The 144179-nt window shown below is 40.2% G+C and overlaps 1 protein-coding gene and 1 long non-coding RNA gene across 2 annotated transcripts; one reads left to right on the forward strand and one right to left on the reverse strand.

Annotated features, from left to right (window-relative positions):
• Nucleotides 1-3874: 3874 nt before the first annotated feature.
• LOC114643360 (C-type lectin domain family 4 member A-like) lies at nt 3875-104345 on the reverse strand. The gene is made up of 6 exons (XM_051931745.1): nt 104182-104345; nt 87114-87212; nt 85147-85362; nt 78743-78894; nt 72223-72338; nt 3875-4659 (listed from the first exon to the last, which is right to left on the reverse strand). The coding sequence occupies exons 1-6, from the start codon at nt 104276-104278 to the stop codon at nt 4533-4535; spliced, it is 807 nt and encodes a 268-aa protein (XP_051787705.1). The 5' UTR covers nt 104279-104345; the 3' UTR covers nt 3875-4532.
• On the forward strand, nt 59546-60712 carry LOC127529136 (uncharacterized). The gene is made up of 2 exons (XR_007935814.1): nt 59546-59591; nt 60505-60712. It is a non-coding gene; the product is annotated as an uncharacterized LOC127529136 (long non-coding RNA).
• Nucleotides 104346-144179: the final 39834 nt, after the last annotated feature.

Genomic DNA, 144179 nt, shown 5'->3' on the forward strand with positions numbered 1-144179 from the left:
TAACAGAATGAGCACAGCTCACTCCTGAACAAGACATACTCCAACAAGGCCAGGAGATTCTCCTGCCAGGTTACCTTGGGTCTAGTTTCCTGGTCATTACCTTTAAAAGAGCTAAATCAGTAATGAACAATTCAAACACGAACACTGGGGCAGATGATACCAAAAAACACAAAAAACAAAGAAAATTAAATTAAGATAATATTCAAACTTTGATTTAACCAATACTTATGTATATTTGCAGAGAAAGCAGGCATTAAATACTAGAAGTCCAAAGAGAAGGAAACATACATCCCGAATGATTTAAATCAATGTTCGTAAAAGCAAGCTTCGCTTCAGTATAACCAGGAGAGAATGATGTCAATGTAATTTAAAGAGTGCGTTCTTCTAAGTTCAACTAAGGCATTCCTTAAAAGTATGCACCTTCATGGTGCAGCCTTTCTGGTCAACTTCTTCGCTGGGGTGCATTTTAGGTGGCATTGCACTTTTGTCCTCAGATATCATGATGCTTCAATGGGGCTTCATAGCTGCCTTTGTCCCCCCTCTCTCATACCAATGCTGCAGTCTCATTTCTTATATCAGAAGCTGCATTTCATCTCTCAGTTTTACAAAGCCATAAAGCATCTGCCTCTCAAAGTCATTTTTTTCTTTTATATAGTGACTTGATGGCTACTTTTAGTAAGTAATCAAGACACAGGATTCTGCAGTATAGTTTTGTGACCAAATGTTTTGCAGTATATCCTAGCCTTTTGCACTTCTGGATATTTGCTATGAAGAAAAAAGAACTGGAGAAAAATGCTTATGTTCATGGTCACCTTCTCAGTGCTTTGTTAGTGCTCAACATGAGGAGATGGAACAAATAATGACTGTGTGTTTATATAAAGATTGGAGGATGCAATTATCCATCTGCTCCACAGGGCTTATTCTCACCCGGACAAAGCTGGCAGCACAGTAAGGATTATGTTTTTTGATATCTCCAGTGCCTTCAGTACCATCCAGCCATACCTGTTAAAGGGTAAGCTCAGTGATATGAAGGTGGATGACTATGGTGTCCTGGATAATGGACTATTTGTCAGGAGTTTGCGAGACTCAAGGACTGTGTTCTGAACAGTCCTGCTTTCTTTTCTCATAATTCTGTACACCCTAGAGGCTGTAGCGAAGGAGAGAATTAAAACAAAACTATCATGAACATCATGAGTGCTATCATGAAAAATGTTGCACATCCTCTTAAATGACATCTTAACACTGGGGACTTTCAGCCAACGAATCATTCAGCAGTAGGCCTGCATAATGCCTCACCATAACTGTGACTGCCAAGTCAGAAGTTGTTTCTTTTTAATTTTCTTCCCTTTTAGTAATTCTTTTGTGGGTTCAGACTATAGTGTCTGTCTGTGTTTTTCTATCTATTTTAGTATTTATTTATTTAAGGAGCTTTTGTGAAAATCCAAATTTTCCCCTGGTGTCTAATAAAGTTCTATCTATCTATCTATCTATCTATCTATCTATCTATCTATCTATCTATCTATCTATCTATCTATCTATCTATCTATCTATCTATCTATCTATCTATCTATCTATCTATCTATCTATCTATGTCCTTTACACATACCATAATCCATAAGCTGTTTATTAAATAAACAAAAATGGAGGGAGAATAGGAGGAGAAAACCAAGAAACATTTAAAACAAACAGATGTCTTTCTTTTTTGGGCATCACTACACAGGCTATCCATCATTATCTATTCTGAGGGTTGCTTAGCCCACTTGCCCACTACTCACTATACTGTAAAAAAATTGTGGGAACACAAGTGTATAGTAAGGGTTTATCTGCTGTTTACAGAAGACTCATCTGTGATCTCATGGCACATAATGAAAATAAGGGCTCTGCTCTCCTGATGTACAAATTGTAGAGTTCACCAAGACCCATAGTCCATGCTCTTCCAAATGATTATGTCAAATAATTTGAGAACAATTCTAGACTATGTTTTGACAGGTATTGACTATTTACATTAAGATGTAAATAGTCAGTGTCCCTTTATTTATTTTTGACCATTTCCCGTGTACATGTATATCAGTAGAAAATATTGTGCAGTATTGCCTGGTTAGCTGAGGGTTGCCAGCATAAAAGGGGCAAAAGTATGGTGCCAGAAAATGAAAGCCCACAGAAGGAGTCATTCCAAAAGAGAAGACAGCATGTCTGAATACCAGTATGAATGGATTAGGTCACTAAAGGAGGTGTTTACAATGGAAGTAAATTATACCTCATAAGGAAAATATTTGGGAGCGTTAGAATTAAAGATTATTATTTGTAGAAAAGCAAGAAGCTGGATGAGTTCAGAAGGACATTACTTGGAACAGATGTGGTGCTACTACCCACTGGACAGAACAGGAGGCTTTAAAGCTCTCAAGTGCCTCAGTTCTCACTAAAAGAGCAGTGTCATGCTGCAGTGATTCAGAGAGCCACCAGATGGTGTTCTTACCTAATTTTGTTGAGTGTTGGGTTTTAAACTGTGTATGTTTTTGTAAGCTGCATGCCCACCTTGGAAAGAGGTTTAAAATATAGGATCAATTTGTTTGTATGGAAATATGTGATTTATTTATTAGCCCTTTTGTTAAGCCTAATATGATTCTTTAATGGTAGTCCTCTTGCACATTTTAATCCAGAAGTTTAACACTATTCCATCTGTTCTTTACAACACATTTCCATGTGTGCAACCAGTGAGCTATACTGAATGCATTATTGTTGCAATAAAGCACCACACATGTAACTGCATGTATGTTATATATGTAACTTTATATGTAAATACATTTAAAGTTATTGTTATATCTTTACATTTTTGTAATATTAATTGGGTTCCTTAGCATCCAAAAAACAAAGTTACATTTCCATAATTCAACTGTCCTTGGTCAGCTGTCCACCTAATGGCACTCTGACTGTACCACAATCCCGACAAACTTTTACAATATTTTCAAGGTAGTTTCAACTGTGTTTCTAAGAAAGGCTTTTACAGGAATTTAAAATCCAACAAAGCAATTTAGCTGACTTTTTATTCTTTATCTTTGGATACAATATACATAAAGGTAAGTATTTATTCTGTATGTAATGAACAAAATCGTATTGGAATTGCAATGTCTTTCTTCCCCTGTATTTTTATTTTTAATATCTAAGCATATTAGTTTTAACTCGATGCAAGCCTTTTAAACTTTTCCTTTCAGATATCAGTGAAATTGTGAAAAGGAAGTAAAGCAATTTGTTTGAATCAAACAGCAGAAATTGCTGTTAAAGGTTTTGACATGTAGGCATTATTTTAAATTTCTAGTGTTGGTAGAATAGTGAATGTAAAATACCAGGCTTTAGCACATTTGTGCAATTGGTTTGGTTATGTTTTGGGCATTTTAGTATTTATTGTTTCCCTTTTTCTTTCCTTTGCTTATATTCAACATGTCAAAGTGTTCCATACTGATACAATTTTTGGATATTCAGATTCTAATATATAGCTAAACTGTGGGGGCTAGTGTCCAGCATGTGAATCTATGCATACCATTATATGCAGCATATAAGCACACAGAGAACACAGAATGCTTTCTGGTTTGATGTTAAACATTGAACTTCCAAAATCTCAAAACAGGTACAATCCTTCTGCTTGACGTGTGAAGATAACTTACCATTTTTAAACCTTGGCCTACAAGTATCTACTGTTGGTCTGGCTGTACTATTAACAAATGGAAAAATCAAAACGTTAATGTACATTTAAATAAATTATGTTTGCTTTTGCTTTTAATTTGCAAAGTGTGCAGTACAAACTTAATATTTCACTGTAGAGAAATGGAGAATACAATAAGGTCACTAGTCAAAAGAAATATGCCTTAACAATTTTTTATTAATCATTTTTGGAAATGAATTGTCTTAAAATAGCAGCACCAAATAAGAAACATTTTAAAGGTTAATGATATTCATTTTGTAAGTTTGAAAACCAAAATAAAATGTTCATAAGTTATGCACTGGCAACTTCAAGCTGTGTTCAATAGTTTTTTTTTTAAAGAAAAGTAAGATATTTTTGCAACCAACATACATGGATATATATGTATGAATTATTTTATATTTTATGTTTAATTCCTGCCCACATTATGTTTTGCCATTTTCCTAATACTGCAACTTCAGTAATTTTAATTAAAAAAATCTACTTTATTAAAAATGTAACTAAGTGCATAGCTCCAGACAAAATCAAAATAATGTACATGCTCCATGGATGAATATGAAATTTAAAGAATATATGTTAAAAAGCAAAAGGATGTTTATTATCTCTGAAAACTAGTCTTCATAAAAGAATATTTGGAGTTAACTTTTTCACACAAGATTTAGTCAACTGCTAAAATAGCCTTATACAATGAAGAATTACACAAGAAGTACAAATCAAATCAGTTAAATTGTTAAAATGAAATGATCTGTGGCTATTATATTAGAAACACACAACCTGCTTATTAATAATCCAGCCTTAATCCTTAATTACTTTTGCATTTTCTGTTGAGAAGTAGCTACAAATGCACAACATCTCTCTCGCAGATCCACATTCGTGGATTTTTTGGCATTCCTGTAGTAATGTGTTTCTTTGATATGCAGGCATGTTTGTTGCTGAAGCCGAGAACAGCTTTAAATGGAGATCTGAAAGTGAGAGAAGAAAGAAGAAAGGTGTTTTTGACAGTGCTGAATATTGAAATACAAAAGTAAATAATCATATTAGATGTAAATTAAATGTATTTTATTTCATGATAAAGATAAGACACTGACATTTCTTGTATCACTCACATACTGTGCATGTTTCACACATAGTGGGACAACACAGCTCAAGTACCACCAATTGTATCCATGTTTGGCTTGTTTAAGCACATGAGTAGAACAGAGTATTGAAGAAAAGACTGCATGCTTTCATTAGTTTCTCTTTGAACTGTTTTAATGATTAATTTAATATGAAACCCTCTATTATTTCAAAAGGTTTTAATAATGTCATTTGGGGGTGAGGGGAAGTGGGAGGGTTGAATGCATCAGTCTTAACAACTGAGTCAAAGTTCATGAAATTTTGCATATTACCGTTAATACTGTACATCTTAAAATCTGATCATTCTGAAGTTATGAAGCAGCAACTCCCACATCGCCAACTGACTATTATGGGGAAGAGGGAGAGTAACAAATGCCATTTTATATTTCTTCTCTTATAGTTTTCTTCTATCTAAGATGGGTTGAAATATAAGTAATCAACGTAGACTTCAGTATACTCAGCTTCATTGATTGCAGTCCACTATCTATTGAAAATATTTTATAATGCATATGTTATTAAAATTCATTATTTTTTCTTTCCAACAGATGGTGTATCACACATATTAGTAAAGCTTTTATGATTCCCATGCCAAATGTTTGTAATGAATGTAGTAATACTTGTAAAATGCATTGCATTTTTCATTCCAACAGATGGAGCATTGAAAACATTAGCATTGCTTTTACAAATCTTATATTAAATGGCATATAACAGAGATATAGCAACTGGATGAACACACTGATACACAGACACTTGTCCTTTTAGGACATTCCTTGATTCTCCAATCAAAAAGACCAATTCAAGACATGAACAATACAGGAAAGTGAAAATAGGCAGAACTCGATACATATAACATGGATTCAATGATGAATGTTACTGCCTTTGAATTGTGCTAAGATTAAGTCCCAGCCCCTGCAATCTGTTTTCAGGATCACTTCACTGCTGCCTGAGCACAAATTGTTCTACTGGATGGAAGAAAATAGCAGCTGTGAAGCAGGCATAGTAATTTCAAGATATTGGTGATTTGATTTTCAAGTAATCACTGATATTTTATGTTAATTTCACTTACATTTTTGGAAGTTGTTTTATGTAGATAATTTGACAGCAGGGGTGTTGTCAAGAACAGGGCCTGTTAAAGCCAATTTAGGCATTCCTTGTGTGATTTTTGAGCTATGCAAGAAATAAATTGTTGTTGTTATTCATGAATTGAATTAAAGTGAACAAGATCCTGAGCCCAACCATCCAAATAAGAAAACGTCAGGCTCTTTAATCTCATCCTCAGCTGAAAATATAATAACTAGAATTTAGTCAGCACAAAGCTGTTACCCCTGACCAGAAAAAACACCTACTGGTAAACTGTATGTATTCTTGGATTTTAGGGTTTCTAGGCTTGACTAATATTATCAAACATCCATGTTTGCACATTCAGGGGTGGCTCAATCATTGCATATTTTCCCACCTAATTTTTTTCTGGAAAAATGTGGATGAAGACTTTAGAGATTATACAGTATGGCTGCATGTGAAGTGCTGCAGAACCAAGACATGTTCTGGGATTCCCTTTGGGTTACTCCTGTCTCTTCCCATACCATTTTGACCTTGGAAGTGGATTTTAATGGATTTTATCACTGACCTGTTTTCATTTAAAGAATTTACCAGAATCTTGGTCAATGTCATTGGGTTTTTGTTCTCATTTTATCCCTAGGAAAGGGCTTCCATTAGCTAAACTGTTGGTTGATATCTTTCTGGTGTGAATTGTCATCCTTAACAGTTTCCGTCATCTATTGCACACTATTGCACACTATGGATTGCAACCCAAAATGGGTTGTGGGTTGCTGCTTTTTGGGTCACACATGGTCGTGACTCACCATTTTATTTAAAATGAAAAGGGCCTGTGATTGTTTGCCATTGAATGTTTAAGCAATCGACATTGCTCTGCTTAGACTATTGGAGGCGATTAGGTTGCAAGAAAAAAAAGAAACACTGATATATTAAGTCAGACTGTAGTCCACAATTTACCTCTCTATCTTTTTGAAGTTGTTTTGTGAGAGATTTGGTTGTTTGGTTAATTTTATGTTGGGGTATCATCCAGAGTCCAAAGGCCTAACGATATGGTTTAACCATGATTTGAAAAAATATCCGAGATGTAATGTCAATCACAATTAGGACTATTGTAGGACTGTGTTGCTATAATAAGGGAAACACTACAAATATTTGAGGAAAGTGTGATTAAATGACAAAAATGCAATAGTTTCTTCATGTAATGATCCAATTAAAGCAGAAATTTGCTGAATTATGTTTGCCACAGGGCGGCATAGTGGCGCAGTGGGTAGCGCTGCTGCATCGCAGTTAGGAGACCCAGGTTTGCTTCCCGGGTCGTCCCTGTGTGGAGTTTGCTTGTTCTCTCCGTTTCTGCGTGTGTTTCCTCCGGGTACTCCGGTTTCCTCCCATAGTCCAAGGAGATGCAGGTTAAGTGCATTGGCGATTCTAAATTGTCCCTAGTGCTGTGTCCTTGGTGTGTGTGTGTGTGTGCGCCCTGCAGTGGGTTGGCACCCTGCCCAGGGTTTGTTTCCTGCCTTGCGCCCTGTGTTGGCTGGGATTGGCTCCAGCAGACCCCCGTGACCCTGTAGTTAGGATATAGCGGGTTGGATAATGGAAGGATGGATGTTTGCCACAATACCAACACCAATTACATTAGTGATACACAGTTTTGTTTGACCTTTCATAGCTACTGCTTGGCAACCATTCCAAACTTCTTTCTGATTGATCTCCCAGTTACTAGTCCTCACTTTGTTTGTCTACATTGTGCTCTGTCATTCTATTACCGATCCTTTCCTCCTTTTTCTTTCTGTCTGTGCTACAAGCAATACATATAGTCAGAGTCGAAATGTAGGATCCTGAACGGGATGATATTTTGATTAAGTTGGTAAAAGTGCAGTCTGGGCACATACTGCTTAAGGAACAAGTATGTTAGAACAATGCGATTATTACTTGAATGCTTGCAAATATTACTGGACTAGCTAGGGAGTAAAAACCTGTCAATCTCCAACTACTGTACTCTAAACATATGTTTGTAAGTGCAGCTGAACATCACAGACATCTTACTGAGAGGTGTTGCTTTTACTGTAGTGAATTTGGGCTCAATAATTGTGGTGAATAGGATCAAAACCATTCCCTTCCTCCTTAAAGATAGATATTGCTAAAATGAATAAGCCCACTTATTGAGACAATTTTATATTTGTACCAGTCAAGGTAGAAGACTGTCTGACACATGATTGAAAAACAGCAGAAAATTTATTAGCATTAATTAATTAAATTATTAAATTAATTAGCAATTAATTACAGAATTAAAACTGACTCCTTTTACTTTAAAAGTAACAGTATGTGTGTGGATAGTAATCCATTGGGGAGTGGTATTATTGAATATATTTCTCCTCCACTTACACTACAAATGGGCTCTTTGTATAGTGAAACAAACACAGCTGTAACTATTCCCAGGACTATTCCAATACTCATTTTGAGTTACCCATGGCTAGAATGGCACAACCCTGTTATTGACTGAAAATGTAAGGAAATTAAAGAGTGGGGTTCCTTTTGCCATAAAAATTGTTTGAGAGAAGCCCTGACATCAGCGTTTCACTGTAACTCTGTTCAGATGCTTCCTTCACAATTTGAGGATTTTACAGGACCTTTTCAATAAAAAAAAGTGAAATGAGTTTCCTCCATATAGAGATATTGATTTCTGTATTGATCTTTTTTCTGGGGCTCCTTTACCTAAAGGGTTTAATTAATATCTTGTTTCATCCTGGAAGTTTAGTAATGGATAAGTATATTAAAGATAATTTGAAAACAGGGTCCTTTAGCCTTCTAATAGTCCAATTGATGTCAGATTTTTTTAATAAAATATAAAGGATGGGGGTCTATGACCTTGCATTAATTAAATGAACACTTGAAAACAATTATCCTCTTCCTCTTATTTCCTCACTAATCAATCAAGTGCCAGGTTCTACTGTATTTAAGAAAGTGGATCTACAGAGTGCATATAATCAATAAGAATATGTGAGGGGGACGAGTGGAAAGTGGAATTTAACATCTCTACAGGGCATTATGTGTTGCTGGTGATGCCATATGGATTTGCTAATGCGGCGGTTATATGTCAAGCCTTTGTTAAGATACCTTTAAAGAACCTTTGGGTTTTGTGTCCTAGTTTATTCTGACGACATTTAGATTTTTCTTAAAGATATCAAGATACATGAGCAGCATGTCCGTCAGTGACTCAGAGCTAATAATTTGTATGCAAAACATAACAAGTGTGATTTTTTAGAGTATGAAATTTCCATATTTGTTGTGAAAATGGATCGATCTGAGGTTGCTGCTGGAAGTCATCTGAGAGTATTAAGCAAATTCAGAGATTTAAGAGGATTTCAAATTTCTATAGAACATTTATAGAGAATTTTAGTACAGTTAAATACCTTACCACTTTAATTTTGAAAAAGAGTTAATTGTGCACTTGAATGGACCGCAGAGGCTCTGGCTTCATTTGATGCTCTGAAAAAATAATTTACGTCTGCACCAATCCTTTAACATACTGACCCCTAACTCCAGTTAATTGTAGATGTTGATGCCTCTGGTATCGGTGTGGGGGCTACTTTGTCTCAGCAGTTGTTGGACTTTAAGGAGACCCATCTTTGTGCTTTCTATTCAAAAAAGAATGAGCACAATTATGACATGGGTAACAGAGAACTGTTAGCTATTAAGTTAAGATTGGAGGACCGAACATTGGTTGGAGGGGGGCTCAACTTCCTTTTGTTCATTATCACCTATCAGGCTAGAAGTAGAAACAGCAAAGATGAAACTCTTGCTAGACAATTTGAAACCTATTAAACTGCAGAAACTCCCAGCAATATCATTCCCCCTGCAAAGTTTTTAGGTGCTGCCTTTGTGCAGCTATCGGATGATTCACTCTCCAAACTAAGAGAGTCATTAATTGATCAAGAAGTTCCACCTTTCCCCTCTCGATAAAGTGTATAATTTATCAAATTTGAGGAGATAAGTACTAGATAGGGCCCATGGTTCTCATTTGTTTGGGTATCCTATTATAACCCCGAGAGAGGAAATGTTTAAAAGGTTTTTTTGTTGGGAGGGTATGACCGGTGATCTGAAAGGTTACATTAAGGTTTGTGACATTTGTTGCGGAAATAAACTTATGGTTGGTTATCCTATTATTTGCAGCTGGTTTCATTCAGACCATACTTTGTGAGGGTTATATAAAATTGACATTCATGGCAGGTTTCTAATTCTTAGTGATTTCAATTTTCATGTTGATAATTAGTGTTGCATTAAAGCAAGAGAATTTATTAACTTACTGAACTGCTTGGATCTTAGCCAGCACATCAGCCAATCTACACATAAAGGAGGTTTCATGCAGGGCATAGTAATTTCAAAAGGAATACAACTTGTCAAGGAAGGTTGTAGATAATGATATATCTGATAATTTCTTCATTTTATTATATGTAGAAATAGTGGTAGAACATATTGTTAAAAACATTTTTCAATGCACCAGAGGCCTCTAGGTTTGCTAACATTTTGAAAAATTAGTCGGAATGTATTAGGATACAGCAGTGTAACGAGTAAGGTGGGAAAAATAGCTTGGAAGACTCATTGAGTGTTTGAGCTTAAAATTATAATTGATAATGCAGGAAATCCACGAGCTTTATTGTCAACCATTGATTGTTTTCAAATCCATCTTAATCAAAAAAGTGACACCAGAAAACTTTTAGAGATGCTTGTGAGGCTTTGGCAGCATTTTTAAACACAAAATAAAATATTTTAGGTACTATATAATTCATCTCTCCAAAATTAAAAGAATGTAGGTGCTGCAGGCTATCCTTGAGACCAGTTGCATTGAATCCTCTTGGAAGAAACCTGGAAACAATAAGGAGCAACTTAAGAACATTTATGGTAGTTAGTATGTCCATTTGGGGGCTTGGGTGGTCTTTGGCCTTGGAACTCCTTCAGATTTAGTTTTATTTTCTCCAGCTTAATTGGAGTTTTTTTTCATCTGTTCTTCCAGCCATCAGACCGTATCATTGTCCTTATCTTAAGAGACATAGGTAGAAAGAGAGGAGGTGTATGCAGTTCAGAAGCCACACCGAAACAGCATGCTGTCAAAGGACAAAAGTGCAATGGCATCTAAAATATGCACCATTTAAAAGGAGGAGAAGAAAGGTTGCACCATGAAGGGACATACTTTTAAGGATTGCCTTACTTGGATTAAGAAGAATTGTCTCCTTAATTTATATGGACATCTAAAGCTTGCCATATGAACATTGATTTTAATCATTTGGGTTGTATGTTTTGTTCTACCACTGACTTCAAGTATTTAATTCCTAGTTTCTCTGCAAATAAACATGAGTAATGATTAAAATTTAAGTTTAAATATTTCTTGACTGAAACTTAGTTTATTGGTATCCACCACAGTGTGCTTGTTTGAATGATTTGTTATTTGCTTAACTCTTTCAAAGCTAGAGATTTGGCATTGTTGGAGTATGTATTGCATATTTGTTCAAGTGTGAACTATGCTTGTTCTGTTAAAATTGTAAAGCCCTTTAAAGGGTAAAGAGAAGGTAGCCATCCTCTGACCCCTGTTGAAGTTTTGAAGCTGAGGTCACCAGTATAACACATATTGCTGTTTGATTTGCTAAGGCACTCTGATGGGTAGCCCTTTTAGGGAAAGAAACCCAAGGGCACTAACTGGCCCTTGGCCCTTGCTAAGGTATTCTGAAGTTACTTTGTATTTGATCTGTAACTGTGTTTGAGACATGATTGATAAAAGAATATTAAATAGGTAATTAATGCAGGGTGTACATATAAATCAAGGCTAATAATTTAGGCATTTACAAGATTAACTTGTCCACCAATATAAAGGGGACCTCACAGGTTAAAGTACCTTTTGGAAACACTTTCAAATAACAAAATAGGTATGATTCAAATGGCCCTGATTCACTACTATCTTTGCTTGAGTAACGTTCTTCATCTTTAGTAAACAAAAATATACAGAAAATCTGTTTGATCTTGTCCGTCTGAGGCAGAACTCAGTTAGCAGCGGTGTTATTTTACCTTTTTTTTTTTTTTACTATCATCCCGAGGTATCCTATATTTACTGAACCCGAGGGACTTTAATTAAAGTAAATGCAAGTATATACACCCATGAGTTTCAGAAAAAGGGTTCAGAAAGAAACAGAAAAGACAGTTAAAGCTTCCATCTAAGTCTAAACAGGCCTCAAATTCAAGTTCAAAGTACAGCCTGCCATAGACTGACCTGGAACATATAGGTGAACTTTTTTGAGGCAACTTTTAAAGGCATACTAGAAAAAACTGAGGTAAAAATACAGGTAAAACTGAATAAGTTTGAGAATAAATTTAGAGAACTTGGTGCTCAGCTTGAAAATGTTAAGCAAATGTTCAAGACTCGTATTGAAATAATTGAACAACTGGCATCTACCGCTGATGAAAAAGCAATGGCTGCAAATTCTGAATACAAAGTGCTTGGAGACAGACTACTTGCACTGGAAGATGGATACAGAAGGAATAATATCAGAATTGGAGTTCTCCCTGAAAACCATTAAAGTCCAAAACAAGTGAAATTCATAGCTGAACTATTCTCTAAAATAATTGGGGAGGACTTTAAATCGGACACCGTGATATCAGCAGCTTACCACATATGTGGCTCTAATGCCTCAAAACCTAGAAGCCTCATTGTATGTTTTGACAAATTACAATCTAAATTAAATTTGATGTCACTTTTCAGACTTAAAGAGAGATTATATTTGAAAATAACCACATTCGTATTTTCCTGATTTCTCACCTTCAACAGCTGCTAAACTTGCTGCATTTTACAGTATTAAACAAAGCCAAAATCAAAAAGAAAAAAAATCACACAGAAGACAAAAGTTCGTAGAAGAAGGAAGTTTTGAGTTGAGATTTAAAGGAGGAGAAAGAGGAGCAATCTCGGAGTGACAGAGGAAGAGAGTTCCAGAGTTGAGAGGCCACAACACTTAAGGACCTGCCTCCCAGGCTGGAGAGTCTGGTGCATAGAGCAGTAAGGAGATTACTGCTCGAGGACCTGAGAGAGCAACAAGGAGTGTAAGGTCCTAGGAGCTGATTGAGGTAGAGAGGGGCAAGGTTATGTAGGGCTTTGAAGGTGAGAAGCAGAATCATGAATTTATTCCTTGATGGAGCTGGTAACCAGTGCACAATTGGGAGACAAAAGGGGAGATGTGAGCAAAACGCTTTGTGTGGGTGAGGACTCTGGCTGCAGAGTTCTGAATGTACTGGAGCTTCGGTATAGATTTTGCAGGGAGGCCGATGAAGAGGGAATTACAGTAATCAATATGAGACATTATAAAACAATGAACCAGAGTTTGAGCATCATATAAGGACAGAAATGGACAGAGGCGGGCAATGTTACGGAGAATGAAATTTTGGAAAGAGACCCAATGTGTAGCTCAAAGTTAAGTGATGAATCAAACAAAACACTAAGATTTCTGACAACAGGAGCAGGTTTGACAAGTGTACCATCAATAGAAAGAAAGAAGTTGGATGCCTTAGAAAGTAGGGAGTTTGGGCCTACCAGTAACACTTCGGTTTTATTATCATTAAGTTTGAGAAATTTATTTTCCATGCATAGTTTAAGATCAGTGATGCAGTCAGTGAGTGTTCTGGGAGGCGAGTCTGTAAAGGAGTGTGTACTAAGATATAACTGTATATCATCTGCATAGCAGTGGAAGTTAAGACCATGTCTGAGAATAATCTGACCCAAAAGGAAGGATATAAAGTAGAAAGAGTAATTGCCCAAGGACTGAACCCCGAGGGACACCACACAACACAGATGAGATGAAGGATTTATATTGGCTGAGTGTGACAAACTGTTGCCTATTAGAAAGAGAAGGGTCTAGCTGCAGCCCGCAATACCTATGACATCAAACACAGAACGCCCTTCATATCACAGAATGCCCCTAATATCATTCACGGAACACCCTCAGATGTCGGTTTCGATATGTCCATCATTGTTTTTGTCGGCGCTCGAAGGAATGGTGGACTTTGAATAAATCTTTATGAAAGCTTTTTGTGGAAAAAAGAACAAGACAGAGTTTGAGTTGTAAATCAAGATGGCAGTGAGTTTGTTGCAAGTTTCATTAATATTAGATAACATCATACTTTTTTGGTAGGGTACGTTGTACCAGAGTGTATTAAAGATGTTAGCTGAATTGACTTTCAGGTGCCGTGCAATACTAAGCACTTTTAGAAAGTATTAAACAACAAGCAGGTCCATTTGTGTAGCGTATTGTTACAGGGCTGTTTGGAAAACTCAATTCGGAATAGTAAATCAACAGATTCAGCTGTAGAATATTTTTTATACTAACTAATATTATATATAATTGTCCGTTATTGAGTATAACTGACCATAGCTAAGTGTAGTGGATCGTAATCAAATTATCATTGAACGTGATTAAGAACTTATAATTGCTCTGCCCTATAATTGTCCTGTATATCACGTATATGCCAGTTAATCAGAAGCAAAACCTATCAGTAACCTGGTATTTTAGATACCAAAATATATTTCAGAAAAACAGTGAAGAGAGATTGAGCCAATATAAAGTGATCTTCCACTGAAAAATGGAAAAAGAGCACAAGTTTCTAAGACAAACACAGTTAATACTGGATATACTATTTTTTTCTCGTATAGTAATGTTACTAGTCAATAGCTTGAATACACTTTGGTCACTTTAGATGACCTTTTTTCATAGTTCTGCATATATATTTACAGTACATAATGGAAAATATTAACAAGTAGTTACAAACAAAGGTCAAGTGTTAAAGCAATATTCAATTACCTCCTGTTCAAGAAAGTTCAAATTAGACTCTAGACAATGGGGAAAAGAACAGCCAGTTATTATTATCATTTTATTACTTTGTAAAGTTCTTTCAATGATAGTATAGTTTGTTTAAACTCTTAAAACAATATTCAGCTTTTCATGCTTACCTCTCCTGCATGCTTCAAAAATACTGCTTTTGAAGTTTTTGTTTCCAATTGAAATAAAGTCAAACGTTTGTTCTTGTGCGTATTTGTCAGTTTTAAGAACTTTATATCTATTTTATATTCACCTGAGATGCATAAGTATATTCAAGTCCACAGAGGAACCTACAGTTGTGTTTGGTGCTCTAGACAGGAATTTGCTTGTCTATTTTCCTCTAAAAGATCAGCTTATACAGGCCTCATCAACCACTTACTCTTCTTCTTTCGGCTGCTCCCATTACAGGTTGCCACAGCGGATCATCCTCTTCCATATCTTTCTGTCCTCTGCCTCTTGTTCTGTTGCACCTATCACCTGCATGTCCTCTCTCACCACTTCCATAAACCTTCTCTTAGGCCTTCCTCTTTTTCTCTTCCCTGGCAGCTCTATCCTTAGCATCCTTCTCCCAATATACCCAGCATCTCTCCTCTGCACATGTCCAAAACAACGCAATCTCACCTCTCTGACTTTGTCTCCCAACCATCCAACTTGAGCCGACCCTCTAATGTACTCATTTCTAATCCTATCCATCCTTGTCACACCCCATGCAAATCTTAGCATCTTTAACTCTGCTACCTCCAGCTCTGTCTCCTGCTTTCTGGTCAGTGCCACCGTCTCCAACCCATATAACATAGCTGGTCTCACTACCGTCTTGTAGACCTTCCCTTTCACTCTTGCTGATACCTGTCTGTCACAGATCACTCCTGACATTCTTCTCCACTCATTCCACCCAGCCTGCACTCTCTTTTTCACCTCTCTTCCACAATCCCCATTACTCTGTACTGTTGATCCCAAGTATTTAAACTCATCCACCTTTGCCAACTCTACTCCTTGAATCTTCACCATTCCAGTGACTTCCCTCTCATTTACACACATTAATTCTGTTTTGTTCCTACTGACCTTCATTCCTCTCCTCTCTAGAGCATATCTACACCTCTCCATGGTCTCCTCAACCTGCTCCTTACTATCGCTACAGATCACAATGTCATCAGCAAACATCCTAGTCTATGTGGACTCCTGTCTAAACTCGTCTGTCAACCTGTCCATCACCATTGCAAATAAGAAAGGGCTCAGAGCTGATACCTGATGTAATCACACCTCCACCTTGAATGCATCTGTTACTCCTACCACAGACCTCACCACAGTCACACTTCCCTTGTACATATCCTGTACAACTCTTACATACTTCTCTGCCACTTCCAACTTCCTCATACAATACCACAGCTCCTCTCGAGGCACCCTGTCATATGCTTTCTCCAGGTCCACAAAGACGTAATGCAACTCCTTCTGGCCTTCTCTATACTTCTCCATCAACATCATCAGAGCAAACATTGCATCTGTAGTGGTCTTTCTTGGCATGAAACCATACTGCTGCTCACTAATCATCACCTCACTTCTTAACCTAGCTTCCACTACTCTTTCCCATAACTTCATGCTCTGGCTTATCAATTTTATTCCCCTGTAGTTACTGCAGTCCTGCACATCCCCCTTATTCTTAAATATCGGCACCAGTACACTTCTCCACTCCTCAGGCATCCCCTCACATTCCAAGATTCCATTAAACAATTTGGTTAAAAACTCCACTGCCATCTCTCCTAAACACCTCCATGCTTCCATAGGTATGTCATCTGGACCAAAGGCCTTTCCATTTTTTCATCATCTTCATGGCTGTCCTTACTTCCTCCTTGCTAAACTGTTGCACTTCCTGATTCACTATCTCTACATCATCTAACCTCTTCTGTCTCTCGTTCTCACATTCATCAGCCTCTCAAAGTACTCTTTCCATCTGCTCAACACACTCTCCTTGCTTGTGAGAACGTTTCCATCTTTATCCTTTATCACCCTATCCTGCTGCACATCTTTCCCAGCTTGCTCCCTCCCTCTAGCCAATTGGTACAGGTCCTTTTCTCCCTCTTTAGTGTCCAACCTCTCATACAACTCATCATACGCCTTTTCTTTAGCCTTTGCCACCTCTCTCTTCACCTTACGCCTTATCTCCTTGTACTTTTGTCTACTTTCTGCATCTCTCTGACTATCCCACTTCTTCTTTGCCATCCTCTTTCTCTGTATACTCTCCTGTATTTCCTCATTCCACCACCAGGTTACCTTTTCCTCCTTCCTCTTTCCAGATGTCACGCCAAGCACCCTTCTTGCTGTCACCCTTACTACATCTGCTGTAGTTTCCCAGCTGTCTGGTAACTCTTCACTGCCACTCAGTGCCTGTCTCACCTCCTCCCTAAACTCAACCTTGCAGTCTTCCTTTTTCAACTTCCACCATTTGATCCTTGGCTCTGCTCTCACTCTCTTCCTCTTCTTGATCTCCAATGTCATCCTACAGACCACCATCCTATGCTGCTTAACTACACTTTCCCCTGCCACCACTTTGCAGTCTTCAATCTCCTTCAGATCAACTCTTCTGCATAGGATGTAATCTACCTGTGTGCATCTTCCTCCACTCTTGTACGTAACCCTATGTTTCTCCCTCTTCTTAAAATATGTATTCACCACAGCCATGTCCATCCTTTTGGCAAAATCCACTATCCTCTGACCTTTTTCATTCCTCTCCTTGACACCATACCTACCCATCACCCCCTCGTCTCCACTGTTCCCTTCACCAACATGCCCCTTGAAATCCGCTACAATCACCACTTTCTGTCCCTTGGGTATATTGCTCATCACCATCCAACTCACTCCAAAAATCTTCTTTCTCACCCATTGCACAACCAACTTGCGGTGCATATGCACTAACAACATTCATCATCACACCTCCAATTTCCAGCTTCGTAATCATTACTCTGTCTGACACTCATTTCACCTCCAAAACACTCGACATACTGTTCCTTTAGAATAACCCCTATTCCATTTCTCCTTCCATCCACACCATGATACATCAATTTGAATCTACCTGGCCTTACTCCCTTTCTATTTAGTCTCTTGTACCGACAATATATCAACCTTCCTTCTCTCCATCACATCAGCTAACTCTCTCCCCTTACCAGTCATACTGCAAACATTCAAAGGTCCTACCCTCAGTTCCACTCTCGTTACTTTCCTCCTCTCCTCCAGACATATCTCCCCCCTCTTCTTCTCCTTCTCTTTCTTCTTCGGTCAGCAGTAGCCCAAGTTCCACCAGCACCCTCTTGGCTAACAGTACTGGTGGAGGTCGTTGTTAAGCCGGGGCTCGACCGATCCGGTATGGAAATTTGTATTATTGTCCGCATATTGATTTGGCAAAATTTTACACCGGATGCCCTTCCTGATGTAACCCTCCCCATTTATCCAGGCTTGGGACCGGCACGAATAAACGCACTGGTTTGTGCATCCCCTGTGGCTGGGTTACCTCATCAGCCACTTACAAAGCCACAAAAGGACAGTGGTGGTCCATGTAGGTATGTGAAGCTCTCATAACTTGTAAACTTTGATCAATTGACACTTTTAACACAATTGATTGCAGCTAGAGCTCCACATTAACAACAAGATTTAATTTGACAAAATAGTATACTGTATACTTTTCCACCTTTTGAAAAGCTTGCTTGGATTAACTTTAGATTAATTAAATCATGACTGTTTATTAACACAATTTTCTATTTTAAAATATTTAGTAGAATATGACAAAGATCAAAGTACGAATACTTTAATTTTTAAGAATGTAAGCGTGGAGTTACATTACCTACAATTGTCAGGCAACATATATTTTCATAAATGTTTAAAAGCGTCATTGGCTGTATCTTTTATTATAATGTTTGTTCTGATTAAAAAAAAATAGCATACTATTTTTTATTCATAGAATTTATTGCAGTTTCCTGATTTACATTTCTTAGGAAGACATACCATAAATTAGAGGATGGCGGTGTCTTTTCTTACTTCGTAAAGCCAGCATTAAAGGTGTGTAACTTTTCAAGCTTTTTCTAAGGGAAGAACAGTTATCAGAATATGTCAGCTTACAGTATTTCTGAATTATTTTTATCTTCCAGCCAAGACAGTTGTCTTCAGTTTCCACATGAGAAGAAGGACATTCTGTGTACCACAGGTAGTGCTTCCTAATTCTCAGTTTAAAAGTTCTCCGACACTAATTTTATATATTAGAACTTCACAAAAAGTCTTTGACCAACAGGTCACAAACCAGGCCTACAGTGAGGCCTTCACTGACATGTGCCTTTCTACAGCCCTGTGTTGTGTCTTAAAAATGGGGGCTTTGTGTGCTCTAACTGATTTATTAAATGACAATTATTTCTGCTTCCAGTAATTCCAGACAAGATAAGGAACAGCAAGGACCTTTCTCCGTCCCTCCTTTTGCATTACTGAAGCATATGCTGCCTATCTCTCCTTTTCTCACTCACTCACTCACACATTTCTCAAGGGCTTGATATTGTGTATGCTTACTCCATATGTGATAATGTAAAATATATTTTGTAAAAGTATAATGTGGTATGAGACTATTGAATATGTTGACTGAATTATTTATGCCAGTACAATGAATAGTATCAAATTTAGTTTACTGTTCTTAAAATTTAGGCAATGAATGGCTTCATAGGCTTGCTTTTTGACTGTTTTCCTTGTTCTTCAAAGATCAGTTTCATCTGTGGCATTAGGTAGCATTAACTGAAGTTGCAGGTCAGCATATTTATGGTTATGTGTAGTTGTTAGCAAATTGTAATGTATTTTAATTATTGAAATGCTACATAATTGATTTGCAGAAATGCATAATATTTAATAATCTGTATTGCTGTGCCTTGTAGCATGGAAAATGTGGTTCGCACAAAGCCACAGCCCTATCAGGTATGTAGTGAAATGATTCTTACCGGCACAAACACAGCAAATGCCTTAAAGGTAAGGATTCTCTTTTTCCTTTTTCCTTTTCGAAATCATTCAGTCATCAATCAGTCTAGAATGCAGTGATCGTTTGCTTCAGGTAAACACTTTAAATTACATATAACCTTTTACATGTAGCATTTCTATTGCAATATGTTTAGGTGAGTGTTATAGTAGTTTTTAAAGAATACTTACTACATTGGTAACAATTAAATGACCTATTATTTCAAATGATGAATTTGGCCTTCACAAGTGACTATATTGTGGTAATTGGACTATCTTTGTCTTTCAGGTACTCATTTAAGTATAATTCCTGTAGGCGTACAGATGGAATTGAAATGGGTCTTACAGCAATGTATTAGTAAATAAAAATGTATGCTTTTTTCACCTCAGAGCACTTAGTCATTTTTAATTATTTGTGCACTTACTGAATGGTTTCTAACTAAACACAACACTCCCTTGAAGATGAACTGCTATGGTTGTGTGCTGGAGTTTATTTTTTCTTTTTAACTCTCCTCATGAATACAGGGAGTACAGTAGAGGCAAAAAGCAATAGAAATCAATCGTGTTAAGCATTCCTATGACATGCTGTGGTCATATTGGTGGGTTTATTTCATAAGCCAATTTTACTGTACTTTGAGTAAAAGTGGAGTTAATGTGTTGATATTCCTAATAAAATACTTCACATTCTGTATTGTTTTCTTTTTCACAAAAAAGTCTTCATTGAGCAAAAACATCCTGACTGCTTGTGACCGACTTGTTGGGACAGAACTCAGGCCAAGAATTCTGGAAATGGACGAGGATGAAGGAACACACACAATTGGAAAATTAGATGAAAGTGGAAACGATGAAGATATTGAAGAAGTCATGTCCTCCTTGTTATTTACTTTTGACTGCATGAAGGATATGCAGTCATATCTCGATGAGATACGGGGTAAAAAAAAATTCCCATCAGTTGCTGCTGTTTTACCAATTAGATTGTTATGTTTTGTTTTAATTTTGTCAACCTTTAAAATTTCCACTGTAAAGAAAGGTGGGGATGGACTGGCTCTCTGACCTGGTTCAGTAGTTCCTTGTCTACTCAAAAGACCCATATAGTGGATGAAGGACACTGATGGGTGTCCTGACTGGTATTGTGTGCTTTATTTCTTTAAAATATATTCATATTTAACCTGAAACTTGTATGTGTGTGGTTGTGTCCAGGGTTTGGGTGCTAAATGCCCCCCACAGGTTACACTCACCTATTTGGTAGTTTAAACAATGAGCTTTGTGTTTTGATACATCACTTTAACTTTCAAGACATAGACTGATGGCTTGTAAGTTCAAGATGGGAGTCTAATTAAAAGCAAAAATTAGTTGGGACAAAAATCTACAGCCCCTGGGACTGAATATGAGAACCACTGTATCAAACAATGCCATGTTACAAATCAGGATTATTAATATATACTATATGTGTTTGGGGGTGTGTGTGTGTGTATGTATGTGTATGTATGTAGGTATATATGAGAGAGAGGGAATATATGTGTGTTTCATGATTTACATCTTTTGTAATGTTTAAAATGTGCTTATCTGTTTATTCATCCTTTTCATGTCCATAACAGTCTGTGTGTTGTATGTGATAACTCATTTTAGAACTACACTCACTCAGACTTCTTTAACTTATTACATAACTTTGCTCCCCTTCATCATCTCCATGATGCATACTGGTACAGCAGTTAAGTTTTATACTCCATATCATCTTGTCACATCTGAATAATGTAAAAACTGCTCTTATAGAGGTATGTTTATAGACAATAGCTTAGCATTCAACACTGTTTTATGGCATTTAGGACTTCATAGTGAATAGACCTCGGCTTTGCTGATTGCCAGCATCATATCTTCTATGCTCACCCGCAACCCAGGCACACTATGGGGTAGTGTGCTAATCCCCCAGTGTGACTGTGTGTCTGGACACCACACCAGCTCCATCATTAAAAATGCTACTGACATCACCATCATAGGCCTGGCCACCAACAATGATGAAATGGCTTGCAGACAAGAGGTCTATCTGCTTGACTCAGTGGTCCCAGGACAATCTAACCTTTCATGCCCAAAAATTAAGGAGCAGGTCATAGACTTCAGAGAACGGATTAAGCTGTGGTTTGTTTTTGTGAGGTGCTGCGGAAATGGTGAGACTTGTTTAAATTTTGTACAGTAACAATCATTGATGAATTGAGGAGAGAACAGCATGTTTTGTTTATTGCCAAGTTCACCAATGCCTTCCTGAGATGTCTCACAGATGCTGTGTGGACTCCATCTTCAGTGGCGGCATCACATCCTGGTAGGGCACACATGCTTGGGTCACTGCAGAGGGTTGTGAAAGCCACAAAAATATTACTGGCTCCTAGTTGCCTTTTGTCCAGGATATCTAGAAGACAATCTGTTAAGATTATTATATACTCAGCCATCCTGCACAACTGTTTTTCTTGCTCCTGCCTTCAGGCAAATAGTAAAGAATCAGTGGCCCTCAGTATGGCTTCAGAGAAAGTGTTTTAGTTGTGGAGTTACTGAACAGCCAATCGTAATAACAAACATTGTAAGAAAAAGACTATGTATAAATATTTCAAATATAACTGAATATATGTCTATACTGTATATTGTGTTCTATGTATATTTTTTGTGTTTTATTATATTTTCACTGTTCTGGAGAGACATGTAAGTAACAATATAATTCTGCTGTATGCACAAGACAATAAATAATGTATGTTTAATGATGAGATCACCTCTGGATGATTCCCTGCTCAATGCACACTGCAACCGACCCACTGTTTATTATTATTATTAGTAGTAGTAATAGTATTTGATATTTATCAAAGATAAAAAAGACGACGACTCAAAGACAGTTTGTTTCTATGCTGACCTAAGTTGGGTCTTTGCGGTCTACTTAAATGTTGCACGAAAAAGGTTGTGGGGAACAGCCCGGACACAGACAGGCAGACATCGTTTCAAGCACCACAACACGTTTATTTAAAACGACTATATACAAAGATGACACACACAACCCACTTCACCCCAAAGTCCAGGCCTTCTTCCGCAATGCCTTTTCCTCAGGTCCGCCTCCACTTCTCTCCTCCGAGCTCTGTCCTTCTCCTACTCCTGACTCCAGCCATTGAATGGAGAGAGGTGGCCCCTTTTAAGCTCACCCGGACGTGCTCCAGGTGCCTCCCGATTAGCTTCCGCCGGCCCTTCCTGGTGTGGCGGAAGTACCGGCTGTGCACCCAGAAGCACTCCGGGTGTCCATGGTCTTCTTCCCCCCAGCACTTCTGGATGTGGTGGAAGTGCTGAGGGCCAGGGCTCCATAGGCATCGGGGTGACCCCTGGCGGTGACCACGGGCCCCTATAGGGTTGAGCTTCCAAACTCTGTTCCCGTGGTCCCCAAAGCCACCAGGGCGGTCGCCCCCTCGTGGTCTGGAGGAGGCATAAGCCCTCCTCCGGTCCTTCTGGGTGTCCCAGCTTCACCCCCAGCCGCCTGCCAAAAGTTTAATAACAATCATGATTGTCTCAAACTCAAAAGTTATTCAAAAATGTAAAATTTCTTGGCTGTCATATACCGTTCAATTTATATGGACATGACATACAGTATTTCACACATACAGCTTTTAGTAATGAAAACGTTGATGGATCAAATCAATAAATAAATGACTGACTGTTTCCTAAAATGTTTCCCTGACAATTTTAAAACCAATTTTATATGTAGCACTATTTTTGCAAACCTTTTAAAAATTAATTAAACTTAATATTGTTTCACGCGTTTATAATTTGCTAGTGGAAATATGAAATACATTTATAGATTGAAAATCTCTAGGTATGAGTTTCATGAGCTACATTCTGTTTGAAACACTAAATGATAATAAGATTTGTTACTTTTACTAGAATGTAACGGTTCCGGAGAAAACATAATGAGGAACCATTCAAAATAGTTAAAAAAAAAAAAAACTTTATATCGGCAAAGTGCTTAGAATGGTTGGATAGCTTAAGTGTGAGACTGGAAGTCATTTATGTTTGTCCAAATAGAAACTGTTGTAACTTGTACAACTGCAGCATACTGTGCAATGAGCGTGTCAATACTGTCTCGCAGAGGGCATGATGCGAGTGACGTTGGGAAAGGGCGTTATGATAATCGCGTCATTACATAGAGTCATTACATTCATTACGTCATTACATTCCGTGGCTGACGCTATGGGCGTTCCGTGATATGGAGGGTGTTCCGTGTCTAACGTCAGAGGTATTGCAGTCTGCAGCTTCACTCTGTTGATTAGAAAGATATGACATGAACCATTCAAGGGCTAAACCACAGATTTCTACAGCAGAGAGACATGACAGGAGGAATTCATGCTTAACAGTGTCAAATGCTGCACTTAAGCCAAGAAGAAGGAGAATAAGTGAACCGCAATAAGCGGACTGGAGAAGATCATTAAATACACGATGAATTGCTGTCTCCTTGCTGTGCTGTGTGCGAACGCCAGACTGAAAAGGCTCATAGAGTGTATTGTCTAGAAGAAAAGCATGGAGTTGTTCTATTACCTTAGCCAAAAAAAGGAGATTAGAGATAGGTCTGTAACTGGAGAGAGAAGAAGGATCCAGGTTAGGTTTTTAAGGATTGGGGTAATTGCAGCAGTTTTGAGGGCAGTAAGGACAGAACCTGAAATGAAACATGCATTTATCAATGAGGCAACAGGAATACTAATAATGGATGAGCATGTCTTAAGCAGAGAAGTGGGAGCAGGATTAAGCATACAGGAGGAGGAATTAGACTTATTAATAAGTTCAGAGATGGCGAGAAAGTCAACAGGTGAGGCTGATGTCTTGATGATGGAGATGGCACATTGGAATGATTGAGTGATTGAGGTGTGGAGGGGAAACTGTGATAGATTTGATCAATTTTGGTATCAAAGAAATGTAAGAAAGCCTGACACTGTTCAGTTGTAATGGGGCATACTAGTGCCCCACATGCTAGTGGAGGGCATTGGAGGAGTTTATTAACAGTCCTAAAAAGAGTTCTAGGCCTAGACTTAGCACCATTTGTGAGAGAGGAGTAATAGTTGGAGCGAGCAGTGTTAAAGACATCCCTATATTTAAGTATGTGTTCATTGCAAAGCTGTGAGTGAACTATGAGGCCTGTTTTCTTATAAAGCTGCTCAAGGGGCCAGCTAGTGGCTTTCATAGCTCTGAGCTCATGGGTGTGCCAGGGACAGGAGGTGGCTGGAACCTGCCTAATCCTTAAGTGAGCAAAGTTATCTAGCAGTTGGGAAACACAGTTGTTATAAAGGGAAGCCATGAATTCAGGAGAAGAAAGACTATGCAGGACAAATAGAGACGAAGACAGAAGGGAAGCACCAACAAATTGGAATTAACAGACCTAATGTTGCAATAAGAGACAGTCTTTTTCTCAACAGAAGTAGTGGTAATAATGCTAAAGTTACATTCGGTAAGATTATGATCAGAAATACCAGAGAATGAACCTGAGACAGAGACATTATTCAGGCCATTTGAACAAAGCAAATCAAGAATATAACCATGAGTATGAGTGGGGAAATCAACATGCTGTATCAAGTCAAAACAGGCCAAAGTTGAGATGAACTCAGCTGTAAGAGAGCAGTTGATACAACATGAATATTAAAGTTACCAAGTACAATTATAGTAGTGCAAAGAGATGAGATTCAGACAGAAAGTTCACCACAGATTTGGGAGGGCGGTAAACTAACAACAGCAGCACAGGAGGGGAGGAAACCAGTTTCACAGCAATATATTCAAAACATGTGACTTCAAAAAAGGAGAGTTCCTTCATTGTTAATGTAGATCTATAAACCACAGCCAGGCCACCCCCTTTTCCTGTTAACGTGGGCTTAGATATGTGGCTGTAGTCAGGAGGAGATGGCAAGTTTAAATGTAAATAGTCACCAAGTTGTTGCCAAGTTTCTGTAAGAAGAAACATGAACACTACCTTCTGGGAGATGAGGTCGTTAATCAGCAATTTCTATTTAGTGATAGAGTGAGCATTCAGTAGGGTGAGACTAAAGTTGGAACAGCCGGGAGATTAGGGCACAGACACTTTCTGAACAGGACAAAGATGATCCATGTTCATTCATTGGACGGCCCTAGTGTTACGCCAGTGAACACGGTGAGATGTCCACATAGTTGCAATTGATGCGTCCGAGCCATAGATCTGCGGGAGGCCTCTTTTAGACCAGTGAATATAGCGAGAATGCCGTGTAATTCCAAGCGACTGGAAAAAACTACAAGTCAGGGAGTCCAATCGTGGATGACAGTCAAGATGTTTAAGTTCAGATGGAGAATATATGAGCTGCATTGCCAAAAAAGTAGAAATGACAACACACAGCACAACTCCAAGCCAGAGACAGAACAGACTATGATAATCCAGACACCGGTGGACACCCGCAAGAGCAAACAGAATGTAACACAATGGCGTTTGGATAAGTTGCCCCCCACATTTCGCCCCCCATAATTTTATCCACCCAACACACATTTCACCACCACTATATTTTTCCCCGGTATTTATGTACATATCTATAATTGCAATTAAAAATGTAATAAACCTTACCTAACATTGAGAATAAAAAAAGTTCACTCAGGTAGTGTTCTTATACGACTCACAGATCAATGATTGCCTCCATTAAAGGTGAGAATTGTACTTAAAACTTAATCCGTGTTATGCGATATAGTATTGTACGATTATACTGGATTTTGCACTTTTTTTTGCCAGTACTACGGCCATTTCAAGATATGTGTTTATGGTTTTCACCGCCTGATTATCAGTGGTGCGTGGCCATGTTGAAGAACCATCAACACCTCGCAGACAGAGCAATATCAAAACTGTTGTGTCATCACTCACCGCATCATGTATTACTTTCTCACTGAAAGCGTTATTTTTGCATCGTGACTAAACCTAATATCAACTTTATAAAATTTCACTATGGCAGAAAGAATTTCGTCAATTAGAGGTAAAAGAAAATTGATGATTTAAACCACAATTATGCATACAACTTTGAGTTCTAATCAATAATTTTATAAACAGAAATTATTTTTTGTGAACATTAAAATTACAAAGATATTAATTTAGTACATAATTGTATTTTAAGTATGTTTTTTCGCATGTGATATTTATTTTTGTAAAATTGTTTAGATTTTTTAATCGAAATAAAAATGTATATGTTTACAGAGTGTTTCATTTAAGTGATGCAGTATTGCTAACTTTTTTATCATTTTGCTACAAAAATGTTTAAATTAGGGAAGTCAGTTTTGAACGTTGAGAACGATTATTCACTTTATTTTTTCTAGAAACGTCCAACACTCAAAATGTCTGGGTGTGGGTATTAGAAGTTACTGGGGTAGGGGAGAAATATCATGGAGGCGAAATATAGTGGGGGCAAAACATGCTGGGAGCAAAATGCGAGAGGCAAAATTTCCGCAAACCCCCAACACAACACCATGCTAGCTCCAGCTACACACGTTAGCCAAACCAAATCTCACTGCATAACCAGTTAGAAAAGGAAAAGAACAGTGGGCAGGCTGCACATTCGCAGTTCAGACTGGCAATTGCAAATGAAGCAAGAGTAGATTCATACTAACCACGATTGGGTTTGGACTTGCTCAGGACTGAAGCAGGTGTGATCTAGGCAATCGCAATGGCATTCATATAGTAAGTTAAATTCGAAAAGAGCAGTCAAATCAGAAGGTCAAAGTGAAAAAGTCCAATGGGACAAAATAAAAGAAAGCAAAAACAACAACACTGGTGAGAAGCGGCAGCCAAACACGCACAGCGTACTCTAAACCAGAAGAGCTCTTGTGAACATTGATGTAATATCATGAAAGGTAAGACTACAAAATGTCAACAAAAGTGCAGAAGCAATGTCTCTATGAGCAAGCAGTGAACTTTGTGAGCTGGAATGTCAAAAAGAAAGAACGTATTCTCTCACCTAATAGGTCTAAACGGCAAAAGAATATTTTAACAGGAGACCCACTTATTAATCAGGGATCAGTTTTGGTTGCAAAGAGTTTTGACTGGCCAAATATTCCACTCCAGCTCCAATTTCATTGGTAGTATCAGATGTAGTATCTGATTCTGAAGGGTGAAATGTGATGATTATGGATATTTTTTTTTTTATCCACCCAATGTGGATGAGAGAGACTTTATCCAAAACGAATTTGATTACATTCCTAATGTGAACACACATAAAGTTATAATGGCCAGAGGAGCAATAACATCTAACACTGCAGAAACAAATACACAGTTTGTATGGAATCATAACTTATCAGACCCTTGGAGACTTCTAAATCCAAACTCAAGAATATATTCCTTCTTCTCACCAGCACATCATTGTTACTCAAGAACTGAGTATTTTTTATCAATAAAAAAATGTATGCTCTTGGTCAAATCTTGCAAGTATGCTGCTATTGTTATCTCTGATCACACCACTCTGATCATGGAGCTCAAATCACTAGGCCCCACATACTCGTCTTAACCCTCTGTTATTAGCTGACGAGAACTGTACAGAATTTATATCCAAGCATATTGATTTTGTTTAGAGACCAATACATCCTCAGAGGTCTCTGCAAGAATACTCTGGGAAACTCTGAAGACATTTTTAAGAGGACAGATTATTTCTTATCTGTCCCACAAAAATAAATTGGAAACCAAGAATGCATCAGAGTTAATCAATGAAATTACCAGAACAAATCGAGAACACGCCAGGTTCCCAAATGAGACATTTTACAGTTAAAGACAGGCTTTGCAATCAGAACTCAGCCTCTTGACAACAAAAGAAATGGAACAACTAATTTTTAAATCACAACATCACTACTATGAACACGGAGAGAAGGCTAATAAGATCTTAGTTCAACAAATCCACAAGCAGGAAGTTCACAATGTAATACCAGCAATTACCAACACAGGTGGAGACAAAATCATTGATCATAAAAATATAATGCACACATTTAGACACTACTATAAGTCCTTATATTCTACTCAGTTTAAACAAGACAAGACACAATCTAATGTGTTTTTCAATGCATTACAGATACCACACCTAGAAACTCTCAATGCAGAGGAATTGGGTACCTCTGATACTCCAGAATTACTAGATGCTATAAATGCACTTCAGAGTGGGAAGGCAGCAGGCTTTGATGGCTACCCTGCCAAATTTAATAAAAACATTTCAATTAAGTTAGCTCCCCTTTCATTAGCAACATTTATAGAATAATAAAAGTGGGTTAAGACGCCATCTGCAAGATGAGTATGTGGGGCATAATGATTTTAGCTGCAAGATCAAAGGGGCATGGTTGGAAATAACAATAGCATCATACTTACAAGATTTAATCATAGGCAAGAAATTGTTATCTACAAAGAAATAATCAATTCTTGAGTAGCAATGATGCACTGGTGAGTAGAAGGAATATGCTCTTTAGTTTGGGTTTAGAAATCTCCAAGGGTCTGATAAGTTGTGGTCAGTTACAAACTGTGTAATTGTCTTTACAGTGTTGGTTGTTGTTATACTATGTATTTTTATTAAGTTTAATGTCACTGTTCTCTGTGCCCACTGTTATGGACTCATTCATACAGGCAGACCAAATATGGTACACAGGAGCACAGCAGCAGCATTTAGAATTGCCGAGCCAAGCACAGGACTACAGAGCCAAAGACAACTGGACAATTGAATAGTCAGCCTAAAGACAGACTAGTATATTCTGTCTTCTGTCAGCACACCATCTTCTTTCCTTGTTGGGAGAATGAGAACTGCATGTAGGCATTGTGCTATTCCTGTATGTTTGAAGGTGGGGTTTGAGTCCTTTCCTGTCCTTGTTTGGATCCGGAGCCAAGAACCTGCACATGGAGCAACCCGAATATAAGGATGGATCTACGGCCAACACTTTGGAGCTGCCGGGCGGAAGATTATGTCTTCCGTCTGAGGCCGGGCAGAAGATTATGTCTTCTGTCCAGGTAAAATCCTTTCAGCATGGTGACGAAAGATGGCAGATGGCGTAGGTCGAGTCTCCCACATGCTTGATATGTCTGTCATAAGTTTGTAATACCACGTGAACCCGTCAATAAAGAGCTAGATTATCCTTTTTACTTCTCGTGTAAATCTTGTAACCGTCTTATTGCATGCTGGAGGGGGATAATACTTTTTTATTATTTAAATTCAGGTTAATTAAAACGCCGAAATTGAAAAGAACACATTTCCAGAGAGCTAATGCCTCTTAAGAAAACAGTTGTCATCACCCCTGTAACAGGAGGCCTATCTAGGTCTGGATTTAAAACACAATTAAAGTCGCCAGCCATTATAATTTTATGAGTGTTCACATTTGGAATGGATGCAAATTCATTTTGGATGAAGTCCCTATCATCGACACTGGGTGCATAAATATTTTTCAAAATCACTTTACAGTTAAATAATTACCTATGACAATCACATATCTCCCTTCAGGATCAGATACTACATCTGATACCACAAATTAGACTGTTCTATGTATACAAATTCCCACACCTCTAGTTTTCTTTGTAAAGCTGGAATGGAACATTTGCCAGTCCAGTCTTTGTGCAGCTGAAACTGATTCTTGCTTAATAAGTGGGTCTCCTGAAAAAATAGTATTTTAGCGTTTAGACTGTTAGGTGAAAGAATACTTTCTTTCTCTTTAATTCGTGATTCAGGGCTTTAACATTCTAGCTCACAAAGTTAACTGTTTGGTCATGGAGACATTGCTTCTGAACTTTTGTTGTCATTTTGTAGTTTTAACTGAAAATAAGACAACTTTGACATTAATTTCCAATTTTCCCAGGAGTTATTGTCACGAAGCCTATTGTTACGTTGGCACTTAAAATTATAAGGATTCAAAGGACAGATTAGAGATAACTTGCTTTCTTTCTCTCCCCCCAGTCCCCCCACACCCCCATTTTGCCTCCCCACCTGAGGCTGGACCACACTTCACAAAGTCCCAGTCCTCTGAAACAAAATCAGCCCAATTTTCCCCACCTCCCACCTATTTCTATTCCAGAAGAAATATTGATCGGTCTTGAGGACAGCATCTCTCTAATATATAAAAACATTTTGAAGTCCCTCCTTCCTTTCAATGATCTCAGAGTACAGTGGGAAAAGGATCTCTTACTCAACATTTCAGAAAAGAAATGGAAGGCAGCCATACACAGAATTCACTTTAGCTCCATATGAACAGAGCATACAATTATTCAACTTAAAATCTTCAAAGGTGCATTTTCAGCAATGGATATTACAAAGTGAGGGCGGCACGGTGGTGCAGTGGTAGCGCTGCTGCCTCGCAGTTAGGAGACCCGGGTTCACTTCCCGGGTCCTCCCTGCGTGGAGTTTGCATGTTCTCCCAGTGTCTGCGTGGGTTTCCTCCGGGCGCTCCGGTTTCCTCCCACAGTCCAAAGGTGGATTGGCGATTCTAAATTGGCCCTAGTGTGTGCTTGGTGTGTGGGTGTGTTTGTGTGTGTCCTGTGGTGGGTTGGCACCCTGCCCAGGATTGGTTCCCTGCCTTGTGCCGTGTGTTGGCTGGGATTGGCTCCAGCAGACCCCCGTGACCCTGTGTTTGGATTCAGCGGGATGGAAAATAGATGGATGGATGGATATTACAAAGTGCCAACAGAAATAGTTCCCTTCACTGATAAGCACCTCACTGACTGTCTGCATGCTGCAAGAACTCTGACATAAAGAAACTGGCCAGCAAAATGCAAGTCCTGTCTTCACATTAGACAAGTTTACAGTATATATTTTGTACTTTGTATATAGTATTATATTAAATGCACTGTATAATAAAATGTTAATATATCTAAATTACACTGACGTTTAAAATAACTGGAGGTGCTGTGCCACTATTATGACATAATTCACATGCACTGCAGTTTAGTCATGTTCAATAAAGTTAAAGTCTTTTGCATTCATCAAGAAAACGTTGCCTGACATGTTTTCTTTCCTTACTGGACACTACAATAGTGACCCTGACACTATTGGACTATTCCAGATTTATGCTTGACATGTCTGCAACCACGGTGGCACTACAATTGCCAGAGTTTTGGGAACAACAAGATGCGGCATGGTTTGCCCAAGTGGAGGCACAGTTCATATTGCGAGATATTATGGCAGATGACAGAAGGTACTATTACGTTGTAGTAGCTCCACATCATCCTGGGTGGTGAGTCTGCTGACTACCTGCACTCTGCTTTGCAGAGCTATCTGTCTCCTGCAACCCTCATCAGTCCTGTTAGCAAGCCTATGGCTTGCACTGCTTTTCGTCCTCCTGCCTGGATCCCAACAACTGACCTATGTTTTTACCATGTCTGATTTGATAAGAAAGTGAAGAAATGCTGTCCACCTTGTAAGTTTAGACCACCCGGGTCAGTAATCACTATTTCATCGTACCCTGCAGGCCAGCTGCTCTCCATAACAGATGCCCAGTCTGAACACAGTTTTCTGTGTCATACTGGTGTACAAGTGAGCATGCTACCTGCCTCACCTATTGATGTGACTTCAGGGAGAGACAGGCACATTCTGGAGGCTGCTAATGGCACTAGAATCCCCACCTAGGGAAAGCAGCACACCACCTTATCTTTCAGTGAAAGACCACTGCCAGACATGGACTTCCTTTGTGCAAAAGGATTGGTGGTTGATGTTAAGAACTGTCGCCTTGTGGATGCAAAGGACTTTGCTACTCTTCCCTGCACACTCAGCAGTGTTACTACCTCTACTCTGTACAATACGATGGCTGTGACTTGCGACTTCACCCGCCTTCTCAAAGAATTCCCCCAGCATGGTGTGGAACACTACATTTCTACTACTGGTCCACTGGTACACAGTCACACTTGTTGACTGGCCCCTGACAATGTGGCTATTGCAAAGGCTGAGACTGTCGATATGGAATGGCTGGGAATTCTAGGCTGATCAAACAGCCTGTGGATGTTGACCCACCATATAGTGGCCAAAGCAGATGGTGTTTTTTTCAGTAGTGTGGGGATTACTGTCAATTGAATGATCACACAATCCCGGACTGCTACCCAGTTCCACACATACAGGATTTCTGTTCATGGCTCTGTGGGAAAATATTTTTTTCAAAGGTAGACCTCATTCGCACCACCAAGTACCTGTACACCTGGTGAACATCACAAAACAGCATTCATCACCCTCTTTGGATTGTTTAAATCCCTGCGTACACTATTCGGCCTTACAAACACTGCACAAACATTCCAGAAGTTGATGGACTCTGTCCTCATTGATTTTGAATTTCTTTTTGTCTACCTACTTTTTGTCTACTACTTGAAGAGCCTTCAAAAGCTACAAAAAATTCAAAATAGTGCTGCAAGAATCCTGATGAGGGTGCGGAAATATGAACACATTTCACAAATCCTTCAATCACTTCATTGGCTCCCTATCCATCTGTGTATCGAATACAAACTCTGTTTGTTTACTCACCAGTGTATCCATGGAAATACTCCACTATATCTTAAAGAACTCCTTTTATTACAATCCACTACAAGAAACCTCGTTTTACAAATACCCACCGCCTTTGCCCCCCTGTGACCAAACTTCATACAATGGGAGACTGAGCCTTTGCAGTTGCTGCTCCATGGCTCTGAAATGCCCTACCAGAGAGCCTAAGAACACAGCAGATTGTGGGCTGTTTTAAAAAACAGCTAAAGACTTTTCTATTTAGGAAAGCTTATTAACAAGAATGCTATAATTTTTGTTGTTTTATCTCTGTTTTTATCTTGCCTTGCCTTTGTTTAAACTTTTTACGTTGCACTTTGAGATTTACTGCTAATGTAAAGTGCCCCTATAAATAAAATGCATTATTATTATTATTATTACCTAGACACCATCTTGGTAGCCAGCTCCTCTAAGGAAGAACACCTCACTCATCTCCAAGCCTTGTTTGAGTGCCTTAGCCTGCATGGGTTGATTATCAATCCTGCTAAGTGCCTGTTTGGATTTAAAAGGATGGTGTGATTCCTTTGCTTTCCAAAGTCTCTGCTGTCACCGATTTTCCACAACTCTGCATCATACTTGACCTCCAGGCATTCTTGGGCATGGTCACTTTCTACCATCGCTCCATTCCTCAGGCAGCCCTCACTATGCAAACTTTATATGAGGCATTACAGGGCCAGTCCGCAAAGTTCCCTGTCATGTGGGCCAAAGAACTGGATGAGGCATTCACGAACACCAGAGGCTCTTCACTTGGCATGCAGTTGTCAGAGGTGCAGTTGGAAGGCAGTGTTGCCAAGTTCCTGCATGACACCAGCACAGGTTACCCCTGCCCAATTGTCCCTAGCAACTGGAGATGGGGCATTTTTGACACTGTACTCTCACACCTAGGGGGGCTGGCATCCCAACATTTGGTGGCAAGTATAGTTGTTCGGCAGAGTTTTAAAAAAGACATTCAAGGCTGGGCAGTAACTCTTGTAGCATGCCAGAAGCTTAAATACATTGCTATGTTAAAGCCCCACTGACCCATTTCCCGGCGCCTACTCGCCATTTTGACCATGTTCATGTGGACCTGGTTGGCCCCCTTCCTCCTTCTTATGGTTTTAAACCCCTGCTCACTGTTGTTGACAGGACTACCAGGTTGCCTTAAGCTGTTCCTTTGATGTCCAATACTATGGCAGAAGTTGCGAGGGCTCTTATCACCACTTGAATTGCACAATATGGCATGTCCTCCCACATCACTTTCAAGCAAAGAACACAGTTCACTTCACAGCTATGGGCTGTCACTGTCTACCATACCCAAGCTAATGGCCTATGTGAGCAATTTCACTGGTCACAAGAGTCAGACCTCGAGGCCTCTCTTACCAGCGACAGCTGGGTTAACTGTCTGCTGTGGGTGCTGTCGGGTCTACATACAGCTCCGAAAGAGGACCTGCAAGTCTTGTACACTGAACTGGTGCTTGGTCAGCCTCTCTGATTGCCCGGGAATTTTATCCCTCAAGAGTTCTTTCCTCAGGACCACACCCTGACATTGCTCTCCACTTCTGGACACAGCAGTTGACTTCAAGCCTGTACCTCCCACCCAGAACAGCTTGCCTCACTTCTGGTATCTGTGCCACATCCAATCCGCAAAGTTTGTGTTAACAGCTCTTTCCGAGGCGGAGATAAAAATAGTTTGTGTTTGACATCAATGGCAAACAGCAGACAGTCTCAGTTGATTGCCTCAAGCCCGCACACATGGATTTGTCTCAGGTTTTTAACTCTTCTCTGGCCCCTGTTGGTGACCCGGCTCCTATTTCCCCAAACACACCTGTGCCTACTGAGTGTGCGGATGTTAGTTCTCCAGGTCCGGTCACAATCCCGTCTACCCCCATGTGATGTCTGTGCAGAAGCGGATGTGGGGGGTTGTAGGAGGAAAACGGAAGTATTGGTTGTTGGTGTGGATGTTAAATAAAGAAAAGATAGTTAAGCATTACACGTGTGTGAACTGCTATTTCTGATACAACAGTTTGGCAACGAGGATGGCAGAGTTTGGTTTACCTCCTCCAGCTTCTTTCTTGCCAGTTCCTGGTGAACTGCTGGTTCCCTGGAGACACTGGTATCGTTCGTTTGAGACGTACTTGTTGGCGGCCGGGTTGGATAATGTTGAGACAGCAAGGAAAAGGGTGCTTCTATTACACTGTTTGGGAGCTGAAGGACAGCGCATTTGTTCTACCTTGCAACTGACTGACGAGTCTTTTGCAGCCGTGGTGGTAGCACTGGATGGCCATTTCGGCCCAAGCCAAAGCATCCTCCTGAGCCGTTTTCAGTTTCGTCAGCGTGCTCAGCAGCTGGGTGAGTCAATCACACAGTTTGTTTCAGCATTGCATGAGCTTGTGCAACACTGTAAGTTCGGGACACTACAAGACGAGTTAATAAGGGACCAACTGATTAAGAAAACATCTTGTGAACAGCTGAGAGAGCATTTATTATTGGAACCTGATACCTTAACATTAAGTAAAGCTGTAGAGATCGGAAAACAAGTCGAAGCAGTGATAGTGGCCGCGTCTAAATTGTCAGGCACAGCAACAGCACCACCTAATGACACATCATTGCCAATGCCAGTGCAGGCTGTAAAGAATGTCCCGCAGGCTCACCAACAGCGTTGTGGAAACTGTGGGTCCCACAGACATTTTACCAAAGCACGAGACTGTCCTGCTCTCGGCCAGCACTGTAGAAATTGTCAAAAAATGAACCATCTTGCTCGGTGGTGTCGCTCTGCTCCAAATCCACCCCCTTCTGAGACACCTTCATCTTCAGTAATAATTAACTCGGTGTCCACACCAGGCAACCCTTTCAAAACGTGTGCCTGTTATGTAAATGACATTCTTCTCTCTTTACTCATTGATACAGGAGCCAAGGTTTCTTTGTTGAATAAAGTGACATATGAGAGACACTCCTTTCATGTCCCACTCCAACACACCTCAGTACCACTTGCAGGATATGGTAATTCAAACATACCAGTTCTGGGCACTGTTTGTCTTGCAGTTCAGTATAAAGACCAAGGGCCTATTGATTTTACATTTTTTGTAACCACAATGGGTGCAAATCTAATGGGTCTGGATCTGCTCCACAGGTTACAATTTCATTTGTGTGATTCAAGTGGCACTGACATTATGCAGGTGACATCACAATGGCAACAGGCCTTCCCAATGTTATTTACTGGGTTGGGCTGCATTACTGGGTTCATCCATCAACCCATAGTGGATAAAACAGTATTTCCAGTTATCCAACCGCTGCGCAGAGTGCCATTATCATTAAGAGACCAAGTTTCGACAGAGCTCCGCCACCTCCTGGAAGAGGACATTATTGAACCAGCGGATGCTTCCCCATGGATTTCAAATTTAGTTGTGGCGAAGAAAAAATCAGGAGGTTTGCGTATTTGTATTGGTCTGCGTTCTGTAAATAAAGCAATTATTCCCGATAAATACCCTTTGCCAACTGCCAAGAAGCTGACCACACATTTTCATGGGTCTACAGTGTTCAGTAAACTGGACCTAAATCATGGCTATTTGCAGGTTCCCCTTGATCCCATAAGCAGAGATCTAACAGCTTTTGTGACACACCTCGGTGTCTTCCGTTGTAAGAGGATGCCCTTTGGCCTCAGCTCAGCGCCTAGCTATTTTCAGAAGGTCATGTCTCTCATGCTTGCAGGAATTCCAGGTGTAGCCATTTATTTGGATGACATCATAGTGCATGGTACCACCCTGGGCCAACATGATGAACGCCTTTCTCAGGTGCTCCACAAACTCTCACGTTACTATGTCATTCTTAACTCGGAAAAGTGTATTTTTGGGGTGCAAGAAATTGAACTTGTGGGGTATAGGCTCTCAGGGCAAGGCATCACACCTATAATGTCGCATGTGGATGCCATCCACTCTCTTCCTGAACCTCAAACATCCTCACAACTAGTATCCTTTTTGGGAATGGCTACATATTATCTTCACTTCCTCCCACAGTTTGCCTCAACATCCTAAGATATTAAGAAGGATGTTCCCTGGCATTGGACAGCAGAGTGTCAGAAGGCAATGGAGACACTTAAGCAGCAGCTCACCAGTTCTCCTACTTTAGCTCACTTTAGTCTTACAGCTCCCACTATTGTGACATGTGATGCTTCTGTTGCAGCTTTGGGAGCAGTCCTTTCCCAAGTACACAATGGCGTAGAAAGGCCTGTCGCTTATGCTTCACAGGCACTGTCTCCTGCTGAACAGAAGTATTCTGTTGGAGAAAGAGAAGCTTTGGCCTGTATATGGGCTTGTGAACGCTGGCACCTCTACTTTTATGGCCGGTCTTTTACTCTCCGTACTGACTACCAGGCCCTTACAACACTGTTACACACAAATGGATCTGGTCATAAGCCCCTCAGGTTGCTGCGTTGGGCAGACGTTTGCACAAGTACAATTTTAAGCTTGAATTCACACTGGGTAGGCACAATGCAGTAGCAGACCTCTTATCCTGAGTAGTTGTGCCAACTGTAGTACAGCAGATTTGTGACCTGGAGCCAGATCTGGTGTTTATTTTGCATGCTCCCCTCTCTTCTGTTATCTCTTTGGACCAGCTGCGCCAAGCATCTAGGGATGACCCTATTTTTTCCAAACTTTGCTGCTTTATTAGGGATGGATGGCCCACCACAATAAAACAGGAACTGATTCCATACTATAGGGTTAAGGACGATTTATTCTGTTGGGAAGATGTCTGTATTGCTTGAGGCCATTGTACTCTCATACTAGCAGTGCTACGAGCACAAGTTTTGCAAATGGCACATGAGGGCCATTTGGGCATTGTTAAGCTGAAGCAGCATTGTAGGGATATAGTGTTGTGGCCTAATATAGACCATCTGCCATAGTAGTGGACATCAAAGGAACAGCTTAAGGCAACCCAGTAGTCCTGTCAACAACAGTGAGCAGGGGTTTAAAACCATAAGAAGGAGGAAGGGGGCCAACCAGGTCCACATGAACATGGTGAAAATGGCGAGTAGGCACCGGGAAATGGGTCAGTGGGGCTTTAACATAGCAATGTATTTAAGCTTCTGGCATGCTACAAGAGTTTGCCTGTACCAACAAAGCATTGCCTGGCATGTGTTCTTCCATCGCAGAGTGCTACACTTTCATAATTAAAAAATTTAAGTTGTATTTTTACTTTACTGTCCTTTTCAGATAAAAGTTTTTTAATTAAAATTGTTCTAATTTAGTGATATGTTATGATCTAATGTTAGCTCAAATTTAAATAAAGTGCTAATTGTTACATTTATTATTTTTTTGAATTTTGTATTGTTTATTAAACAATATCAAATGTAAAGAAAATGTGTTATGTAGATTTTCTAATTTTAAAATATTCTAATTTAAATCTTTAGGAAACAACTAATGCCAAAAATCTCACAGAATGCTAACTTGTTTTGTATTGTGGCCATTTATTCAGGCTAATTCCCAGCTTTTGGCCCCCAACTTACATGAAGTGGCACTGGATTAAACAAATATGTATCTTATAAATATGTAACCTATCTCTCTCTCATTCTTCCTAGGGCACGAAGCGGAAGCGGAAGCAGAAACAGAAGCGGACAATGGCCGATAGTGAGGTGAATCGCGTTGAAATTGTAGTCGAGGAACTCCAGGCACTCGATGAACAGATTCAGAAACTTCTGTCCAGACGAAGATACCTAAGAGATCTGAAGGCTCGGCTGTTGGATAAACCGTCCTCGCCATCTATTATCAGCGTAACATCAACCCCGCGTTGTGCCACTCAAGTCACCTTCACCCCTGCGCCTCGTAGGAGCAACACCGATGATGACCTCGGTGTATTTCAGCAATGCAGGCGGGGGTTCAAGGCCAGAACACCTCCATCGGCACAGGCAAGCATCGTAACGCAGAACCGGTTTGACCCTCTAAGCGTCCCCAGTTCGCCTTCAGCTCCTAGTGATGTAATTGTGGTAGGTGATTCTATTGTTAGGAACCTCAATATCACTTGCCCTAATAGAAAATCTTTTGTTTCTTGTTTTCCCGGTGCTCGTGTCCGAGATGTGACGAGACGTGCGCCGGCGATCTACAAGAACAGGGCAGTTGGAGCAATTGTTTTACATGCTGCGTAAACGACATAAGGCACCGACAGTCCGAGATCCTCAAGGCAGACTTCACTGCATTAATTAAAGACACAAAGGAGAGGACCCCATCGGCAAAGATCTTCATCTCGGGTTCACTCCCTCTCGTCAGACGATCAAACGAGTACTACAGTCGTCTGCTTGGTTTAAACAACTGGCTGCAGGGCTTCTGCAAGAATCAAGACATCGGTTTCATAAACAACTGGGACCTCTTTTGGGAAAGACCGCGTTTTTTCAAGCGAGATGGCCTGCATCCGAATAGCTTCGGCGCCCGGGTCCTCTCCGAAAACATATGTCCTCTCCGAAAACATATCCAAGGTAATTTGTTTATCTTGACTATCTATCTCTGCTTTTAACCCCTTCCAAAATGCCACTCCTGTGCTTGGTCATGATAATTGTTTAACAAAATCTTCCATAAAACTGCACAACATAAATACTGTAATAACCAATCTTAATGCACATAGAAAATCTAGGCAATACGGCATAAACACCAATAATTTAATTAAAGTTACTACTTTAGATGAACAATGTATTAAAACTATAAAAACATATCATAGATTAAACAAAAAATACACGCAGAGCGGCGCTAATAAAAATAACTTAATTCCTGTTCCATATATCAATAACGCACATAGTATTCATCTCTGCTCCTCCGAAACATTGAATATGGCTCTATTAAATGTTAGAGCTTTAACTAACAAGACGTTTTTTATCAAAGATCTTATTAGTGATAAAAAAATAGATTTTATTGCACTAAGTGAAACGTGGCTTAGCTTAGATGGCGCAGCTGTTTTAATCGAATCTGCGCCTCCGGATTACAGTTTTACTCATGCTGATTGCCAAGGAAAGAGAGGTGGAGGGCTAGCAAACATTTACTCAAGCAGGTTAAAATGTAAAAATTACAGTTTTGGTAAATTCAAGTCTTTCGAGTATCTCGCCATTATTATTCAGGGAGATTCTCACGTTCTAGTATTATCCGTGTATAGACCTCCAAAATTCAACGCGTCTTTCTTTGAGGAATTCTCTGACTTGATGTCAATCTTAATTACGAACTATGATACACTCTTAATAGTCGGCGACTTTAATTTTCATATAGATAATCAATGTGACCAGAAAGTAAAAGAATTTATGAACCTCCTGGACTCTTTTGATTTGAGACAGCTCATTAATCAGCCTACACATAAAGCAGGTCATACGTTAGACTTAGTAATTACTAAAGGACTAAAAGTTGATATAAAGCAGGTCATTGATACGGGTCTATCAGACCATTTTCTTCTACTCTTTAATATAGAAATAATGATAGAAAACACTCATGAGAAGCATATTGTTAAAAAACGGTTCTTTGACTCATCAGCAGCTTTAAAACTTTCAAACATTCTAACCAATCAGTCCGTTTATAGTGCCAACTATAATAGCGAGGAGAATGTAAATAGTAAGGTGGAAAGATCTAATACTAAAGTGAGGGCTGCTGTTGACTTAGTTGCACCTGAAAAGACAGTTAAAAAATCTTCTAGCATTGTTATACCATGGAAGACCCAAAGAGTGTCTGATTTAAAGAGAACATGCCGTAGAGCTGAGCGTAAATGGAGGAAAAACTAAACTAACTATTGACTATGAAATATTAAAAGTTAAAATAACAGAATACAATAACACAGTCCGTCTTGAGAGGCGCTGCTATTTCTCTAAGCTTATAAATAACAATGCTAGTAATCCCAGAGTCTTATTTTCGACAATTGATCGTCTGTTAAACCCAGGTAACTCAAAGGAATGCCTCCTAAGTACTTCCAGTAAAACCTGTGAGGCTATCGCTGTATTTTTCAATCAAAAAATTAATGATATTAGAAATAACATGGTATATCTCCCCAACACTAAGGATCCTCCTAAACCCCAGTACCCCATAATAAACAAATTAAAGTCTTTCACTAGGATGGATTTACCTGATTTACATAAAATAATTTCTCAAATAAAACCCTCCACCTGTGCCCTTGACCCAATACCAACAAATTTTTTCAAAGAAGTATCGGGCGTGCTTATTGATAATGTTCTTGACATAGTAAATTCGTCATTAGATACGGGGGTCTTCCCAGACTGTCTTAAGACTGTGGTAGTTAAACCCCTACTTAAGAAAAATAATCTCGATCCCTCTGCTCTTGAAAATTATAGACCCATCTCTAACCTGCCTTCTGCTGTTATGCACCTAAAATCTGGAATAGCCTGCCAGTAGGAATTCGCCAGGCTAATACAGTGGAGCACTTTAAAAAACTACTGAAAACACATTATTTTAACATGGCCTTCTCATAACTTCACTGTAATTTAATCCTGATACTCTGTATATCTAATTCATTATAATAACTATTCATTCAAAATCCGTACTAACCCCTACTCTCTCTTCTGTTTCCTTTTCCGGTGTCCTGTTGGTGGTGGTGTGCGCCACCACCATCTACCCAAAGCACCATGATGTTCCAACAATGATGGATGGATTAAAAGCCAGAAGTCTGTATGACCATCAGCATCAAGTGACTCCGTGAAAAACCCGAACTACCAAGAGGACTATTTCATTTATGTTAGGTAGAATGCCCAAAGGGGACTGGGCGGTCTCGTGGCCTGGAACCCCTACAGATTTTATTTTTTTCTCCAGCCTTCTGGAGTTTTTTTTTGTTTTTTTCTGTCCACCCTGGCCATCGGACCTTACTCCTTTCTATGTTAATTAATGTTGTCTTATTTTAATTTCTTATTTTGTCTTTTATTTTTCTTCTCTTCATTATGTAAAGCACTTTGAGCTACTTTTTGTATGAAAATGTGCTATATAAATAAATGTTGTTGTTGTTGTTGTTGTTTACGTTTATGCATTATCTAATTAGTAATTAGTAAAGTTGTAATTGCTTTTTACCTAAAAACTGATTTCAACACTCTGAGCCTGCACTCTGTAGAGAGTGCTATACAAAAACAAATTGATTTGAGTTGAATTTTGAAATGTTTTCTGGCTGTTACCATAGTAAATACCAAATCACATTTCCAGTTTCATAAATCATTAAATATTTATGTGTTTACCTCCCTGGTTGTGGAAAATCATTATTTTTCTTTTTTCTGTATTACCATGGCCAAATTGTGCCAAAATTTATAGTATAAATGTGGTTTTAGAGAAGCAAAGTAAATATTAGAAATCGTCAAATTCAAAATTTAGATTCTTCTGTTTAAAATATTTTTTTTCTTCAGCATCTATATGGCTGATTAATAACTGAGGTGCAAAAGACATCTAGTGGAGTTGAGCTGAGAATTTATTGTCATATGCACAATGAACAGCTAGTCACACTGTACAATGAAAATCTTAATAGCATATAACATCTTTGGGATGTGAAAGGAGAACCAGAATATGTGCAAACTCTGTAATAAGAGTGAACTGGTCAGCATGCACACCCAGTCTTCTGGAGTGGAGAGACATCCTTGCCACACAAGGTACCACAATATCTCCTAATAGACATCATATTCAAATGTTTATAACAAGGTCAAAAGGAAAAAAATTTAATTGCTAGACTGTGCTATCAAAAAGAGAATGTGGGTTCTTTTTTATTGGCTGAACACAGCCAATACCACAAAGACATGTAAAAGTTAGCTTTTTTCTCAGTTTTATTCAATCAGTCATGTTCCCCTGATCTGACCCTAACTAAGCATATGAACGTTTTACAAGCACCATAAATTTACACCTGATCTGACACTGTTCATTTTCAAATAATATTGCATTAGTGTGACAATATTTTCTGATTGGTATTATTCAGGTCATAAAATGATTTCTTCAAAATGTCACATATATTTGTCTCTTTCTTTTTTCCTCAGTGCTACACTGACATCATGAACCAGAAGGGGTGAGCTTATTCAGTGAGAGCAGGAACACACAGGTAGCTGGTTGCTGTGTGCTATAACATCAACGCACATGTACTGTACGAGGCATGCACGGGTCCACTAAGAAAAGAAGAGTGTTCTTTGTTCACCTTGCAGAGGAACTTTGTTTTCGCTTCTTACAAGAAAAGGCGATGGAAAAAGAAAAGGAAGATGCAACATCGACAAGCTTCTGTTCCAAGACCGTTGCTTCCCCCAAGAAAGCCAACTCAGTGTCAGGAGCCCCTTCAATGTAATAGGACCGGCAGCATAGAAAGAAGTGTGAACATTGCTAAAGGTACACATGCCGTAAATGTAGGAAGGACGGTCCTTGGGTGTGTGGGAACTGTTAACATTTGAATTTAATGTTTGTATATAGCGTGGAACTGACCTCTCTGTACTATTCTTTCCTCTGCATGTCCTGGAGTACAAAAAAACACCACCATGTACCAAAATGTGGAGATTGGGCAAGATCAGGAAAAAAAAACGCAGTCACTGATTACAACCGCAAGAAAAAACTGCACAAGAGAAATTTGTGGAAAGATATTTCAATAGTAGAGTGACAGTACAGGTAATTGTGGACTTCAGAAAATCACATCCTGCCCACATTCCACTCAGCATCAACGGTTTAGATGTGGAGACTGTTAGGAGTAAAAATTTTCTCGGTGTGCACATAACTGAGGAACTTACGTGGACACATAACACCTCATCACTAATCAAGAAAGCCCAGCAGGGACTACACTTCCTGAGGCGGCTGAAGCGAGCAAGTCTCCCCACTTCCATCCTCACCATGTTCTACAGAGGGACCATTGAGAGTGTTCTGACCAGCTGCATCACTATCTGGTATGGCAACTGCAACATATCCAACAGCAAGTGCCTGCAAAGGATAGTGAAGACAGCAGAGAACATTATTGGGGTGCCTCTCCCTTCACTACAGGACATATTTTACAAACGCAGTGTCCGCAAGACCTACAGCATTGTGCAGGACCCCTTACACCCCTCACACGGACTTCTCACGCTTCTGCCGTCCAAAAGAAGATACTGCAGCATCAAAGCCAGATCTGCCAGGCTGCATGATAGTTTTTACCCCCACGCTGTCAGACTCCTTAACACCATGCTGCCACCTGGGATCTTCCACACGGCCTCAACCACCTCTAAAAACAGAACTTTTATACATGCAAGCCACTTTCCTGCAAAGACGAGTGTGCATGTAGAGAAGAACTGAAAAATATCATACTGACCTTTAAGTATTTTGACACTCTTGATATCCTTCTGCTGTGAAACATTCTGACCTGTCATTGTTTACACATGTCTTAAATAACTATTATCATACACTGATAATTTCTGTATTATCTATATCTATTATTTATTATTTATTTATTATATTGCATATCTATTGCACTATATTTATGTATCTAGATTGCAAATACCATACATTGCATCAATGTTCATATTGCTAACTACAAGTCAATATTGCTGCTACTTCTTTGTCTTGTCTTTGCACAATGTCTGATCTTGTTTGTGTTTTAATTTTAAATATAAATCTTAATTTTAATTCTATTTTTAATTTATTATTTGCACTTCATGTTGTTACACTGTGGTCCCTGAGCTTCACAATTTCATCTATCTGTATACTTGTAGGCGGCACGGTGGCACAGTGGGTAGTGCTGCTGCCTCGCAGTTGGGAGACCTGGGGACCTGGGTTCGCTTCCCGGGTCCTCCCTGCGTGGAGTTTGCATGTTCTCCCCGTGTCTGCGTGGGTTTCCTCTGGGCGCTCCGGTTTCCTCCCACAGTCCAAAGACATGCTGGTTAGGTGGATTGGCGATTCTAAATTGGCCCTAGTGTGTGCTTGGTGTGTGTGTGTGTTTGTGTGTGTCCTGCGGTGGGTTGGCACCCTGCCCAGGATTGGTTCCCTGCCTTGTGCCCTGTGTTGGCTGGGATTGGCTCCAGCAGACCCCCGTGACACTGTGTTCGGATTCAGCGGGTTGGATAATGGATGGATGGATGTATACTTGTAATATGATTGAGATGACAATAAAGTTCACTTTGACTTGACTTGACTTGAAGCAGTGTATCCACTCTTGGTAATCACTTCACATCACTTGATTCAAAGATAACTGCAAGCTGAATGTGAATGAAGTCAAGACCCTAGAGAGACAGATTTATCAGCTCGTAGCTAGATAATCACATCTCAGGAAACAGAAAACTTGCCTGCTAGAAGATACTTCCTTGGTAGCTGAAATCGAATCTACAACATTAATTTTATGTTGGATATTTGATTGTGCACCACCTGAACTTTCCATCACCTAAATACAAAACATTTCTGTCTTTCTTACCTAGTGCAAAAGCTCAAGATGTTAAAAAAAGTCTTTGAGAAGCAGAAGAACAGGTCTATTAGAATGATAGTATTACATGCCAGCATTAATGACATTCAATATCGACAATCAGAAGTTCTGAAGACAGATTTTACATCCCTTATTCAGGCCATGAAAGAGAGGGCCCTGGCTGCAAAAGTAGTCATTTCTGGATTAAAGTCCATGTTCAAAGGATCTGACAAAACTCAGAGCTGACTTCTGGCCTTAAACACCTGGATGAGATCCTTCTGCGAGGGTGAGAATGTTGACTTCATATACAACTGGGCAAGGTAACGTTTCTTCAGTGATTTGTATCTGAATAGATTTGGCACAAGGGTCCTCTCTGAAAGCATCTCTAAGGTAAAACATCATTCATAATTATGTTGATTTGGGCTTAATGTCAGCCATAAATCCATGTTAGGATTTGACAACTTTGCATCGAGTTTACCTATATAGACGTGCACTATAATACCACTGTAATCTTAGTTTAGCTAAAAGGTCCAGACAAACCAGGATACAGTGGAACCTCAGTTCACAACTATAATTCGTTCCAAAACTCTGGTCGTAACCCGATTTGGTCGTGAACCGAAGTAATTTCTCCCATAGGATTGTATGTAAATACAATTAATCCATTCCAGACCATACGAACTGTGTGTAAATAAATATTTTTTTTAAGTTTTTAAGCACAAATATAGTTAATTAAACCATAGAATGCACAGCGTAATAGTAAACTAAATGTAAAAACATTAAATAACACTGAGAAAACCTTGAACAACAGAGAAAACGAACACTGCAATAGTTCACGCTATAGCGCTACCAACCGCTGGCTAAAAACAGTTTTTTAAATTAGTTTTAAGCACAGGGAAAAAAATGAACATGTGAAAAAATCCATAATTTAATAAACCACCAAGAAAAGTAACATTGCAACAATGCACGCTACGAACCGATTGCTGTAAACAGAAGTGAAAACAAAAACAAGCCCAGTGCATTCTTTAACTGCCTTCTCTACCTTATTCGTCTAGCCCTCTCTCTCGCTCGCTCACGCTGCCTGTGTGTGTGTGTCTCTCTCTCTCTCTCATGCTCCTGTGTGTGTCTCTCTCTCACGTGCCTGTGTGTGTGTGTCTCTCTCTCACGCGCCTGTGTGTGTGTCTCTCTCTCGCACACCTGTGTGTGTGTGTCTCTCTCTCGCACGCCTGTGTGTGTGTGTCTCTCTCTCTCATGTGTGTTGCTCTCTCTCGCTCTGTCTCTCTTGCTCGCTGCACAGGAAATGCACAGGGAGAGACTGAACATGTACAGACCAAAAGGGTAACTGGCTTGTTCGTATACCGAGTGTGTGGTCGTGAACAGATGCAAAAGTCTGGCGAACTTTTTGGTCGTAAACCGATTTGTACGTGTTCCGAGATGTTCGTGAACTGAGGTTCCACTGTAATGTGAATCAATGCAATGTGTTCTTTTGAGACCCTCAATATGACTGTACTTACAGCTTTGACTAGTAAGACATTCTACATTAGAAAAATAGACTTCCTAAAACTGAGTAAACTATGGCTTAGCAGTAATGGTGCTGCAATGTTAATTGAAGCTGTAACTATAATGATAATAATAATAATAATACATTTTATCCATACAGCACCTTTCCCATGCTCAATGCGGTTGGTCTATAATTTTCTTCACAATGTTCATCAGTAAATGGTGCGACTCAAACCACCTACACCTGAACACCAGCAAAACCAAAGAGCTGGTGGTGGATTTTAGGAGGCCCAGACCCCTCATAGACCCAGTGATCATCAAAGGTGACTGTGTGCAGATGGTGCAGACCTATAAATATCTGGGAGTGCAGCTGGATGATAAATTAGACTGGACTGCCAATACTGATGCGCTGTGTAAGAAAGGACAGAGCCGGTTATACTACCTTAGAAGGCTGGCGTCCTTCAACATCTGCAATAAGATGCTGCAGATGTTCTATCAGACAGTTGTGGCGAGCGCCCTCTTCTACGCAGTGGTGTGCTGGGGAGGCAGCATTAAGAGGAAAGACGCCTCACGTCTGGACAAACTGGTGAGGAAGGCAAGCTCTATTGTTGGCATGGAGCTGGACAGTTTAACATCTGTGGCAGAGCGAAGGGCGCTCAGCAGGCTCCTATCAATTATGGAGAATCCACTGCATCCACTTAATAGTATCATCTCCAGACAGAAGAGCAGCTTCAGCGACAGATTGCTGTCACTGTCCTGCTCCACTGACAGATTGAGGAGATCGTTTCTCCCCCAAACTATGCGACTCTTTAATTCCACCCGTGGGGGTAAATGTTAACATTCAACATTATACATAGTTATTGTCTGTTTTTCACCTGCATTATTATCATTCTTTAATTTAATATTATTTATTGTATCAGTATGCTGCTGCTGAAGAATGTGAATTTCCCATTGGGATTAATAAAGTATCTATCTATCTATCTATCTATCTATCTATCTATCTATCTATCTATCTATCTATCTATCTATCTATCTATCTATCTATCTATCTATCTAGAGGTGGAGGTTTAAGTATTTTCATGAGCTGTTTAAACTGTAAAGATACCAGTTTTGGTACTTTCAAATATCTTGCTGTAGTTATTCAGGGAGTATCACAGTTTCTTGTATCAAACATTTATCAACCTCCAAAATATAATGCATCTTTCATCGAGAAGTACTCATATCTACTATCAATAATAAATTATAACAGGTTTCTAATGGTATGAGTTTCAGTTTTTATGTAGATAACAACTGTGACCACAAAGCAAAGTGAATCTACAAATTTAATATTTTTTTTTAACTTAGCATATTAACCAGCCTACTCTTAAGGAAAGACAAATGCTTGATTTAGTAATTTGAAGAAGATTAAAATATGTCATGAGTCAGGTCTTAGATATTGGTGTATTCAACTATTTCTGCATTTAATTTGATGTAGAAACACTGGTGACTAAAACTAAAGAGCAGTATATTGTTAGAAAGCATTATATTGATGTCAAAGCAGCTGTTAAGTTTTCTAATATCCTGAATAATCAGTAAATATAAAATAATCTGATTATTTGTAGTGCTTTTTAGTTCTCGTCCTAATACAGCCAACAATGTACCCAGTAAGGTGGAATATTGGAATTCTATGGTTAGAGTGGACTTTATAACCCCTGAACAAATTGTTAAGAGAATCTTCCACTACTCTGATAGACTGAACTTAAAAACGTGTCACAGGAGGCTGGGGGGCAGACCCAGCCGGGACGCCTGGAAGGACTGGGAATCAAAAAATATTATTTTCAACTATTAAACATATTCTAAACCCAGCTCAATCAATTCACATGAATCATGCAAAACATTTTGCTGCATTTGTTAAACATAAAATAAATAATTTTAAATCTAGTATAATTCATTCCTTAAAACTCAACCCTGTAAAAACTTCAGCATGCTCATTTCAGAGAATTAAATTACTTCACTAAAATAAGTTTATATGGTCTTTGAAGAATAATTGCTCAGCTAAAATATTTTACTTGTGTCCTTGAGCTAGTCCCAACTGAATTTTTCATAGAAGCTTTTGATGTGCTAATTGATAGTGTACTTGACATGGTTGACTCTTTATTAGATACAGGGGTCTTCTGACAGTTTGAAGACTGCAGTAGTTAAACCTCTACTCAAGAAAAACAATCTTGACTCTTCTGTCTTTGACCATTTTAAATCTCTCTCTAAACAGCCCTTTCAAAATCAAATCCTAGTAGAAATACTTTTCAGAAGTTATATGAGAATGCTCTGAGACAATGTTTTGGAACTACAGACTGGGATATCCTGCAGGGATCACATAGTGAGAACATTGATGAGGTTGTTGACTGCACTACTGACTACATCAACTTCTGTATGGACATTGTAGTTCCAGTAAGAACTGTACGCTGCTATGCTAACAACAAGCCATGGATTACAAGTGACATCAAGGGCCTTTTGAACCAGAAGAAAAGAGCCTTTAAAGACGGTGATCAGCATGAGCTCAAGCGCGTGCAGAAGGAACTCCGAGTCCAGCTCAGGGCGGCGAAGGAGCAGTACAGGAGAAAGCTGGAGCAGAAGTTGCAGAACAACAGCATGAAGGAAGTGTGGGATGGGATGAAGATCATCACTGGCTGCAGCTCGAAGCGGGGTACCACCATCGAGAGAGACGTGAAGAGAGCAAACCAAATGAACATCTTCTTTAACAGGTTTGACCACCCTAACCCACTCTCACCTCGGAGTACTGCACTCTCTACACATCCTTCTGCTGATACCAACATAGAAGAGACATCCCCACCCACAATTACAGCAGCGCAAGTGAGCAGAGAGCTGAGGAAACTTCGTGCCAGCAAAGCAGCAGGTCCAGATGGAGTATCGCCACGACTGCTGAAGGTCTGTGCATCAGAGCTAGGGGGTCCTCTACAGCGCATATTCAACCTGAGCCTGGAACAGGGGAAAGTCCCGAGGCTTTGGAAAACATCTTGCATCACCCCAGTCCCAAAGGTATCACGTCCTGGTGAGCTGAATGACTTCCGGCTTGTCGCTCTAACATCACATGTGATGAAGACCATGGAGCGGCTGCTGCTTCACCACCTGAGGCCACAGGTCCAACACGCCCTCGACCCTCTGCAGTTCGCATACCAGGAGAAGGTGGGAGCAGAAGATGCCATCATCTATATGCTACATCGATCCCTCTCCCACTTGGACAGAGGCAGTGGCGCTGTAAGAATTATGTTTCTAGACTTCTCTAGCGCCTTCAACACCATCCAACCTCTGCTCCTTAGGGACAAGCTGACAAAGATGGGAGTAGATTCATACCTGGTGGCATGGATCGTGGACTACCTTACAAACAGACCTCAGTATGTGCGTCTCGGGAATTGCAGATCTGACATTGTGGTCAGCAACACAGGAGCACCGCAGGGGACTGTACTTTCTCCGGTCCTATTCAGCCTATATTCATCGGACTTCCAATATAACTCGGAGTCCTGACACGTGCAAAAGTTTGCGGACGACACTGCTATCGTGGGCTGCATCAGGAGTGGGCAGGAGGAGGAGTATAGAAACCTCATCAAGGACTTTGTTAAATGGTGCGACTTAAACCACCTACAACTGAACACCAGCAAAACCAAGGAACTGGTGGTGGATTTTAGGAGACCCAGGCCCCTCATGGACCCCGTGATCATCAGAGGTGACTGTGTGCAGAGGGTGCAGACCTATAAATACCTGGGAGTGCAGCTGGACGATAAATTGGACTGGACTGCCAGTACTGATTATCTGTGTAAGAAAGGACAGAGCCGCCTGTACTTCCTTAGAAGACTGGCATCCTTCAACATCTGCAGTAAGATGCTGCAGATGTTCTATCAGATGGTTGTGGCGAGTACCCTCTTCTACGCAGTGGTGTGCTGGGGAGGCAGCATTAAGAAGAAGGATGCCTCACGCCTGGACAAACTGGTGAGGAAGGCAGGCTCTATTGTTGACATAGAGCTGGATGGTTTGACATCCGTAGCAGAGCAACGGGCACTCAGCAGGCTCCTATCAATTATGGAGAATCTACTACATCCATTAAACAGTGTCATCTCCAGACAGAGGAGCAGTTTCAGCGACAGACTGCTGTCACTGTCCTGCTCCACTGACAGACTGAGAAGATCATTCCTCCCCCAAACTATGCGACTCTTCAATTTCACCAGAGGGGGTAAACGTTGAACATTATTCAAGTTGTTGTCTGTTTTTTACCTGCATTTTTTATTACTCTTTAATTTAATATTTTTTGCTGCTGGAGTATGTGAATTTCCCCCTGGGATTAATAAAGTATCTATCTATCTATCTATCTATCTATCTATCTATCTATCTATCTATCTATCTATCTATCTATCTATCTATCTATCTATCTATCTATCTATCTATCTATCTATCTATCTATCTATCTATCTATCTATCTATCTATCTATATGATTACTCGAACAAACATTCTGTTGTTTTTAAGTTTCAACCAGGTTTTAGACCAAAATCATTCTACAGAAATGGCAATGGTTAAAGAAGAGTATGAATGCTGACACAGGCATATATATTGTCCTACTAGACTTGAGCGCAGCACTTGACACCATAGACCACAGAATTCTCATTAATCACCTAACCAATGGGTGAGTCTCTCTGCTAGTGTCTTAAATTTTTTTTATATTATTTACCAGGTAGAAAATTATTTGTTAGTGGTAATAATAGTTATTGTACAGTATATGGGATATAGGGGCTATTCCGCACCCAATGTTATTTTCAATATTTTTGCTCCCATTAAAACAGATTATCATGAAAAATTAGGTGAAATACTACAGTTATGTACATGACACACAGCTTTACTTGTCTATAGCACCTGATGACCTTAGATCCTCAAAAACTAGCTTGCTTATTATTCTAAGAGCTTACCACAAAAGAATTGGTGAGTCAGCCTGTTATAGTTATGTTCAAAAATTTAGGAATACAAAGTTGCTGAATAGTACAATTATAAATGGGATGTGCAAATGATAATGTGCAAGTGAAAGTGTGTGTGTAGAGTGTGTATGCACATGCACACACATACAAGTACATACACTGTAAACACACACACCTTCATACGGTATATGACAGAACATATGAAAATACAAAGAAGACAGGCTAAATTAATGGTGTAAGAGGGCTATGGCTCTGGGAAAGAAACTATTGAAGTGTCATTTAGTTTTAAATGACCTGAAGCATTTACCAAAGGGGAGTTTTTGGAATAAGTGATGAGCTGGGTGAGATGAGTCCATGGTAATCCTTTTGACATGGTATAGACATGAGATGTATGAAGATTTGCCACAGAAGGAAGAGCACAGCCAATTATTTTCTTAGCAGACCTCACGACATGCTGTAATTTAGATTTGGAGTGTGCCATTTCTGAACCAAACCAGACAACAATGGAAAATGTGATTCAACTTTCAATTATGGCTTTTTAAAGTTGAATTAGAATTTACTGGGAAATATTTAATTTCTTTAGTTGGTGTAAGAAGTACAATCACTGCTGTGCCTTTTTTAGCGATGGAAGTGAAGTTAATGTCCCAGCTGAGAGTGTTTGTGATAGTTGTGCTCAAAAATGTGAAGGATTCCACCATAATGAGTACAGAATTATTAATTTCTAATAGGAGAGGTTATAACTGCTGTTTGTGGAAGTCAATGACCATTTCCACTCTCTTGGTGGTATTGAGCACTACATTGTTGGAAGCACACCAAGACAAAAGATGAGACACTTCTATTCTATAAGGTGTTTTGTTGCCATTATTAATTAGACCAATAATGATGGTGTTATCAGTGAACTTAATGATTTTAACTGAAGGATCAGTGGACATGCAGTCATTGGTATACAGGGAATAAAGTTAGAGCGGAAAGTAAACAGCCTTGAGTGGCACCTGTACTAATATAGAGACAGTCTGAAAGGTGGGAGCCCATACAAATGTATTGTTTCCAGTTTATCAGAAAACTGTTAGTCCATTTACAGATGGAAGGATTCAGATCAGTCTGCAGAAGTTTAGTTAACAACAGCTCAGGGACAATGGCGTTTAAAGCTGAACTAAGGTCAACAAGCAGTATTCTGGCATAAGTTCCTTTATAGTCCAGATGCTCCAGCACAAAGTGAAGGTCCATGTTGGTGGCATCACCCAAAGATCTATTTGCTCAAAATGGAAATGGAAGAGGGTCAAGATCAGTAGCAGTAACAGACTTCAGATGGGTTAAAATAAGCCAGTCAAATATTTTCATTAAAACTGATGTAGGAGAAATAGGTCTGTAATTATTGAGGCAGCTTATTTTATCACTTTTGGGAACAGGAACAACAATAGAAGATTTAAAGCAATCTGGTACGGTGCACTGTGCAAAAGGCTGATTAAAGATGTCTGTGAAGAGAGGAACAAACTGCCTGGCACAGTGTTTGATTGCTGCAGGTGAGACAGAGTCAGGACCAGCTGACTTTTTGAGAATCAGTGTTGCAAACAGCTTCCAGACAGCATATTCCTTGAGGAAAATGGAAGAAGAGGGGAGGTGCTTTTGTGAAAAAGTAGTTGGTAGATGTACAGACTCAGCATCTTGTTGTTCAAATCTGCCATAAAACTTGTTTGTCTGGGAGGAATGAATCTGAGTGAGCATTGGAAGATATCGTTCTGTTATTACAGGCCCGGCCTTAGGTATTATGGGGCCCTAGGTGAAAGGGGGGTCCAGAGCCCCCCTGGAAGCTCTGCGAAATGCGTGAAAATTAGACCAAGGAGTCGATCCTAAGGCCGGGCCTGGTTATTAGTAACAGACTGAAGGTATCTCCGTACAGAGGAGCTATTGTTTGCAGAAAACTGAAGCTCCAATTTATTTTGTGTTTCCATTTAGCATATCTGATTGTATTGTTTAGTCTATATACTTGTACTAGTGAATTACATTACTCAGTATCCAGAGGCCATTCCACTGTGTCTGGCTAATTCCAAAACCATCAGCCAGAAGTTATTAGGGGTGTTTGTCTGAGTTGGTGTCCCTAAAGAAATCCTCATGAATCAGGGAACACCTTTAGTGTCCAATTTTTTTATGGAGCTTGGTGCTCTACTTCGCATGAAACACATAAAAATATCAGTGTATTATCCACAGATGGACAGTTTGATTGAAAAGTTCAATCAAATACTAAAACAGATGGTAAGAAAATAGTACACAGAAACAGGCAGAATAGGGATTGGCTTATTATCCATCCATCCATCCATTTTCCAACCCGCTGAATCCGAACACATGCTGGTTCTTTTTGCATATCAAGAGCTGCCACAATCTTCCACAGGCTTTCCCCATTGAAGTCATTGTACAGGCGGCAGCCAGGGAATATTCCGGACTTGGGAAGTACAACAATATCAGAATGTTAGGATAGCGGAATATATTGCACAAGCGTTTTAAGCGCATCCAGCCCCTTGTCCAATATCACTTAGGGATGTTTAAATGTAAAGGATTTGTGGATTATGTGGTAAAACAACCTCATTACAGACTTCCTGAGCAAGTTTATTGTGAATAATTTAATTTAACCCTGGAATGAAAGAGTGGAGATCAGTAATAGCAGGGAAATACACTTGCACACTTTTCAGAAACTCTCGCTTTTTGGGAAAAACTGACATCTAACTAAAAAATTCAACTGTATGAAACTGGAGCATGTAAATTGTGCTGCCAACACCAAACCATTATAGACCAGCCTAATTATGTACCACATCATCACAGAACCAGGAGTCATTGTGAGAAAGCATCCGTTTTATATATATATATATATATATATATATATATATATATATAAACTGTGGACGAAAAAGGCACACTGAAAAGCAGACAGATAATATTTTCTCAATTCTCTTGTTTATTCATTCGGAGTCACAGTAAGTAGAGATTCAAAAGAGCATAACTTATTGCCGCAAAGCTCAATTGAACCCTGATCAAAAGCCAAGAGGGGTTTTTTATACTTCAGCATCTCATGATTAATAAAACAGAAAGAACATCCTTATCAAAACAGTAAAGTTAAACAATATGTCTGTTGAGCTAAGCATTATCTGTGTTTTGGAAGCTAAGCACAAGAGAGACGCCTTTGCATAAACTACATGTACTTTCTGCAGCCTTGTGACCTTGTCCCTGAAACATTCACTCTGAGAAAGGGAAAACAAGAAACAGCTTACATTTTATTCATGTGGACACTATTTCTCCTGAACCCTGGAATAACATATTTTTGTTAGTTCATAAGCCAAAGCGTCTCTTACTGGCAAGTTAGAAAAATAGTTATTATAAAAATTCTAATTTACTAAACACACAAAATACATGGTGCTGAGGAGAACATTCTTCTTCTACAATACATATATACATATATATATATATATATATATATATATATATATATATATATATATATATATATATATATATATATACAGTGTACATATACAGTGCATCCGGAAAGTATTCACAGCGCATCACTTTTTCCACATTTTGTTATGTTACAGCCTTATTCCAAAATGGATTAAATTCATTTTTTTCATCAGAATTCTACACACAACATCCCATAATGACAATTGAAAAACGTTTACTTGAGGTTTTTGCAAATTTATTAAAAATAAAAAAATTGAGAAAGCACATGTACATAAGTATTCACAGCCTTTGCCGTGAAGCTCGAAATTGAGCTCAGGTGCATCCTGTTTCCCCTGATCATCCTTGAGATGTTTCCACAGCTTAATTGGAGTCCACCTGTGGTAAATTCAGTTGATTGGACATGATTTGGAAAGGCACACACCTGTCTATATAAGGTCCCACAGTTGACAGTTCATGTCAGAGCACAAACCAAGTCAAAGGAATTGTCTGCAGACCTCCGAGACAGGATTGTCTCGAGGCACATATCTGGGGAAGGTTACAGAAAAATTTCTGCTGCTTTGAAGGTCCCAATGAGCACAGTGGCCTCCATCGTCTGTAAGTGGAAGAAGTTCGAAACCACCAGGACTCTTCCTAGAGCTGGCCGGCCATCTAAACTGAGCAATCGGGGGAGAAGGGCCTTAGTCAGGGAGGTGACCAAGAACCCGATGGTCACTCTGTCAGAGCTCCAGAGGTCCTCTGTGGAGAGAGGAGAACCTTCCAGAAGGACAACCATCTCTGCAGCAATCCACCAATCAGGCCTGTATGGTAGACTGGCCAGACGGAAGCCACTCCTTAGTAAAAGGCACATGGCAGCCCGCCTGGAGTTTGCCAAAAGGCACCTGAAAGACTCTCAGACCATGAGAAAGAAAATTCTCTGGTATGATGAGACAAAGATTGAACTCTTTGGTGTGAATGCCAGGTGTCACGTTTGGAGGAAACTAGGCACCGCTCATCACCAGGCCAATACCATCCCTACAGTGAAGCATGGTCGTGGCAGCATCATGCTGTGGGGATGTTTTTCAGCGGCAGGAACTGGGAGACTTGTCAGGATAAAGGGAAAGATGACTGCAGCAATGTACAGAGACATCTTGGATGAAAACCTGCTCCAGAGCACTCTTGACCTCAGACTGGGGTGACGGTTCATCTTTCAGCAGGACAATGACCCTAAGCACACAGCCAAGATATCAAAGGAGTGGCTTCAGGACAACTCTGTGAATGTTCTTGAGTGGCCCAGCCAGAGCCCAGACTTGAATCCGATTGAACATCTCTGGAGAGATCTTAAAATGGCTGAGCACCGACGCTTCCCATCCAACTTGATGGAGCTTGAGAGGTGCTGCAAAGAGGAATGGGCGAAACTGGCCAAGGATAGATGTGCCAAGCTTGTGGCATCATATTCAAAAAGACTTGAGGCTGTAATTGCTGCCAAAGGTGCATCGACAAAGTACTTATGTACATGTGATTTCTCAGTTTTTTTATTTTTAATAAATTTGCAAAAAACTCAAGTAAACTTTTTTCATGTTGTCATTATGGGGTGTTGTGTGCAGAATTCTGAGGAAAAAAATGAATTTAATCCATTTTGGAATAAGGCTGTAACATAACAAAAGGTGGAAAAAGATAGATAGATAGATAGATAGATAGATAGATAGATAGATAGATAGATAGATAGATAGATAGATAGATACTTTATTAATCCCAATGGGAAATTCACATTCTTCAGCAGCAGCATACTGATACAATAAATAATATTAAATTAAAGAATGATAATAATACAGGTGAAAAAAAAAAAACAGAAAAAAAAAAAAAAAAAAAAAAAAAAAAAAACAGACAATAACTATGTATAATGTTAAATATTAACGTTTACCCCCCCTGGTGGAATTAAAGAGTCGCATAGTTTGGGGGAGGAACGATCTCCTCAATCTGTCTGTGGAGCAGGACAGTGACAGCAGTCTGTCGCTGAAGCTGCTTTTCTGTCTGGAGATGACATTATTTAGTGGATGCAGTGGATTCTCCATTATTGATAGGAGCCTGCTGAGCGCCCTTCGCTCTGCCACAGATGTTAAACTGTCCAGCTCCATGCCAACAATAGAGCCTGCCTTCCTCACCAGTTTGTCCAGGCGTGAGGCGTCTTTCCTCTTAATGCTGCCTCCCCAGCACACCACTGCGTAGAAGAGGGCGCTCGCCACAACTGTTTGATAGAACATCTGCAGCATCTTATTGCAGATGTTGAAGGAAGCCAGCCTTCTAAGGATGCACTGTGAATACTTTCTGATAAATACATATCAGTAACGGCGCACTTGACTTGACCATATTCTGTTGACCCTTGACCTTCGTTGACCATATATGTGTACAATGATTTAAGCTATAAAGAGGTAGGGGAAGTGATGGACACGGCCGCCTTGCTGCACGCTGCCAAGTGTTGATTCTACAATAACATAAAATAAAAATAAAAAGAGTAATAATTCCAAAAGTCTTTGCTTTTAATATACAGTAATCCCTCACTTATCGCGGGAGATAGGTTCCAAGGCCGACCGCGATAACTGAATTTCCGCGAAGTAGGGACACCATATTTATTTAATTATTTAACGTGTATTTGGACGTTTTTAAACCCTCCCTGTATTGTTTACAACCCACCCTTTACTCTATTAATAACAGGGACAACTGCTAAGCAATATGACATCGGTAGATAAGTTTACACTTACTGTATAGCGAAGTACACGTAGCTATATATGACGTGATGATGGTGATGCCCAGTAAAAATGATGACGATGAAGGTGATGATGACTTTTACTGTGCAGCCGATGACTGTATTTAACGTCTCTTCAGACGGCGGTGCCATTTCCTGGGGCACCTCCTCCACGGTTTCCGAAGGTGTATTGCGAGGCTGCAAAAACATTGTGATTGGCAGTTGCTGCCGCTGCTTCTTTTTCCGGTGTAAGAGCAGCTTGTAGGCGGTCATGACGTCGTCGACCTTGTTGCAAAGATTGCTAAAGCAGATTCCATCCAGACTACTGCCTTATCACGTCCACTTGCAACTCATTTTGTGCCCTGATTAAAGGACACTGCGGCCGTAGATCTTATATGCTTTTCCTCCTTTTTAAATAAAAAGAATCGTGGACTCATTGATGCTGTAATGGTGTCCTGCAGCGGTGTAGCTGTTCCCTTCTTTCAACATATCCAAACCTTTTACCTTTTCTGCAATCATTTGCATCTTCTGTTGGTGCTTGGACACGGCCCCTGAAGCAGGAGCACGTTAATGCTGAATGAGTGAGATGAGACTTCCTGGTTAATGCAGAACTCCGTCGCTGAGCCAATTAGCAGCACACAGGAACTTAACTGCGTGCTCTGATTGGGTAGCTTCTCAGCCATCCGTCAATAGCATCTCTTGTATGAAATCAACTGGGCAAACCAACTGAGGAAGCAAGTACCAGAAGTAAAAAGACCCATTGTCCGCAGAAACCCGCGAAGCAGCGAAAAATCTGCATTATATATTTAGATATGCTTACATATAAAATCCGCGAAGTCGTGAATCCGCGAAAAGTGAACCGCAAAGTAGCGAGGGATTACTGTAAAGCTGTAATGCAAAGTTTCAGCGTTGTATATGTGTACCAAATTTAAGGCTACAGGTTATTTGATTTTTAACCTTGACCTTCCTGGGTTGACCTTTGCACTTGGAGGTCAAGCATCACCCTGAAAGTGGATAGTAGAGGTCATGTAGTATATGTGTACCAAATTTCAGGTCAATAGGTCAAACAGTTTGCAAGCTACAGGTGATTTAAAATCCTGGACAGACAAACAGACAGCACGGTAGTGTATAATATATATGTATATATATATATATATATATATATCTATACTAATAAAAGGCAAAGCCCTCACTGACTCACTGACTGACTGACTGACTCACTCATCACTAATTCTCCAACTTCCCGTGTAGGTGGAAGGATGAAATTTGGCAGGCTCATTCCTTACAGCTTACTTACAAAAGTTAGGCAGGTTTCATTTCGAAATTCAAAGTGTAACGGTCATAACTGGAACCTCTTTTTTGTCCATATATTGTAATAGACTGCAGCTCGATGGCCGTGGGAGGCGGAGTTGCGTATTGCGTCATCACGCCTCCCATGTAATCACGTGAACTGACTGTGAACGCAGTACATACCCAAAGAGCGCTGAAGAAAACATTCATTACACAATTGAGAAGGCAGCGAAACAATAAGAAGCGAAGCACGGTGTAAACCGTAAGTTTAAATTAAGTTTATAGAAACGCTCCCGCTGCCGTTTGCAATACCATATTCGCGAGATACAAGTTTAATGACAAGACACGAGGTATAAACGAGATTTGGATCACTTTGTAACGGATTTAAAATTGCTGTAGCGAGAAACTTTGAAGTGCCGGGTCTTAGCTAACATTAAATAAAGCCGTGGACATCACAACATCACACAAGAGAGCGGCTCACTTGAACTTACTGAACGCAGCACGTCGGAAACAAAGCACCGTGTAAACCTAAAGTTTAAATTAAGTTCATAGACCTACAAAAGGTTGCCATTGATTTGAGGCAAGATTGCTTTTCTCCTGTACAACTATACGTTGCATTCTCAAGAGTGTGCTTGCACCGCTTGGTCATATTACAACCGGAGTGCTGAACTGACAACGTGGTATACAAAGAGAACTATAACAATCGTAATATGTATATATATATATATATATATATATATATATATATATATATATATATATATCTATATCTATACTAATAAAAGGCAAAACCCTCACTGACTGACTGACTCACTGACTGACTGACTCACTCATCACTAATTGTCCAACTTCCCGTGTAGGTGGAAGGCTGAAATTTGGCAGGCTCATTCCTTACAGCTTACTTGCAAAAGTTAGGCAGGTTTCATTTCGAAATTCTACTAATGGTCATAACTGGAACCTCTTTTTTGTCCATATACTGTAATGGAAGGCAGCAAGATGGCCGTAGGAGACGGAGTTGCGTGTCGCATCATCACGCCTCCCACGTAATCACGTGAACTGACTGTGAAGGCAGTACGTAGAAAACAAGGAAGAGTGCGAAAGAGCGCTGAAGAAAACATTCATTACACAATTGAGGAGGCAGCGAAAGAATAAGAAGCGAGAGAGCGGCTCACGTGAAGTGAATGAACGGAGCCCGAGTGATCACTTGGATGAATCAAACCTGTTCAAAAAAAAAAAAAGCGGAGCACCTTATATGAGCAGGCAGTCAGCTAAAGAAGGGAATCAATAAATAACTATAATCATAATAAACGAACAAAAAATAGCAGAGAATCCGCGGATTACATAAATGAAATGGGTACCTGAACAGAAAAGTAAGTCTCAAATAGTCACACTAAGTACCATAGTTCACTTGCGGTATCGATGTATTTATGCAAATCCAACAGAGTGCCTGTGGGCTCAGAGCATGGGGGCGGGGCCTTCCTCATTCACTCGCCAGCCTCTGTACCAGTTACTCCACGTCTCGCCACGTGTTGCAGTGCACCTTGCCTCCGCTTAGCTAGCGATACCTGTGTGTTCAACAGACATTATCATCTACAGATTGTTAAACAATAACGTTTAATGTTTTTGAGAGAGAGATCAGAGCTACGTGGTATTATGGTATTTTATACTGTCTGTTGTCCAAGTCGAAAGCGGAAAACTCTCGCTATTGATCTAACAGATTATGATATGCTAATGCCCACCTAAGAGAGTAACCACAGAACACACTGCCTTTTTTTGTAGGTGAGGCAATGCGCTGTATCAGCGCGTACTCCTAACCTCTCTCTCTCTTTCTCTATTATGCCCACGTGACCACATGCTAATACCCGAACTATTCCGAAACAACATTTGCACTATTTTGTGTTTTTTGTATCTCACACCCGCATACACTTTTATCGTAAGACCATCCCTTATCTACAATGGAGCGTTCGATCAGAAGAAAACATGAAGCTGATTTTATATTAAATGTCTTTGAAGTCGCAAAAGAAATTGGTAACTGCGCTGCTGCCACACAATTCAATGCATCTGAGAAATTGATGCAAGATTAGAGGAGGCAAAAAATTTAAGTGTTGCATTTTTGAACGGCCGTATAAGTTGGGGTCTGATATTATGATCGCTGTTTTGGGTTTCAACAACCGACTCATATTTATTTTTATTTTTAAACTTGTGTTTTTTCTAATTATATTTTTCTCAAACAATTAAAAAAAAAACTTTATTTTCCTCCCAGGCAATGCTGGGTATTTCAGCTGGTATATATATATATATATATATATATATATATATATATATATATATATACACAGTATATGTGAATTTATGTATGTCTATATGTCTATATATATATATGTGTATATATATATATATGTAGATATGTATATATATATGTTTATATATATATATATATATGTAGATATGTATCTATATATGTAGATATGTAAATATATATATGTAGATATGTGTCTGTGTGTGTATATACAGTAATCCCTCCTCCATCGCGGGGGTTGCGTTTCAGAGCCACCCGCGAAATAAGAAAATCCGCGAAGTAGAAACCATATGTTTATATGGTTATTTTTACATTGTCATGCTTGGGTCACAGATTTGCGCAGAAACACAGGAGGTTGTAGAGAGACAGGAACGTTATTCAAACACTGCAAACAAACATTTGTCTCTTTTTCAAAAGTTTAAACTGTGCTCCATGACAAGACAGAGATGACAGTTCTGTCTCACAATTAAAAGAATGCAAACATATCTTCCTCTTCAAAGGAGTGCGCGTCAGGAGCAGATCATATCACAGAGATAGAGAAAAGCAAACAAATCAATAGGCCTGTTTGGCTTTTAAGTATGCGAAGCACCGTGGCACAAAGCTGTTGAAGGTGGCAGCTCACACCCCCTCCGCCAGGAGCAGACAAAGAGAGAGAGAGAGAGAGATAGAGAGAGACAGAGTTTGTTTTTCAATCAAAAATCAATACGTGCCCTTCAAGCTTTTAAGTATGCGAAGCACCGTGCAGCACGTCGTTTCAGGAAGCAGCTGCACAAAAAATAGCAACGTGAAGATAATCTTTCAGCACTTTTAGACGAGCGTCCGTATCGTCTAGGTGTGCGAACAGACCCCCTGCTCAATCCCCCTACGTCAGGATCAGAGAAAGTCAGCGCAAGAGAGAGAGAAAAGTAAGCTGGGTAGCTTCTCAGCCATCTGCCAATAGTGTCCCTTGTATGAAATCAACTGGGCAAACCAACTGAGGAAGCATGTACCAGAAATTAAAAGACCCATTGTCCGCAGAAATCCGCGAACCAGCAAAAAATCCGCGATATATATTTAAATATGCTTACATATAAAATCCGCGATGGAGTGAAGCCACGAAAGGCGAAGCGCGATATAGCGAGGGATTACTGTATATATATATATATATATATATGTGTGTATGTATGTATGTATGTGTATATGTATATATGTATATGTGTGTGTGTATGTATGTGCATATATATATGTGTATATATATGTTGATATGTGTATATATATATGTATATATATGTGGATGTGTATATGTGTATATATATATATACATATATGTTTATATGTATATATGTGTATATGTAGATATGTATATATATGTTTATTTGTGTGTGTGTATATATATATATATATATATATATATAAATATATGACAGCAACACTCATAACAATGACAACACAATTACATTGACAATCATGTTACGTTATTTTTAAAATGTTTCCTTTTCTTTTTCATAACCTCTTTAACACACTACTTCTGCGCTGCGAAGCGTGGGTATTTTGCTAGTATATATATATATGTGTATGTATGTATGTATGTGTATGTGTATATATATATGTTGATATGTGTATATATATATGTATATATGTGGATGTGTATATGTATATATATATATATGTATATATGTGTATATGTAGATATCTGTATATGTAGATATGTTTATAAACATGTATAAACATATATATACATATATATGTATATATATGTTTATGTGTATCTGTGTGTGTATATACAGTGGTGTGAAAAACTATTTGCCCCCTTCCTGATTTCTTATTCTTTTGCATATTTGTCACACAGAATGTTTCTGATCATCAAACACATTTAACCATTAGTCAAATATAACACAAGTAAACACAAAATGCAGTTTGTAAATGGTGGTTTTTATTATTTAGGGAGAAAAAAAAATCCAAACCTACATGGCCCTGTGTGAAAAAGTAATTGCCCCCTGAACCTAATAACTGGTTGGGCCACCCTTAGCAGCAATAACTGCAATCAAGCGTTTGCGATAACTTGCAATGAGTCTATTACAGCGCTCTGGAGGAATTTTGGCCCACTCATCTTTGCAAAATTGTTGTAATTCAGCTTTATTTGAGGGTTTTCTAGCATGAACCGCCTTTTTAAGGTCATGCCATAGCATCTCAATTGGATTCAGGTCAGGACTTTGACTAGGCCACTCCAAAGTCTTCATTTTGTTTTTCTTCAGCCATTCAGAGGTGATTTGCTGGTGTGTTTTGGGTCATTGTCCTGTTGCAGCACCCAAGATCGCTTCAGCTTGAGTTGACGAACAGATGGCCGGACATTCTCCTTCAGGATTTTTTGGTAGACAGTAGAATTCATGGTTCCATCTATCACAGCAAGCCTTCCAGGTCCTGAAGCAGCAAAACAACCCCAGACCATCACACTACCACCACCATATTTTACTGTTGGTATGATGTTCTTTTTCTGAAATGCTGTGTTCCTTTTACGCCAGATGTAACGGGACATTTGACTTCCAAAAAGTTCAACTTTTGTCTCATCAGTCCACAAGGTATTTTTCCAAAAGTCTTGGCAATCATTGAGATGTTTCTTAGCAAAATTGAGACGAGCCCTAATGTTCTTTTTGCTTAACAGTGGTTTGCGTCTTGGACATCTGCCATGCAGGCCGTTTTTGCCCAGTCTCTTTCTTATGGTGGAGTCGTGAACACTGACTTTAATTGAGGCAAGTGAGGCCTGCAGTTCTTTAGACGTTGTCCTGGGGTCTTTTGTGACCTCTCGGATGAGTCGTCTCTGCGCTCTTGGGGTAATTTTGGTCGGCCGGCCACTCCTGGGAAGGTTCACCACTGTTCCATGTTTTTGCCATTTGTGGATAATGGCTCTCACTGTGGTTCGCTGGAGTCCCAAAGCTTTAGAAATGGCTTTATAACCTTTACCAGACTGATAGATCTCAATTACTTCTGTTCTCATTTGTTCCTGAATTTCTTTGGATCTTGGCATGATGTCTAGCTTTTGAGGTGCTTTTGGTCTACTTCTCTGTGTCAGGCAGCTCCTATTTAAGTGATTTCTTGATTGAAACAGGTGTGGCAGTAATCAGGCCTGGGGGTGGCTACGGAAATTGAACTCAGGTGTGATACACCACAGTTAGGTTATTTTTTAACAAGGGGGCAATTACTTTTTCACACAGGGCCATGTAGGTTTGGATTTTTTTTCTCCCTAAATAATAAAAACCATCATTTAAAAACTGCATTTTGTGTTTACTTGTGTTATATTTGACTAATGGTTAAATGTGTTTGATGATCAGAAACATTTTGTGTGACAAACATGCAAAAGAATAAGAAATCAGGAAGGGGGCAAATAGTTTTTCACACCACTGTATATATATATATGACAGCAACACACATAACAATGACAACACAATTACATTGACAATCCATCCATCCATCCATTTTCCAACCCGCTGAATCTGAACACAGGGTCACGGGGGTCTGCTGGAGCCAATCCCAGCCAACACAGGGCACAAGGCAGGAACCAATCATGTTATGTTATTTTTAAAATGTTTCCTTTTCTTTTTCATAACCTCTTTAACACACTACTTCTATTTTGCTAGTATATATGTATATTGTGAGGGATGGCCGGCCATTTACCCCGGCCAATACCCCCAGGCCGCTAGATGGAGCTGTCCCTGCGGCATGGAAGTGCCCCGAGTACCAGCAGAGAATCATGGACGATGGAGTTTTCCTTTACAGCCCTGCTGGATACCACAGGGGCCAACAGATGACGCTGCAGGGAGGCCCAGAGAGTTGTTTGTGCCCTATAACCCGGAAGTACTTCGTAAGCAAAGCGGAAAAGGAAATGACGTGCTTCCGGGATGAAGAAAAGGATTTTTATCTGACCCGGAAGTGATAAGGAATCACATGGACTGTAGGGTTGGAATCGCTTCCGGGTCAGGGAATATAAAAAGACGATGGGAAATCCCAGACGTTGAGCTGAGCTGGGTGGAAGGGTGGCAACGCGTCTGGGAGTGTGGAGGATTATTGTATTGTTATTATTGATTTATTACTGAGTATTGTGCACTTTATTATTATAATAAATATTCATATTTGGACTTTTACCTGGTGTCTGACGTGTAGTCTGAGGGTTCAAGGGGTCACGGAGACCTTAAACTGTCACAATATATATATATATATATATATATATATATATATATATATACATACATACAGGTAAAATTCTGTTACAATGAATATCTTTACAACAAATTATTTTTATGGTCCCGACAGTTTCCCCATATGACAGAGTCACTGTTGTGAGGTTTCTAAACTTTCTTGGAACCTCCCCCAAATGGACAACGTGCCGAACAGTGTCTGAAGTTCGATCACCACGTCTGTGGAAGACTGTTTATCCTGGGGCAACAGCAGGCTTACAGCTCTGCTGCGGCTTGCCGCCAAAGCAAACAGAAAATGGATGATGCAAAGAACATTGTAAATGCATGGAACGGTATTGCTTGGCCACTAACCTGGTTACGACCCTGCCTGATTGCTGTGTCTGTGTATAGAACAGTGGCAGATCACGCTACAATGAATAACCCTGCTGTTCCTGTTTCAAGCTGACAATGTCCCGTTGGGTGGGGGGGGGGGGTCCCAAAAGAGTTCAGAAACCTCACAATATGAAGAAGAAGAAAATGATGATTCGGCTTCTGATTGATAACTGTGTTTCCCACAACATGCTTCGACATTTAGATAATGTTTGCGTTGAATTCCTCCCACCCAATTGCATGGCAGTTCTTCAGCCATTGGATTTGGGCATCATTCGCACCCTGAAAGTATATTATTGCAAGGAAATGCTGAGAAAAATTCTCGTCAGCATAACTTGTAGAAAGGAGGAGATTAACATGAACAAAGCTATTGAAATGATTGCAAATGCTTGGACGCAAGTTTAAAAAAGCACTATAGTGACAAATATGGAATCTCATTACTACAAAATTTTCATTACAAAAAAATATTTTTTAGGTCCCTGGCACTTCGTTGGAACAGAATTTTACCTGTATTTTATATATATATATATATAAAATGACCTGTTATTGCCGAGGTACTGTATATTTGCAGAAGGGATTAAGGAAAAACAGTAGAGGTTTATACATTTTTAACTTGTGACCCTGTTGTACTGTGAAAAATCTGCAAATTTTTGCCTATATTCCCATTATAAAATGCTCAAAAAATTAAAGGAACACTTTGAAAACACATCAGATCTAAATGGGAAAATAAATCATGCTGGATATCTATACTGATATGGACTGGGTAATGTGTTCGGAACAAAAGGATGCCACATTGTTTGATAGAAATGAAAATGATCAAACTACAGAGGGCTGAATTCAAAGACACCCTGAAAAATCAAAGTGAAAAAATGACTTGGCAGGCTAATTGATTTTGCCGAAATTTCATTGCAGCAACTCACAATCGTACTCAGTAGTTTGTATGGCCCCCACATGCTTGCATGCATGTTCCTAATGAGACGACGGATGGTCTCCTCACAGATCTGGACCAGGGCATCAATGAGCTCCTGGACAGTCTAAGGTGCAACCTGGAGATGTCGGATGGACTGATACGTAATGTCCCAGAGGTGTTCTATTGGATTTAGGTCAGGCGAGCATGGGGGCCAGTCAATTTCATCATTTCTTTCATCTTCTAGGAACTGCCTGCATACTCTCACCACATGAGGCCGAGCATTGTTGTGCACCAGGAGGAACCCAGGACCCACTGCACCAGCATAGGGTCTGACAATGGGTCCAAGGATTTCATCCCGATACCTAATGGCAGTCAAGGTGCCATTGTCTAGCCTGTAGAGGTCTGTGCATCCCTTCATTGATATGCCTCCCCAGACCATCACTGACCCACCACAAAACTGGTCATGCTGAACGATGTTATAGGCAGCATGACGTTCTCCACGGCTTCTCCAGACCCTTTCATGTCTGTCACATGTGCTCAGGGTGAATCTGTTCTCATCTGTGAAAAGCACAGGGTGCCAGCGGTGGACCTGCCAATTCTGGAATTCCATGGCAAATGCCAATCGACAACCACGGTGCCAGGCAGTGAGCACAGGACCCACTAGAGGATGTCAGACCCTCAGGCCACCCTCATGAAGTCTGTTTCTGATTGTTTGGACAGAGACATTCACACCAGTGACCTGCTGGAGGTCATTTTGTAGGGCTCTGGCAGTGCTCATCCTGTTTCTCCTTGCCCAAAGGAGCAGATACCAGTCCTGCTGATGAATTAAGTACCTTCTACGGCCTTGTCCAGCTCTCCTAGAGTATCCTGGAATCTCTTCCATGCCCTTGAGACTGTGCTGGGAGACATAGCAAACCTTCTGCCAATGGCACGTATTGATGTGCCATCCTGAAGAAGTTGGACTACCTGTGCAACCTCTATAGTATCCAGTGACACTGACCATAACCAAATGCAAAACCAGTGAAAAAACAGTCAGAAAAGATGAGGAGGGAAAAATGTCAGTGGACTCCACCTGTTAAACTATTACTGTTTTGAAGATCGTTTCATTGTTGCCCCTCTAGTGCACCTGTTGTTAATTTCATTAACACCAAAGCAGCTGAAACTGATTAACAACCTCCTCTGCTACTAAACTGACCAGATCAATATCCCAGAAGTTTCATTGACTTCATGTAATACTCTGATTAAAAAGTGTTCCTTTAATTTTTTTGAGCAGTATATTTTTCTCAAGAGAAAAAACAAGATGAACTTAAATACTGTACAGGTCACTTGAATGGCAGTTTAACATCAAAACATTCTGTTTTCCTGAATTGTAACAGTATCTCTCAATCACAGTAACATTTATTTGAACTGAGCACATCACCCCAGTCCCAAAGGTATCACGTCCTGGTGAGCTGAATGACTTCCAGCCTGTCGCTCTAACATCACATGTGATGAAGACCATGGAGCGGCTGCTGCTTCACCACCTGTGGCCACAGGTCCAACACGCCCTCGACCCTCTGCAGTTCGCATACCAGGAGAAGGTGGGAGCGGAAGATGCCATCATCTATATGCTACATCGACCCCTCTCCCACTTGGACAGAGGCAGTGGCGCTGTAAGAATTATGTTTCTAGACTGCTCTAGCGCCTTTAACACCATCCAACCTCAGCTCCTTAGGGACAAGCTGACAGAGAAGGGAGTAGATTCATACCTGGTGGCATGGATCGTGGACTATCTTACAAACAGACCTCAGTATGTGCGTCTCGGGAATTGCAGATCTGACATTGTGGTCAGCAACACAGGAGCACTGCAGGGGACTGTACTTTCTCCGGTCCTGTTCAGCCTATATACATCGGACTTCCAATATAACTCGGAGTCCTGCCACGTGCAAAAGTTTGCTGACGACACTGCTATCGTGGGCTGCATCAGGAGTGGGCAGGAGGAGGAGTATAGGAACCTCATCAAGGACTTTGTTAAATGGTGCGACTTAAACCACCTACAACTGAACACCAGCAAAACCAAGGAACTGGTGGTGGATTTTAGGAGACCCAGGCCCCTCATGGACCCCGTGATCATCAGAGGTGACTGTGTGCAGAGAGTGCAGACCTATAAATACCTGGGAGTGCAGCTGGACGATAAATTGGACTGGACTGCCAATACTGATTCTCTGTGCAAGAAAGGACAGAGCCGCCTGTACTTCCTTAGAAGACTGGCATCCTTCAACATCTGCAGTAAGATGCTGCAGATGTTCTATCAGATGGTTGTGGCGAGTGCCCTCTTCTACGCAGTGGTGTGCTGGGGAGGCAGCATTAAGAAGAAGGATGCCTCACGCCTGGACAAACTGGTGAGGAAGCCAGGCTCTATTGTTGGCATGGAGCTGGACGGTTTGACATCCGTAGCAGAGCAACGGGCACTCAGCAGGCTCCTATCAATTATGGAGAATCCACTACATCCATTAAACAGTGTCATCTCCAGACAGAGGAGCAGTTTCAGCGACAGACTGCTGTCACTGTCCTGCTCCACTGACAGACTGAGAAGATCATTCCTCCCCCAAACTATGCGACTCTTCAATTCCACCAGAGGGGGTAAACATTGAACATTATTCAAGTTATTATCTGTTTTTTACCTGCATTTTTTATTACTCTTTAATTTAATATTTTTTGCTGCTGGAGTATGTGAATTTCCCCCTGGGATTAATAAAGTATCTATCTATCTATCTATCTATCTATCTATCTATCTATCTATCTATCTATCTATCTATCTATCTATCTATCTATCTATCTATCTATCTATCTATCTATCTATCTATGAGCAGGAATTCATGAGATGCCTCAAGCTGTATTGATGATTTTATCACCTGTGAAGGACCAGGACTAAATTGGTTTACAGCTTGAGACAGGAGATTGTTAAAATAATCAAAAACTTTATTGCTTGGGAAAATGGGTTACACAAACAAGATTAAAGAGTCTCAGCAAATTCATCCATCATATTGGCAGCCAGCCAATCAGGTGTATCTAACAATCACATGTTGCAAAACCCACTCATAAAACTGTATAATGAATATGCCTTGTCTGAAAGCAATGTTAGAAGAGGAAACAGTGACAACAGAAGAGCGACATCAGAAGAGGGCACCAGCAATGTGTGGCACTTTCATCTGATCGTCAGCTAAAGTGTCTCATGAACAACTTCAATTGGTAAATCAATGCCACCCTGGGACATTCAACATTGACATCTTTAACTTTTCCTAAGCTTTTTTTAAAGACTATATACTGTATACTACATATCCAGACTTTGCTATTCACATTATCTTTTATGATTTTCTCTACTGGTATTATTGCTGGGCGGCATGGTGGCGCAGTGGGTAGCGCCGCTGCCTTGCAGTTAGGAGACCTGGGGACCTGGGTTCATTTCCGGGGTCCTCCCTGCGTGGAGTTTGCATGTTGTCAGCGTGGGTTTCCTCCAGGCGCTCCGGTTTCCTCCCACAGTCCAAAGACATGCAGGTTAGGTGGATTGGCGATTCTAAATTGGCCCTAGTGTGTGCTTGGTGTTTGTGTGTGTCCTGTGGTGGGTTGGCACCCTGCCCGGGATTGGTTCCTGCCTTGTGCCCTGTGTTGGCTGGGATTGGCTCCAGCAGACCCCCATGACCCTGTGTTCGGATTCAGCGGGTTGGAAAATGGATGGATGGATGGATGGTATTATTGCTCTTTATAAATACCACATTGCTTTAACTATTCTTCATCTTCATATCTAGTGATTGAGGTAATCAGATAACTTTTTATTAAGAAGACTTGGAGCAGGAGGAAGTGCCATATGATCCAAGCTGTAAGGTTCATCGAGCTAAGGACGTATAGCTCTGTCCAATAATGAACAGTGTGTTAAAGTAAGAAATACACTGGTTAATAAATGGCTTATAGCCAAGAATGTTGAGCCTTTGTATGTTTGAATATATTCTTGGAGACCAAAGGTAATATTTAGGTCTGAGATATATCAAAGACATTACACTTTGTTTGTGCCTATGATAAGTAAGTTTCTTGGAGTACTAGTGAAAGCGGACTGTGTGTGTGTAATTTATATGGTATTTGTGTGGGTTAAAGTGCAAGGGAATAACGTGCATGTGTATACGTCTTTCATACGGTACTTTTGTGGATAGGGTTATATGTGTGTGTTAATCTTAAGGTATGACAGTAGACCAAAGATTCACCAGCTGTGTATGCGTCACTCATAGGGTACTATTGTGGTTAGAGTCTGTATGTATGTGTATATCTATGTGTGTGTGTGTTAATCTTAAGGTGCGACAGTAGACCAACCCAGTAACGAATCTGATGAGTACAATTATCCTTAAAGAAAACAAGTAAATGGTAAATATAGGTAAATATCAAGATAACACAGACCCTATTATTATTACTAGCAGTCCCATCTGTCATCCACACATCAAGGTCTCTGCTCTGAGTTATTTGTTCGTTTCCAGTCCAATTGGATTCCAGAATTGCAGTAACTCCTTGCAGGATTGTAACTATAAATGTTATCATATCTGAATCATCCTCTCAGTTCAAGGTGGGCAGTTCATAGGTGCTTAAATTATGAAGAAAAGCCAACATTTAACAACAACCCTTTGCTTCTCCTTTGTGTTGTGCTACACTTTCACTTTCAATTAAGTCTCATCCAACAACCAAGATACTCATTTTTATGTTACAGTGGATAGAAGCAGCAGGTGGCATTGCCCTTGCAAAATAATGTTAAGCTTTGGTCATTTCATTTGCCAGCCTGGCTTCAATCCTGTTCAGATGTTTCACTTGCTCTGAGCCAGCAGGTGGCACCTGTGTGCAAACTGTAACACAGAGAAAAAATAACACTTTGACACCCAGGGTCAAAGTAACTTATCTTGTCCATATGGTTCTAGAGAGCAACTATGTAAAATTTAGTTCAGATCAGTCAAAGGATGTGGGATTGTATAGGGAACAGACAGACATATATGCATAAACCAGAAGTGCATTCTTACATTTTAGTGTCTAATGGTGTGCCATCCAGCCATCTCCAACCATCAAAAGAATTTGGTTGCCACAGCCCAATCCAGTAAGTGTATTCTTTAGGTATCATGTTTTTTTGAAGAAAATCCTGAAGAAACATATATCCAGACATATTTAGAAGACAGTACAAAGTGCATTTGGTATTTCTCTCATGACATTAACATACTATATATATTCTTCATTCATTTAAAAGAAAGTAAACAAATTTTCTACCACTAAAACATATTTCTCGTTCTAGAATGCTATGTTTTTCATTTATTAGTTAGATTGTAAGGTGGTTAACTTAAAGATTAAAACAAGAATCTTCATTCTGGGCTGTATTTATTACCTAACACTCATGGTGGTAAGGAAAAAAAAACTACTCAGAGACAGCTGAAGATTTTGCAACATTTTCACCATTCTAAGAAGGATTGAAAATGCTACTGGTATGTACAGTAGGCATTCAGAATTCACAAATAATTTAACAGATGGCTTCACAACGATCCACAAATGTCTAGAAGCTCAAAGAAATCCAGAGAAGATAAAAAGAAAATATTTACACACAAATTTCCATTCACATTTTTGGACTACAGGCCAGTGTAACATTCAGGAAATTTCCAGATGAAAACATTAGACTAATTTGACTAAAACTGGGAAAAAAATATGCTCAATGTTGCCAAATTATCTCTAAGTAACAACAGCCTATGTTCAATGAGGTTAATTGAACAGAGAAAGAACAGAGAAATCTGGTCTATTTACTTATATAGCATAGAAAATGCAACTTTGAAATGCTTTAATTAAATTCAACTTTGAAATATTTAGTACAGTACTCAGTCCACTTTCAGAATTCAATATTTTTATTGGGTTCAAAATATGTTTTGTCATACATATAAGGAACAATGATCATTTTGAAACAAAATGCTTAGAGACTAGTACTGCTTGCATACAGGTTTCACAGATTGCCATAATAATTTTGCACAATGTGGGCCAAGCATGCTTTGCTTACTATATATCACATATGTCGCCAAAACACATCATTTTGGATGAATCTGAGAAATATGTACGGCCTTTCATTACGATGCTATGCCATCACTGGGAATACCCATTGAGACTCTTAGATTATACATATGACAATGTTGCAGACTATTATGATAAAACACCAGTGATACAAATCAATAATAGCTTGATCAATGAGTCTTCTGTTTATTATTAAATTAGTATTTTATGAACAGAAAATAAATCTATACCCTACCAATAGTTTTTTACCAAAAAAAAAAATATATATATTATATATATATATATACAGTATATATATATATATATAGTCCTCGCAGTTAGGAGACCCGGGTTCACTTCCCGGGTCCTCCATGCATGGAGTTTGCATGTTCTCCCCGTGTCTGCGTGGGTTTCCTCCAGGTACTCCGGTTTCCTCCCACAGTCCAAAGACGTGCAGGTTAGGTGCATTGGTGATTCTAAATTGTCCCTAGTGTGTGTGTGTGCCCTGCCCAGGGTTTGTTCCTCCCTTGCACCCTGTGCTGGCTGGGATTGGCTCCAGCAGACCCCTGTGACCCTGTGTTAGGATATAGCGGATTGGAAAATGACTGACTGACTGACGCTGCCTATGCATTGTATTCATATTGTAAACCTCTGATGACTTCTGAACAATGTTTAGTTTTTATTACCAGTTCTTAAATTTCTTTTGGATGAAAAAAGACTGCATCCAGCAAATGATCTCCTTTCAAATGATTTCTTTGAAAATGGTAAAATGTGTACTGCAGTTTCAAGATATTAATATTTCAAACAAATTCCAATTTCTTTTGTGAAACACAGAATTCAATGTTGGCTAAAATGATTTTAAATTCTGGAAAAATTGTTGAAATGTACTACCTGAAGTGTAAGGTGATCATTTTAAAATGCCATGCCCAGTTAAATTCTGCAATCGAACGGGGCACTCTCATCCAAAAGTGTAAAGCCAAGTGATACCCTTGATCTATTAAGCCTTCAGTAAGAGGCAAATATTGAAAGTTGAAACTGCCTTCCAATGAATGCCATCCTTTGGAGAAAAAGTCATTCAGTCACTGTGTATATTAACCCAATAGATATCTGAGTGTGACAATAGCACATACAAATTTGTCCAGGGATGAGTTTAAAAATGATCAGATATGGATTTGTGTTTGTAATACATCAGTTTAAATGGTTAAAACACAAATTGGAGAACATAATATACTGCATCAATCCACATTGTAGCCCTCCTATCCGGAACTGTGTTTTCAAAAGGCCTCTTAATACTACGAACATCATACATTCCATCTTAAGATCAAATTTAGCAGCACCAAAACAGCCAACCTGCATGTCTTTGGAAGGAAACTGGAGAAACCCAAAGAAACCTACGAGGAAAACATGCCAACTCCAGGCAGGGAATATTTGGGATATAACCTGCTTAAAGAGATGCAGTATCTCTACCACTGTGCCACCCACAAGTTTAATTATTAACAGTATACTGTAAATTATTTAATGAAGTTAACAATTTATCTGTAGAATAATATGTAATAATATGCTTTAATGCATTTCATCATGAAAATTATATCAAATATAAATTTAGTATTCTAAATATTCATAGTGCTGTCATACCACAAATTAATGTATTCTGTGTGTCAGTCTGTGGATACTGTCACCATAAAAGGAAGTACATTTAAGATGTGCATAGCAATTAATGACTAGACTGTGTAGCACTAAGAATACAAAGCATTTGAGGTACACTTTTAAGTTAAACATTGATGTTAAGATGGAATTTTCAACATTCTTAGTGTTAAGATGCTCAGGATAGTAGGGCTACAACGTGGATTGATTCAATATATTATATAGACAAATGCACCTTTTAATTATTAAAACTGATGTATTACACACAGAAAAAATCCCCAGACGGACATGTATGTGCTGTCACATTTGAATTGTGATGTGTGGGTCACAGAGCTCCACAAGAGAGTGAGTCCAAGGTTCCCAAAAAAATCAGCTCTATTGTTGTGTAGACAGGAACATTCTCAAAGCATTTATTCAAATAGGAGCTATCACTCAAACACAACTACATCAAGCAGGGATGATGACATCAGCCTGCATTCGTTTCCTTCTCAGACCAACAGAACAGATAGCCTTCTTGCAGAAGCGAGAAGACAAAAAAGCGAGCACACAGCCAGGTCAGCAGCCAGTTTTAAATGTTCCCCACATCAACCACTGGGCAACAGATGCAAACCTGTGAACTTGCAGTTACACCGGCATCGGACAACCAGTCCCTGCCTATGTTAACAGAGTGTTAGTGCACAACGCAGTTGGAGGATTCTTGAGGTCACAAAAATCTTACATTCCTCCACCTCAGCTTTGTTCAAATTGGTGTGAATGAAGTGACAGTCTAAGCCGGGCTCGGCCAGATGCAAAAAGAAGTCAGCATTGACATGCACTGAACCGGATAATGGCAAACCTCAAAATCAAACAGCTACAAGCGAACAAACCACCTAGTGAGTCGGAAATTTGTATCATTCTGCCTGTAGTGTCACTGGAATAGGGCGTGATCAGTCACCAGGGTAAACCGCCTACCCAACAAGTAGTAGCAGAGCGCCTCACCACCCACTTGATAGCCAAACATTCTTTCTCAATGGTCCTACTAAGAAGAGTGATGGGATGTTCTTGCCCATCAAAACTGTAGAAATTATAGCCCCCAAACCAAACACTCACATCTGTCTGTAGAATTAATTCCTTAGCAAAGTGATTCCACAGAACTGGGAATGAAGATAAAGAGACTTTAAGTCAGAGAAACACCTTTTACAATCATCAGTCCATACAATGCTGCAGTTCTTTCTGCCACTTGTCACATCAGTAAGAGGGATGGGCTATATGAGCAAAATTTGGATTGAACCTCCAATATTAACCAGCGAGTCCAAGGAAAGCACAAACCTGTTTCTGCGTTTCCAGAGGTGGATATGCTAGAACCTTACCTGCCTTGTCCAACTGAGGTTTAATCAAACCATTCCCCTTAGAGTACCTCGAGTAATGTGCTTGCAACATCCCCAGTTTACACTTTTTAGGTTTGGCTGCCAACCCAACCAGCCTCAAACTGTCAAGCACTGTCTGTAGATGATTGTGATGCAACCACCAATTATTATTGAAAATGACTACGTAATTAAGATGCACTCCAACATACGTGGAATGGGGTCGCAGTATCTAATCCTTCATCTGCTGAAAAGTCAACAGTGCGCTATATATATCAAATGGGAGTCTGGTGAATTCAAACAACCCATCTAGGGAGTCAAATGTGTCTTCTTGCAGTTGGATTCCTCCAGCAGCACCTGCCAGTACCCCTTCGTGAGATCCAGAGTAGAAATATATAAGCCTCTCCAGTAAGTAATCAATACACGGCATTGGTTACATATCAAATTTGGAAATCTTATTCACGTGTCGAAAAACTATACAAAACCGAACCGACCCATCTGGTATTGGAATCAGTACAACTGGACTGCACCAGTTGCTTTTACTCTCGCGAATCACAACCAAATTGAGCATCTTCTTCACCTCCTCGCACAATCCTTTTTGCTTACAGAATACGATACAGGCGCAGTTTTACCTTAACAACAGATTCAGTCACAATCTTGTTTTCAGCCATTTCAGTCTGGCCAGATACAGCTGAAAACAACTCAGCCTTCTCGGTGTACATCAAATCACCACCAATAGCAACCTCAATATGAGAGATTGTAGTAGTGGCGTCCAACACCTCATTAGGATTGTTCCACTCCTTCAAATGTAGAATTTGCATGGGTTAGCACTGGCCACAGGACTCATGCCTTCCTCCACTACCACACTACCCAACTATTTTGCCAGAAACTTATGTGAGTCAGACAGGATCAAAACCAAAAGTGTAGCACTGCCTCATACCCCTTAACATCCCCATGAACACTGTGAATGTTTACACGCTCTGTGCTTGTGCAGGGTATCTGCCTGAGCGCATCACATCAGATGACACAGAGATCACACCCAGAACTTAAAGTTAGCCTTTTCCAAGAACTTGGCCTAAGAGTAGCAGACCACAGCCAAGCCACTCTGCAGGTACTGAGTAGGTGGGAGACAACGCCTAGCCAGATGTCCAAACTAGTCACAGTGCATGGGGAACTGGTCAGAGGGTCCACTCCATTGCCGTGGGGACATGCAAGCTGTACAGGAGTCGGAGGCAGACTAGGGTGGCCACTCTGCCTCCATGTGGCTTGGGCTCCAATCAATTTGTGGGTCAAATGCAACAGAATTTTGATATCACTTCAAATCATCTCATCACAGAGGTCATTGCTTATCCCAAACACCACAGTGTCTATAGTGAGCTTTTCCACATTGCACTCAAAGGTGTCTCCACGGAAGCAGCTTTGGAAAGGTCTACTAAGTCCTGCACCTGTCCCCGTATAGGGCGATCTGGATCGATTTGCCATAGCCATAACCTGTGCCCCCTGGCCAAGATGTTCATAGCTGTACAAAGAAGGATTTGTTGCTTCAGGAAAACATAGTCATCATGTCTCTTGGAAGGAAGGTTTTGCATGACCTGTAGGGCCTCCCTGGTCAATAAAGGGGCCAAGATAGCTACTCAGCCTTCTGTGTACCAGTGCATCAATGTGGCCATGTGTTTTAAACAGAATAGGAAACACTCTGGGTCATCTGATGGAAACATCTTCACAAGCACATCTCTGGGACAGATAAGAGCAGGAGCACTTGTAGGCGCCTCATCTGGTTTCAGTGGAAGATCATGGTTGTGTGCCTGTTGGGGATTCATCTGTGTAGGACCACACTTCTGGTACCATTTGTGATGTGTGGGTCACAGACTTGCACAAGATAGGAGGAGGTGAGTCCAGGTTCCCAAAAAAATTAGCTTTATTGTTTTGAAGACAGGAAAGCATTTATTTAAATGGGAGCTGTCACTCAGACACATGCAGCATACAAGCAGGGACAATAATGTTGGCCTGCATTTGCTCCCTTTTCAAATCAAAGGAACACAAGCAAGGAGACAGAAAGGGAGCACATGGCCAGGTCAGTGGCTGGTTATAAATGTTCCCCGCATCAACCAGCAGGTGACAGACATGTTACACAGGGAGCCTGTTAACTTGCAGTTACGCCGGTAGTGGACAACCAGTCCTTTCCTGTGTTAACAGAGTGTAGGTGCACAGTACATTTGGGGGATTGTTGGAATCCCCAAAATCTCACAATATGTGCAAGATGTTTTCTTCTGTTTCTGCAAAGTTACAGACCATGTGATTACATTTAGTCTTTAATCACAGACTTTTCTTCACTGTGGTCCTAATACACTTCCGTAAAAATGCTACTTAAAAAACAATTTGTTTCAATAAACTGAATTCAATAATATTAATAGTATATTATTGTACATTAGACCTTCTGTTGGGAGCCAGTAATGGCAAGTAAGTCTGATTAATATAAAATGGTTTAAAGATTAAAAGATGAATGCTATACATTGTATTTCTGTCTTACCAGTTCATCGTTGTTTTCAATTTTAACAAGGTGGGCTTCAAACAAGTGGCAGAAATTTTTGCTCTCATCCCAGGTTTTATTTTCCACAGAAATAAAATAGCATTTATTCAAATGTCCCAGCCACCCAACAGGGCATAAAAAGTAGTCCATGCCTATAAAAGACAAACAGTAATGGAAAAAATGTGGTTATCCATCCATTCAATAAAAAGCAATTTACACAATAAATAATAAGCAATAAAAAGAAAACAATACAATTCAATTCAAAACTAGCCATCCATCATCAAATCCATTTAGTCTAGTTTAGATGAGGAGTATAAGTGCCTATCCTAGTAACAGCTGTACCGCTGGGAAGACCAGGGGAGAAAGTGTGGCTGGTTACGTTACCTCCCCTGGGACGCTAGATGGCAACCCTCCTGGGCTGGCCTGGTGGCTTCATGGGAGTTGGAGTTCAGTGCAGCCCTGTTGGGATCTGCAGGCGCTGCCAGAGGGTGCTGCAGCTGGAGTTGCTGAGCCCTTATAGGCAGTCCTTTCACCACACCTGGAAGTGCTGCCGGAAATGAAGTCATCAAGCACCTGGAGCACTTCCGGGTGTATAATGAAAGGAGCCAGCAGCCAATACTCCAGGAGCCAGAGTTAGAAGGAGAGGGACTACAGTAAGCTTGTTGGAGAGGAGTGGAGGATATAAAGATGAGAGATTTGATTTGTGTTTATTTGAGTTTGTGCTTGTGCTTAGTGTGTGACTGTGTTGTGTCTGTAGCTATGGGGAAGACGTAGCCCACGGACAAAAAAAATAAAAGTTTATTTCTTTTATAAATATGCCTCCTGTGTCTGTCTGTGTAGGGTCGATGCCCTTATAGCGCCTTTTGTTACACAGCCAAATAACTGTTAGATGGAATGCTGACACATCACAGGGCATAGCCCACATTTGTACAGAGTTTACTTACTGTAGCCAGTTAACTAAAACTGCACACCTCTGGGATATAGGAAGAAAAAGGGAATCATTAGAGAAAAATTCATGAGACACATGGGAAGAATGTGCAAACTCCACACACTAGTCTGTCATTTAAATCCAGTCTTCTGGAGACGTGAAGTTTTAACCACAATGAATCCATGTTATCTTATATAAATTAGGGATTTTTTTTTTTCTTTCTAAAAAATCATTTCCAAGATAAAAATGCCATTAACAGCATTTAAACAGTGATTTATACTGCAGAAAAATTAGATAGATAGATAGATAGATAGATAGATAGATAGATAGATAGATAGATAGATAGATAGATAGATAGATAGATAGATAGATAGATAGATAGATAGATAGATAGATAGATAGATAGATAGATATCTTTTACAGAAGTTAGCTCACTTAATCACCCACTCATCAACTAAAACATTATTTCCCTTTAAGCAAACAGTTGATATTTTTCAGGATGGTACATTAAGGACAGTAGGTATCCAGTTTGACAAGACATCTTAGACAGGAGTCCCCGTGGACTATGTTGTTTGCCGATTACATTGTCATCTGTTGCGAGAGTAGGGAGCAGGTCGAGGAGACCCTGGAGAGTTGGAGGTTTGCACTAGAGAGGAGAGGAATGAAGGTCAGTAAGAACAAGAGAGAATACATGTGTGAATGAGAGGGAGGGCAGAGGAATGGTGAGGATGCAGAGAGTAGAGTTGGTGAAGGTGGATGAGTTTAAATACTTGGGATCAACAGCACAGAGTAATGGGGTTGTGGAAGAGAGGTGAAAAAGAGAGTGCAGGCAGGGTGGAATGGGTGGAGAAGAGTGTCAGGAGTGATTTGTTACAGACGGGTATCAGCAAGAGTGAAAGGGAAGGACTACAGGACAGTAGTGAGACCAGCTAAGTTATATGGGTTGGAGACGGTGGCACTGACCAGAAAGCAGGAGACAGAGCTGGAGGTGGCAGAGTTAAAGATGTTAAGATTTGCATTGGGTGTGATGAGGATGGACAGGATTAGAAAAGAGTACATTAGAGGGTCGGCTCTGGTTGGAAGGTTGGGAGACAAAGTCAGAGAAGTGAGATAGCGTTGGTTTGGACATGTGCAGAGGAGAAATGCTGGGTATATTGGGAAAAGGATGTTAACAATAGAGCTGCCAGGCAAGAGGAAAAGAGTAAGGCCTAAGAGAAAGTTTATAGATATAGATAGATGAGAGAGGACATGCAGGTGGTGGGTGTAACAGAGCAAGATGCAGAAGACAGGACGATATGGAAGAAGATGATCTGCTCTGGCAACCCCTAACAGGAGCAGCCAAAAGAAGAAGAAGAAGAAGAATATTTAGAGGTAAAACATTCCCCACATTTTCAAAACTAAATACTCCAAAGTCTCAAAAATGCCTTAATGGATTATATTGAAATTTGATGCCATTGTAGAAAAAAGAAAATTTGTGGACATGTGTTTTTTTTTGGTTGTTGATGTTTGTCATTAATAACGCTCTAGCACGCTAAGAATTTTAAAGCATCACATCCCCTGTCTCGCCACAGCACTGACAGCGATTTCAGGGAGAAACTGGGCATGCTGGGTTATACAAATGAAGGCCGTCAGCAAAAGCAAAGTGAAAGAAGTTTGGTGAAGCTCCAAAAATTATGTATTTAGCAAGTGCTTGCCAGGCACTGTGGCTGTGAGAGTAGTCAATTTTGAGAAAATAATCCATTACAAAAGGTATTTAATATATATTACCACCAACCCCTCACACAACCTTCATCTCAAGTTCTCATCTGTAAATTTGTGGAAATGTTGAAGAGGGCACTGCAATTCCCATCAGCCAGTGTGCTACTCCAAACCATTTAATTAGCTCTCACAAAGTTTAAATTAGATCATAGTCAAATGCTGCATGTCATTAAAGGTAGCAATTGGTGCTTTTTTTCCTTAAGCACTTTGAGATAACAGTTTTATTGTCTTGCTGGGTTAAAGCATTTACCTTGGAGCAGTGTTTCCCTACCTTTGTGACCTTGGGACTAGGTTTTACCTTTTTAAGTTGTTTCCCGACCCACAGACAGCATTTGAAGAGTGGCAGTGTGGTAGGTCCCCTTGGTGTAGTGTTGCCAGGTTCACGGTTTTTCTACCCCATTAGACTATTTTTGATTGGCATCGTCAGCAAAAAAATGGGCTTTTGTGGGTTGCAGTCTTTTAGGCTAATTTATTGTAAATAATTTGTTATTTTGGTCTATTTTTCAAAACCCATCCCCCTGGTCTTCGACAGTATGTACCTTATCCATCACACTTGACACCACCCCCCTCTTTCCGATGTCTCACTTTGTCTACATTGGGTATTGGGTATTAAAATCCACTGTACACTGAGGCAATACTGATATTAGGCTTTGATGCCAATAGACAATTAAGATTTTTCCCTGTTTTTAGCTTTGAATGAATTAACTGTAAATCCCCTTTGCAACAATGCCAAAAACTGTTATAATACGGAGATCTGCTGCAATCTCTTTCACGTCTGCATATAGTATGCTCAACAGTAAGCAGCTCAAGTGAACTAATAATACAGCACCTGGTAAAAAAAAATAAATAATAAAAATGTTATATACAGAAAAGTACTTAGTTACATAGTGCTTCTGATACATCTGATTAACCAATGTCACTATAACTGAAGCCTAGGCCTATTGACATAGAACATTTCCCAGGCAAAGCTGGGTTAGTCTATATGTGTTTTTAATTCTTCCTAATTTTTTTTTGTCGATATTTATTAATATTATCCTCACTCACATGCTCAGTGTTGTGCTGAGAGTATGCTTTATGCAAATGAAGAGCTCAGTAGAAGTGATTGACATGCCATGCAAATACCGACAGTAACCAATAGGCTGGACAATTAAAGACAGGGCTGTGTCCTGGACAAGAAAAAAGAGATGTCATCACCATTATAAGATGGAAAAAGGAAGTTTGGCAAACTCAGTGAAGTTACAAAGCACAGTGGTTCGTCAAGCACAGTTTTTGCTGTTGACTGCCTGCACTATTAGATGTATATAAGCTCTCATCTTGGTCATCCGTCCAACTCTGTTGGCCCCCTGGCATGAAGTATCAAGTACTGCAAAACACTTTTTCACACTAACAACATTACATTACATTACAACAACATGATTACATCTTGCCTGAAGAAGGGGCCTGAGTTGCCTCGAAAGCTTGCATATTGTAATCTTTTTAGTTAGCCAATAAAAGGTGTCATTTTGCTTGGCTTTTCTCTACATTCACACTAACAACAAATGTGTGGATCCCTTTGATTAGCTGAGCATCATGAAGCACTCTCAAACAAATGATGTGGGTAACAGAGCACCAACATACAAACGACGCACAAGGGGAGGATTTTGCATGGATATTGAGCGTTGCAAACCACCAACACATAAATAATGACTGGAGGAGAGGGAGTTGACCTGTTGAGTGTTGTGAGTAGCAGGAGCATTACGAAAAGGTGAAACACAAGATAACAGCTGCGTGACTTATCAAAAATGCTGTGTGGGATGGGGAGTGAACAGTGAGATAACAGCTGTATGGCAGTTCAAAAGTGCTGTAAGGCACCCAGAAAAAAAGTAAGAAGCTGTTGTTTAGAGTAATGGGAATGTTTTCCCATTTCAGTTCAAAACAATATATTTCATGTAAAATTGTGTTTTGCAATGACCATCAGCAAAAACCACGTCACCAGGAAAAGCAGGACTTGATCTTGACTTGCAGGAATGTTTTACTCATGGACAATTGTGGACAGTATGTTCAAGAGTTGCAGCTCCAATGAGCTAATAATATTATTATTATTATTACTTGACTGATATATTTATCCAAGGTGACATACAACATTTGAGATACAATAGGATGCATTTCTTTTGTTTTCCAGTTGGAGCACAGGAATCAGAAGTGACTTGCTCATGGTCACACAGTGTCGGTAGCAGGATTTACCCACAACCTCAGGGTTTGAAATCCTAGGTCCAAAGCTTTAACCACTGCAACACACTGCCTGTTAACAATATTAGCCTATAGATTGCATGTATTGAAAGTCAATAACCTGTTCCTTGGTTGATGTTTAAATAAAGACATTTCTTTCTGCACCAAGAAAGAAAGATCTCCACCTGACTACTAAACTCTGTCTCATCCTCATTGTCAGTATACTCCATTAGTGCAGAATCATCAGAGAATTTTGCAAATTACATGACCTGGTGTTATACCTATAGTTAAAGGTACTGTATATACAAGATGAAGAGAAAGGTAGACAGGACTGTTCCTTGTAATACTCTAGTGTTGCTCGTATTCAAATCAGAGACATGTAATGGGCTTTAACTCAGTGTTTTAAGGAAAAAAAAATTCCTGGAAAATTCTGCTACAGGTTATTGTTGATGGCTATCTTCAGGACATAAATATTTACCTGCCTTGCAAAATAGTCACCTGAATAATTTGAATAATCAGACTGCTTTGATTAGTATCTCATCCAAACATGAAGTGGTGATACAGAACAGCCTGCTTCCTTTGAAAATCAACAAGTTCTGAGAACATTGGTTTCTAATCAGGTACTTCTTGATAGCTGACAACAATATTATTGTTGAAACAAAGTAAATGTGTTTACACTGTTGTTCTGCATAGGAAATTAACATGCACCATTGTTTAACTGATCGTCATGTTGATCTATGCAGAGATTGAAGCATTTATATATTTCTGGGTAAATGAGAAAAAAGTAGAACAGAGAAGTACGGTCTGAGTCTCAGGACTGCTGCCTGCTTCTTTTATGCTTTTCACCATATCGCTGTGGCTACACTCTATAGCAATAGTGGCTTGTACCTGGCGCAGGTTCCCCTAGGCCTGAGGCCAGTAACAGACATAGTCCTTGAAATTCTTGAAGTGAAATAAGCCAATAAATACTCAGAATGAATGGCATGGTTGGGTTAAATATATTTAAACCATATTGTCCTAAAGGTTTAAAAAGCAAAAATTTGATCAATAGAAAACAGCACCAACACTGTAATATTATGCAGAAATTGTATTAAATGAGTAACATGAGAAAAAAACAGTTAAAAAACAATGAAAACTAGAAACAGATAGTACCTTTACATGGAACTAAAGAATATTGGCTTCTATAGTCCATGTTTGTGCAACTGGTCCTGAAGTACCAAGTAAACACAGTGTGTTGCACAGCTTAGAAACTGTAAAGTTGACAGGTGTCACTAACATTTAAGGACTTTCACATTCAGCAATCATAATATGAGCCTTACTTGTGATTTCTACATAAATATATAAAGTTAAAACTACTCCAAACTGAGAATTTCCTACAAGCAATGTAGCATACTTTCAAGTTCAAAATCAACTTTAATGAAATATATTTGAATGGATTTCTAACATCCAAATATCTTTCTTCTTTGTAACTGTTAAACAATATTTCAGTCTTGAAAAGACATTTCCTTACCTACATTTCTCCCTTTGCTAATACAGATATTTTTCAGATGATCCTTGTAGAAAGACATTTCCAAGAGTTTGTGATGCTGACAATCTGGGCAAATTATATTACACTTCTGGAGCTGATTGCTGTTATCACTGGTTAACTCATCAGTTGTGCTGCTGGTATTGTAGATGCCATGTTGACTTGATTCAGGTGTGTTTTTGTGGACCGTTTGCAAAACAACTAAAAAAAAAAGCCTGTTTAATGAATTTTAAACTTCGAATATTAATCATACATACACAGAACATGCTGAATCCTAACACTACTGCTAATATCACTGGTGTACTGACTGCACAGGACAAAACGGTCACAGAGTTTTAAAATTAAAATAAAGGAAATAAAGTGATTAAAACAAGCTAAGGTCGAAGCCAGTAAGTAAAAAAATATAGTGTTTTAAACAGAGCCAAAAACATGAAGCAGAAATCTGAGTCAAAAAGAATGTAGCTAGAACGTCAGATGCCAGGAAGTTGAGTATTATTTATAATCAAGATAAGAAACAAGAATCAAATTCAGGAAACCAAAACAAGTCAAAAGATAGATCACATATATTAAATTACTTGCCCACCAAGTTCTTTGAAATAATCTGAATACTGACAGACAATTTCATAATTTATGTTGCCAATCTTTAGCCCATCGCCAGAAATTACATCAAGCTTAAGTCAGTACATAAGATATGGAACCATTTCTTATCGTAAACCACTCACTATATAGTAAAATTGAAATTGCTACTTTATTTGGCCAGTCATTGACTTTAGGGAGTGGTTAAAGCACTTATGGCCGAATCAAACATTCTTAAATAATTTAAACAAAGTAAGTTAATTCAATTTTCAGTTTCCACTAAAATTGTTAACATCCAAATCTGCCCCAGTTTGCTTATTACATACTTTGGGTCCTAAAAGAACAATGCCTCTTCTACAGACTCCAACCTTCTACAAAAATAATTTTTAATGCTACAGGTAAACCCCTTACTGATGTTCATTTCAGATCCTAAAACATCACTAAATGATGAAGATTACATATTTTACTTAAATAAAAATGAGTAAATACCTACAGTGGTGGGGGTGAAGTTACATCATGACCTTGGATACATATCAACCTTCCATTGAAACAACAGGTCAGTTCAACTCAAATAAAAATAAGCAATAATCTTATTTCTCTTCTTTGCACTTAGGAGATCTTTCAAAAAGGTTTAAACATTTTTTACAAAATTTCAAGACCTCCGACTAAAAACTTCCATGCAAACAAAGAGTCTCCTCTCTACAATTCTTTTTTCCTTCAATATTTTTAACATTTTTCTTACTGCAATATAAGAGCAGTCAAAATTGATCACATTGAAATTTTATACCAAGAGTCTTGATGTACAAGTCACTGTTTCCACACAGTCTTGCTTGCATAATGTATTCCAAATATGGTTAGGAATGAAGATTGTTTATTTTTAAATGCCTTAGCATAGTTTTTGACTACTGGGCAACTTTTACCATGTAAAAAGTTTTGAAACAAAAAGAGAAGTATTGTGAAAATACATTTGATTATTCCAAACTGTACATGGATTCAATTATATGATGTGGTATACATTTATATTTCTTATGTTACTATTTTTATTAAACATGACTTACAGGTCAAATACAGAAAAATCATGAAGAGCAGGGGAAGCATATAAGCACTAACTAAGATTTAACATCAGTTATAGTCTGTCAAAGGTAACTTAATATGTCATATGTTGTTAATAAAAATGATAAAAAATGTACTTCGATTTAAAGGTGTAGTGAGTTTTCCCAAAATATGAGAAACAAGAGATTCTCCAAGAACTGCATGTTTGGTTAAACAGAGGACAGAAAAAGATAATTAAAAACAACACAAAACAAAGAACTTTCTATTGTATTGTGTTTTATATTAATTTTCAATGTAACATGTAAAGCAAAAGAAAATCTTACCTATTATTATCAAGCTGATAACTAGAAGAAATAAGAAAATCATCACTGCACACACAAAAGTAGAATATCTGGAGGAGAACTTTGTTGTTTTTGATGAAGCTGGAGAAATACCCAAAATCATTATAATTAAAATAAGTAGAAAATAAACAAAAATAATGAAAAGTAACATGCACCTTTAAGTGTCTATTGTTCTAGATTTATTATTCAGGGAAGAAAGAGACTTGGTTTAGAAGCACACATCTGCCTTTGAGACACATCTTCTAAGCTCTTTTCTCAATCAGACATTTCAGCTTTCCTTTTTTATTTTTTTTTTTCCCACACATGAATTGCAGCACTGGTTCTTTAAAAAATAACCAGTGATTCCTAGGTGTCCAATACCTCAGATCTCTTATTGTACAATAGCAGTTGTGTTAGGTGCCACAGTCAAAATATAGAGAAGAAATAATACAGAAAAGACTTAGTAACAAATAACTGTGATTACCAATCTTTTATTTTTATTCAGTTTAATCTAAGAAATACATTTGCAATATGAACAGCCTCTGACTGTAACAAGGTTATGGTATATTGAATTAGAAAGTTCTCAGTCTGAGTTAAGTACATTGTATATTGGGAGTGAAATATCTTTTTTTATCATATTTCTCTAGTCTGATTATTTCTGCCATGGTTACTGAAGGGGTATGTATACAGGTTCAAGTATGTCCTGCATTTCAATAAAGAACACAATCCCTGCGACCCCCTGCTGGAGACAGTACATTTTTTAAATTAAATAATTAATTTGGGGTGGGAAGTTGCCTGGCAGGTACAGATGCATGTGAAAATGTGCACATGCTGCTTTGAGGTTGATTGCGGTACTTGGCTGATCACACATTCATGTACTGATGCATGCAGGTCATTCACATATAATGGTGAAGTGCTTTATATACATCTCAGAGTTGGTGACCTGCACTCAAGCAGAGCTTAAAAATAAGCCTGGGCAAGAGACAAAAAGGCAACAAAAAGAACAGAGACAAAGATGGAACAGAGGTTAATGAAGAAAAAGAAGAAGAAAAGAAGAAGAGAATGAAAGAGGGAGACAGGATCAAGAGGAGCCCATGCTATTAAGAAGGGAGGTTAGTGAAGCCCAAGAGAGAGAAGTGTGTGGCTGATGCACAGAGGGGGCTGAAGTGGGTGCTCCTACAGGCTTGGCCACTAAAGGTCTGGTGATGGGAACCCAATCTAGGTTTGATTGATGACTGCACTTGTCAGCTGATGTTTCCACTTGCTGCAAGTCCCGTATGGGATAAGTAGAGAAGACACCAGGTTTCATAGTGATGCATTGGGTTTCCTGGTTTTAAAGAAGAAAGAAACTGAACTAGTATTTTAATCTCATTTTATGGAACATTTATAATTGTTAATTTACTGACTTTTTAACCTACATTTACAGTTTGCTTTTATGTATTATTTATTTAGTGAAGAACTTTGGCACTACAGTACACTATTTTGCAAATTTTATTGTTTTCAAAAAAGCACTTAGCACTTCTACACCAACCTTTACTGACTGTTTATGTCCGTATTTGCCTGTCTCATCCTCGTCATAATATCAATGGTTTTCGAGTGTTACAGCTACTGAAGGATATGGAGTCAAACCGAACCATCCCATCAAGGCATACAAGCTGTTGAACAACATGGAAGTGTTTCGAATACTATAGTAACTTCTTCCAAATGGAAGTGGGACAAAGAGACCATGGGAAGGGTGGAAACAGTCCTCCACAATGCTGCAGAGTTTGCAGATGCAACACTTAATGAAAATATCTTTAATGGAGGATAGAGCGGTCCAATTATTTTCTTCTGCCATGTGTACTATCCAACAGGAGGCATATGTGGTGTTGAAGAAATATTACTAACCCTCATATCAAAAATGAATAATAAACAAACTAAATGAATAAACCTGCACAAAAATGTGCAAAAATAAAGCATGGTACTTTCAAGACACTAGAACTCATAACATTTGTTTACTTTTGCTCTAATTAATCAATTTCATTATTATTATTATTATTATTATTATTATTATTATTATTATTATTATAGTAAGTTGTGGTATATTGGGAATTAGTTTTGAATTAAATATTGATGTCAGATTTCAATATATAAAGTAATTTATTTTTAAGCATTTAAGAGACAGGAATGTACATTTTTTATATACAGTACTTTCTCCATTTGTTTGCCTTTTTATACTGCCTGTCAGGTGTGATGACTTTCTACCTTCATGAAATTATGTTATTTTTTATTGCTCTAAGGGTATATATCTATGATTCTTATGGTTTGTTACTGGCATTTATTTAGAAATAGGAACACGGGCAGGTTTTACTGTGTTCTGCTTCTGACCATTCTGTATTATCGGCCACTGATTAACTGTCTAAAACAGCTGGGCAATTTTCTATTACAAACTCATTATTATCATTTTTTTCCTTTAATTTGTGTTGTTACACTTTTATGATGTGTTTGCAATGCCATTGTATTGGGTGCCAAAGTTTCGTACTTTCTTTTCCATGGACATTGCAATATTCTTTATAACAATAGATCTCCTTGGTAGAAACATGATGTAGACATCACACCTTGTGTGATATCATCAAATTTCCGTTATAAAACATAACAGTGCCCAGAAGGAAGTGTCTGAACTTTGATTCCTTCCCCAAAACAAAGATTTTAAATGTAGGTTACTGCTTTTAAGATTCATCCTTTTAGCATGATACTGTTATTCCCACTGAACTAAACATTAATTAAATGAAACACCAAGAAGGAAAGATCATGGTGTATATTCAGTCAGTGAACTGGTGTATTACATTAAAGCAGAATCAATCAAAACCTGTTTAATTCTCCTTTTTATAAAGTATTTCTAGTTTTAATTTGCTTTAAAATAAGTTACTTATTTATGAAAATTAAAAATTGAGTGTAGTCTCAGTTCTTCTGGGGCTCACTGTAGCTGGATGGCCCAATTTACAGTACCACTGTTACAATTTTGTTCAGTACGAATATACTGCATAGAGTATAATTTTCCAGTTACTAGAATTGTTGACACAAAATCTTGCCCACAACTACTGTATATAAATTGCTTCAAGTTTAAATCATAATTAAGTATTTGAATGATGAAGTATGGGTGCTGACATTAACAGTTTCTTTAAATGCCATTTGAACTATCTAAGTGCAAATAATTCTTGTTATTTACTTTTATGGTTAAATTAGTGTTTTGAGTTACAATGGCATCACATTTTAGATGAACAATAATTACCAAATCCAAGAACGTATTTCTCCTGTTTAACTGCATTAGGGGCTGGGCAATCAGTTATAGCCTTTACCCTAATACAGTACCATCAATATTATTTCCCTTTCATGAAATTTCATAATACAAAAATAATAGAGATGTTTGGTAGAATATGTTGCGCTTAGGAAATAATTTAATTTGTCTTCTAAGGTATTTCAAATTCTACTGAACATGAAAAACATTAGATTTGAAATTTGAGGAGTAAACTCAATGTATTATCAATCAATGCATACTGTGTACATATTGAAATAAATCTAGACTTTCAAGAAAAATGATTTATACGTAACTGAAATCAGCGCATTTTTAAAAGGGAATCACAGAATATTTATAATGACATGAGGAAATAGTAAAGGCTATTTTGTCTATGTGTCTGCTTCTCTGATTCAAAAAAGAAACTGTACACATTTCAGAAAAATACTTTTGAAAAAATAATGATTTGTTTGAACACCATGGAGAGTTAAGGAGGACAATCATGTTTTATCTGTTATTGTATTTACTGTAAATCACAATAATCTATACATAGCCTTAATCATCCATGTTTTCTGTCAAAAATATATAAAAAAACTGCACTAATAAGTTTATTGGAAGGTTTGGTAAAACTGTTGGCTAGCCTTTCCTGGCCTTTTTTGGTGGGTTGGTGGTATATAATCTTCTTTTGGTTAATGATGCTATTGTCATGTTGTTCATATGGCAGAAATTCTAAAGAATGCTAAAGAATTTTCTTTACTGAAGATGGCAGTAAATTCTGTATATACTGAATTTGAAGGTTGCTAACTGAACTTCGTCTTTCGCTCCTCCCATTAGGGGTCACCACAGCGGATCATCTGTTTCCATATTTTCCTGTCTTCTGCATCTTGATCTGTCACTCCCATAACCTGCATGTTCTCTCTCATCACATCCATAAACTCTGGCTTTGTTTCCAAAACGTTCAACCTGAGCTGACTCTTTAATGTACTCATTTCTAATCCTGTCCATCCTCGTCACACACAATGCAAATCTTGACATCTTTAACTCTGCCATCTCCAGCTCTGTCACTTGTCTTTTCTTTAGTGCCACCTTCTCCAACCCATATAACATTGGTGGTCTCACAACCATCTTATAGACCTTCCTTTTTACTCTTGCTGATTTATTAAAAGTCTTTGTGAAAGGAATGTATTTCAACCTGAAGGGTACTAGGGTGTTATACTGTGTTAGCCATTATGGATGCAATGAGAAGTCAAGCATAATGACACCTTTTATTGGCTAACTAAAATTATTACAGTATGCAAGCTATCAAGGCAGCATTTATATCTTGCCTGAAGAAGGGGCCCAAACTGCCTTGAAAGCTTGCATATTGCAATTTTTTTAGTAAGCCAATAAAGGATTTTATTTTGCTAGACTTCTCATTGTAACCTGCAGGGTATAAACGTATACATAACACATTTCTGCAAGTTTTAATTACATGATGAACTATTACATTAAAAAAACACATCCTTCATTGGTACTTATTTTTAAGGCCTAAAAAGTTAACCAACTTGAAAGGCCTTAAATTAAGCAGGATGATGACAACAGCAATGAGTGTGCCCAAGCTGCTTACTGGAAATTCAAAATTCAGGCATTTGACTCTTATAAAAGTCTGTAAGGCTATAAAAAAAACTATATTTAACACTCTGATTGAATGACTAAAAAAGAAGAAAAAATTATAAAGAAAGAAATCTTCTGACTTAGTATTCACTGTCACAGTGAGGTATTATGCAGATGCATTTCTTTTGGTATGAAGGTAAAGAAAAGCCAAGCAAAATGACACCTTTTATTGGCTAACTAAAAAGATTACAATATGCAAGCTTTCGAGGCAACTCAGGCCCCTTCTTCAGGCAAGATGTAATACAGAAACTGGAGTTCCCTGTGTTTATATACACCGCTACTACTTTTGGTATGAAGGATAGTGATGTGCAAAGAATGAACAAACTAGTTCTTTTGTACTTGTCTTGGTCTCTGAATGAATGTACTGGTACAATAACATTAAAGAATGAAACTTTTCGAGGCATGCACAGTGCATGCTACGATTTATATTGCATCCCGTGACAGTCTGGAGTTATCATCTTAACTTCAGTTAAATACTGTCTTCAGGGAAATAGCCAGTAAACTGCTTCAGCAAAACAATCATGGTGACAGCTAACCAATGCCTGACTAGGCAGATGACACCAAGCATTTCCCATTGATCAGTTCACTCTGACTGAATGACTATGACCATCTCAGTACACTGGCTGATTGAATGAACCAGTATGCCCCTACTGATATCTGGAGTACCGCTTCAAGTTCGTTTATGAACTGCAGACAAGAGGCTCACACTCACTCCGGTACAGTACACTGAACTAGTTCACTGAAAAAATCAGTTTTTATACTGAACAGAAAAATAAACTACAGACACATGTCACATAGTAAATTGAATCTCAGTTCACTGACTGACTTGAGGATGCATTAGTGGACCATCTACTGGAAATTTCCAATATTTTTATGGAGCTACATTTATAAATGTACAATTATAATATAAACAGTCCAACTTTGTTAGCTTATGTTTTAACTGCAGCATACACTAATAGCATACTACAGGAACATAGAACTTTGTGATACACAACCTATTCCATTCCATTTATATAGGTGATAGGCATATACAATAACCAGATTAAAATGCAACACAAGACGCTTCTCCATTTTGCTTAAAAAACGTAGAGTAACTTAATTTTAATAATTTTATTAAAGCTTTACTTCTATGTGACATCAATATATTTTGTCTTTATTTTTGCAAGTGTGTTATTAGCAATATTGGCTACTTTGTGGCAGTAAGTTCACACTCGCAAACAACCATTTTGATTGTTGAGCATCTGATGTGCAAGCACTGTATACAATGCATGCGGGGGTGGGGGATGTTGTGCGGAATGGCTCTACTGATCCTACAACTATAATAAGGCCTAGTCTATAGCCAAAAGTCCATTTCCAGTTTTATTGTGAGGCCTATTGGATAACAGCAACAGAGGAACTATCCAAGATGATAATACTAGATCTTCAGCCATTTTCTATAATTGAGGACAAAGGCTTCAGGGGCTACATAAAAGCCCTGTGTCTACCAACATACACTCTTATCAAACAGAACAAAACTATCCAGGAATCTTCTACCACAGCAGTACAATAAACAAAGGGCAGATGTCCTGGAGAGAGTTCAGCAGGATTCCCATGTCTGTATTACTACAGACTACTGGACCTCTATCACAACAAGAAGTTACATGAGAGTTAAATGCACTTCATAATTGACTGCAGGCTCACTTCAAATGTCCTGAATTGCTTTGAATTTATAGAAAGTCATACCACTGATGACCTGGTAGAGGTGCTCAAGATAGAGATAAAAGAGAGAGGACTTCAGAACAAAGTTGTTGCATGCATTAGTGATAATGCTGCACTTATTATAGCTGCTATGAGGCATAATGGTTGGAATCATCTTCCATGTTTTTCTCACACAGTAAATATTGTGGTCGGGGAAAGCCTGAAATCCATAAAGCCAACAATAGAAAAAGTGAAGGCAACTGTGGAGTTTCTTCACAGAAGTACTGTAGCTGCTGAACATCTCAGATCTGCTCAGAAACAGATGGGCTTGCCTGAACTATGACTGAAGCAGGTTGTGGTGATAAGATGGAATTTAACATTTAACATGCTGAAGATATTCTAAGAGTGTAATGGTCATTGCTGATGCATGCAAGGTTCTCTAGCCCTTTGAGGAGGTGACAGTGGAAATGGCTGAAAAAAGGTATGTAACACTATATTTTAATGTATTTAAATCACAATATGGCCTAGAAGTTATCTCAACTAACAAGTGGGTCAAATGTCAAAGGGGGTCATTTTTTCTGATATCACTGTGTTTATTGATATTGAATTTGATATATGGCTTTGGGACAACATTCAAAGGCTATCCATAGACTATTCTGTGATTTGGCCCTGGGCCAATATAAATAGGAAGTAGGGAAAATAGCAATACAAGTAACAAATGTGCATTGAATTTAAATTTGGAACTTTACTATTTTTATCTCAATTATGTTTTGTTCCTGTTTCAGGTTTATAACTGCATCCAATGTGATTATTCTGGTTAGAGGCCTTCAGAGAATCAGCTAGAAGGTTAGAAGACTCTGTGATGCACATAGTTGAGACCATGAATACAGAAATGGCAAGCGATTCTACAAAATTGAAAAGAACCAGTTGCTTGCTGAGGCAGCTCTACTGGACCACGTTCCAAGCAGCAAGCATTTACAGACAGCAGAGCTGCTGATGAAGCCATCAAAAGCATAACCCATGCTGCAGGTAGGGTTCATCAAGAAAAGCCTCATGTTACAGACAAAAAGCAGCATGGCACAACTAACAGTACATCCATGATTTGGAAGGACTTTGAGAAATGTACTGCTGGACTCGCCTCCACTTATTCCACTGCATCTGATTCCATTATGGAATTATGGACATATCTAAAGGAGCTGATAGAGCATGGCCGCACCCTCCACACGACGAACCACCTGCACTGGGACCCTAGTGCAGCCGGTGACACTTCAGCACCACACTGAAGTAGTGTGAGGTTTTAAAGGTGGCTGGAGTGTCAGTCCTGCCACCAACCCCTAAGTTTTCCCTGTAAGTCAGAGGACCTGCTTGCAGAACAGAAAAAATATATACCCAAAACTGTCATCATTGGTTTTGTCATGACTGTGCCTTTTGGCCCACAAGATGGGCTTTTCCAAGATGGGACAAATTCTCACAGAAAGAAGGGACAGACTTACCAGTGATACGGACCATTAGATTGCATTCCTAAGTGCAAACCTCATGTGAATCCACAGTGTACACTAAAGTAAATGTCTCACAAACTGTGGACTGCCCTACAGATTGTCCATTATCCAGTACACCATAGAGTCATCCACCTACCAATCTCTGAGCTTATGCCTTAACAGGGATGGCTGAATGGTACTGGAGGCATTAAACAAATCAAAAAATATAATCCTCACAATGCTGCCAACTTTTACCAGGTGAGAATACCTATATGTCTTGTGGAGCAGATAGATAATAACATTTTCCACTACAATTTTTGTCCGATAGGCAAACTGCAGTGGCTCCATGTAGCATACCACAAGAGGACTCGTATAGTACAGGACCAGGAAGGCCAAAAAAATATTCTGATCCAATATGTAAAGCAGATGCTATATATCACGGCATAGGACAAGAAGATAGGTGTAATTAATACCTGAGTAATAGTCCACAGTATAGTGTTACTTGCAAATAAATGATTTGCATTGAAGTGCAATCATAAGGAATTTGTCCCGATTACCTCACCACAAATGTCAATGTCTGAAGTATACAAAACAATACTTAAGATAAGGCAGAAACATTTTAGTACATAGTGATGTGGACTGATCAAACTAATTTTAAATTTTCGTCCACTACCATAGCAGAAAATAAAAAGTGAAATTTAAAACAAGAACACCTTATAGATCATTACACATGGTGGTGGATCTAGTTTAGTTTGTAGTTTTGTGGTAGCTATAAAGGAGCAAGACATGTTGTGCTGATGGGAAGAAGAATGCACTCAACTATCATCAAAGCTGAAAAGCCAATTCTTAGTAGCAGTAAAGAAACAGAAACTGATGAGATTATATATTTCAGGAAAACCCAAATCTGATACTTATCTCAAAAATAACAATGAAGGAAAATGAAAGTTTCTGAAATGCCTTAACAGTTTTCAGATTTCAATGTCATTCAAAAATCTGTGAAGAACCCTCAAACTTTCAGTGCATGCAAAGAAGATGCCTATAGCATTTCTGAGGTAGAGGAGTTCTACAAAAAAAAAACAACTATCAGAAAACTTGAACTGAAAAACTTTTGGCTGACCTCAAAATGTTTAGAGGCTGAGATGTCTGTGAACATAAACTAAATCAAGAAGTTATGTCATGATACTCAATCATTTGTTTGTGACATATTAACCTTTTTATTTGTTAGTAATAGTAATTGAGCAGTAAAATGTAAAGAAGTATGTATAGAATTGTCATCTTCTGTTCACTTATTGAATAAGTGAGACAAGATATTTACTTAGTGGTGGTAAGGCTTTGAACATGGGAATGATGCTATATTAATAAAATGTACTATATAAATAAATTTTGTTGCACTAGCAACAATGTAACTTTAGAAAGAAGTATCGTTATAATTATGTAATTTGTATACGATACAAAAAAGAGAAATGATCCACAAGGAACTGTATTGCATACTAAAGGTGGATTTCACAACAGAAAAAAATAACAAAAACAAGTAATTTTAATATATACTCCTCTTTTAGGATTTTAATTTGGCAAAATCTGGTATTATTTTCTTAACATTTAGTTGCTTAGCTCTTCTTGACTCTATTGATAAAAAGGCCAAGTTTATGAGTCTAGTCTGTGACACAGTGGATCATAGACAATTTTGAATAAGTTTCAGCTTGCTGAATGACCGCTCAGCTGTTGCTCAGTCACTGGAATAGTTAAAAACAAAACACATGCAGTACAGATGTCTTACAGACTAGCTATAATCATATGATTTTATATTGTGATGAAGTCGGCTAATTCATAAACAGATGACAACTTTGCAATTTCTTCCAACAGAAATGATGCCCTAAACTGCATCAGTTTAATAGCCCTTCTATTAGGACAAAAAAAAAACATCAAAAATGAATTCCTGAATTCAAAAATATGTTGCAGCACGTTGTGTATGTATGTATGTATACTCATGATCAAATTAAATGATAGTAAAGCAATTACTTTTGTTCAAAAACTATCCATAATAGGAGATTCATTTCCCATTTGTTTAATAACAATTTTGTGTGGATTATGAATATGTATAAATATTACGTTGGCTAAATATAGGACAGGAATTAGAAGGTAAACTTAAAATTACTTTCAATCATTTAATTTGATTACGATTGTACATACATAACAAGTGACAAAAAAAAAACCTCAAGCATAGTCATGGAAGAGAGGAAGAGAAAGACAGAAAATATTGCAAGTCTGTAATTAATTTGGGCAACAATCATATCTGTCTTAAACAACTGTCATCTAATGACATTTCTAACGTGTGATCCAAAAAATTTCAAATTTAAGGCAACTGTGGAATAAAATTTAACGTCTTATTTTGTACATGTTTTGCTGTTACATTGACATTTATTTTTCTGTCACATTAACACCTAATTAATTCTTATAAATTTCTGATTACATCTGTCATTTATAATTTTGTGGTTATAAGTTTTGATGACATATAAATCATTTTTGATCTAAGTAAGGTAAGACATGAGTTGTTTTTTCACAGCCACCCTAAATCTGAAATTTTTTGGATCATACGATAATTTCACATAAACAAACATGATTTTTTTATGGCCATGCTTGAGGTATTTTTTATGAATCAGTCCTTACTTTTCAGATACCTACATTTATACATTTGTAGAATGCCATACTCATAACATAACTTACGTGCATATTTGTATCTATGGTTTCAAACACATTATAAAAGTTATACTTACTACTTTCAACTAAAAGAGTAATTAATTAAAATTAATCTCACATTGTAACACACTATCACAGATTACCTGACCACTTTACTTTTGAAATGTCACTACCATCATGCGCAATTGTTGACTGAAATGACTGATTGCAAAACCGTGTAAGGATGTGTTTGGGAACATTACTAGCAAATTCGCACAGACTGCATTCGGTTTAACGCTAATTATGTTTTATTTTAAAGCAAGCAGAACGAGTCCAAATCAACGCCCGGGTTACTTGAATAATACTTGGACTTCTTTTTTTCTTTGTACTTATTATTGTTTTATTTAAAGTTTTTTTTTTAATTTCCATGTGATGCCAGGGTCCCCTGAATGCTCGGGCCCGTGTGATGTAACACCCTACACACATAATAGTTACACTATCAGTAGCCAGTATCAGAGGTTAAAAATAGGAAAATATGCAAAATATACAAGTTGGTTTAACTGTTGTCAAGATAAAGCTGAAACAGTAATTTGTAGTTTAAGTCACACAGAATGTTTCTCTGTTTTAACATAGGTGAATCTGCAGATTCACCAATGTGTTTCAATGGGTGATTTTGAAATTTCAAAACTGTGTATAGGGCGATCTGTTTGAGATATGTTGATGAAAACTGAATGGTCTCAAAATATTTCCTTGAAGAGTAAGTGTGCCACATTTCAACACAACTGCTTTACTGTGGGCCAAGTTGTTTCATGATCTACATTGTTTGCTTTAATTAAAATGTTAAATTAAAATGATCACACAGGGAATATGGGTATCATATCTGCTTTATCACAATACAGCATCCTGAAATGTAAAACAGCATTGACAAAACAATTTCTCAAAATTATCAGTGGGGTTTTTCTCGGGTTAGTATCAGTGTATGAAAGAAACTTCAAAACCTGGCTTGAATCAGCTAGAGGCTCATTTACCACAATAAGATTACAGAAGTAACTAACTGTGCCTTAATAACATGTTCTTTGTGAGTCACTGCAAATAACTGTGCATAGTTTTTTTGTAGATTGGCATAGAGGGTGTATTGTACTTTTTGAAATGAATGATAGAGCAGCTTACAGTCAACATCTAATTAATAAACGGCCTAAATTATAAAAGTGCTTGAAAACATTATTTCCTACCTGTAAATTGTCTTTTTGTTTTAAGAACCATGTAGTGTGTCAGGTTCTGAGGCTAATGCATTATGCAGAAAGCATTTATTCATCACCATAGCCTTCATGCTTGTACTAAGGATTCCAAATTAAAAGTAAACCAAAGACTGTGTTGGCCATGATCCCAAAGACAGCCAAACCGCCAAATTTCCCAAGTTTAAATAGTAGTGTTTAGAAAGATCCAGCACTATTTCTTAATTATTAGTACTAGGAGAGTTAACATTACAATATTGCTCTCTTTTTCTCCATTTCATATTGTTAATTACTTGTGATCTATTTCTGTCTTTTGTTAAGCAGAATAGTTTCTGCTTCGGTTTTAAAACCTCAGAAGTTGCCTGCTGTGTTAGACAAATGCTAAAGAAGCTAAGCTTAGTACTAGCAATAATTTGTACATAAAACAATATTTAGTAAGCCAGATCCTATCAAAACAAATGTAATTAAAGTGAAAAGGGATGCAAAATACCAGAAATAATATATTGTAACATATTTCCAAATGCATTGTGCATGATATATGCAATATAATCTGTTTCCAGAACCATATGTCTGACAGATAAATAGTTCATTTGTTTTTTTTTGTTGCTTGGAATCAAATTTATTTTGAACACACTGTAACTGGCTAGAAGAAATTCACACAGGTATCTGCTTTGACATATACACTGAAAATTATTCCATGCTGAAACAATTCTGTATGCTTTCATTAATTTTCAGAAAACAGTCTACCATTTCCCTTGTTTACTATAACTACCCAAGTAAGAGGTTAAATTATAACAATTAACATTGTAAAGGAACACTGGAATTTACTATATCTTAGATGAGTGAATGTGTACTTCTCAGCAGGAATGATATAACGGAAGGTTGGATGAAGTGTGTTAATATCCATCCATCCATCCATTTTCCAACCCGCTGAATCCGAACAAAGGGTCACGGGGGTCTGCTGGAGCCAATCCCAGCCAACACAGGGCACAAGGCAGGGAACCAATCCTGGGCAGGGTGCCAACCCACCGCAGGACACACGCAAACACACCCACAGCACACACTAAGGACAATTTAGAATCGCCAATCCACCTAACCTGCATGTCTTTGGACTGTGGGAGGAAACCCACGCAGACACGGGGAGAACATGCAAACTCCACGCAGGGAGGACCCGGGAAGCGAACCCGGGTCTCCTAACTGCGAGGCAGCAGCGCTACCAGTGCGCCACCGTGCCGCCGTGTGTTAATATTTCATTCCTAATATCAGTAGTTGGCAGCAGTTTCTTCATTGATACCTGTACCTTTAAAGAAAAATTAACATGAAAGTCATCAGTGATACCTACGGCTGATATAGGAGCTCCAGTTCATGGCTATTCAATTGCAAAAAAAGTTGGGCCAGATTTTCAAACCAAGAAATTTAGCTGGGCCAGACATTTTCAGTGGCCAGTAAGCAGCAGGTAATAACAATTTTTAAATCAACACAAATGAATGCATTATGTTTATTCACTGTTTCCCTTTTAAATTTGGTCACATCTGACACAGGCACATCAAAAAAGTGAATTAAAAAACAATAAAAGAAGCAGTAACTGAACAGAATCTGAGGTAGTAGCAATACTTTTTTTCACTATTGAAATAAAAAAATAAACTTTTTGGTCATATCTGAACTAGGCACATATCAAAGTGCATAAAAACAAGACAGTGCACAGTATTAGCAATAAAATGTGTTTACCTTTTGAAATAAAATATTTTTTTGTTCATATATGACCCAGGCACATCACAAAGTGCATTTAACAGAATAAAAAACAACCATTAATACTATCAAAGCTATTAGTGCACAAACCCATAACAAATGATAATAGTAACTAACACATATGAATACAATGTCGACTGCACACTGAAGAAACATAGGTTTCTTTTAATTCACCATATGTGTGATTAGCACTGCCGTTTTTGTAAACAAAAAAGTGATAGTAGGCATACGTTGCCTTTGGATTAGATTTGAGGTACCCTGAAGGTATATAGAGGCCGAGAATCCTAGTGCTACATGTTTTGTTTATTTGGTAACAAAGCATAACGTTTAAAATTTGAAACTGTATAATAAAGTATAATAATAATTAATCCTTTACATTCACATACCACTTTACTCACTACTCAAAACGCTTTGCAAACTCCACGCAGGGAGTGCCTGGAACTCAAACCTATGATCTCCTTATTGAAAAGCAGTGGCATATCCATTATACGCCAGCTGTACAGCTGTACTGTGCTGCATAATATTGTACTTGATAGTTTAAAATTTCAAACACAGAACTTCCGAAATCAAAGAATATTAACCACAGGTTAATAACAAGCTCTGCATTCTACAGAACAGTTGTAATGTAGTCCCACAAAGCAATCAGTGCCTATATTAATTTAGTTTTAATTCATTCTTTGTTTTAAGTGTCAATGGCTGTATGGAGTGCGGAGACAGTGAGGCTCTCATTGGAGTAACAATTAGACAAATTTGTGAAAACCCACATTTGCACACACTTGACTTGGCACAAAATTGATTACAAAATCATTTAATATGTGCAGGTACAACTGCCCCAAAACCGTACCATCACAAACGGCTATCATAAACTACTACTACCACTTCTACACATACAACAACACACTGCATTTTCGGTTGAATGTTTCTAGGCCATGTGGAATTTGCATTCATGATTTGTAATACTTTAGGAATTTATGTAGGAAGTAATGAGGGCTCACAAAATGTGTTTTTATCAGTTATTCTCTGTGTTTATGGCTGGACCATGGGCTGGGGCATTCAGAGGTTGCTTCTGGGCCGCATGTGGCCCACAAACAGCCGTTTGAATATGTTGTTTCTAGAGTTTTACTGAGTGAACTTTGACCTGAAAGTGCTTCTTTGGATTAATTCAGTTACACTGGAAATATTCCTGGTCAGGCTATTAAGATTATCCACCCCTCTAGCTAGGTCTAGAGTTAGATGTGAACATAGAGATAAGTGTTTACTTCAAGTAGTGGAGAGGAAAAAGGTGACTGGTTTGGAATAAGGTCAACGAAAGAAGGAAAGACTACAACTGATCTGAATAATGGACTAGTTGCATTAGTGTCAGATAAGAACAAATCAACGCATAGGTCGGCCCAGTGTTGCAACAGTGTTTATATTTTACGACATGTGCATGTCTTACTCTTTATGTTGAATATGTGCCTTACTTCTTCTGTTGTAAATTGGTTTCTGCTAATAAAACACAGCATTTTCTTTTATTTCAGACTCTTTTAGTCTTTTGATGGGGTATGCTCTACCCCTAAAGATCAAATATTCTATTTGATTATGTCACTTGCGTGTACTTTATATACTTTTCAAATTTGCTCAGGTAGTTGTTGGTGTATTGTTAAATGTGTACTTCTTAATTTATGAAGATGAAAAAAAAATCTACTCTCAGGCTTACAATTTTAGCTATAAATAAGCCTAGGATATTAGCATATTCTCATGTAACATATTAAACTACAAAACAAAAAGCTATGAATAAAAAGATTTTTTACTATGTCAAAATAATGTTAAAGAATTAAAAAAAAGTCTTTACATAACTTTATTTGAAATTGTCTACTTATAGTTAATTTTCAAACCAATGACTGTAGTTAAGACAGAACATTGCAGGCTACAAGATTAATTCTGGGTTTATAATTAGTGCTGTGTCACAATGTGATTTGGCCTAGGATATATAAAAACACTTATGAAATATCTATTAGATGTTATTTTAAATTTCCAGGTTAATATATTTTAAAATATGCTACAATATACAGAAAACAAACTATAAAACATAGATATTTAAACTATAAAATATATTATATAGTATATTATAAATTGTATTTACAGAATATTAATTTTGGTGTAGTATATTTTCTAAAATATATCTTACTGCATATTATTCCTTGTATTTTGCAATAAATTAAATATATATATTGATTTTTAGAAATTATTTTTCAATATACAAAAATATATTTATTATTTAATATTTATTTTATATACATTATATTATAACATATTTAACTATAAAGCCAGATGCCTTCTTAAATAATACAGAAATTAGAGGTGAAATAAACCACAGTTGGCAGAGTATTTACTCTTACAAGGTAACAGTGTGTGACAAAACAGCACAACACCAAGGAGGGACTTGGACAATGACAGTACTGTAATTTTACTGAACAAATTTATTTAACTAAAACAATACACAGGGTTTATTTCCTCCAGTGTTTTTTTTTCTTTTATACTTAAAAGTACATTCCAAGCTGAAGCCTCTGTATTTCCCTTCTCTTTGTTATTTCTTTTACTGCTAACATGTTGTAAAAATGATAATAAACTGTTTTTTTCACTATAGGCATAATTCTCCACAACTGACATCTCTAATTTCTTCATAAACTGTTACATACTTAAACAATATGTAAAGTAGTGAAAATAATTGTACCATGTGTGCTGATAATGAAAAATCCCAGGAGAATGCAATAATTTAAGTTATAAATAACAGCCAGTTGTATATATTATATACAGTGTTTCTACTACGGCATTTAAATTTTTTGCTCCCGGGTATTCTGCCCTGAATAAGAGTGTTAGGAAAGTGTAAGGATGGATGATTTTTACCCATGCACCTTAGATTACAAAACCACATATTTAGTCTTATTTTGCTGTGACAGAGTTCATTGTTTTATATTTTACACAATAGTTTGATCTATCTTAGCTGACAAAATCAAAAATATTTCACTTCAAAAAAATTTAATTACTTACAGAATATTGTACAAACATATTATTCATAGCAATGCTTTTTCATCTTGAACCTTTTATTTCAAGTTTGAACAAGGAAGATTCAGCATGTTGGTTTCAGGCATTATTCAGTTTTAATGTTCAGTTAAGACAAAGTGTTAATTTTAAGCATACTTTTTACATTTTAAATTTAATATTTGTTATTTTAGTATAACAATGGAATGATTAATGCTGCTCTTTCCAAAGACTTATGTTTAATTATAAACCTTATCACATATCCATAATTATTTGAATAAAAAAGCGTGAAAATAAAAATGTACCTGTTTTTCTCTCTAGAGACTTGAAACCAGTTGTTTCTTCCCAGTCTTTTCCATCTCTTTTCACATTTACTTCTGCGTAGGTGATTTGCGCAGACATCTTTACCTATTCTATATACAGCACAGAATCAGCAGCTAAATAAGAAAGAGAGAAGGAGAGCAAAAGAGCGCAAGCAGGCAAGAGAGAGAGAGAGAGAGAAAGGGGTTTAAGGTTTTAAAAGGATGTGCAGTCTGAGTCACACTTAAGCTGAAAAATTGTGTGATTTTTATACATAGCAGTTAAATTAATAAAAATTAACCAGATAGCTTTTTGCAATTAGTAGAAAAAAAATATCTGTGAGTTAAGTAGTTAAACTGATTATCGAGCGGCCTAGTTATCCTTAAAATGTTATCTGTAATGTCACTGTCAAGAAGCAAAAAGGACACCTGAAAAATAAATGATCACTATCCCATACACCATGGGTGGGCAAAGTCGTCCTGGAGGGCCACAGTGATTGCAGGTTTTTGTTCCAACCCAGTTGCTTAATTAAAAACTAATCCTTGTCAATTATTTAATTTCATGTCTTTCTAGTGCTTCAACTCTGCTATGTCAAGTCATTCTCATATCCTAGATTTTTTTTCCTTTCTAAGGATATCATCCAAATGATTTGAAGTCTAAAACAGACAAGTTATTCTCAGTGCTTCACTTTTTTCACTTCACTTTCCTTTCAAGTATTTAATTAAACCCAATAGTGCATGATAAATACATATATGGAAACAAGCTAAATGGAGAAATGCTGGTTTATTTTGTTATTTGCATCTTATTGCTAATAAGGAGCAATTAAAAACCAAGACTATAGCTGTTTAAGACTAAAATAAGCAATAAGGGTTCCAAATTTTAACAAGCGAGACAACTAAAGTGAAGCAGAAGTGTTACTTGAGCAATAAGTGCTTCTTATTAAGCAATTGGGTTGGAACAAAAACCTGCAGTCACTGCGGCCCTCCAGGACTGAATCTGCCCACCCCGCCATACACTGTGAAACATTTCATAATAATTAGTTTCATCAAATACTTAGAAATATAGTAAATGCTTTGTGAAAAATAAATGTAAAAATCACAGGGACAACATATTATATTTCAAAATAAAACAGCTCTAGAATAAAATTAAAATTATGTTTTAATGAGTTAAAATATTATTTGTGTAACTGAGGTTAATTATTAGTTTTAAATTGTCTCTGAATTTGAGTGTTGTGGCGGAAGGTCGGGGCCCTTGGCTGGCCAGGACACCTCAACGCTGGGAGCACTGGGGAAGCAAGTGTGGCCAGAGCACTACCTCTCCTGGAACGTTAGATGGCAGCCCCCTGCGTTGCAGCGGTACCTTGGACTCCCGCAAGGCATCATGAGAATTGGAGTTTGGCACATCCCTGCTAGGATCCGTGGGTGCTACCAGGGGGTGCTACAATTATTGCTAAGCCCTGGAGAGCAGTTCTTCCGCCACACCCAGAGGTGCTGCCAGAAACACATCATCAGACACCTGCAGCACTTCTGGGTGCCCTATATAAGGGGCAAGCAGACACTACTCTGGGAGGCAGAGTCAGGTGGAGGAGGACAAAGCTTGCTGAGGAGGACTGGAGGAGAAAGAGAGAAAAGTAGTCAGAGATAAAGGAAGGATGAGAGAAAAGAAATGGAAAGTAAAGAACCTGAATTTGTGCTTGTTGGGACACTGTAAATTTGTAAATAAATCATGTGTACTTTGGGACTTCTGTGTGTCCTGGCGTCAGTCTATGATCCAGGCTGGAACGTCCACAGTGTGTATGTGTGAACCCTGAGATGGACCAGTGCCCCATCCAGGATTGTTTTGTGTCTTATTTCTGGGGCTGCATGGGAATGGACTACACCCCAACCCCACCCTCTTTTGCCCTTGAAGTAGAATAAGTGAGTTTCAAAATGTTATGTTTTTCTAACCAAAGCTATGAAATTGTAACAGCATGTTTCAAATATCAACATTATTTGAATTTTACTACGCATTTGTTTTCTTTAAATATGTTTCCATATTTCTTCAGTTTTTGAATTCATTAGTTAATTTGGTCATTTTCAAAAACACTATTCCACTATCAAGTTGTGCTGGAGTTTATTCTGAAAGGTCTGAACACTAAACAGGAGGCAGCCTTTGAAAGGGACACCAGTTTATCTTAAGGTATATTTATAAAGTAAAATTGTAAATTATAGACTAAATCAAATCAAATTTTATGTGTCACATACAACTTATATATGCAATACAATATTTAGTGAAATGCTTAGGTAAAGAAAATGGCTAACAAAAACCAGGGCACATCAGGTCAGGTCAGATCAGATTGGGGAGCATGCCGTAACTGCCGTTCCCTCACAATGCAGGTAATGTACCTCATTTGGGACTCCATGAGCAACCGCTCATTCGACACAAAGTCAAACCAGCGGTACCCAAGGAGTCTCCAAAGAGACACGGTACCGAAGGAGTCCAGTCTTTATCTCAGGTCACTGGATAGCGTCCATGTCTTGCAACCATATAGCAAGACAGGAAGGGCCAGGACCTTTGTACCTTTGCATAGATATCGGGAGTGCCACACACCACTTTCCAGCGACCTCATGACCTCCCCATGCTCTTCCAATCCATCTATTGACTTTATAGGAAGCGTCACCAGTGACAGGAATGTCACTGCCAAGGTACATAGACCTCTTGACGAGGTTGGCACTCTCTTTGCAGACAGAAACACTGCTGATGGCTGTGCCCAAGAGGTCATTAAAGGCCTGGACCTTGGTTTTTATCCAGGACACTCGCAAGCCCAGACACTCAGACTCCTCGCTCAGTCTCTCGAGAGCCCTGATCAGAACCTCCATTGACTCCACAAAGATCATAGCATCATCAGCAAAGTCAAGATCAGTGAATCTTTCTTTACCAACAGATACCCCACAGTCACTAGACCCCAAAATCTTGCCCAACACCCAGTCCATGCAAGCATTCAACAGATTAGGAGCAAGAACACATCTCTTGATGAACCCCAGAATCAACTGGGAAAAACACAGATGTTCTGTCTCCACTCTGCACAGCACTCACAGTACCAGTGTACAGGCTGGCCATGATATCCAGCAACCTTGAGGAGATCCAGCAAACCCTCAGGATGTCCCACAGGGCAGCTCGATCAACTGAGTTGAACACTTTATGAAATTGACAAAGGCTGCAAAGAAACTGCTGATATTCACGTTTGCGCTCTATGAGAGTCCTCAGTGCCAGGATGCTAGACTTCTTAGGTGTAAAACCAGACTGCCCTGGTCGCTGGTAGGTGAGCAAGTGATCATGGATCCTACTGAGGATGACCCTAGCAAGGACCTTACCCAGCACCAACAGCAGTGTTATCCCCCTGTAGTTGATCCAGATGATCTCCCTTCCCTTTCCTGATAGGGATGACAAGTCCTGTCTTCCAGTCAGTTGGGATGACACCAGTCTCCCAAATGGAAGCAAGGATTGCTTGCAATGCCAGGACAACAGCGTTACCACCAGCCTGGAGAAGTTCACCCCGGATATCACAGATCCCTGCAGCCTTCTCCTCCCTTAGCTGGCTCACAACCTGTGTGATCTCTCAGAGAGACTGGGTGGTTCACAGCTAATTGGAGGATCAGCCTCAAGAACAATGGACCCAGAGATATCCAAGGTCCTATCCAGAGGATCAGCTTTGAACAGTTGCTCAAAGTAGCCAGCCCAGCGGGTCACAAATGCAGTGTCATGCGTAAGGACCACTCCATCAGCCACCCTGACTGCAACTCTCCGAGGAACAGATTCAGATGTGCATAATACTTTGATTACACTGTAAGCAGGACATGGGTCGCCGAACCACAGATGGTATGCCACTTGCTCACAGATTCCTCTAACAAACTCCTCCTTATCTGCCCTCAGTGCCCTCACAGCCGTTGCCATTGAGCCATGCACTGCATCTCCTCTCGATGATATCCAGGGTGGCCTGAGAGATTAAACACCTCCTTCTGGGAACACCGGTCACACCAACACAACCCTCGGCAACCTTCAGGGACTTGTCATGGAAGGTCTCCCACATCATATTAGGATCGGCAGTCGCATCCAAATCTTCAAGTTCCTCACAAACTTGTTAGAAACAGCCTTGGTACAGATCTTGGAATCTGGCCAAGTCCAGCCTCATTTTCCTAGTAGGTGGTAACCTACTGGACCTAAGCTTGATCTTCAGAGTAGCAACAACAAGTCTGTAGTCAGAACTCACAAATTGGGCACTCCTGTAGACCCTGTAGTTTTACAAGAGCCTCCAGTGTCTGCCTACGAGGATACGGTTGATCTCCTTCACAGAACCACCAGTATTGGAGTATTAAGTCCAATGATGTGGCTCAAGGCATTGGAACCACGATCCTGCGATTCGCGGCCCCTGATCTTTTGCAAAGTCAAAGAACATGGAGCTACTTTCACCACTGTCACCAGACCCATGGGGACCGAAACAATCCTCATAGCTAGCCCTGTCAGTGCCAGTGGTTGCATTGCAGTGACCAGAGGAGTGGCACCCATCAACCACTGAGCGAATTTGCAAATAAAATGTCTCCCTCACCGAGACATCATTCACTGTGGTCGTATCATATACTGAGACAACTGAAAAGGCACCCAGGGAGTGCCATAATCTGAGTCTCATAATACGTTCATTGAAAGGAGTGATATCAGACACCATCTGAAGAAGCTATAGCAATGGCTATTCCCCAAGTATGAGAGCTATTAGAGTGACCAGACCACTAAAAGGTGTATCCACCCACAGAGATATGGCCAGTCCCAGGTCTGCGCACCTCAGAGAGTGCTGCCACTGAAATGCGGAGTTTACGCAGCTCCTCCGACAGCAGAGGAAGATGATCATCATGCCAGACAGACAAGACGTTCCATGTATCTACCCAGATGGGCTACCTCAAATTGTGACCCTAGTGCTGCCATACAGTGGGCGATGCCTCAGCACCACACCAGTTCCAGGGTGGGGGGATTGGGGGGGACCCCAAAAGAGTTCAGAAACCTCAAAATATGAAATAGAAAAAAAAGGATGATTCAGCTTCTAATTGATAACTGTGCTGCCCACAACATGCTTCCGCATTTAGATAATGCTTGCGTTGAATTGCTCCCACCTAATTGTACAGCAGTGCTTCAGCCATTGGATTTGGGCTTTATTTGCACCCTGAAAGTGTATTATCGCAAGGAAATGCTGAGAAAAATTCTTGTCAGCATAACTTGTAGACAGGAGAAGATTAAAATTAACAAGAAAGAAGCTATTGAAATGATTGCAGACGCCTGGATGCAAGTTAAAGAAAGCACTATAGCAACAAATATAGAATCTCATTACAACAAAACGTTTTTTAGGTCCCTGGAAGTTCGTTGTAACGGAATTTTACCTGTATATCAAATTTTCTTTAACCCATAGTCTGTTGAATCAGACAATCAGGCTTCTCAGTTTTGAGGCATTTGATCCATGTATGTAATAAGCTGATGAAATCTCAGTGCCCAATTTAAAGTCTCTTCCAATTATTTCATAAAACAGTTCAGCTACGAATTTCACTGGATTTGTACTTTCACAGTTTTTAGGGAGACCTTCAATTCTGATGTTATTTCTATATTTATCTTTCAAAGTAGTTGATTTATCATCAAGAACTTTGCATTCAGATTCTACAGCAGTTGCTTTTTTGTCAGCTGCAGATGTCAATTGTTCAACTTCTTCAATATGAGTGGTAAACATTTGCTTAACTTCTTCCAGGTGAGCACCAAGTGTTCTTATTTTATTCTAAACTAGCCGTGCCACGCAGCTCTGCCCGTGTATTAGTGAAAAAGGAGAGTGAGGTGGGCCCTACCCACCTCCCCACTCCTGACGTCACGCTTCCCCTTCCCCTTGGCCCGCAGCCTCTGTCTCAGATTAGCGTGAATATATTGCTCCTGCATGTGAACTATGACTATTAGCGAGATGAGAGAAGTCGCAAAATCAACCGGAATGTTCCAGCAAATTATAGAAAAAAACCTGATCAAAATCTGTTAATTAGTTCTGTTGTTCGCTAGCTAAGGAGAGGTAAGGTACTTGACTGAGAGACTTTAGCAGAGAAACACTTGTCAAACTGGTTTGAGGCATATCCCCCAAATCCTGTCATAAAGTTCAAAGGTACTCAGTCCTGGTGGGGGGAGGGGGGGGTTGAATGCTTCTCACTAATGTAACACTAATATTACATTGCTTTGCCTAAGTTACAAATAAAGACATACAAAATATGTATCAACTTATATGCAAAATCTCACATCACAACACTCAGAGAGATAATAAAAAAAGCCAAATAACACCACTGCCAGCAGAACACCATCTCAGATGTCCATCTCTCACAATGGATGAGACGGAAATTTTTTTTTGGATGAATTTTTTTAAACTTCATATCATTAAACAAAATCTGTTAACATCAATGACTTTTTTTGTCAATTATTTTTACTAATGTTTTCTTTGCATGGGTTCATTATAAATCTTTTTTCAAGTGGCATGCAGTTGTTCAAAGTTGTTTGGAAGTTAATAGTTTGGATCATGAGGGAGCACAAAGGGAGAAACTGCTAATCCTACATAGCATGGACTCGCCATTTGAAACCACTTTGTCACTTTCCTTTTTATTGTTATTTATATGCTTATTTCTTTTCTCTGTTGTTGTCATCTAAAACATGTCCATTATGATGGCCAGCATCTTCACCTTTATTCTTATTAATTACTACCCAAATCTGTTTGACTCCTGAAACACAGGAAGCCATCTATTTACTTGCAGTCTTTAATGTCTGATACTTGTTAGAGCCTCCATATAATTTTAATAGTTTGAGTTTGGTCGTAATTTCTGCATTACCAGATGCAGTTTTTAGACATTTATTCAATTTATTAATACTGTTGTATATGTGAAACTGAATCTTAAAAGAACCCTGTTTGTACTCAAAATGAACAATTATGTTTGTATATGAGTGAAAGATTATTACATTTGCTCCATTTAGAACTTGAGATGGTTTTGTAAATGTGTTTGTAAATAGTGAATTAGAATCAGTTAAGATAAAAAAAGTGTTCTAAACAAGAGAAGTCTGATGACTGTGATGTATTGCAATTATTGTAATGAAAAAATAATTTTTTCCACTACTATATAACCTAGAGCACTCGATAAAAGCTGTCTTTTTTCTTTTGTTAAATGCTCTTTTTGTTATACAGTCTTTTGTCTCATAAAACTGATTGTAGCACAAATTATAAAAAAAAATATATTATCAGCTAGTACCTGATTTAAATCCAGTCACACATTAAGGGCTTTGAGTACATCAAAAAAATGTGCAATTCTTTTCTGCCAACAGGAAGCTTTCTACATAATGATACAATGTTGCTAACTTTCATACTGCTCCTGCTCATCATTGCATGCCTGTTTATCTAAGATGGGTCCAGCAACAGAAACATCAATGCTTTAGCTTACATACAACAGGTCATACAAACATTCTTCAAGATAAGACTGGCAAGTGTTTTTGAAATGAACATCTTGTAACATGAAAATACCACCATACAATGATTTTAAGGCTATATGGCTATATTCAATTACCACTAATATTTGAATATACAAATAAGTGTTTCTTATTGTGCTGTGGTCCTTCTACAATATACTGTATGTGCATGTGTAATGACTGACAATAAGTGACACTTTCAAGATAAGAAACTAATACTTCATGGTGGTATCTTAACTACCTCTTCTTAACAAGTACTTACTGTATGTATAAGGTGACTCAAACATCTACCTACTTGCGCAAAATAGCATGCATAATTGTGAATAAACAAATCTACAAGCTGATGGCTAGCTAGCTGGCACCATGTGCACGTTTTTTACCATTAAACAAACATTTTTCAAGGCACGCTAAAAAATGTATAATGCTTTTCAAATGACAAAACAAAAGGTGTTCACTGTTTTATTAGTTTGACTAACAATCTGCAGGAAACACATTTCACTGCTGTGCTTTATGAGAGGTTATGTGCTGGCAATGAGAGAGATCTAGGGGCTGTTGTAACATGTCAACAAAAGGTGTCCCAAAGTCATATCTATAAGATTACTAACATGAGAATACCTTGAAAAGATACCAGCTTAAAAAGGTTCTCTAGCTCTCAAGGTAGTAGTCAGGGGTCTGAACCTGCAAAGACAGAAACCTTTGTCAAGTGGCCACAGTGTGACAGCACATAGTCACCTTCTGGGATAAAGTGCATTGCGTTTCCTGTCAAACAGAGCAGGTTAAACTAGAGGCTGCCTGAGACATCATGCACCCTCATAGTTCAAGAGTGCATGAAAAATATGAACTGCATGAGAGAGAGAGAGAGAGAGAGAGAGAGAGAGAGAGAGAGAGAGAGAGAGAGAGAGAGAGAGAGAGAGAGAGAGAGTTCTAAACTATTGTTCCACTAGGCAAAGATAGAGCTAATTTCAAATTGTGACCTGAAGGTGAAGCTGGGATGGAGTTTAAAGCTGACTATAGCTAGAGTGTCTTTATGATTTGGACTTTAGGAAGAGTGACGGAGTAATGATAAAGGCAAAAGGTATGGGGAAGAATGATTAGTGGTACTTAGGAGATGAACAAGTGAGTGGCTGCCACTCCCAATAGACTGGGCTTCAACCTTATAACTATTTAGGACATACTGTATAAATGCATTTGCTCCCCTATGTCATTTTCATTTCTTCCTTATTTATCTTCTTGTTGCATATGTTTACACTGGAGGTTTTGCGTGTTTTTCTGCTTTTGGAGGTTTTCCTGGAAGCTCAGTGGTAGCACTGCTGCCTCACAACAGGGAGATCAGGGTTTGTACCCATGAGTGCTTCCTTCATTAATTTTGCATGTTTTCACCATGTCTATGTGTGTTTCCTGCCATGATCCAAAGACAGGTTAAGTCTACTGGCATTGTGAAACTGGCCTGTCTAATTGTGTGTCTGCTCACCCTGTGATGGACTCGCATCCCGTCCATTTGTTGTTCCTGCCTTGTGCCCAGTAATTGTTGTGTGCTTGCATGAATGAGTTCCAGTTGCAATGTAATCCTGACCTGGATAAATAAGTGGGTTAAGAAGATGAATGAATGGAATCAATATATACATTTCAGCAATAGCGGAGTGGCAGAGCATGCTTAAAATGTTATGGATAACTAGTGAACAGATATGTCAGAGGGGAACATTTTGGTGTCAGAAGTGGAACATTTTTGTTCACTGGGTGGTTTTCTTTTTCTCTTAGGCAAATAAACATTTAAATGCCAGTAGATGAAAGGGCAATAGGCACCCATTGTTGGGATCAGGGTGATAAGTGGAAAGGCAAATTTCCTGAATAATTGTGTTATACGTTATTGTTGCTGGCTGTCTGTAGGATGTAGATATTTACCTGCTTTGACTCTGTTGTTTAAACAATCAAAATATGCTTACACTACTAGTGGTCAAAGCAAATTGGTATGCACCATCATTTGATAAATCCTCACATTAATCTAGGCAGGGACTGAAGCAGATATATACTTCTGGGCAGTGGGTAGTGTAGTTAGCGACACAGTCTACTGAGAATGCTGTCAAGATCATTCACACAGAGTACAGGGGTTCACAGGCAGACGAAGGTATGTGGCTGTCAAGACGAGGTGTCAGCGACACAGGAAGAGACAGTTCCAACAGAGAGACGTTGGTTCTGGGTTCAGCGAGAGAGGGAAGACTCATGAAAGGACCAAGTGCAGCTGACAGACAAGAAGCAAGATGTGCCTAGGTTGTTGTATCAACACAAGGAGTCCAGAAGTGAAAAAAGAACGCTCACTCCACGAGGAAGAGACTCTGTTTATTTTTAATGAATTTTTAGAGTGTGGACTCTGTACTTTATATGGTGTATCTTATATTGTATGGTGTAATTCAAATTACTGTTGCTTTCCCGGAAATTGCTATCCTGTCTTTCATTTTGCATTTACTCACCAATTTAAAGAAACATGTTTGATATTATCTGTAACTCTCAAGAGTTCCCAGTCTTTCAGTAAAACTGGATGGCATAGTTGCATATTTTAACTGTGTCTAGGTTAGATTATCTGTAAGTGTGACCAAACACTCCTCACAGAATACCTTGGTAACATGGAGGGCAAATACCTTTCTCTATGTATATGATAAGGAAAAAATTATAATAATGCCTCAAAGGAGGTATGCTTATGTGTATCCTAAGCCATTTTAGGAGACATGAAGATATACTTATGTGGATGGCAAAAATGCATCTTTTTTCTCTTACAGCTTATTGTGCAATTGTTGATAGCTCTCAGGCTAAGGCTCTGTGTTGGTATCTAGAAGGTTGCCAGAATAAATCCTATTACTGCCAGAAGGGACCTTCTTGAGTAAGGCACTTAACCTGAAAAATTGCTCCAGAGGTTGCTGTATAATGGCTGACCCCATGCTCTGACCCCTAAAGGTCATGCTAGAACGCAATTTCCCTGAGAAGATTAATAAAGTATGTCAAAATAAAAAAAATAGCCAAAACACCAAATACCCAACTATATAAATAGTGAAAAGGTTAAGAGTTTGAGGTCTAAAAATAAAAATGGCAACTTCCAAAGCTCCCAATGAATAAGCTGTTTCACAGACCACTTCTGTTTTGCAGTTTTTATATTACATTAGTTGTAAAGTAATTGTGGAGTTTACTGAGTATAGACCAAAAAACACAGTTGGAGTTACTGAAGAGAAGGGCAGATTAAAAAAGTTAAGCAAACAAAAGAAAAAATATTTACAAAACCATGCATAACTCCAAAAAATCTTTCTAATTAATGCATCTGATTAAATTAGAAGGAAATTTAGCAGCAGACTGTCTTATTTGCTGGAAAAACAGAAACCTGTAGTTCTTTAGGTCCAAGTATAATAATTACTGGTGCATGTCATACACATTGCATAGGAAATTGCAAAAAGCCACATAATACTTTTTTGATTCTGTTCATACAGATGATTTTGTGCAGGTAGAACTCTGAGATACAATTCCAAACAATAGGAAAATATGCCAACTCCATACAAACAGTGTCCTTGAAGAAATTCAGGCAGTCCCCTAGAGCTAGCACTTCTTCCAGTCTAATGGAAACCATATAGAAAATTTATAATATATTTTGTTGAATTTTAAGCAATGTGATATGTTATTAGAGTACAGAGGAATTGCAAATCAATAAATGTTTTTCTGCAAAATGAATGGCAGCGATATGCATGCTAAAATATTAAAATACTGTTTATATATAATAAACATTTATATGGAATTATCTGTGTGACACTGAGAATGTAATTATATGTTTTCTCACAATGAAGATGTTTAAGAAGATAGAAGCAGATGTAACAGTATTTGGGAAAAGGTTTCTTTTAGATAGATAGATAGATAGATAGATAGATAGATAGATAGATAGATAGATAGATAGATAGATAGATAGATAGATAGATAGATAGATAGATAGATAGATAGATAGATAGATAGATAGATAGATAGATAGATAGATAGATAGATAGATAGATACTTTATTAATCCCAAGGGAAAATTCACATACACCAGCAGCAGCATACTGATAAAGAAAATATTAAATTAAAGAGTAATAACATTGCAGGTATAAAGACAGACAATAAGTTAGACTAATGTTAACGTTTATCCCCCCGGTGGAATTGAAGAGTCGCATAGTGTGGGGGAGGAACAATCGCCTCAGTCTGTCAGTGGAGTAGGAAAGTGACAGCAGTCTGTTGCTGAAGCTGCTCCTCTGTCTGGAGATGATACTGTTTAGTGGATGCAGTGGATTCTCCATTATTGACAGGAGCCTGCTCAGTGCCCGTCGCTCTGCCATGGATGTCGAACTGTCTAGCTCCGTGTCTACAATAGAGCCTGCCTTCCTCACCAGTTTGTCCAGGCATGAGGCGTTCCTCTTCTTTATGCTGCCTCCCCAGCACACCACCGCGTAGAAGAGGGCGCTCGCCACAACCGTCTGATAGAACATTTGCAGCATCTTATTGCAGATGTTGAAGGACACCAGCCTTCTAAGGAAGTTTAGTCGGCTCTGTCCTTTCTTACACAGAGCATCAGTATTGGCAGTCCAGTCCAATTCATCATCCAGCTGCACTCCCAGGTATTTATAGGTCTGCACCCTCTGCACACAGTCACCTCATGGATCACGGGGTCCATGAGGGGCCTGGGCCTCCTAAAATCCACCACCAGCTCCTTGGTTTTGCTGGTGTTCAGGTGTAGGTGGTTTGAGTCGCACCATTTAAAAAAGTCCTTGATTAGGTCCCTATACTCCTCCTCCTGCCCACTCCTGATGCAGCCCAGGATAGCAGTGTCGTCAGCGAACTTTTGCATGTGGCAGGACTCCAAGTTGTATTGGAAGTCCGATGTATATAGGCTGAACAGGACCGGAGAAAATACAGTCCCCTGCGGTGCTCCTGTGTTGCTGACCACAATGTCAGACCTGCAGTTCCCGAGACGCACATACTGAGGTCTGTCTTTAAGATAGTCCACAATCCATGCTAGTAGGTATGAATCTACGCCCATCTCTGTCAGCTTGTCCCTAAGGAGCAGAGGTTGGATGGTGTTGAAGGCGCTAGAGAAGTCCAGAAACATAATTCTTACAGCACCACTGCCTCTGTCCAAGTGGGAGACGGATCTGTGTAGCATGTAGATGATGGCATCCTTCGCTCCCACCTTCTCCTGTTATGCAAACTGCAGAGGGTCGAGGACGTGGCGGACCTGTGGCCTCATGTGGTGAAGCAGCAGCTGCTCCATGGTCTTCATCACATGTGACGTCAGGGCGACAGGCTGGAAGTCATTCATCTCACTAGGACGTGATACCTTTGGGACTGGGGTGATGCAAGATGTTTTCCAAAGCCTTGTTTTCCAGAGCCTGCTCTGCCTCAGGGGACCACTTCCTGAATGAGAGTGTGATTGTAGGTAGCTCCCTCACCCTTGGTTTGTAGTGAGGCTGAAGCAGAACCAGGTTATGATCTGCTTTCCCAAGCACAGGCAGCGGGGTGGCGCTGTATGCGTCTTTAACGTTTGCATACAGTAGGTCAATAGTCCTATTTCCCCGGGTGTTACAATCCAAATACTGGGAGAAGGCAGGTAATGTTTTCTCCAGCGTTACATGGTTGAAGTCTCCAGCGATTAGCACAAGTGCCTCGGTGTGTTGTGTTTGTAATTTAGCCACATCAGAATGGATGATGTCACCCGCTATCTCCATGTCTGCCCAAGGTTTTTAAATGGTGTGAAAGGATTCAACAAACACAAGAAAAGGTTTGGGGGCAGCCGTCTGTATACTTGAAATAGACTACCAAAGATGAAAGTTTGGTTCAATGTAAACAGGTCTCAACAGACTTCAGTCCAACAATAGAACAAAACAGACAGCCAAACATGGAGGTTTTAAAGTCATCCAGGGGATGTATCATCATCGGGGCCAGAACATCAAGGGCCATGGTTTAATCCTGTTCTGCAGCAGCGCTGGGCGATGACATCCCAAAGTGCAATGGCCCAGGAATTGTCATGTCACTCCAAGGAGCTGTGTCTCTGCTCTCAGCCGGCTCTATACACAACAACAACAACAACAACATTTATTTATATAGCACTTTTTCATACAAAAAAGTAGCTCAAAGTGCTTTACATAATGAAGAAAATAAAATAAAAATAAAAGACAAAATAAGAAATTAAAATAAGACAACATTAGTTAACATAGAAAAAGAGTAATGTCCGATGGCCAGGGGGGACAGAAAAAACAAACAAAAAAAAAAATCTGCAGGGGTTCCAGGCCACGAGACCGCCCAGTCCCCTCTGGGCATTCTACCTAACATAAATGAAATAGTCCTCTTTGTATTTAGGGTTCTCACGGAAGGACTTGATGATGATGGATCACTGTTGGAACATCACGGTGCTTTGAGTAGATGGTGGTGGCGCAAGCCACCGCCAAAAGGACACCGGAAAAGGAAACAGAAGAGAGAATAGGGGTTAGTACAGAATTTAGAGCCACCATGAATAATTATTATAATGAATTGGATATACAGAGTATCAGGATTAAATTACAGTGAAGTTATGAGAAGGCCATGTTAAAATAATGTGTGTTCAGCAGTTTTTTAAAGTGCTCCACTGTATTAGCCTAGCAAATTCCTATTGGCAGGCTATTCCAGATTTTAGGTGCATAACAGCAGAAGGCCGCCTCACCACTTCTTTTAAGTTTTGCTCTTGGAATTCTAAGGAGACACTCATTTGAGGATCTGAGGTTACGATTTGGAATATAAGGTGTCAGACATTCCAATATATAAGATGGGGCGAGATTATTTAAGGCTTTATAAACCATAAGCAGAATTTTAAAGTCAATCCTGAATGACACAGGTAACCAGTGTAGTGACATCAAAACTGGAGAAATGTGCTCGGATTTTCTTTTCCTGGTTAGGATTGTAGCAGCTGCATTCTGCACTAGTTGCAAATGATTTATGTCTTTTTTGGGTTTTCCTGAGAGGATTGCGTTACAGTAATCTAGTCGACTGAAAACAAACGCGTGCTATGTTTCTTAAGTGAAAAAATGCTGTCCTAGTGATCTGATTAATATGCGATTTAAAATTCAGATTACAGTCAACAGTTACCCCTAAGCTTTTTACCTCCATCTTGACTTTTAACCCTAATGTATCCAGTTTATTTCTAATAGCCTCATTGTATCCATTATTGCCAATCACTAAGATGGAAATAATGGAGGCAGCTTGGGACGTATATTCCCCATCCATTTCTACACCCAATCTTTGTTTAGGAGTGGTTTGTATTAAACCACTTCTATTATCAGACCAGTCTTGCCCGAGTATCACTGGAAAGGGTGGATCCTGAAGGACCGTTACCATTAATTTTTTTAGCGATCCTTCATGACCAATGAAACAGGAGCTGGACCTGTATGGACAGGTACTGTATTTCTGTGGTCAGGTCAGATTGGTCTTAAGCTTTAGCCATGGCCACGGCAACACAAAACAGTGAACAACAATGGATATAATACTGCAGAAATCTATCAGGGCTTGTACCTGTGGTGTAGCGGGTCCACAGCTCAATTTAACAGGGTCACTTTTTAAATAAATAATCGCCACACTCGCGGTTTAGCGAGGGGGAGTGGTGTGTGTGGTGGATCGGTTCCCGGGGTATTTGTGATGCAGGCGAACCTCACTTAAGTGCACAGGTGAGGAGTCGTTTGCATCCGTAATTGTTCCCGGGAGCTGCTGATTGCCACAGCTGATTCACATCCCCGTGATATATAGAAGCACGAGATGGCTAGGAGGGGGGAAAAAAGAAAAGAAAGAGAGGGAGGTTGCAGAGAAGAAGGCGGCAGGAAGCAGGGAGAGGATAGTCGATGCGAGAGATAGAGAGAGAGAGCGAGCGAGTGAGAGAGAGCAGGCTCGTTGGAGCAAAGGCCGGCAGCTGGGAGGTGAGCCCCTGCAGAGGAGTGTTTGCCCGACACTCGGTGGGGCTGAAGAAAGCGGTCGCTCCAGCTGAGCGATCATGGAGCTGGAGTGACCGGTATTGAAGACGACTGGCCATCGAAAGGCAGCAGCAGTCGTGGAGGCTTTGGGATGGTTTAACCCCAGCATGAGCGCCCTGGCCGCTGGGGAAAGAACCCAAGTCTCGGTCCAGATGGAGCCCGACGTAGCCAGGGATTGGAGGGCTGCTGGATCAGTGTGGAAGGCAGCTGCACCTTCAGGTAGTGCGACTCCCCTGTTGCAAAGCCCGATGGGAGAAGAAGGGGAGCTGCCAGGTAGAAAGAAGAAGGCACCGTACTTTGGATTTTAAGAGATTGCTTCCAGCCATTGTTTTAACCTTGTTGTTTTTAAAAGATTTTTTTCTATTGGATTTTAACCTCCACCTTTTACCCGTTTTAATGGATTATTTATTTGAAGACTTTTGAATACACTGCACTATTTATTTGGACACTGTTTTGATTTTTGTTGTTTTAGGAAGATGGGAGCATGGAACAAACCCGCATCATCACAGTACCTTAAACCCATTTACCATTACCACTACCTCTCTCTCCACCTGTGCAGACCACTTCGTCGCCAAGCAAAAGATGCGGCCTCGCAATCAGTGGCTTCAACGCTCACTCCAACTGGTTAAGACAGGGCTCAGTTTTAGGGACACACACTGGTTGGGTTTCATTCTGACACTACTCGGTTCTCCCAGAGTATGAAGCCACCCAGTGTTTCTCAATGGCCTCTGTGAGGTTCATCATATTTTTAAATTATTGTCCCCAGGCAAGCTAGGTGAGATATCTATCTATCTATCTATCTATCTATCTATCTATCTATCTATCTATCTATCTATCTATCTATCTATCTATCTATCTATCTATCTATCTATCTATCTATCTATCTATCTATCTATCTATCTATCTATTCAGGTAGAGTGTTAAGCACAAGGAAACAGGCAAGTTGTTCCACCACCTGTTGGGCGTTGTTTCTTTAGCCAGCATCCGATTTTGACCCATAAGCTGAGGGCCTGAGTGCAGGTTAGCCGCTCTGGGTCAAACTCCCACTTCAATAGTTTCCTCGCCTGCTGGCCCAGGGCTCCCCCACCTTTTGCAAAGGTCTTTGCCTTGTGGGGTTTGAATGGGCAGTCTCTTCCTCCGAGAGACCATAATAAGCCTTATGTACTTCCCCCTTCCAGCATGGCTTTATTCTGTTAGCCCTCTTCACACTCTCCCTGTGGACTGTATTAAATACTGACTCCTGGGATGGAACTTGTGCCTGGTCCTCCTGATCCACAACCCACACCTCATACTCGGTCACTTGGGTACGGTACTTTCACACCTGGACCCAGAAGGGCCAGAGTTCAGTTTTTAGGTTCTGCTCCTGGTTCTTCCTGGAGACAACCATCCTACCGACTATAGCACTGTGAAAGGATTCGACAAACACAGGAAAAAGTTTGGGGGCAGCCGCTTTGGTTTGGTTCAATGAAAACAGGTCTCAACAGACTTCAGTCCAAAAATAGAACAAAACAGACAGGCAAACAAGGTGGTTTTAAAGTAGTCCAGGGGAAGTGATGTCATTAGGTCAAGAACTGGAAGTGACGTCATCAAGTTCAAGCAAAATTTTCCATGGTTGGTCTGTTGATGAAAAAGAGGAAGGATCAGTGCACTCTGCTACCCCTTGGTCTGGCATGGAATTATCCCTTTTTGAGCCCTCCAGTTGCCTCCCATGTGCATATGTGTGACAATGGTAATATAGTAAGTTCAGATTGCACTTAAGATCCATAAATACTGTTGTAAATGATACCATGGTAAGAGTTTGGATTCTAGGCCTTAGATATTCTTGGCCGCCATGTTTCATTCCTAACAAGTCCTTAATTGAAGAGCAAGTCATGCTATTAGCAAAATTTTGGCTTCCTCTCCACGCTTGTTTGTTTCAATTGTCTAACATAAGTCTCAAGTTATCTCAAGTTCACTCTTGGGGCACCACAGTGACATTATGGATTAGCTTCTTCCTGGTGCCTTAAAATGCCAGGTCAAACTCTGACTGTCACATGGTCTGTGTGTTATCATGGCATTTCCCTCTACTTACTCTTTACCTATTTTCTTCAAGGGTAAGTGTACTTATCAAGTTCATTTCCATATTGGTCTACTGTTGCACTTTAAGATTAACACATACAGTGCATCTGGAAAGTATTCATAGCGCATCACTTTTTCCACATTTTGTTATGTTACAGCCTTATTCCAAAATGGATTAAATTCATTTTTTCCTCAGAATTCTACACACAACACCCCATAATGACAACGTGAAAAAAGTTTACTTGAGATTTTTGCAAATTTATTAAAAATAAAAAAATTGAGAACGCACATGTACATAAGTATTCACAGCCTTTGCTATGAAGCTCAAACTTGAGCTCAGGTGCATCCTGTTTCCCCTGATCATCCTTGAGATGATGATAATTGGAGTCCACCTGTGGTAAATTCAGTTGATTGGACATGATTTGGAAAGGCACACACCTGTCTATATAAGGTCCCACAGTTTACAGTTCATGTCAGAGCACAAACCAAGCATGAAGTCAAAGGAATTGTCTGTAGACCTCCGAGACAGGATTGTCTCGAGGCACAAATCTGGGGAAGGTTACAGAAAAATTTCTGCTGCTTTGAAGATCCCAATGAGCACAGTGGCCTCCATCATCCGTAAGTGGAAGAAGTTCGAAACCAGTAGGGCTCTTCCTAGAGCTGGCCGGCCATCTAAACTGAGCGATCGGGGGAGAAGGGCCTTAGTCAGGGAGGTGACCAAGAACCCGATAGTCACTCTGTCAGAGCTCCAGAGGTCCTCTGTGGAGAGAGGAAAACCTTCCAGAAGGACAACCATCTCTGCAGCAATCCACCAATTGGGCCTGTATGGTAGAGTGGCCAGATGGAAGCCACTCCTTAGTAAAAGGCACATGGCAGCCCATCTGGAGTTTGCCAAAAGGCATCTGAAACACTCTCAGACCATGTGAAAGAAAATTCTCTGGTCTGATGAGACAAAGATTGAACTCTTTGGTGTGAATGCCAGTCATCACGTTTGGAGGAAACCAGGCACCGCTCATCACCAGGCCAATACCATCCCTACAGTGAAGCATGGTGGTGGCAGCATCATGCTGTGGGGGTGTTTTTCACTGGCAGGGACTGGGAGACTAGTCAGGATAAAGGGAATGATGACTGCACCAATGTACAGAGACATCCTGGATGAAAACCTGCTCCAGAGCACTCTTGACCTCAGACTGGGACGACGGTTCATCTTTCAGCAGGACAACGACCCTAAGCACACAGCCAAGATATCAAAGGAATGGCTTCAGGACAACTCTGTGAATGTCCTTGAATGGCCCAGCCAGAGCCCAGACTTGAATCCGATTGAACATCTCTGGAGAGATCCTAAAATGGCTGTGCACCGACGCTTCCCAAAGAGGAATGGGCGAAACTGGCCAAGGATAGGTGTGCCAAGATTGTGGCATCATATTCAAAAAGACTTGAGGCTGTAATTGCTGCTAAAGGTGCATCAACAAAGTATTGAGCAAAGGTTGCGAATACTTATGTACATGTGATTTCTCAGTTTTTTTATTTTTAATAAATTTGCAAAAACCTCAAGTAAACTTTTTTCACGTTTGTCATTATGGGGTGTTGTGTGTAGAATTCTGAGGATAAAATGAATTTAATCCATTTTGGAATAAGGCTGTAACATAATAAAATGTGGAAAAAGTGATGCGCTGTGAATACTTTCTGGATGCACTGTATATACACAGATATATGCACTCATACAGACCCTAAACAGAAAAGTACCATATGAAAGACGTTAACACATGCATGTTATTCCCTAGCACTTTAACCCACACAAGTACCTAAAGAATAACACATGCACAGTCCACTTTTCCTAGTACTCAGAGAGTCTTACTTATTATAGGCTTGAAGAAAGTGTGATGTTTTAGATATATCTCAGACCTAAATATTACCTTAGGTCTCCAAGAATATATTCAAACATAGAAAGACTCAACATCCCTGGCTATATGCCATTTATCAATCAGTGAATGTTTTACTTTAATGCACTGCTTATTACTGGACAGAGCTCGTCATCTGCAGCTCGATAAACCTTGCAGTTTGGATCATATGGCACCTCCATACTGCTCCAGGTGCTCAAAGAAATTTACCTTATTACTTCAATCACTCTAAATATGAAGACCAAGTATAGAAAGTTAAAAGCAGCGTGGTATTTATTACATGAATAATAATACCAGTAGAGAAAAGCATAAAAGAAAATGTGGATAGCAAAGTCTGGATATATATAGTCTTAAGAAAAACCTTCCGAAAAAGTAAAGATGACAAGGATGAATGTTCTAGCCGGCTTGTAATCTAGCACTCGTAGTTGTTCATTAGATGCTTTTCTGACGAGCAGATGGAAACGGTCGCATGTTAACGTCGCTCTGTTTTCTTCTGACGTCACTCTATTCTCTTCTTCTGTCTTCAGACGAAGCATGTTTATTATAAAATTCTACCAGGAGGTTTTGCAAGGTGTGATTGTTAGATATTCTGATTGGCTGACTGTCAATATGATGAATGAATTCACTTGTCCATTTTCCCAAACAATAAAACTTTTTGATGTTGTTCAGCAGTGTTGTGCATGAACTAGTTCAAAAGAGCGTGTTCATTGAACAAGCTCTTTTTACTAATAACAGTGAACTTAACATAACGTATTTGCATGAGCTAGTTCAGTTTTATGTGACATTCTGGATCAGGTTTAGGTCCAGATTAAACGTTTTGCCTTACCCTGTAATGTAGGGGTGGAGACGAGTTTGTATTCAGGTAAGCACAAATAGTGGATTTTTATGAATATTTATTTTGTACAAATTTTTGAAATTTATTTGTATCTGGAAAAAATAACGTAAAATCAAATAGGCACTGTCTGTGTCTGCCTGCTTGTACTTGTACTGCCTGCTGCACCCTCACTGACACAAGCACGCGGTGAAGCTCCATTTTCGCCTTTAGGAAAACATTATATGTTCCCCGGACATGCACTATGTGATGCAAATTTTGACCAGTAGGGTAATAGGTTAGTTCACCTACATGCTGGTTCCACAGTCACCATTTGTGTCACACAGTTGGAAATAGAGCGGTAATTTATATGCATACTTGCATCTATTTAATTTCTTTTTTGACTGGGAGGATATTAGCATATATGGTGTGGAGATTTATTTGTGTTTATTGCATTAAGTGCTTGTGGGACTGTGTTGGGCCTGTGGGACACGGGGAAGATGTGCCCCACGGGTGAAGAGAAAATAGAAAGATTTGTGTTCAATTTATACATGCCTCAGTGTGAATCTGTGCCGGGTCGGACGCTTATATAGCGCCTTATTTACACTGGCGTAGTCGGCAGGATTCCGGTCCATCCATTTGGACCGGGACCTGTACATAAATATTGTGTGGAGACCCGGCATAGCAGCATGCTGCTACATGCAGCGGAGCGAGGCATGTGCACAACACAACAGTGCGAGTAGCGCGCACCCGACATAACCACGGGTGAACAGACACAGCACAGTGCAGAGCGCGCTCCCGAGGTGGAGAGCGCACTACCAGCATAGAGCACACTCCCGAGGCAGAGAGCACACTGCAAGCGCAGAGCGCACTCCCGAGGCAACCCAGCAGCGCGAGGCACGCACCTGCACGAGCAGCAGGGAGCCGCTAGAAAGACACCCACAGTAACACCATACGGAATGGGGAAAAAGACTGCGTGTGGTCAAAAGCTGGCGACCAGACATGGCCATGCCGTTAAGAGCAACGGGATCAATAGAGAGGTCGGTGACGGACCCTGAGATGATCCGTCTGGGGTAAGATTTGGAATTGTTCCGTATGCCTGCCTCCTAGGTACAAAAGAGACGGATCCCTGTCAATGGCCGGCAGATGCCTGTCCGTGGCGCAACAGTGAGATGAGCTCCGAGGGGATCTACGCTGACCTGGGGGCCCTATTCCACTCCGGACAATGCTCGAGAGACGAGGGCCCGGAAGACGTCCCTGGTATGGTTGTCCTGGCGGAGAAACAGGAACCACTCCCTGTGACAGGTAAGGGGTGGGGGGATATATATCGGTGGCCCGTCGATAGTGATATGCAGACAGGAACGACGAACCTCCACCCCACTCCCGAAGATGCCCTGGAGGCACCTGTAAAGAAAGCACAGGGCCTCCTCGAGTCACAGTCGGCGCAAGACGAGGTGAGTTCAAGCCTGTCGCCGGCCGATAAAACTGACTTCTCCTGGGCTGCACGCGAGGTAGAGGCGGTCCTCCTACTTCTGCAGTCTCTGGCCCAGATCTTTTAGGTCCTGCAGGAGGTGAAGGGAGGTCTGGACAAGAAGCTTGGAGCGCCGTTAGAAACCTTTACTGGATAGCTCAGCAGACACGGTGCGTCATCCTCCAGCCTGCAAGAAAGCGAAGTACAAGTAAGTGAAGGCTATGCTGTAAAAGTGTGGGGGGGGGGGGGGGAGAGACCCCAGAGGCTGCCGTCATGATTGATACGGCTTGTCAGGCCGGCCCGCCCCTACACAAGACGTTGCCACGGTGACCGATAACGTGGCAGGAGAGTGTGCTGACAGGCAGCTGAAAGATGTCAGCTGCCAAACCACCTTGCCCCAGCTGCCGGTGCCGGTCTCGCGGGCATCTAGAGGGGTGCAGACGGTGAAGGGTTCCTCTTCGTCCCAAAAAGGGACTCAGACCACCACTACACCTCAGGGAAAAAGAAGGAGCTGGAAGAAAAAGCCGGGAACTCCGGAAAAAGCGCAACAAGAGCCTGTTGAAAAGAAAAAACGGATGGGTTATGCTGCAGAGGGGCAAAGTCGCCATAAGCCCTCAACTGATCAAAAGGAGGGGCGAGAGTTTCCTGCCTGCTTCCGCTCCCGCAAGGGCCAAACAGGGGAGAATCAGATATGTCATAACTGCGGCCGCTGTGGCCACGTCTGGAGGTGTTGTCCAGAGAGGACGTCCGAATGGCAGGGATGTAGGGGCAACACCCCCAGATCTGTTTATTATATTTCCACAGGGCAGAGCCGTAGAGAAGACACCGATTCCCTATCCAGGAGAGGACTGACCCTCGCGGGACAGGTCAATGAGCCTCACGAGTCTCATCTGGGAGAGGGGCATGGTAGTGGCCGGACGGGTCCCATGCCCGGCCAGGACGCCCCTTCTACTTATGTTCCGGGGGAGCCATCAGAGACTCTTCAGTACCTTTCCCCGGGACGTGTGGAGCCCTTAACTGAACGGGTGAAGGAGCAGGAGTTTCCTGCCTGCTTTTACTCCCGCAAGGGTCGAGCTGAAGGGAGTCGAGTGTGCTACAACTGCGGCCGCTGTGACCACGTCTGGCGATGTTGTCCTGTGAGGAAGTCCAAGTGGCAGGGACGTCGGGGCAACACCCCCAGACCATTTACTTTTGTTTCCACAGGGCAGAGTTGTAGTGCTGAGGACACCAACTCCCCGTTATGGAGAAGACCGTCCCTCGTGGGGCATGCCGATGAGCGCCATGGGTCTCATCTGGGTGAGGGGCAATGTGGATGACAGCCAGGGTCCATGCCCGGGCAGGACAGCCCTTCTACTTATGTTCCGGGGGAGCAGCCATGGACTCCTCAATACCTCCCCCGGGATGCTTGGTGGCAGCTTCCCTGGTTAATGATGATGCCTCAGTTTACCACAGGGTTTCATGGGAGATGTAGTTCTTCCCAACCCTGTGGGGACCTGGGATGGCCGCCAGGGGGCGAGGCGGAGATGGTTAAGCCCAGCTGGTCTAACCATTGGCCCCACACGGGAGTGCAATTTGGAACAGGTGAGCAAGCACCAGGAGCATTCCCGGGAGGGCCATAAAAGAAGCCAGCAACCACCCTTTAGCCAGAATCGGGAGGAAGAGGACGAGGTGCCTGAGAGGAGTGGTGGTGCCAACGGAATGATTGCTGTCTTGATAAAGAGGTACTTTGGGACTGTGTTATGCCTGTGGGGTTCACGGGGAAGACGTGCCCCACAGGTGAAGAAAAAGATTTATTTGTGTTTATTGCATTAAGTGCTTGTGGGACTGTGTTGGGCCTGTGGGACACGGGGAAGACGTGCCCCATGGCTGAAGAGAAAATAGAAAGATTTGTGTTCAATTTATACATGCCTCAGTGTGAATCTGTGCCGGGTTGGATGCTTATATAGCACCTTATTCACAATGGTTTTACATGTTTGTTTCTGGGTATAACTCAATAAAGTGTATTTAAATAAAAGTCTAATTATTGTATTTTATACAAGAACACTGTAATAGCTTATATAAGGCATGCAAAACTGAAAAAAGTAAACTCATGGGTCATTTATTCTCACTCCTTAAATAAAACAAAATGAACTGAACATGAAATGGTGAACTATGAACATGAATTTATTCATTTTAATCTGTGTGAACTGAACTTTGAGCTAGTTCTTGTGAGGTGTGAACTTGCAAAACACTGTTGCTTAGTACCTACTGGCATGTCTTCCTTTCTCAGGCTGTAAAACAATTTAGCAAGTTGTTGTCCCAGATGTCCAGACTTTAAAGTAATCAATAGCCTATGGCATCCCCTGAATTGCTGGTCAGTTCAAACAAATGGTACTGTGATTTAGGAAAACAGATTGCCTTATATCTTATCTGTCCGTGCAAGTATTAAGTTCATCTGTTGTTTTGTCTTGAACAAGATAAAATGAAAATACATGCAAAAAATCTGCAGATTTTGTATCCCACAACAGTCTTGAACTGCAGTAAATGGGTTTGAGAATATCATGTGTTACTTTTTCTGTCTCTCTTGTGCTTGGTAATTCTGTTTGCCTGAAATGCTGTCTTGCTTATGTAAAATATGAGGCAGGATGAGGATATAATAATGCAAATCAAAATTGGATTCAGAGCCAGGGGAAAAGTCAAAACCTGGAGATCAAAGATATAGTGGGCAAACAAGGCACTGAAGTAAATCTAAATTCTAAATTAAAAATGAATCACAAAACCAAAACAAACTGCTAAGCCTACTTAAAAAGAGAAACTAATGCTGGAAAGGTTAAGTTTTATCCAACTGAAGGATACTTTCTAACAGGGCATACACTGATGTCATTGACACAATGAACTTGAGTCACATGACCCATCAATCGTAGCACATAAATAATAAACAAAATTAAATAAAATACAAAAAAAATAATGTTTACTAGTGAAACTTGTATACTTCCGGTTCTCAAATAAAAGTCATTTTAAAAAGGGTGAACTCCAGCAATATAATGATAAACTTGAATGTAAATTGGTGGCACAGTGGTAGCACTGCTGCCTCGCAGTAAGGAGACCTGGGTTCGCTTCTCGGGTCTGCGTGGGTTTCCTCCGGGTGCTCTGGTTTCCTCTCACAGTTCAAAGACATGCAGGTTAGGTGCATTGGCGATCCTAAATTGTCCCTAGTTGTGTGTGTGTGTGCCCTGCGGTGGGCTGGCATCCTGCCCAGGGTTTGTTCCTGCCTTGTGCCCTGTGCTGGCTGGGATTAGCTCCAGCAGAACCCCATGACCCTGTGTTAGCATATAGCGGGTTGGATAATGACTGACTGACATAATCCCTTCATAATAAAACAATTAAGTGGTGTGAAATAAAGGCCAATCTCAGTGTCAAAGGTTAGAGGACCAACCCAGATTATTAAATAATAATAATAAATGATACAAACAAAAATACATCAGACACTGGCATTAACAAATATACAGCCGTCTTAATGAAGTGGATCTCTGCAGCATTCTCTCTTTCTGGATTGCTTCAAAACTGGAAAAAAAACAAAAGACCTGACTACTGTTGGTAGGCTCTTTGGAATGATTGCTGGGCATGGTCAGGCCTCCTCTGACTGCATTCATTCTGTGGCTATTTGGAGCAGTGGAGGGAAAGACATGGCAAATAGCATCTCTTCCCATGGTGGTTTCGCTTACCTTATCGGAGGTCTCTCTGAAAATTATGGAAGCCCAAACCCAGTGAAATTCATAGTTGAATTATTCTCTAAAATAACTGCAGAGGACTTAAAATTAGACACAGATCTCACCAGCTTATTGCATACATGGCTCGAATGCTTCAAAACTGAGAAACCCGATTGTCCAATTCGACAATCTACGGGTTAAAGAAAACTTGATGTTAACTCTCAGAGAGAAAAGGAGATCATATTTGAAAATAAATGCATTTGTGTTTTCACAGATTTCTCCCCTTCAACAGCTGTCAAACGAGTTGCATTCTACAGCATTAAACGGCGCTTATGCAAAGCTGAAATCAGATAAAGCTTCTTGTTTCCAGCCATATTTAAAGTGATTACTGATGGCCAATTATACTGTACATCTTTAGTTTTCTTGAAGAAGCAGAAAAAGATCTAACATTTAAAAACATAAGGCTCTGATGCAGTCTTGAATAACCCAACTCCTCAACCTGAGAAAAATCAGGAGCCCACACTGACTAATAGGATTTAGCTACACTACACTGAAGTAGCCAGCCACTGAGCCACTCTCTCGGTCATTAGATGACTACCCTGCAGCTGGACGGAACTAACTGCTACCCTAAAGGGGAAAGCAACCTGTGAAATTCGAAAAACCAAACTATTCACAACACCTAATAGAAACAATGATAACAAAAATGATCTCTCTTTTATCCAGTTATGATCAAAATAAAGTAAACCTGAACAAAAGCATTAAACCAAAAATAAACTCAATACCCATAAAAAGGAATTCCCTCATTTGACTGTGTTTTCCAGCTTCCTTTGCCTTGTGCATGCACCTGACCAAAGTCCATCCATCCATCCATCCTCTACCGCTTATCCGAGGTCGGGCCGCGGGGGCAGCAGCTTGAGCAGAGATGCCCAGACTTCCCTCTCCCCAGCCACTTCTTCTAACTCTTCCGGGAGAATCCCAAGGCGTTCCCACGCCAGCCGAGAGACCTAGTCCCTTCAGCGTGTCCTGGGTCTTCCCCGGGGCCTCCTCCCAGTTAGACGTGCCCGGAACACCTCACCAGGGAGGCGTCCAGGAGGCATCCTGATCAGATGCCCGAGCCACCTCATCTGACTCCTCTCGCCGGTGTCCACCAACGGGTTCGGGGATTGCCGCCACGACAGGCACCGACCACCTTACGGCCACAGCTCCGGTCAGCTGCCTCAACAACAGAGGCACAGAACATGGCCCTTAATGTCCCCCACCTCCCTCGGGATGTGGTCGAAGTTCTGCTGGAGGTGGGAGTTGAAGCTACTTCTGACAGGGGGCTCTGCCAGACGTTCCCAGCAGACCCTCACAACACGTTTGGGCCTACCAGGCCTGACCGGCATCCTCCCCCACCATCGAGGCCAACTCACCACCAGGTGGTGATCAGTTAACAGCTCCGCCCCTCTCTTCACCCGAGTGTCCAAGACATGTGGCCGCAAGTCCGATGACACGACCACGAAGTCGATCATCGAACTGAGGCCTAGGGTGTCCTGGTGCCAAGTGCACATATGAACACCCCTATGCTTGAACATGGTGTTCGTTATGGACAATCCGTGATGAGCACAGAAGTACAATAACAAAACACCGCTTGGGTTCAGATTGGGGGGGCCATTCCTCCCAATCACGCCCTTCCAGGTCTCACTGTCATTGCCCACATGAGCATTGAAGTCTCCCAGCAGAACGAGGGAGTCCCCAGAAGGTATGCCCTCTAGCACCCCCTCCAGAGACTCCAAAAAGGGTGGGTACTCCGAACAGTTAGGACCCGTCCCCCCACCCAAAGGCAGAGGGAGGCTACCCTCTCGTCTACCAGGGTAAACCCCAATGAACAGGCTCCAAGTCGGAGGACAATAAGTATATCCACACCTGCTTGGCGCCTCTCACCGGGGGCAACTCCAGAGTGGTGGAGAGTCCAGCCCCTCTCAAGGAGATTGGTTCCAGAGTCCAAGCTGTGCGTCGAGGTGAGTCCTATATCTAGCCGGAACCTCTCGACCTCGCGCACTAGCTCAGGCTCCTTCCCCTTCAGAGAGGTGACATTCCATGTCCCAAGAGCCAGCTTCTGTAGCCGAGGATCGGACCGCCAAGGTCCCCGCCTTCGGCCACCACCCAACTCACACTGCACCCGACCTCCTTGGCCCCTCTCATAGGTGGTGAGCCCATGGGAACCTGACCAAAGTGCAATGTTTAGAATTGCATCTTGATTTGCATACACATCTTAATTTTCAAGGAGACAGCCAGAAAATAAAGAACTATGGTTACCCCCCCTTCATGCACAGACAACCAACGGTAAGTACTTTTATTTAAATACCTTCACTTTGCTTTCTCAGTTACTGGAACTATGCAGTCTGTGGGATATGGCCGGCTGTTCATCCCGGCCAATACCCCCAGGACGCCAGATGGAGCCCTCCCTGCAACATGGAAGTGCCCCGAATTCCAGCAGGGCCCATGGACAGTGGAGTTTTAATGCACAGCCCTGCTGGATACCATGTGTGCCGCCAGGAGTCGCTGCAGGGAGGCCCAGGGATTTATATTTTCCATATAGCTCGGAAGTATTTTCAAGTCACGGGAACGGAAGAAATGATATACTTCCGGGCTGAAGAAAAAAGAGAAGTTTTTTCCGGGTCGAGGACTATAAAGGACTGTGGGAAATCCCAGACGGATTGAGCTGAGTTGGGAGGCAGGGTGGCTAAGCGTCTGGAAGATTGGAGGATTGTTTATTTGATTATTATTGAGTATAGTGGAATGGTGGTGCTTTGTGCACATTTATTATTATAATAAATTAATTTTGAACTTTTATCTGGTGTCTGATGTCTGGTCTGAGGGTTCAAGGGGTCACGGGGACCCTTAAACGGTTACAGCTGGCGTAGTCCCGGCAGGATTCTCAGAGGACCTGAATTAAAAAAAATTTTACTGTTCACAGAATACCCCAAGAAGGCAGTGTCAAGACACTAACCCTATTTTCAAGTCCGTCATAGGGAAGAAGAAGGCAAAGCAGAGCAACAATGCCAGCGGAGGTTCCATGCTCGTCATGGCCGACACTCGGGATGAGTTACAGGGTGGCTACACGGATTGGGAGAGGCCTCCGGATGAAGAAAACTACAACGAGGTATGTGCCAGAGATATAATAGATAACTTATTTAAAATTACTCATTTTGTACCATGCACATACCTCGGAAAAGATCATCCGGAGGTTCTGAGGGATGCAGGAGAATCTCCCGAAGATGGTGTGGCGCTTTTGTGCAGGCAGACGGACAACACAACGGACTTCCGCATGTCGGGGACTGGGACTGGGGAACGGAGGAGGTCCGTGTCCTGCTACTTTCGACTTCGCTCAAAAGAAGACGGACTTAGACTTTCCGAAGGGAAAGGGGGAGACGAGCGAAGCACCGCTCAACCCATGAGAAGGTAAGGAGGGCCGAGAAATGGCTGGTTGATCTGCCGACAAATTAAAACAGGCAGAACGCAGTCAGCCAAAGATGGTGGCTCGGTCCTCGTCCATAGAGAACTCCAATTCCCAGAAGCCTGTGCGCAACCCAATCAAGCACGTGCCAAGGGTGGGCATGCTCATTGGCTCCCGGTCGGGAGGTTTGGCTAGTGATGGCTCGTGCCTGTCTCCGACTGAATTAAATAACTTTTTGTATGTGCGCAAGCTAGAGAAGTTGCTTCAGCCCATGCACGGTTTCTTGCAGATTGTGGCAACAATAAAGAAGATTGTTGGAGAGCTGGGAGCAGCGGCTGAACCGCCATTATGAAAGGTGGATGAATACCTATGGGAATTTGGTCGGGAGCCTCCCATCATGACTGATTCGGTGGTACAGGTGAGTTCAACTAGTACCGTATATAAGCATAAAGGGATGCAGTGTGAACCGAGCCCACGATTAATTAGTAGTGGGTGCCAAATCACCGCGTGCCCTACAAGGGAGTCGCAAACCATGACAGAGTGGGCGGGGGGAGACCCGATCGTGCTGGAGCAGCTAGATAGTGCTGTCTCCTGGAGCGATGCGGATCTAAAGACGCCTCCACCGGTCAATTATAAATCGAAGGGGGTGCAGACAGTAAAAGGGCTCTCTTGTTCTCATAGAGAGACCCAAACTGTGGATAAGCCCCAGATTAAACAGGAGATCCCTAAAATAAAGCGGGGGTCTCCTGACAAAATAGAAAAGTGAACTGAGAGCTCAGGGGCGGCCGTGGAACCCTCCTCAGTGGACAAAGAGGTGGAGCAGAAGTTTCCAGACTGTTTCCAGTCTCACAGAGGGATACAAGCAGGGGGACGGTGGTTGTGCTACAGATGCCGTCGGACAGGCCACCTATGGCGAAGTTGTCCTAGGAGGACAGGGGATCAGAGGTCTTTTTCATTTAATGTTCCCCCTAGGTTCTCCCGGGAGGTTTCAGGACATTGCCAGGGCCCGACCAATGGATCCTCCTGGAGGAAGACGTCCCTCGCGGGGCTGGTCGCTCCGAATCATGATTCTTCGCCATTCATCCCGGCCAATACCCCCAGGCCCCAGGCCGCCAGCAGGGCCTCATGGACAGTGGAGTTTTAATGCACAGCGCTGCTGAATACCATGGGGGTCGCCAGGAGTTGCTGCAGGGAGGCCCAGGGATTTATTTATTGAAGGCGGACACTTAGCTTCTGATCTTCAATGTTTTGTTTAATGTAATATACTCCCCCATAAAATCTAACACATCAGAAATTTTGCTACCTTTGGACACAGAAAAAGCATTTGTAATGGTTGAATGGGACTACCTGTACACCATTTTGCACAAATATGGGTTTGGCGCAAACTACTTAAAACTAAAATGTGTTACTCAACAAGGATGCCCCCTATTACCTTTGCTTTTTGCAGTCACCATTGAGCAATTGGCTAATCAGATTTGTATATCATCAGAGATAAAGGGGATTCTTAGAAAAAGACTTGAACAGAAAACATTGCAATATGCAGATGATATGGTACTGTATATATTAGACCCACAAACTTCAATACCAGTAGTCCTTAATGCACAGAATTTCAGAAAATATCTGGACTCAAAATTTATTTGAATAAAATAAAATTGCTTTTTCCAGAGAACTCACTAGGACACAAAGTTAGACTGGACACCTTCCCATTTATTTCAGCAGATCATTTTAAATACCTAGGGGTAAACACCACAAGTATCTTTTTCAACAAAATTTTACTATTAACATGGAAAATATTGAACAAGATGTGAACAGATGGTCTATCCCCCTCACATTAGCAGGGAGAATCAATATTATCAAGATGATCATCCTTTCCAAGCTTCTTTTTCTATTTCAGAGTATCCTAATATACATTAATATTAACATTAAATTCTTTAGACTCAATTATAACCTCGCTTATTTGGGATTCAAAACATCTACGCATCCAAAGAGCAACTCTACAACAACCTAAAGCAGAATGGGGCATGACACTACCTAACTTTCAGTTTTATTAATGGACAGCAAATATACAAGCTACAAAGACCTAGAAATTGAAACAAATTGATGAATATTTCAGGGGAGACCCAAAGTAACAAGAAAAATCGTATATTTCTCTGAACATTTCCAAAATTTAATCACCCTTAAAATACTCTCCCTGAGACACAATACACTTGTCCCACCACTTTTTCCATTGTTCAAAGCTGACTGTTCTGAAACTGTTGCAAAGTGATAGCCTTCAGTGCCTCTGTCATTTGCTTCTTGACCTCCTCTACATCCTGAAAACGCTTTCCTTTAAGGTCCCTCTTCATTCTTGGAAATAAGAAAAAATTGGTTGGTGCACCGGGGAGTTGGGGGAATGAATTGTTGACATCCCGTTTTTTGTGAGAAACTGCCACACACTCAATGCTGTGTGGGTGGGAGCATTGTTGTGATACAGAAGCCACTAGCCTGATTGACGAAATTCGGGTCGTTTTCGGTGCACAGCATCATGGAATCGCTTGATCACTTTAAGGTAAAAGCCCTTGCCTGCCTCAAAGCTTCTTCTTTGAAAGCCTCTTTAAGCACTGTGACAGCTTCTGCTGCTGTTTTCCCCAAAAGAAAACAGAATTTGATTCAAACATGTTATTCGTTCAAGTCTGCCATCATAAAATCGATGAACACGGTAACAGAGGCTCAAGAAAAAAATTACACTGACATTACAGAACTTTCCCCAAGGAAGATGCTTAGCCAAATGATGCAGAGAACAGTCTAGTACACACACCTAGCTGCAAACGCTGGAAAAAACAGCACTCCAGCCTCCAGAAAAAAATTCTCATTATTTTTCGGTGCCCCTCATACACAAGTCTGGTCTGCAATAAAAATAAAATCTTGCTGTACTTCTTTATATGCGCTACTTTGTACCCAGCTAATTACAAATTATCATCATTACAGTATACTAATAGTCCAATTGTCCATCAGTCACTTGAAAGTAATGCAGGATGCACTTAAAGGCAGATAAGTTTTTATCTCTTGTATCTCTACATGCCCCTCCTTTAACCGTCACCTTATCGTGGTGGAGGGGTTTGCGTGTCCCAATGATCCTAGGAGCTCTGTTGTCCGGGGCTTTATGCCCCTGGTAGGGCCACCCAAGGCAAACTGGTCCTAGGTGAGGGATGAGACAAAGAGCGGTTAAACAAACCTCCTATGAAGAAAAACCATTTTGGACGGCGTTTTCCCTTGCCCGGACGCGGGTCACCGGGGCCCCACTCTGGAGCCAGGCCTGGAGGTGGGGCTCGATGGCGAGCGCCTGGTGGCCGGGCCTGCACCCATGGGGCTCGGCCGGGCACAGCCCGAAGAGGCAACGTGGGTCCCCCTTCCCATGGGCTCACCACCTATGGGAGGGGCCAAGGAGGTCGGGTGCAGTGTGAGTTGGGTGGTGGCCGAAGGCGGGGACCTTGGCGGTCCGATCCTCGGCTACAGAAACTGGCTCTTGGGACGTGGAATGTCACCTCTCTGAAGGGGAAGGAGCCTGAGCTAGTGCGCGAAGTTGAGAGGTTCCGGCTGGATATAGTCGGGCTCACCTCGACGCACAGCTTGGACTCTGGAACCAATCTCCTTGAGAGGGGCTGGACTCTGTACCACTCTGGAGTTGCCCCCGGTGAGAGGCGCCGAGCAGGTGTGGGTATACTTATTGCCCCCCAACTTGGAGCCTGTACATTGGGGTTTACCCCGGTGGACGAGAGGGTAGCCTCCCTTCGCCTTCGGGTGGGGGGACGGGTCCTAACTGTTGTTTGTGCGTATGCACCGAACAGCAGTTCGGAGTACCCACCCTTTTTGGAGTCCCTGGAGGGGGTGCTAGAGGGCATACCTTCTGGGGACTCCCTCGTTCTGCTGGGAGACTTCAATGCTCACGTGGGCAATGACAGTGAGACCTGGAAGGGCGTGATTGGGAGGAATGGCCCCCCTGATCTGAACCCGAGCGGTGTTTTGTTATTGGACTTCTGTGCTCGTCACGGATTGTCCATAACGAACACCATGTTCAAGCATAGGGGTGTTCATATGTGCACTTGGCACCAGGACACCCTAGGCCTCAGTTCGATGATCGACTTTGTGGTCGTGTCGTCGGACTTGCGGCCACATGTCTTGGACACTCGGGTGAAGAGAGGGGCGGAGCTGTCAACTGATCACCACCTGGTGGTGAGTTGGCTTCGATGGTGGGGGAGGATGCCGGTCAGGCGTGGTAGGCCCAAACGTGTTGTGAGGGTCTGCTGGGAACGTCTGGCAGAGCCCCCTGTCAGAAGTAGCTTCAACTCCCACCTCCGGCAGAACTTCGACCACATCCCGAGGGAGGTGGGGGACATTGAGTCCAAATGGGCCATGTTCCGTGCCTCTATTGTTGAGGCAGCTGACCGGAGCTGTGGCCGTAAGGTGGTCGGTGCCTGTCGTGGCGGCAATCCCCGAACCCGCTGGTGGACACCGGCGGTGAAGGATGCTGTCAAGCTGAAGAAGGAGTCCTACAGGACCCTTTTGTCCTGTGGGACCCCGGAGGCAGCTGATAGGTACCGGCAGGCCAAGCGGAATGCGGCTTTGGTGGTTGCTGAGGCAAAAACTCGGGCGTGGGAAGAGTTTGGGGAGGCCATGGAGAATGACTTTCGGACGGCTTCGAGGAGATTCTGGTCCACCATCCGGCGTCTCAGGAAGGGGAAGCAGTGCAGTGTCAACACTGTATATGGTGGGGATGGTGCGCTGCTGACCTCGACTCGGGACGTTGTGGGTCGGTGGGGGGAATACTTCGAAGACCTCCTCAATCCCATTAACATGCCTTCCAATGAGGAAGCAGAGCCTGGGGACTCAGAGGTGGGCTCCCCCATCTCTGGGACTGAGGTCACCGAGGTGGTCAAAAAACTCCTTGGTGGCAGGGCCCCTGGGGGTGGATGAGATACGCCCGGAGTTCCTCAAGGCTCTGGATGTTGTAGGACTGTCTTGGCTGACACGCCTCTGCAACATCGCATGGACATCAGGGACAGTGCCTCTGGATTGGCAGACCGGGGTGGTGGTCCCCCTCTTTAAGAAGGGGGATCGGAGGGTGTGTTCCAACTACAGAGGGATCACACTCCTCAGCCTCCCTGGAAAAGTCTATTCAGGGGTCCTGGAGAGGAGGGTCCGTCGGATAGTCGAGCCTCGGATTCAGGAGGAACAGTGTGGTTTTCGTCCTGGTCGCGGAACAGTGGACCAGCTCTATACCCTTAGCAGGGTCCTGGAGGGTGCATGGGAGTTTGCCCAACCAGTCTACATGTGTTTTGTGGACTTAGAAAAGGCATTCGACCGTGTCCCTCGGGGAATCCTGTGGGGGGTACTCCGATAGTATGGGGTACCGGCCCCCCTGATAAGGGCTGTTCAGTCCCTGTACGATCAGTGCCAGAGCTTGGTCCGCATTGCCGGCAGTAAGTCGAACCCGTTTCCAGTGAGAGTTGGACTCCGCCAGGGCTGCCCTTTGTCACCGATTCTGTTCATATCTTTTATGGACAGAATTTCTAGGCGCAGCCAGGGTGTTGAGGGGGTCCGGTTTGGTGGGCTCAGGATTGGGTCACTGCTTTTTGCAGATGATGTTGTCCTGTTTGCTTCATCAGGCCGTGATCTTCAGCTCTCTCTGGATCGGTTCGCAGCCGAGTGTGAAGCGGCTGGGATGAGAATCAGCACCTCCAAATCCGAGACCATGGTCCTCAACCGGAAAAGGGTGGAGTGCCCTCTCAGGGTTGGTAGCGAGATCCTGCCCCAAGTGGAGGAGTTCAAGTATCTCGGGGTCTTGTTCACGAGTGAGGGAAGAATGGAAGCGTGAGATCGACAGGCGGATCGGTGCGGCATCCGCAGTAATGCGGGCGTTGCATCGGTCTGTCGTGGTGAAAAAGGAGCTGAGCCGCAAGGCGAAGCTCTCAATTTACCAGTCGATCTATGTTCCTACCCTCACCTATGGTCATGAGCTATGGGTAGTGACCGAAAGAACGAGATCGCGAATACAAGCGGCTGAAATGAGTTTCCTCCGCAGGGTGTCTGGGCTTTCCCTTAAAGATAGGGTGAGAAGCTCAGTCATCCGGGAGGGGCTCAGAGTAGAGCCGCTGCTCCTCCGCATCGAGAGGAGTCAGATGAGGTGGCTCGGGCATCTGATCAGGATGCCTCCTGGACGCCTCCCTGGTGAGGTGTTCCAGGCACGTCCAACCGGGAGGAGGCCCCAGGGAAAACCCAGGACACGCTGGAGGGACTATGTCTCTCGACTGGCCTGGGAACGCCTTGGGATTCTCCCGGAAGAGCTAGAAGAAGTGGCCGGGGAGAGGGAAGTCTGGGCATCTCTGCTCAAGCTGCTGCCCCCGCGAACCGACCTCGGATAAGCGGGAGACAATGGATGGATGGATGGATGGATCTCTACATGATAATCACCCTTTTCTACTCTCTCAGACCTACATAATATTTAATATTTGGAAAATGTCTGGGATTAAAACAATTAGAAAATTGTTTTAGATGTATAAATAATGCTTTATGAACAATTACTCTTCAAATTTAACTTCCCATCAACATAATTTTTCCACTACCTACAAATCAGAAACTTTGTTAAAAGGAACCTACCCAATTTTCCACACCTCTCACTGATTTGTATTCCAGAAGAAATTTTGATCAGTCTTGAATACTCAGACAAATTCTCGATAATACATGAAAAAGTTAAAGTCCCTTCCTTTCAAAGATCCTAGGGTACAGTGGGGAAAGGATCTTTCATTTAACATCTCAGAAAAGGAGTGGAAGGCAGTGATGCAAGAATACACTCTAGCTCCATATGCACAAAGCATGGAATCATTCAACTTAAAATCTTTTATCAAGCATATTTATCTCATTTAAAATTGTCCAAAATGTGTCCAGGCTGAGATTTAACCTATGAACATTGCAACATAGCTATAGCCCCACTGTATTAACATCATTCTGGACAAAAATCTTTGAACGCCTATCAGACAGCCAGATGCCACAATCACTCCTAGCCATTAACAGCGGTGTTTGGTGTACCCCCTGATGGGCTTAACGTGAGAAGGACAAATTGATTGTAATTGCCTATACCACACTACTAACATGTAGACTTATCGTGCTCAACTGTAAGAATCCTAGCCTACCTGGTATAAGTCAGTGGGTAACTGACGTTCTGTACTATTTGAAATTGGAGGAAATAAAATTCTCACTTAGAGGATCTGTTCAAAATTGTTTTATTTTAAAAGTTCATGTTAATAATTTTTTTTTTGTTTTGTTTTGTTTGTTCTCCCTGGCCATCTGACCTTACTTTTATTCTATGTTAGTTAGAGTTCCCTAATTCTGTTTTCTTATTTATTTTGTCTTTTTTCTCTTTCTTCATTATGTAAAGCACTTTGAGCTACATCATTTGTATGAAAATGTGCTATATAAATAAATGTTGTTGTTGTTAAAGATTTGCTCTTAGTTTTGTCTCTCCTCTCATTCTTTTGGGCAGGGGCTGAATTCTGGCTTACTAAGTTTGACTTGATTATATGTTATGTTATTTTCTTTGTTGTAAAAGTTACGTCTTGATTGTATGGAATATTATTTTATTCAAATAAAATCAATAAAATAAAAAAGGAATTAATAAAGTACAACCCCAATTCCAAAAAAGTTGGAATGCTTTGTGTAATGTAAATAAAAACAGAATGCAATTATTTGCAAATTTCATAAACCAATATTTTATTCACAATAGAACAAAGAAAACATATCAAATGTTTAAGTAGTGAAAATGTAGCATTTTTAGAAAAGAATACAGTCATTTTTAATTTGATAGCAGCAACACGTCTCAAAAAAACTGGGACAGGGCCATATTTACCACTGTGTAGCATCCTTTCTTCTTTTAACAATAGTCCGTAAACATCTGGTAACTGAGGAGACCGGTGTGATATAGGATTCTAGCAGCTCAACAGTCCTGGGTCTTCTTTCTTCAATTTTTTTGTTTCATGATGCCCCAAATGTTTTCAACTGGTGAGTGGTGTGGACTACAGGCAGGCCAGTTCAGCACCCAGACTCTTCTACTATGAAGCCATGATGTTGTAAAAGGTGCAATATGCAGTTTAGACTGATTATCTGTTGAGGAGTGGGGATGATTGAGCTGGTGTTCTGTCACAGGGATCTGAGGTATGCCAGGGGTGCGAGAAGGAAGACAGGAGGACAATTGACCTGGAGCAGTCTGGTCGGTGCTGCTTGGAAGCAGCTAAGATGGGGGTCCAGTGGGAAGAACTGTGGCTGCTAGTGTCTCTGCTAACTGAACAAGCAATTGGTGAGCTGAGGAGATGGAATTGGAGAGGTGCCAGGCTTGTCCGTCGAATATGAAGGACCTGATGGCTGTTGGATTTAATCTCTTTATAATCCGGATTTTTAAATCACGGAAGTCACCATTTTAAAGGATTGTTTATTTATTGAAGAAAACACTACACTTTTTGGGCAATATTTGTTCTTTGATGGTTTTAATAAAATCACTGGAGCACTTCTGCACCAACCCCTTGGTTTGTGTGTTGTGCCCTCATTCGCTGGCTCATCCCTCTGGTACGTTATTGGCGGTGGCGGGTTCAAGAAACTCCCAGAAAGAACTGGCAGCGTGGACCTGACCCGTACCATCACATATACCAATCAGCTGTTCCTACCAGTTGCAATACAGAAAAATTCTCTATAAATCTAGCTGGAACCTTAAAACGCAGATTCTTCAGCACTTCAAAAGCACATGGAAATCAATGTATAAATTTGTTAGATGAAATTATTTTAATGCACTTAACAATGAATCAATTTAATATAATTCTAAATAATAAATAATAATAATTATCATGGCATGAATGCTAACTCTCTGGGACCTCTATTAGGTGCTAAGATTGGCATTTGATTAGTCAGTTCAACAGGCATTTGGTAATAAGTAGTATGGGGGGGTGCACATAAATTACAAAAGATTTAAAATGCTAATTTAGTTATGATGTTGTGAAACACTTGTAAATTATTAATCGATCTGAAGATGGACTTTATGATGTTGTTAGGGTTATAATACTTATAGGCAACTCACTCCATTAATGCAGTGTGCATATAGTCATAGATCAAACTTAACAGAAAAAGATTCCATCACTGTTTAAAAACGGGCTGAGATAAAAATAAACTAAAGTGAGTATAAACGGCATTAATAAAAGCAAACAGCACACAATATTAAATTTATATCTTGTATGTTAAGTATTTTAAAAAGTCTCTTTCATTTGATGTCATCGAAGTTTAAAAAACACATTCAGTGCAATTTTTTCTCAGTATGAAAACAAATCTGGAAGAAAGCCATAAGTGTGGTTCCTAGTTTGAGGCAAATGACTTATAAAATAAAATGAAAATCCTTTATAAAATAAGTTTTGCGAACTCTGTTAGGATTTTTTCCCCTGTGATTCTCTCAGTGCCAATTAGCAAACTACTGTCATTAAACATCAATTTACATTTTAATTTTTCAAGCACATGGAAATGCTTTTACCAAAAATGTTTCTTTACTAAAAAGCTAATTTCATCACCAAGAAAAAGATGGATCTTCAAAAATGAGATGTTTAAACGTTTTAAATAGTCTGCAGTAGAGGAAAAACAAAAACGTTATCATAGAAGGCAGACAGATTAAATAAAAAATTAGCATCCAGGATGGCAGTGTTAAAATTTTTACAGAGCCTTGGAAAAAAGTAAAAATGCTAGAGGCCAAGATGATTTTCTCAGGAATATGCTAATGTTATGTATTGACCAAGGATTCTAGTTTCCTACAGTAGATAATTCACAGTTCACCTGAGTAATTAAATTTGAATTAAATACATTTTTTTACTGATATATTTTTTATTTCTTTTCAGTGATAGATGTCAAATAGCTAAGTGGTAGAACAAATCATGGTTGAAACAAATTAAAGAAAATAGCTTCTCACAGAAAAATATTATCTAGAAGTGAATCAACTAAAACTGATTCCAGGAAAGCACACATTAAAATAATAAGTACAACCAAAACCAAAGCTGCGTTTAAGTCAAAAATTTCTTTCCATCACCTATGCTGATGGTTGGTTTGCTGCAGCAAGTAAACAGGAAAAAATATGTCTGTGTAGGTGTTAGTCTTGTGGACAGACACTAGACAGCAAACCACTCAAAGTGACTTGGTTCGCTTAAAAGGAAGAGGACAGCTACTGCTTAGCATGAGATAGTTTGTCTTGATAAGAAAAAAAAACAAGAACCTAAAGGTCACTATAATAATCAACAACATACTAAAATGTTTGTTTTAAAACCACAGAAGAAAAACAAAAGCCTTTGTCTTCCTTTGAAAAGCAGTAGTACAACAATAAGTTAATATTAATAACACCATGGACCATGTACATGTGACAACAATGACCACAATATGGCAATACAACATTTGCAGCATGGGAAATGTTTTATTGCAAAAAACAAAAAGCAGAAACATTTAGTGACCTAAAATCACTAAGGCAACGAAAACAGTTCCCCAATATGTAATCTTTGAACATATTAAAACACAGAAAATTTGAAAGACAAAATAGTAGTAGGCATTCTTCAGGGATTGATGACCTTCCTAAACTTCAGCAATGCCAGTTTGCCTTTATTCCAACTAGATCCTGGTGGGATTCAGGTAATCTACAAACCAGAAATGCAAGGGCTCCTGAAACACAATAAGTGGAAAAAAAAATTAACTTTGGTCAAAAAAAAAAATACAAAACAAAATAGTGGAGAACCGCAAAAACCTAACCCTGGGACCATTATGCATTTCTGTAAATGACCAGCATCTCTAACTTTCTTTCCTGATCTTCTTGGATATCAGTGCACGAAAGGGCTCTTTCTAGGTACATAAGCACACAGGTGGAGAATGACATCTGCTGCTCATAGCATTTAAAACATTTGCCCTTCTGTCATTTGTTTTAATAGGGCAATAAGGTCTAATATTCTAATTTACATCTAATCTAATTTACAATTGGATATTCTGGTAGCAATGGTCATAATGCAGCAAACTACCACTAGGCCCTTCATGGTACCCACTAATGCACACACATATAGGGCCAGTTTGAAATCATAAATTAACATTATATA

Source organism: Erpetoichthys calabaricus, chromosome 9 (genome assembly GCF_900747795.2).
Source record: "Erpetoichthys calabaricus chromosome 9, fErpCal1.3, whole genome shotgun sequence".
Classification (NCBI taxonomy): Eukaryota; Metazoa; Chordata; class Cladistia; order Polypteriformes; family Polypteridae; genus Erpetoichthys; species Erpetoichthys calabaricus.

Excerpts from the sequence above, each read along its gene's own strand:
- LOC114643360 (XM_051931745.1), bottom strand. The coding sequence starts at position 104,278 with ATGTCTGCGCAAATCACCTACGCAGAAGTAAATGTGAAAAGAGATGGA. Across the intron at positions 78,895-85,146 it reads TAGCAAAGGGAGAAATGTAG|GCATGGACTACTTTTTATGC; the intron begins GTAAGGAAATGT and ends TGTCTTTTATAG. Across the intron at positions 4,660-72,222 it reads ACACCATTAGACACTAAAAT|ATCTCCATTTAAAGCTGTTC; the intron begins GTAAGAATGCAC and ends TCTCACTTTCAG.